Genomic DNA, 144,179 nt, shown 5'->3' with positions numbered 1-144,179 from the left:
GTCAGCTAATTACTCTTTAAATATATAAAAAACGATTTCTATTTGACAGAAATGAATGAAGAAACAAACTTAATTTGAAGCTGGTCATAATCAACAATATAGCAAGTTAAAAAATGGGGAGATGTCGATTTCTAGCTCTGTTTTGAAATACTTGGAACTATTGCATACAGTTTTTGTAGTATTTCCATTTTTTTAAAATAAAAGTATGGTGCAATGTTTTCAAAATGTGTTATGTTTAAGTCTTATTATCTTCTTCTTCTTCTTCTTCTTCTTCTTCTTCTTCTTCTTCTTCTTCTTCTTCTTCTTCTTCTTCTTCTTCTTTTTTTTTTCTTCTTCTTCTTCTTCTGTAAGCCTTAAATACTGAAAGCAGGGCTGGTATGTTTGTTAAATATACTCCAATACAAAGTAGTGGCTGCTAAATATGATTCACCTTGTCCCGTCCGTCTGTCCGTCCGTCCTTCTTGAGAAAATCAGACACATCAGAAGGCATGGTGTCTGACTCAAAAACGTACTCGAAAGAATTTCATGAAATATCACACAATGACTGAAGCGGATGTAAGAAGTGGACAGTGAAAGTAAAATGACTTTTAAGACCATACTAACATAGTTACCCTCCCTTTGTCTGTTGTTATACACATTTCACAAATTGCATAGTTTCAGAGGGTGTTTAATTAGTATGTGGTGGTGGGAAGGTGTTTCAGAGAGTGTTTAATTAGTATGTGGTGGTGGGAAGGCAGAGAGTGTTTAATTAGTATGTGGTGGTGGGAAGGTGTTTCAGAGAGTGTTTAATTAGTATGTGGTGGTGGGAAGGTGTTTCAGAGAGTGTTTAATTAGTATGTGGTGGTGGGAAGGTGTTTCAGAGAGTGTTTAATTAGTATGTGGTGGTGGGAAGGTGTTTCAGAGGGTGTTTAATTAGTATGTGGTGGTGGGAAGGTGTTTCAGAGAGTGTTTAATTAGTATGTGGTGGTGGGAAGGTGTTTCAGAGAGTGTTTAATTAGTATGTGGTGGTGGGAAGGTGTTTCAGAGAGTGTTTAATTAGTATGTGGTGGTGGGAAGGTGTTATTTTGAAAAAAGTACAATTTGAAAAATGTATGAAGGAATCGAATAAAAGTTAGGTCATAATGCAATATAACTACGTGAAGCCTTTAACAAACAGTCCAAGTAGGATAACTATTTGAATTTTTATAAGAAATCACCTCCCTTGATATGGTCAAATTAATTTCACGTTGGTTTGCTTTGAATATTCTGGAAAATACAAAAAGACGTACAGTCATTCTTATGTTTTATTAACATTATAAAAACATACTTAATAAATTGAATGCATCTGAGTGTGCTGATAAATGTTAATAATGTGCTGATAAATGTTGATTTATCAAACTGCAAAGTGATGGTCACTGTTAATTTAACTAGAAAAATACTTTCTTCTTTTTAATTTTGTACATAATACTTAAAGTTTGAAATATGATGTTGCGAAATTCATCGCCAATGTTATTTAACATAAAATACATTTCGGTCATTTATTTCAATACCATGACATCTACGCTATTCAGTTTTGCTAACTTGCAATATACCAATTATTCAGCATGTACCTTCGAATAGTTCCAGCTTCGCATACTTTTTATCGCGCAATACATCAACACAAGTATAACTGGGGCACCACTTCTTGTATAATTATTGTGCATACTTCCAAGAAAAACAATCATGGAAAAGTAATAAAAAAAACCTCCTTACCTTGATTTTTCCTCTTAAACAGTTGTAAATGTAGTTAAAAACTGTTTTATTAGCAGAGAGCCTGTTGAAGTTCTTTTATGTTTGTAGTAAATGTTATGGAAAGCTACTTGTCAAGTCATGTGTAAAGTACATTAGTTCAGACTTCGCAGCAGCACCATTTCATGAATTGATTTACTGAGTGATCATAAAATAGCAAATGATGCATGCGCTCTTTTTAATGACGTTAGTCAGGGTTTTTAATATAATTATCTAGTAAATTTCCGAGTCTCTTATGCATTGCGGAAATTTACTGAAGATATCGTATCCTTGTTGATATATTTTTATTTATTTATTGCGGTCATTCAAGTGCATAGTTTGTTATGCAACTATATAACTGAATTTAGTTATTGAAAGTTGATCCCAGTTGTCATATATTAGGTTCACTTGCCTGCTGAACATGCGGTTTTAAGGACCTGGTAAAGGAAATTGTCATCATTAGTGATATTTATAAACAAAACGGACAAACATGGAGTGTGACAAGGTCAACACTTCAAGTAAAGAAAATGGAATTAATGGTCTGGATAAATTAGTTAACAGTGCAGATGATGTGCAACAGCCGTTTCTAGCTACGAAGCCGTGGCTTATCCAAAAGGACAGTGAAACCATCGAAACCACAGACTTAAAGTCCGGCGAGACAATCAAGCGTGAACAATGGTCGAGAAATCTGGAGTTTATGCTTGCATGTGTTGGGTTTGCCGTGGGGCTGGGGAACATTTGGAGGTTCCCGTACCTCTGCTACAAAAACGGGGGTGGTGAGACTTTTTATTCGATTTTGTATTGCAAAACCTCGCTGAGCGTCAGGTTTTGAACATTGTTACTTTTTAACCCAGCTATATGCTTTTTTAAAGATAGCAGAAAAGATAATTATGTAACAGAGAGGAATGAAGTTACAAATTTGAAATCGGTCAAATTCCACCCATACTACACATTAAAAAAATGTAATGTTGATATAGCTATTGAGTAATTATGCAAGTAATTTTAGAGAAACTGGAGCCTAGTCTTTTTTACAGAGTTATCTCTTATTTCTTTCTCATTATGTAAACATAATGGAAAAACTTGAATTAAGGTACATGACCACGTTCCTCCGAAAAAAATGAATGTCGGCCGATTTTAATGAAACTTGGAACAAACAATCGTCAATGACTCTACTTTAACAAGGTGTATTTATTTATTTTTTAAATCCCGTTGTTTGTTGATTTACAACGCCACGTAGCGGACATGTGCTATTTGGCGCAAACGTTGCTGAAACCGTAAAAAATATAATTTTACGGGTTTTTTATGAAAAATAAAAATCGGAATATAATTTATTGTATGCTGAATAAATAATCCTATAATTTTAGTACTAGTATTTAAGAAGAAAATTATTAATTTTAAGTTTTATGACGAAAAGCCTTTTTATAAGGAATCGCCAAAAATAGATACCCATCGGTGAATGTGACGTATTTATTTCGAAAACGAACTCGGGTATGGTATGTTTTTATTATTTCATAAGAAATGGAATAGAATAATGAATATAATTATGTAAAAACAAAAAATAATGACGGTGAGGTAAATTGCTGAAAGATATAAGTATTATAATAAAATTAATAGAGTTAGCGTGATTTCAACGCCACCGTCAACGTCAATATAAAACACGTCAAGTTAGTGATGCCATGGGTTTGTTTGATGCATGAGAATATAAATATTAAGTCGCAATAAAACATGGTACATGCGTCTAGTAGACATTGAAGTAAATGCTTTGATAGGATAGTGCAATTGCTTTGTTCTTTGTTCTCTTTGAACATAAATGTTATTGCCACGATGTATGATAACGTATTCTCTCAGTTGTATTGTTGATTATTATTCTGTTTAAGGATTAGTTTATTGAGAGGGATTCCGGTGCACTGTCTATTGGCGGTATTGATTATTGTTATACCATGCTAAATAAAGATTCTTTGTTTTATAAGTTTCAATATTGTGTTTTGTTTAATGACACGGAAGTATCTTTCAAATATTCCAATACATTTATTTCAGTAAATCATCAGTCATTTTCAACGGCACCTTTTAAATTTAGTGGAATTCATCGCAAATAATACTGTGACTACATGAAATACGATTGGGTCATTTCTTTCAATACCATGCCAGCGTTTATACTCAGTTTGGTAAGAGGGAACATGCAACTCATCATCAATAATTATAACAGTTTAAGCATCTGCCCCCACCACCAATAACAAGAACTATATATAGAGATAATAAATGGTTTGTGACGAGAAATTGGAGGTTTATCCGGCGAGCAATTAAACATATCTTGGCTAGCTTTAGCGAGCCGGACAATATTTCTCCTGCTCGACATCAACCATATACTCGATGTATGCTGTTTTTTTATATTATATATTATTCTCGAATAGTCGTTCTTTCCACAATTTCAATTTTCGTGACTCTCCGTGAAATATCAAATCAACTTCATGCAACATGACCGAATTTTCCAAAAAAAACACCCAAATAAAAATTGTATAACTCGAATCTATGAACCCGTTCAGAAGCTGACCTCAACCATCTTCAAGAATGTTAAAGTGAATTTTGTATAATGAAATCATTTATAATCAATATAACAAACATGAATTTTGAGTAATGAACCTTTAACTACTTGCTAAATAATGCATCTATGGAAAACTTCAATTACTATTGGCTGGTGGGTCCTAAAGGGTTTACAGTGATCAACTATCATCTCTTAAGGTAGAAATATGGTGTTTTCTGCACCTCTCTTTCAAATTAAACACGGTTTCCTTGATAAGAACCATTGTTTTCAATGTCCCAGTATCATTCATCACAAGCAGATGCTGCTCAATGTCTCAGCATCGTTCATCACAAGCAGATGCTGTTCAATGTCCCCAGCATCATTCATCATAAGCAGATGCTGCTCAATGTCCCCAGCTTCATTCATCACAAGAAGATACTGCTCAATGTCCCCAGCTTCATTCATCACAAGCAGATACTGCTCAATGTCCCCAGCATCATTCATCACAAGCAGATACTGCTCAATGTCCCCAGCTTCATTCATCACAAGAGATACTGCTCAATGTCCCCAGCTTCATTCATCATAAGCAGATGCTGCTCAATGTCCCCAGCTTCATTCATCACAAGCAGATGCTGCTCAATGTCTCCAGCTTCATTCATCACAAGCAGATGCTGCTCAATGTCCCAGAAGCAGATGCTGTTCAATGTCTCAGCATCGTTCATCACAAGCAGATGCTGCTCAATGTCGCAGCATCGTTCATCACAAGCAGATGCTTTTCAATGTCCCCAGCATTGTTCATCATAAGCAGATGCTCATTGTCCCAGCATCATTCATCACAAGCAGATGCTCATTGTCCCAGCATCATTCATCACAAACAGATGCTGTTCAATGTCCCGGCATCATTCATCACAAGCAGATGCTGTTCAATGTCCCAGCATCATTACTCACAAGCAGATGCTGCTCAATGTCCAAGCATCGTTCATCACAAGCAGATGCTGTTCAATGTCCCAGCATCATTCATCACAAGCAGATGCTGTTCAATGTCCCAGCAACATTCATTACAAGGAGATGCTCATTGTTCCAGCATCATTCATCACAAGCAGATACTGCTCAATGTCCCAGCATAGTTCATCACAAGGAGATGCTGCTCAATGTCCCAGCAAAGTTCATCACAAGCAGATGCTGCTCAATGGCTCAGCATAGTTCATCACAAGCAGATGCTGCTTAATGTCCCAGCATAGTTCATCACAAGCAGATACTGCTCAATGTCCCAGCATAGTTCATCACAAGCAGATGCTGCTCAATGTCGCTGTATCATTCATCACAAGCAGATGCTTCTCGATGTCACAGCATAGTTCATCGCAAGCAGATACTGCTCAATGTCCCAGCATCATTCATCACAAGCAGATGCTGCTCAATGTCCCAGCATAGTTCATCACAAGCAGATACTGCTCAATGTCCCAGCATCATTCATCACAAGCAGATGCTGCTCAATGTCCCAGCATCATTCATCACAAGCAGATACTGCTCAATGTCCCAGCATCATTCATCACAAGCAGATGCTTCTCAATGTCCCAGCATCATTCATCACAAGCAGATGCTGTTCAATGTCCAAGCATCATTCATCACAAGCAGATACTGCTCAATGTCCAGATACTGCTTAATGTCCCAGCATCATTCATCACAAGCAGATGCTGCTCAATGTCCCAGCATCATTCATCACAAGCAGGTGCTGCTCAATGTCCCAGCATCATACATAACAAGGAGATGCTCATTGTTCCAGCATCATTCATCACAAGCAGATACTGCTCAATGTCCCAGCATAGTTCATCACAAGGAGATGCTGCTCAATGTCCCAGCAAAGTTCATCACAAGCAGATGCTGCTCAATGTCTCAGCATAGTTCATCACAAGAAGATGCTGCTTAATGTCCCAGCATAGTTCATCACAAGCAGATACTGCTCAATGTCCCAGCATAGTTCATCACAAGCAGATGCTGCTCAATGTCGCTGTATCATTCATCACAATCAGATGCTGCTCGATGTCACAGCATAGTTCATCGCAAGCAGATACTGCTCAATGTCCCAGCATCATTCATCACAAGCAGATGCTGCTCAATGTCCCAGCATAGTTCATCACAAGCAGATACTGCTCAATGTCCCAGCATCATTCATCACAAGCAGATGCTGCTCAATGTCACAGCATCATTCATCACAAGCAGATACTGCTCAATGTCCCAGCATAGTTCATCACAAGCAGATGCTGCTCAATGCCCCAGCATCATTCATCACAAGCAGATGCTGTTCAATGTCCAAGCATCATTCATCACAAGCAGATACTGCTCAATGTCCAGATACTGCTTAATGTCCCAGCATCATTCATCACAAGCAGATGCTGCTCAATGTCCCAGCATCATTCATCACAAGCAGGTGCTGCTCAATGTCCCAGCATCATACATTACAAGCAGATGCTGTTCAATATCACAGCAGCATTCATCACAAGGAGATGCTCAATGTCCCAGCATCGTTCTTCACAGTCAGATGCTGTTCAATGTCCCAGCATCATTCATCACAAGGAGATGCTCAATGTCCCAGCATCGTTCTTCACAGTCAGATGCTGTTCAATGTCCCAGCATCATTCATCACAGGCAGATACTGCTCAATGTCTCAGCATTATTCCTCACAAGCAGACGCTGTTCAGTGTCCCAGCATAGTTTATCACAAGCAGATCAATATTAGTTTTAAATTGTAACGCAGCTATTTAAATCCATTTTATTGTTTGTGCAGATCGAATTGTATAGATATCTACCGATTCGAAGCAGAAAGCATGAATTATGTAACTTACATGTCATTTATTACGATTGAATGGTCTGGCAAATTTGTTCTAGATTCATGACATTGCGCAGACAATTTGGGCTGAGCTTTGTTAAGGAAGTCGTGATAGCAAGATAAATACTGTAGGTGTACTTTTAACGAATTCAATTCAACTTCGAAAATGTTATTAGATTAAAAAGACACCCAAGTTAAATTGCGTGCATTTACAGTGCAGTGCGGTTGGGCAATGGATCACTACTTGTACCTATATTATCTTATCTAATGGGTGTTACCAATCTTGGTGTATTTTAAGGGGCATTCCTGATTGATTCTATACGTGTTGTGCTTGCTAACATGTGGGGTTAAAACCGTGGTGTGTTTTAGGGGCATATCTGATCAAAATATGACAGGGATATTCCTGATCTGAACAAAACCACGATGCGGGGTACCAATCTTGGTGTATTACAGGGGCATACTTTATCAAATACCTGTTGAGCATGCTTACATGCGGGGTACCAATCTTGGTGTATTACAGGGGCATACCTTATCCCATACCTGTTGTACATGCTTACATGCGGGGTACCAATCTTGGTGTATTAGAGGGGCATTTCTTATCCCATACCTGTTGAGCATGCTCACATGCGGGGTACCAATCTTGGTGTATTACAGGGGCATACCTTATCCCATACCTGTTGTGCATGCTTACATGCGGGGTACCAATCTTGGTGTATTACAGGGGCATTTCTTATCCCATACCTGTTGTGCATGCTTACATGCGGGGTACCAATCTTGGTGTATTACAGGGGCATTTCTTAACCAATACCTGTTCACCAGGCTTACATGCGGGTACCAATATTTGGTATTACAAGGGCATACCTGATCCCATACCTGTTGAGTATTCTGACATACGGGGTACTAATCTTGGTGTATTTCCGGGGCATTTCTTAACCTATACCTATTGTGCATGCTACCATGAGGGGTACCAATCTTGGTGTATATCAAGGGATTTCAATAACAGTTCTTGATTTATTTCAGGGGCTTTTCTGATCCCATACCTGGTGTGTATGCTGACATGCGGGATACCAATCTTCCTAATAGAGCTTGGACTAGGCCAGTACACCAGCATCAGCAGCCTTCAAGCATGGGGGCGTCTAGCACCGGCTTTCAAAGGTAGCGTTCTTATGGAATACTAAAGTTAGCTTTTAAAGAAAAAACGGTATAGATTCAATAGTTTTCTGACATATTAGACGGCGTATAAAAACAACATATACGTATTTGATATATTTTAGCTTTACCCAAAATAAACCATTTGTTTTGCATAGCAAAAGTCTTAGAAGAGACGCGCTCTTCGTAAACTAATGGAAATATTGGGTTATTTACTCGTCATGCTAAGCGATAAAAACTGAACGCTTGGCAAAGTTAATAAAATTACACAAAGGCACATGTAATGAAAAGTTACTATATCAACTCAAATGTACATGTAAACTAATGGAAATATTGTGTCATTTACTTGTCATGCTAAGCAATAAAAACTAAACGCTTGGCAAAGTTAATAAAATAACACAAAGGCAATGTAATTTAAAGTTACAATATCAACTAAAAAGTACTTCTATTTTCAATTAAAAATAATGTATTCACACTTGAAAAGTACAAGACCTGCAGAAATTTAACAATAGTCTGCTACCAGGAGAACGGTGTTACCGATGTTCATTTCTATATCACTTTATACTGTTGTGTCTTTCTCCTCTCCCAGGTATCGGCGTGTCTTTGCTTCTGGTGACTTTCTACCTGAACATCTACTACATCATCATCCTCGCTTGGGCAGCTCGCTACCTTGTCGCCTCCCTAGCATCTGTGGCTGGTGAGCTGCCTTGGGCCTCATGTGGTAACCACTGGAATACTAACAGGTAGGGGCGAGGCTGGGTCTCATTTGTTTGATATATACCTGTACTACTTTATTAAGTTTTATAGTTTTCACTTGAGCCGTCCGCTACCTGGTCGCCTCCCTAGCATATGTGCCCGGTGAGCTGCCATGGGCCTCGAACCCGGGTCGCCTTGTTGGACTTTATGTTTTTGAAATCTTTTTTTTCACGGAAATGCATATGTAAACACTAATAGTATAATCATTTTACTCTTTGATACCAAAAATGCAGGAAAAAATGGGATTCAGTTTGGGTTAGCGAGCCCACGCCGGTAAAGTCAAGAAAAAATAGATAACTGACACCTTAACCGCTCGCCCACAATGACTCATACACTACCCGTTGGTATTTTAACATGGAACCCTCTTTTGAATCGTGTTACGAACGCTTTTCAAAATAGTAAACTTTACAGACAACATGTGGGTCAAGTGCATTAAATAAAACACGGCAAGTCCCTTTAAGAATTGATGCAAATATGTTCGAACATTGCTCCAATCTCGTCCGTTTCCCCTGTTGACATCCCCGGGGATGGGGAAACAAATACCATTTTTATGTTTAATGTCACAGGAGTTTTAACGAAAGTATGAGTTATTGAATAAGGTCGTATAAAACAAAACAGAACATTTCAAGAACATGGTATAGCTTCTGTTAAAAAAAATCATCGGGATGTGAGAGGGGGTGGCACAATTCAAGTAAAAGGACTCGCTCACGTTTTTTGGACCATTTTTTTCACAGTAATGCAAAAAAACAATGATATTACAATTTTCCATGTGCGTATTTATCGATTGTTTTAAGAATCAGTTTCTTTCGTACCTGAATTTACGGAAGAGTTGTTTCTCCTTAATGGAACCGCTTTTGTTAAACCTGTCATTAAGCCATCCGGACCACAAATAGACCTGTCATTGTGACATTGGTAGTTGTATTTATGATTGTAGTTGTATATATATATATATGCCTGGTAACCCTATGTTCGTGTATAAGGAAAATGAATTGCATGCTGAATACAACTATGTAAAATAAATGACCATAAATACACATGATACAGTATAGTTATCATTACTGAATGCTCATTTTTTTCAATTGCAATCAGGTGTAGTGACATATTTGCAATTTTCAAGGCAAGAAAACAGATTATAATAATTATGAATATGGGTTTATTGTAACCAATTCATGATCTATGCATCAAACCCTTTCAAATGAGTACAAAACAATAAAGGGACCTCGTTAAAATGTTTGTGCATTTGATACATTAAAACACATGGCTATATCGAAGCGAGTATTTTGCTTAAAGTTTATTTTGTTATAATTAGTTTATACATTTCGAACAAAAGATACGATCGCAGTATGCAGATACGATCGCCTTATACAGATACGATCACCTTATACAGATACGATCACATTATGCAGATACGATCACCTTATATAGATACGATCGCCTTATACAGATACGATCACCTTATACAGATACGATCGCAGTATGCAGATACAATCACCTTATACAGATACGATCACCTTACAAATATGATCACCTTATACAGATACGATCACCTTATACAGATACGATCACATTATACAGATACGATCACATTATACAGATACGATCACCTTATACAGATACGATCACATTATACAGATACGATCACCTTATACAGATACGATCACATTATGCAGATACGATCACCTTATACAGATACGATCACATTATACAGATACGATCACCTTATACAGATACGATCACCTTATACAGATACGATCACATTATGCAGATACGATCACCTTATACAGATACGATCACATTATGCAGATACGATCACCTTATACAGATACGATCACATTATACAGATACGATCACCTTATACAGATACGATCACCTTATACAGATACGATCACATTATGCAGATACGATCACATTATACAGATACGATCACATTATACAGATACGATCACATTATACAGATACGATCACCTTATACAGATACGATCACATTATACAGATACGATCACATTATACAGATATGATCACCTTATACAGATACGATCACAATACACAGATACGATCACAATACACAGATACGATCACATTATACAGATACGATCAGCTTATACAGATACGATCACATTATACAGATACGACTACATTATACAGATATGATCACCTTATACAGATACGATCACAATACACAGATACGATCACAATACACAGATACGATAACAATACACAGATATGATCACATTATGCAGACACGTCATTTAGATAAGTTCAATAATTATGCAAAACACGATTTGAGTGCAGGTATCGTATTTTATGCAACTTAACTTAAACAAAAATGTTTTAGTAAATATGAACAACTTTTTTTAGCGACATAAATCATCTTTACGATAAATCGCTTTAACGAGAATAAAAAACATTTTGAGTTTGAGTATTGCTATATTGGTATGTGGTAAAATGAGTTGATATTGAGATTGCAAAATGACTGAAATATTTCTATGATATCTATAGGGCCTTGGGTCAGACAAGACATCAGATGCGCTTTACACACATTTATACGAATATATAAAGAAATGTAAACAAAATCATTCAATAGAATATCAACATCTTTTTGCTCATAATGTTATTCAAAGCTTAGTGTATAGCATTCATATCAAATTGCAATGCGAGGCTATAGTTTCCGCAAGAGAGAACATGAGATAGAGGAGTTGGGTTTAAAGCAATCCATTTTCTTTTTTTTAGTTAACAAAGCTACGGGGTACAATATTAATAGACGTAAATGACTTAAGTGCAAAGAAAATTGAATGTAAATTCAATGTTCTACACAATGTTTTACAGATCTGTAGTCGACACACAAGATATATCAATGCAATAACGATTCATTAATCTCGATTCAAGGGCAGAGAGCGGAAAGGGTCTATCTACTTATTTATTTAATGGCTCTTATAACCGCACTAACACTTCAATATGTTTAAACTGAAGTTTTCTCTTGTAATTAATATAGCATATTATTACCGTATTTATTTGAAGTATAGGCCTTCACCAAAAAAAAGATATATTTTGTGGTGAAGTGCGACATTAAAAAGTGAACAATTTCAATAATCGTAAAACGGCACAAGTATTAAAATGTAGTGTTCAGACAGTAATAATATCTGCATTTAAAATCATCAACTATGTATTTGGCAATGTACTTTATGTGGACGCCTTACTCCACAGCCATAAGTCTGTAGAATAAGTGTTTGTCAACAATAAAAATGATATACGGTAGGTTTTGTAAATAAGAAAATATCACAATGGTAAATACTATGGACAAATCATGAACAAATGAAATTCGTCTGCGACTATGAAAACATTTTCGTTTATACAGTATCTACAATATAAAAGAAATCTTTGTAGGTTCCATAATGTCTACCAAATGGAAAGGGAACGTTCATGGATTAACAAAGATATAAAATTAAAGTTTGTAATTAATAGCCTTAGGCGAGGTATTTATACGTTGATGAGCATCCAGGAGTCTGCGGGTCGTTTTAACAAGATCTTAGATGATTTGGGCCATAAATTGAAAATTGCTTAGGGTCATACTTTCGTTATTTGTTACATATTTGTGTTAATTGAACCAGAATTTAAATAAACACAAAGTTGAGGAAATCAAATAAACAAATGTGCTGACATGTGTGACCTTTATACAGATTTAATATACTATTAATTGAAGTTTCAACGAAAATCCATTATTGAATCGGCCCCTGCCTTCGATGAATAAAGTTGGTCGATCGGTCGCGAACTTGGACGACATCCAATGTGGTTCTACATTAAATAAGCTTTTAAAACCGGATGCAATTTCAGTGCGTGCTTGGTCTCAATCGGTTGTTACAAAGACGATTCAATTTGACCCTTGGACCAAACGACTTCATATAATATTGTGTCCATGGCCCTTAAATCAGTAAAAAAATAAGGAAATTATGGTAGGGTATCTTTAGAAATTATTTTATGAATGATTAAATAGTTTACTTTCAACATCTTCATAGTCATTAAATATCACTAGACAGGGCATTTATTCAAGTCACAATAAATATCACAACTATATAATTATAAGCATAATTATTAATCAACTATTACGTATTTGACGAGATACAGAGACAATTGCTGTACCAATACCGGATAATTGAAGACAATATATGCCAGAATTCGCTCAATATCGACCAAACTCGGCCAATATCAACAAAACTCGCCTAATATGTGTTTCCTCCGTTTTGATTGGCTACAAAACTCGCCTAACATAGGATTGGAGAAATGGGCCATTTTCATTGGCTGTCGAAACTCGCCTAATATGAGAAATATGCTGGAAATTATTTTTAAAGGTAGCCATTTTGTTTTCCGTTTTCCGGCTGTTTTGTAAAATTTGTGCATCGTATACTGTAACTCTGTTTGGAATACTTGAACCTATTGCATAATTAAACCACTTTGTACGGTTTGATATTACAGTTGTATTTAATCCTTTGGTGGATTTTACGACTACGCCTATTATGATTTTGTACACCAAAAAAATGGACGACGAAGCTGAAACATTTGACGTTTTAGCAAACGATCTACGAAATTAAGACGATAAGACATGCTTCCTTACGACGTACAGTGCTTTATTCATAAAAATGTGCAATGTCACTTTAAGGATGCATGTCAAAATCAGCAAAGTCAAGACACCATGAATGGATAAGGGATAAATACGGCTTCAATGTGAACTAAAGGTTAGTTATAAGAATGTTTTTAACCAAAATGGTAATAGTTAATTAATAAAATACTTATTTATTAGGTGATTTCATATTGGTCAAGTTATTTGTCCTCGGTCAGCTGTATTTGCCTTCGCTCTTTCGGGTTCAGGCAATTACAGCTAACCTCGGACAAATAACTAGGCCAATATGAAATCACCTAATTAATAACATTATAATATGGTAATGGTGGCCATTTTAGCGGCAATATTGTATGAATCCAGAGTGGGTCCAATGCTTTAAAATTCATATTCATATTTTCGTCAACTGTACCAAGTTTTAAAGTGTTATTCCAATGTTGTTGTTTTTTTTAAATATGACCAGACTCATACAATAATTGGCGCATACGATACCTATAACATAACATACGATACTTGTTGTATAACATAAAATAGTTGGCATATTTATTTGTCATACCAAACAGAAAATAACAGTTATCACTTTATGCTTCCAAAAATCAAGCATTTAGCCACGTCCTATAAGTATGTGAATGAATTGCTTCTCAAAACATATCAATTCTAAATAATGTATATTGGTTTGTTTAAGAAGTTGCTATGTAAGTAAGAATGACAAAGTAGCTGTCTCGAAATTAGTTTATATATGTTCTGAACACTTTATAACTCGATCAAATATGACATTTGACAGATTGTTTGACCTACTTGTTTTGTAACGTTTTTTGTAAGCCCCGTATGACATGTGCATACAGTTTAACTCATTTATATCAGTACTGTAAGCCATGGGATAATTTAAAGCGTTTGAGCTATTGTCCTTTATCATATGAAATAACTCTATAAGAAAGCTTCAAATTTGAATATGAATGCTGACCACTACCGAAATGTATAAAAACCTTAAAAAGCGTCAAGATGACGAGGTATTTTGACATAATACGTCTGGGCTTAATTTATTCTTCTTGGATACTGATTTATTTAGTAAGACAGACAAAATACAGGCATAGGCTTCAAACGGTTCCTTCCCGAGTACAGTAATGAAGGCCCCCCATCCCTGTCGCTCCAGTAAGTCAATGGGTTTGCCAGACTATGCCTACTTTCCATCGGTCTCTCTAAGGAGTCTAGTAAGTATTGCATGGAGTTGAAAGTGGCTTATTTCTGCCATCAAATTAGCAAATTATACACTTACGGTACAAACACTATATGTTCCTAGGATCAGAACATATATCTTTGCCTAATTCTCAGTATATCAAATTATTCTGTGTTGACAGTTTCACTCCTAATACGTGTTTTTTATTGAAAATGAAGGTGATTTTTTTTTCAATTCTGCTGAACGAGACTGATGAAGTCAGCTCAATCTTTGTAAGTGGTGCCATCATGTGTCTGTGGGAATGTAGAGACTACAACAAAATTGCTAATTATTGGGGACGAAAGTGAGAAAGTTAATATATTCTATACTTCATCAGTCTAGTTCAGCACCCACCCACTTCCTCTATTTTCAGTTGTTTCACAAGATTTTCTGAAAGTGGGAATGTCTCGTTTGGAAACGAATCCCATGCTCTGAACGGCACCACCGACGCTGTCATTGAATATTGGGAGTAAGTAAAGGCCATGGTATTTTATAGCTTTGTTAACAAAATTGTCAATAGAATTTGTCCAACACCTGGAAGTAAAAAATCACAGAAAAATTCCCCCGTTTTCTTGGAGGATGGGGAATTCTAAAGAGAAAAACATAGCAATATCAATTTAAATTTCATATGGTTTGTTTTTGGAAAATACCGTAAAACTCATGGTTTGTTTAGTAAACCAAGAAATAAAAGATTAGTGCCCCAAATCTGCTTGTACTTTATGCCTTTGCGTAGAGGAAATTACTCGTAATTTCATTATCTACGGTCTGGTTAGATTTGTTATCTAATTTGATTCTCTTCTTATTATTACCAATTTAAATAGCAGCAGTTGAACTTGTTATGGTATATTATGTATCCCGAGTTTAACACGTTAGTAGCAAAGACGGATAATTAAACTAATTTACGGCTTCAATCATGCTTACAGTTCCGCGTTAGATGCAAGTTGAGATATTCGGCAGAGGCATTTTGTACTTTTTCAAGTTTGTGGCAGTTCTAATAACTGTTTAAAAGATTGGCGTTAGATGCAATATGATATTTAGATGCAATATGATATTTTTACAGAGTTATACTGTAATCATTCAAGAATGGGACAGTCATGTTTAGTCTTCCGTTGTATTCTTATTTAAATTCATCATAACTTATATTCCATTTGACCTTTTAATTTCGATCCGAGATTAAGACAGAAACATCTATGGTGTTGAAGAATAGAAAATGAGAGTTGAACTGTGAAGTGAGAATAATAAAGACGTACGAAAGACAAATCTTTTACTGTTTTAATATCAAATAAATGGAAATACTTTTGATCATTGGACCATATGAGTCAATACATTCAACACGAGTATCTCTATTCACATTACATCGTTTTCCTTTCAAATCAAATCAAATCAAAATCTTTATTTCCTCCTAAAAGGAGATATGCAAACATATGTACAAATATATATATCTAATTTCTAAAGCATTTCAAAGAAACATATCAGCAATGTGTAATTACAAATAAATAATAATAATAATAACTATTACAAATAACGTGTGACCATACATAATCCCAATTAGTGGGCATCGTCATCATACAGCAATACAATATGTTCGTAACAATTTACACACATGACAGACAGTCACTAATAAATTGGAACGATATCAGGAGAAAGTCCTTATTGTCATTATTGTCAAGCAGTGGCGCTAAAGGTGCACCCATCAGTTTCATAATAAACATGTATTCGTCCAATTGAAGTATTTCTGATACAAACACAATGCCGAAACATGAAATAGCGCACACATATTTAGTTCGCAATTCAGTTGTTGCTGCACATTCGCTGACTAGGTGAACAATTTTGTCCGTGGTTTGGACATTACAGATTTGACAAAGTGTTAGAGAGTCAAGTCGACAGCTGCGACACCATTGTAAAATTCTGAAGCGAGCAAAGTCAGAGTCTGTCATAATTCTGTATCTCCACCTTTCAGTCTCGTATCTATACACTAATTGCTTGACAGTTCTTTTCCATACATACTTACTCGGCAATGTTGTCGGATCTACTAAAACATTGTTAATAACAGAATGAAGATCGTATTTACAGAGTGTGTTACAAATATCTGGAATAAAACCATACTTTATGGTAGTGTTACAAGATATGAATGACAAATATCTGTGTATAAAAATATTTCGACATGTACTTTTACAATCAAGGCTTAATATCTTGTGTAAAACACAAGTTTCCTAATAATCACATCACAGGTAAGCTTTTGCAGTCCAACCATTGCTTCACACATATCTGATATTGTCGAAATATGAAAACCCTGTATTTTTTTAACAATGAAATGCTGACATTTGTCAATAGTATACATGTTATGCGCAGTAAGGTTACACCATAATTTACAACCATAAAGAGTTATAGGCTTGATTATTTTCTTGTAAAGATCGGCGCTTACCAAAGGCTTCACTCCGAAAGGGTGGACACCCTGTGCAGCCATAGAAAAAAATGCATTTTTAGCCTTTTGCAGTCTTTCCTGAAATCTTAACGAAAACTTTAAATTGGAATCCTGTCTAATTCCTAAGTGGTTTACATTGTCTGCTTGATCTATACATATATCTCCATAAAGGATTCCTACAACTGGTATCGTCCTTTTACTTGTAAAGGCCACAACGCTTGATTTGGCTACGCTTATATCCATTTTCCAGTCTGCAATAAAAGTACACAATGTCTATTAACTTCTGGAGGTAAAGGGGGGTAACTGCAATCAGTGCTATATCGTCCGCGAATGATGGGTTACCTGCCTTGACTGACATGACACTGCTTCCGTAGTTACTGTTCTCGAGTGTGACGAGTAGTTCTTTGATGTATACTAAATAGAAAAAAGTTGACAAAACTCCTCCCTGCCGAACTAAGCGTTTAACGTTAATGGCCTTTGATGTACTCCCGTTTGTGCGAACTACGCATTTACGACTGCTGTATGATTGTATTATTCAGCGCAAGAGTTTTCTACATATTCCCATCTGTCCAAGTTTGTAAAATAGACCACCGTGCCACACCGAATCGAACGCAGCTTTCTGGTCGAGACCAGCGGTGTATGCATTACTGCCACTCTCAATCTGTGTATAAACTGTTTCCTGGAGGTTGAATGCAGTTGTAATTCAGCTAAGTCCTTTCTGGAAGCCTTGTTGCTGTGCCGACGGAAATGGTAAATTAGAGGTGGTCACATGGTTGTTAATTCTTGTCAGCAGTATCCGCTCAAATATTTTACAGGTACACGAAAGTAACGAGACAGGTCTATAGCTGTTAGGGTCGCTTTTAGTTTTACCCTTTCCTTTGTATATGGGAATAATTATGCTAGATTTCCATATATCTGGGACTTTCTCGTTACGTAACACAGAGTTAAAAAGCTTGATAAGCGCATCTCGAATAATCACGCCACCATGTATAATGTGTTCGTTGAGAACATTGTCTATTCCTGGCGATTTCTGTTTCTTAAGAGTATGTATAACGTGGTCTATTTCCTTGATTTCAATGTTTGCTAACAAGTTTGGGTTGTTTAAATTATCATTTGCGGCAAAAATATTTACGCAGTTTAGTGTTTCAATATCGTTTGATGAAAGCGGGTATTCCTGATCAAATACACTTTTGAAGTAATCCTGGAAGCCGTCTACCACTTTATCGTCACTGTACTTGGTGCCATCAATAATTAAATTACTGCAAATATCAGGACGCTTCCCACTTTTACGCTTTAGTGTTTTCCAAAATAACTTGTAGTCAAGTTCAGCGGTTTTGTTAAGCTCATCAAAGTAATTATTTTCGCTCTCATCTTGCTTTTTCCTTTGTATGTTTCGAAAGTTTGCTTTGGCCTGTTTGTACTGTCGGTATGACACATGGTCATTCCCCCTTGGGCGCCCTGCCGCCATTCACATTCTACGCAGGCGCCTCGCGATGGTATGTGCGACCTTAACCTCCTTGCACCAGTAGGGTTAAGCCCTCTTGTTAAACTTACTGACCGGCAAACGACGCGCAGCACTGTGAAGCGCTTCTGTGATCAGAGTGTTCAAAAAGTTCGGGTCGCATTTATCACTTGCTGTTTCTAAAACACATTTAAGGTCACATTGTATAGAGTTTTGATAATTTCCAAACTGTTCGCTAGTACACTTGTGCCAAGCAATGCATGGCCCCTAATGTTTAATGTCTGCGTTTTAGGTTCAACATGAAATGTCATGATAAGCGGAAGATGGTCTGACGTAAATATCTCTTCACTTTCAATTATCTTGAATGATTCTATATGATCTCTGAATGTTGGCTCGATAAATATATAATCCAATATAGATCTAGTTGGTACAAATGTATGAGAATTTTTCGGATTACAGGAGAGTAAATTGTTTTTCCGGATGAAATGTGTGAGCTTTCGTGATTTCTGACTCCCTTTACCACCATCCTAAAGAAACTGGCCGTTGAAGTCCCCTGCGGCTATAACGCTCCCCATTTTGCCGTAGTGGCATATGAATGATTCTAAATCACTTAATACTGATTGGTAAAAATCTAAGTCGTTACACGCTGGTAGGTACGCACAGAATATATATAGAGGCGATGTGTTTAAACACTTAACTTCTATACCTATGATCCTATCACTAGAAATATTCTCAATCAACTCTATACAGTTAGCTAATGATTTTTTGTACATAATTGCTACGCCCGATTTGCCACACGTAATCGATCCATATTGGTCTGAAGTGTTATCGATAGTAACAAATGAGCTATAGTCTTGATGTATGGACTCGAAAAAGGTCGCAGACCGTTGTAACAACTTATGCTTATTAATCAAGCAAATATCAATGTTATGTTTGGTCAACATTTCAGACAAAGGATATGCTGACGACATGATACCACGACAATTCCAGCTTAACAAACTAAACATCAAAAATAGTAGTATAAAAATATAGAGTACAGTAATCATTGGTAACATAGTTAGTTCACAATTGTGTTAAATGTTGCAATATTTATAAACACACTAATGTTGCTCAGTATATGTTTCTCCGATCCCTCCACGATGCCCGTGTATTCTTCGTGTAATCGTAGTTGGGGTCATAGTCGCGAAAAGGTCCGCCCTCGTCTTCCTGTTCATTGTTTTCACTGCGTCGATCCCAATAACAATGATCCTTTATGTCACAATGGTAGCGATCATCGAATCCGGAATCGCCCCTATAGTCCGTTTCATGTCCATATGCCCGGAACCCTCTATCCTTGTGGTCGGGGCGGTTATGTCGTCTGTCACAGTGACGTGGCGGATTGCGCTGCTCGTCCCATTCTTCCCTCGTCACCCACTTCCGGTACTTGATCCCATTTGGCCAAAACATGTCGTCGTTGATGATAGGCTCCAGTTCTTCTGGCACGTTTATTTTAGCTCATGAGCCATTTTTTCCGTAAAACGTTTTCCACAGTGTGACTATCAATATTTGAGATATAGTACGTTTCGGCGTCTTCGGACTGCCGTAAAGTTAGTGTCCGCTGCATCTTGTCTACTAGTATTTGCATTGTCATTTCCTGGATCTTTTTTTCTGGAGTGACACTTATTTCCATGGAAAGACTTTCCGGACGCGCGGTCTGGTTAGATTTGTTATCTAATTTGATTCTCTTCTTATTATTACCAATTTAAATAACAGCAGTTGAACTTGTTATGGTATATTATGTATCCCGAGTTTAACACGTTAGTAGCAAAGACGGATAATTAAACTAAGTTAAGGCTTCAATCATGCTTACAGTTCCGCGTTAGATGCAAGTTGAGATATTCGGCAGAGGCATTTTGTACTTTTTCAAGTTTGTGGCAGTTCTAATAACTGTTTAAAAGATTGGCGTTAGATGCAATATGATATTTAGATGCAATATGATATTTTACAGAGTTATACTGTAATCATTCAAGAATGGGACAGTCATGTTTAGTCTTCCGTTGTATTCTTATTTAAATTCATCATAACTTATATTCCATTTGACCTTTTAATTTCGATCCGAGATTAAGACAGAAACATCTATGGTGTTGAAGAATAGAAAATGAGAGTTGAAATGTGAAGTGAGAATAATAAAGACGTACGAAAGACAAATCTTTTACTGTTTTAATATCAAATAAATGGAAATACTTTTGATCATTGGACCATATGAGTCTATACATTCAACACGAGTATCTCTATTCACATTACATCGTTTTCCTTTTAGGCGACATGTCTTACAGTTATCGGACGGCATTGACTCCCCTGGAAGTGTGGTCTGGGAGCTGGCGTTGTCACTCCTGGTCGTATGGATGCTTGTCTACTTCTGTGTATGGCGGGGCATCAAATGGAGTGGCAAGGTTGGAGTTCTGTTGTTATCACCCTAGCGTTCCAGACTAAAGACTTAAATGTTCAAGACTTAATTGTATTATAAAATCATTACAACTACAGCGCGTTGATGGTTAAAATTGTTAAGCATTTTCGAAATACATGTAACTGGTTTACCTCTAATATGAAAAACCTTTTATCCAACAAAAATGAAAACAAAATTTTCAATACATTAACAATGAGCATTTCTGAGTCTCAAACTTAGACTAAAGACGTAAACGAAAATGCGCCCCACTTAATTCGAACACGAGAATTTGTAATGTCTGTTTGGCGAGGAGTTAAATATTGGATGCATTTTTGTTTTGTTTTATTTTCTCAAAATAAAGAATCATTGGAGACAACATCAATGTTATGTCTCACCCAAGAGGTTTTGGATTTGATCCCATTATGGGCTCTTTTCCATGGGTCGATACAAGGACTGCAGTTCTGGGTTCTGCCTAGAAAACTAGAACTCGGGATGATTCATTAGTAGTCAGCTAACTACATAGTCCAGCTAAAATAAATGAAAAAACTGCAAATTATGTATAAAGTGTGGTCAAAATGCTTTATAGTGTGTTCCAAATGCCATATAAATTGTGTTGTAAATGGTATATTTTAAATGTTACACAAAGTCCCAAAATATATATAAAGAGAGTTCAAAATACTGCATTCAGTGTGTTTCAGAAAATATAAACATTCTGTTCAAAATGTTATATAAAGTGTCTTCCAAAGGCTATATGAAGTGTTTTTCAGGTTGTGTATTTTACTGCCATATTCCCGTACCTGATACTGACAGTGTTGTTCATCCGAGGTGTTACCCTTGATGGGGCAATAGATGGTATCGTGTTTTACCTTCGTCCAGACTTCTCTCGTCTTACGGACCCGCAGGTAGTTAAGACAGGTCGTACGATGTTTTTTAAAGAATACTGTATCTGGAGTTGTTTAAACATGATCAACCTAAATGCATAACTCTCTAAAATACCTATGTCTTGTTGTATAGCACATATAGATGAGTTCACAGAGCGGATCGCCCTCTCCATAAAGAGTGTACAAGTTAAATATTTGTTTAATATGGTGCATCATAAATCACCATTTTAGACTTAATATATAACTATATTGAGGATAGACACCCAGACACCATATTAAGTTTACATCCTTTTGTTTCGGTTCCGGAAGGTGGGGGCGCACGTCCCGAGTTTACCCCCTTTAATGTCAAATCTTGGAACTCACTTGAAACAAAATAGCACAAACGGCTTATTTTTTTCAAATAATTAACTATATTTTAAGTACTTTGTACAATGTATATGTTAACATCTGAAACCTTCGAAATTTATCAATAAAATTATCAAATTCCACCAGTATTCTACCGTTGTTATTTTGCCTTTTATAAAACTGGAAAGATATGCGTATCGTAGATAATTCGGTGTCTAAAGTTTACCGTAAATTACCTCACTCCAATATCAATCTTATCATCAGTTGGCTTAATCTTTGGAACTTTGCCCCGTATTTTCTGTTAAATTATTCAAATGACAACAAGAACAAATATAGGTGGTTTAGATTCCTGTATAATTTTCACCAGGTATGGGTGGATGGAGGGTCCCAAATCATCTTCTCCTATGCCATAGCCTTCGGTGCTATGTTGAATCTCGGCAGCTACAACAAATTCAGCAACAACTTTTACAGGTGAGAAATTGTTACACTTTTCTTTCAAATTGTCCAAATATTTAAGTGTAGTGTTTCTGTTGACGTACATAACATACAATCTTGAGGAGACGGACAACTGCACACTTGCCTCGCATACATGCAATTTCTGGTATCAAAAAGAGTCTGTCTAGCCTGGCTAGCATACTACATATCTGGATAGAAAGATAAATTGATAACTATGGTAAGAACATGTATACCTGTATAGACTTGTATTAAGACTCTTAAGTTAGAATCTTTTTTATCCATGCGCTATCAAACAAAATTGCATTAAGCTTTTTGAATGTTTTGCTTCTTTAAGTTTCCCTGGCACCATTGAAATTCATCATAGACCATATTGAGGAAAATCACCATAGACCATATTGAGAGAAACCATCATAGACCATATTGAGAGAAACCATCATAGACCATATTGAGAGAAACCATCATAGACAATATTGTGAAAAACCATCGTAGACTATATTGAGAAAAACATTATATAGCATTTTTAGCAAAACCATCATATACCATAATGAGCCAAACCATCAAATACCATATTGAGCCAAACCATCAAATACCATATTGAGCCAAACCATCAAAGAACATATTGAGCCAAACCATCAAAGAACATATTGAGCAAAACAATCAAAGACCATTTTGAGCAAAACTTCAATTGAAACTTAATACATTAATAATTGAATTAATCCATATATTGTGTCTCTTCTCTCTTTTTTTCTTATGCAAAAGACATTGTTGTTTATATTTTTACCATTTGCTGTGATCTTTTACAGGGACTGTGTTATCATTTCCACGATAAACAGTTGCACAAGTTTGTTTGGGGGATTCGCCGTCTTCTCTGTCCTTGGGTTCATGGCCCGAGAGCAAAACGTCACTGTTGCTGACGTTGCGCAGTCAGGTATTTTTTATTTTAGGGTACTTATCAGTTTCTGCTTGTTATTAAGCAATACTTTAACGAATACCTCTATACGCTTGCTTTTTGCCACCTCCTCTCACTTATAGTTTAGTTCCAATCTTTCATAAAGGATGCCAATTACATGAATTTAAAATGTTCGACCCTCAACATTTTCCAATTACGAATTATATCGACGTATAATAAAGTTGTTGAGAACAACATACACTGTTCATTTCTGAACAATGCTATTGATCACTAGCGAATATTTACTTCAATAATGGAGAAGAAACGGATAAATTACGACCATAATGCAATATTTCGGACTAGAAATTCTTAAAAAGTTTCAAGGGAGAGTACCCCCAAACCCCCTTACCAACACTTTTATCAAATAAATATATTTCTGTTCTAAGGGAGGGGTGCAAGTCATAAGGTCACGCCCCTATGTGGCACCCCCTCTTATATAAATCTATTTATCTATTACAACTATGTTAGACGAACGATCGAAATCACAATATAGGTAAAGCGATGGCACTGTGTTCTTTTGTTCTTATTTTTAGGTTTTCATTCTTTCAACCTAAACAGCTTGTTTTTTAAACTTTTTTCGGTATTAATTTTACTAGTATCATGTTTAAAAGTGTTTTCTTTCTTTTCGTCCAGATCGGAATGGTAAAAAGTTGAATGGGCGTAACCGTTCTATAACAAAGTGTGGATAACTTAAAATGTTATTATTTCCTACCGCACGCTAGTTCTGCAACGGTGTCCTTGAATGCACAGTACCTGCAACTATATATAATTTCTCTACACATAAGCCTCTTCCAAATGAAATCAGACTAATACGGGGTCACCAAGCCAACCTACAACCGTGATTGTATAGTTGATGTGATCACAAACAGATAGAACTATATTTTGTTTATTCAAATTCAATTTAATTTTGATGACAGCGACTTTCTTTGTTAAAGTGTGTTGAGTTTTGTCTGGAATTTCTTTAAAATGCCTGCTGCAATTTAGCTGTTGTGTAATTGAGTTTCTTAATTTGTTTATACCTTAGACATCATTGTAATTTATGCTAGCACTTGACTTGATTTCTTTACGAATACAAGATACAAAGACGGTCCTTAGATTACGTTGCATCAGATTAATATGTAGATTAAATTGTATACACTTTGGGTTATTTCGTGGGCTCATCTCAAGACTTTGAACTCTATATAGAAGTTACACCAGTCATGTGCTAAGCCCTCGATTTATAACTAGTTGTTGCCAACAGCACCCTGTACTATATGTGCTTTTTATTTTACGTTAAATAAAGAAGTACTATACAGTAACCTTTTCGGAGTGTTTTTTATTATTTTTCGCCCAATTAGTAATATGTGCTTTTTGAGAATTCATTGATGATCTTCAAATTTTCTGTTTATAAATTTTACGTACATGATTGATTCTGACGAATTGACCAATAAACAGTTTCATAGAGTATATTCTTAGTCAATTTACTTTTCCACCAAATTGCTTATTTAATAAGTGTCAGCAGTGAAAGGTAGCATATACTCAGTGTTTGCATTTTTGTGTGAGCCAATGAAAATCGAGCATTTTCAATTTTTCTGTTCATTTAATTTAATTTGATCGATTCTGACGAATGTACCAATAAAATGTTTTTTATCAAGGCTTTCTTGATAAACCAGTGTCAGTAGTAAAAGATAGCATATGTTTGGCGAAAGCATTTTGTAAGTATCAATGACAATCGAAGATTTTCCAAATTGTATGTTCATTAATTGTACGTAGATCGATTCTTACGAATAAAAAAAAACTCTATATATCATAGTGTCCAATTTTGATGATCATCAGAAAAAAGTGCGCGCTAATGTTATGTGAATCGCCAAATTTTAACTCCAACATAACCTTGGTTCTGTAGGTTCAAAACATAAATCCCTTTTAGTAACTTAATTCAAATAGTTTTCTGATTTTAAAGTTAATATCAAAGTAATTTTAACACGGACATGACATATGTACTCTCCTACTGAGGATAACAAAGACTTTGTAACTTTAATTGAAAACAGGTATGGAAAAGCCGAAAAATTACAATGGGTCGGGTAAACCGACCCTTGCTACGAAATAGTCGTCTAGTTATTAAAGAAGTCAGTTGAAAAAATAATATATATATTTTAAGTATGTTTCAAATATGAAGTTTAAAACCTTTAAAACTTTATACAAAATAAATTTTAACAACATTCTCCAATGATGACAATAACATTCTAACATAAATCCTTAAAAAAATAAAAAAAACCTTCCTGCACTACGTGTTTTTGAAAAGGATGGAACTATCACAAAAACATTTATTTTTTTTTGCCTAACTAGAACCATTTAGTTTGATGGGCAAAATAGGGATTTCTTAGGAAAAAACTGCAAAAGAGCAGTTTACACTATTCAGACTCTGACAGTTAATCAATCAGACTTTGACACCTGTTTTTAGCTAAGCTGTTTTTGTATTTCAAGGACATACTTCTTATTATTCATTTCTTCTAAAATTTATCGAGTTTATGACAAGCTTTGTACGAACTGCGTATTCATTACATTATAAATTTGCTAACGTCTGAAGCGTGTAACATAAAAGGTTATCATCCATCATGTATTTTATCTTCTTATGTTTTGAGGCTTAGTCTGAATAATAACGGGGAATTTAGTTCTTTGATAGACATATGATAAGATAAACTCCCTATTAAATGCCTATGAGCGTTGTTGATGCAGGTCAAACTTAACGCTGTTAATGATCAAGTTTGATATTCTTAATACTATATCAGATATATCAAACTGAAGTAACAATCATAGACTCGACATTTAAATGAGTGTTTAAAAACAACTAAAAACCTGTTACAACTTTGCCGCATCTAATTAATGTGTTGTTCTTCGGATTTAACGCACCTTCTTTTAGAAAATGAATTTTAATTTGTATGAAGCAACTGCTCCTTTTTTCACACAAAAATAATCGTAAAAACTATCTAGTGATGCCATGATGTATAAATCAACGTAAAAACTCTTGACGACTTCCGGAACACTGAACCAGTGAAATGAATAATTCATGTTGGTTTGAATACTTATATGAATAATGATGGTTCCCAATATCATTCTAGTAAGTATTCTTTATATTTCAAATGGTTTCGCCTTCGTCCAGTCCTTTGAAAACCAAAATGGAAAAAAATGGATTTTTTTAATTCGCCTCCTTTTTAAATTCCAAAATCAAGAACAAAACATTAAAATGGTGCAACCTGATACTTTTGTACTACCCTGCTACACTTAAACGATCTTGGCTGCGAGTTGTGGGCAGTTTACCACTCGGTCAATGCCAAATGGAAGATATATCTCTATATCTTGTGTGAAACATAACTAGTACCCGGGTTTCTCCGATATTGTCATGGAGGGACTACTGAGATTTTAAACCGCTCAAACTTATCGCCGTATACAAAGCTCAAGGTCAGAGACGGCTTAGTTATTTTTCAATATATTCTACAGTTCACTGACCAATTTTCACTCGAAATAACACTGATTTCTAGTGCTTCACGGGTCCAAACGGCATATATGGGAAGATAGTAGATCAAATAGATTCAGCATCTTCAGTTGTTTTTAATCACAAACCATTCATCTTTAAAACTTATAAAGATGGAAATAAATAGCCAAGTGTATGAGATCGTGTTACCATGCTTTAATTCACTTTCATGTGTGAATAACAATAAGAGTAAAACATGAAAAAACTGCGTAGTCATCACGCGTTCATCTTCTTACCAGTTTCGTCGTACACAATACCGTATATTTTCTCCGTCCAAAAGCCGTTGGCGGTTCAAGGCGGATTACAAATAAATTGTTGCGACAGAGGGGGTACTTTGAGGAGTAATATAGGGGTTCGTCTACGCCATTTTTTTAGTTTTATCTTAACCTGTACGAAACCGCAGGAATGTATCAGACGGATGATGAGAAAAAACCTTTTAGAAAATATTAATCGTTTCTAAGCATTCAAACACAGAATGAACCTTAATAGCTTATTTGGATAGCATATCCTTCGTTTTACTCAGGATGCAATTTGTCGCATCATACAAAACTTAAGAAAAAATCGAACATTTTTCGTTCAAATGTCAAAGAAATCTTTGCCATCGTAAAATTTACATACATCGTAAACAAAATACCAGAGATGTCAATGAGTAACCGTTTTTAAACAAGCTCAGACATATTGTGGCCAAACAAGCTCAGACATATTGTGGCCAAACAAGCTCAGACATATTGTGGCCAAACAAGCTCAGACATATTGTGGCCAAACAAGCTCAGACATATTGTGCCCATCCGAAGAGAGTTTTCGTGAAATGTCGCGACAATATTGCATGCATATAAAAGGCGATCCTTTTTAGTTATAAATTCTCAATTAAAACAATAAGTTACACACATTAATGAAATTGAAAAACAAAATCAAATAAAACATTATCAGTGAAAAGGTAGCAAAACTGATGTTTTAATCGTTCTTCGAACATTGAGTAATGAATTATTAACATATCTTGCATTTGAAATTATTTTCAGTTAAACCTTTAACCACGCCCCTAAACATCACTTTCTCTACAGACGCCCGTGTCGACCGACTGTAACGGACACGCAGAGTATGTATCTCTTTGTTTTATAGCAGGCCCAGCTCCTAGTTTTTCGGCAGGCCCAGGTCGTAGTTTTTATGGCAGGCCCAGCTCCTTGTTTTTCGGCAGGCCCAGGTCATAGTTTTTATGGCAGACCCGATTCCTAGTTTTAATGGCAGGCCCAGCTCCTAGTTTTTCGGCCGTGGCCGAGGTCGTAGTTTTTATGGCATACCCGGTTTCTAGTTTTATGGCAGGCCCAGCTCCTAGTTTTTCGGCAGGCAGAGGTCCTAGTTTTTATGGCAGGCTCGGTTCCTAGTTTTTATGGCAGGCCCGGTTCCTAGTTTTTATGGCAAGCCCAGGTCCTTGTTGTTGTGGGAGGGCAAAGTCCTGGTTTTTGTATGACACATCATTGGGCGATCACCAAGGTGGTCGTTGATGCCAGGCCTACTTTCGAACTAAATATTGATTGCTTTAACTTTGCAAGAGGTTATTTTTTCGCTTATAAGACTGTCTGTATATCCAGTTATTACAAAACAAATTTTAAACATCGAGAAAATAGCACAAATAATGTATCGTGTATAAACATCAGCGCTGGGGTGATCACTGCGCTGTATTTTAATAAATAGGCATGGTATACGAGCTCTTTACATCATGAAACTGGTAAAATTAATCTTGCAGATCTAAAGCGATTTACAGAACTTTTGAGGTATCCGATGTATAATTACATCAATGATGTAAAAGCGCCATTGACGGTAATGTTCAATTCTAATATCTGGTGACCCCAGTAAATATTTGCAACATTCGGTGGAAGCTGGAAAACATTTACAGTAATAACAGTTTGCAAACCACGTAGGGTTCGCTGAACTATGTGTTTGTTATTTTGTTGGAAAATATACATATTTATTTATAAAATTATAAATATTTTTATACAATGACTGCTATGAACTTAGAATGCATAGTGATTGAGCATAAAATTGCATAAAGTTTTCACTTAGTATCTAGAATTTCTGTATTGTTGCTAAATTCTAAATAGAGGTGAACCCCTTTAGAAGTGTATAACTTAATATGCATTACCATGTTTAGCCATTTCTCTATACCCATAAATGCACCTTATATACTGTACTTAGTTATATTAATCCTGTAGTTTCTTGAAATTTCGATTTCGTGTGTAGATTCTCAATTAAAGTGAAGTGATTATCATTACAATTATGAATATAACATGGCTTGTTATTAACATTTTGTTGGGATGCATTTTGTTTTGCTTCTTGCGTTTGCTTAAAGTTCTGTATTCGACAATTGTTAATAGAGTAACAGTAATTCTTCATTGCCAACTTTGGGGAAAATCCATTTAAGCAAAAATGCCAATAAAGTGATATAGGGGGGAATGGTTAAACAGTTCCTGCGAAAAGGTCTTTCAACCGATCACTTAACTTTCTACATGAATGTAATGCTTTGCTTCCAGCTGATTATGATGCACATGATTTTTTCTTTCAAATGCAATTTTCGAAAAATTCAAAAATATATGTTGGTCCTTTTTAACATTTATGTAAATTAAATGGAAAATCGATGCCCGGGAACGGTTTAATTCCTGTGTATTCAAATTTGAGATATTGGTTCTACTGCCACTCCTGCTGTATGATATCAGTTGGGTAGGAATTATCGATCGGCAAGTCGGAAATGACATGTAATACGAAGTTTTTCATTTATAGTAATTAAATAATTTCAGAACTAGTTCACTGTTTTGCTCGATCTGAAAATAATTGATGATTTATAGTTGACTGCAATTTTGTCTTGTCATCATTGAATTCAAAAAATGATACTCGACGTGTGACTGAACTTTATATTGTATTTTGTATCATGTGTTACTGTTTATTAGATGTTTCAAAAGTGAACTGTATTGAAGTAATCGTTTATATTTAGTTTTGAATATAAAGTTTTCTTTTACACTTTTAAAATTTCAAGTTGAATTGGCACTTATTATGTATAGTATATCCTTTGATATGAAACATTACCATATCGTTAAATGTTCTTTACTAAATCGATAAACATCTTTTGACACAGCAAATTATATTTGTAATTTCACACCCAATTATGTTTAACTCTGCAATGAGCAAGCATAACAATCTGTTTTAATAAAAGTGGAAAATGACCTCAATTAAATATTTTTGTGAACTATATGAATTATAAACTTCAAAAAGCTACGGGTTATTAGATGGATGACTAGCAAATAAATAAGAGATGATTTGCGAATTCAGTATTTTATCAAACAATATTTTTCACTGTATAACAGCTCTACTCAATATCGGCTAAGCCTAAAATCGTCTAAAACTAAGATAAACCATGGAAAATATTAGACGGGTCCGCTTTATGACCATCATACATTATTCGATTGTTATATAACCAAGCTTCCAACAAATACTAGCCTTTGTAAGTGCTACTTTTGCACGGAGAGGTTAATCGATAGATATCGCCGTTAATCTGATACGCGCAAAAGTTATATACTGGTATACTCTTCCATTTGTACTATAATGTATGATTTGAGTACATACACACAGTTTATGATTTTGCTCTAAGTTTAACGTAAAAGCGTTTGTAATTATGATTTTCGTTACATCCCTTTGAAATGACAAAAACATTATGGGGTCACCAGGAATGCAGCATTCACATAAATGTACATCGAATACCTTAAAATATTACTGGCAATCCTTTTATTTACAGTGCCAACCCTAAAGCCATCTCCAAGAACTCTATGTGGGACCTTTCATAGCATTATAACCAAAAAGGAACTGGTTTTTCATGAGTATATTTCTTTTAAACAGGGCCTGGTCTGGTTTTCATGACATATCCTAAAGCCGTCATCCAGATGCCCGCAGCGCCGCTTTGGGCCATTCTCTTCTTTTTCATGATTCTTCTAGTTGGTATTGACAGTCAGGTAGGTAACATTTCTGTCCTTACCATTTAGTAAAACTCTTGAAATTATAAATTCCGCTTAATGTTTGGCATGGAAATATTGCAAAAAGCAAGAAGGACAGCACAAGTCCAAGTTTAACTTGTTCTTACAAAAACAATCTGAAATCCAATTTATAAAATAATTATATGCCGTCTGTTATGATAGCTTTAAGTTATTATCAAGCAATACTCTATCAAACGATACCAAAATGATATGGGCTAACCAGGCATCGAAATTTAACAGCCAATAGCATGATAAAACGAAAATATTTTTGTACATTGGGTACCTTAAGGGCCTAGTTTAAGCCCTCTATAAGTGACCCCCCCCCCCTAAAACGGTGTATAGTACACAACTTCTGTGTATTGATCTTAATCTTTATTGCCTTGTGCTGTCTATCAGATCTCTGATCTGAGTATCCTGCTGTGCAGTTCAAGTTTTATTATAAAAATAGTCAACCCTTTATGGCCCTGAGCCAATAAACAAATAAACAGGAAATTGGTCCCTACTGTGACACCAGTGCATTTAACAGGGGACGTACAACAGAGGATCTTCATGCCAAACATTCCTTAAAGTAGGCCTTCATGCCAACTAGGCATAAATATGGTGTTCCTACCATTGCAATCGGCGCATTGTCCTCGGCTGTTTTCCATCAAAGTCAACCTCGGATGTATGCCGGTGCATAAGTAAAAGTAGTTCATGAAAAGAATAAAAGTTGTATGAATTAATTGTTAGGTCGTAACGTGTAATATGTATAACTAAGTCCAAATTGTTTTCCAGTGAAGTGTATTTTTTTGCATAGATAATACGATTCTTGAGAGTAAAGTCCTGAGGCTAAACTGTTCAATTGAAATAATCCACTGAAAAGATCATCTTGCAGCTGTAGTTAAATTTAAAGAATTCCGCCGTTGTAAACCGTCCATACACATGCGTGGTTGTTTTCGATGGAAAATGGCAGGGGTGTTCCGATTACTACAAAACAAAGCTGTTTTCATACGATGGATGTATTGTATACTTGCAAAGTATCTTCATTTCAAAATGTACTTTTCACATTTTGTATATATATTTACATTCGCATTGGCTTTCCTAAAGACAGCTTGACGTTCATATCGTATGAACTGGAAGGAAAAATGGCGCCATTCTTTATATCAGTAATGCGCTATGATTGGATTAGTGAGACTTCGTTTGACCAATTGTACACGACGTTACAATTATTTGCCGTTTTGTTATACAAATGTATAATCATTATTTAAGTCTTTACAACACAAATGCAGTTGCAGAAAATATTAATTATTTTTTATCATCATATATAAAACAAATTAAATCGAAATATAACCTTTGACCGCAATTCCATGTGTTCATTATGTCCTAATATATGACATAAATCTTTGCCCAACCCAATTGTATAATACTATTGTTTGCCGAAATTATGTATATCACGTATGTTTATTATTAACAACAAAATGCGAAAAAAAACTAAACGTCAAATTTATGTTTCCACATTAAAAAATGCAGGGCTTTGAAGAATGTTTCTCGAAAATTTAAGTATTGAGGAAATACATTTCACAGCGCTCCGCGACGCCTACCCTCGGTTACCAGACTAACTCTAACTGCTAATAGTTGCGCGAAGCGCTACCGAAATGTCACAAATGCATTACTTATAATTAGATGGTCGGGGAATTTAACAGCTGCTATTCTTAATGCTTAGTTTTGACCTTTATAAAAGTCAATTTACGTTAAGTATAGGCGTTGATCTTTTAAAACTGTCGAGCTTAAGCAATTTTTACGCGAGAAAGCTAATTTATCTCAGAGAAGTCTAGAAAACGTTGGTTAAGCGTTTAAGTTGTGTTTTATCTTATATCAGATAATACAACACCAGACATACTAGACATACATCATTGACATGTTATCTTGGCCTCCTAAATAGGCAAGATGTGCTGGTTTTTAACCAGGAAATGGAATCGAAAGTGCTTTTTAGCAGCTTTTTTAGCAGCTTGTTACTGTCGTAAAATAAAGTACTAAAATAAACTACTATAACTAAGAAAACTATTAGCTCCTACTTAAGCATATGTACGTATAAATGGAGTTAAAATGGTAATCTACCTTAATCTGCACAGTTTGTGGCGGTGGAGGGTCTACTGACGCCACTGTACGACTTGTTCCCCAAGCAGATGTACCGTCCGCGCAACCGGATGTGGTCATCAGCGCTCTACTGCGGCGTCTCCTTCCTGCTAGGTCTCACAATGGTAACGCAGGTGTGTTGTTTTTATAATCACTCTCCATGATCAGACACGATGATAATCTTTCGTCTTAAAATGAGACTAGCTAGTGTAAGCTTCAGATATTCCATACATACATGTGAACAATTTGTCCTCTACCAACTGTTTTCGATAATGTCCATGCTGTGGTATTATTAAGATAGGAAGCTCTCCTACGGAACCCTAACACATAACCTTTTCATAGTTTACATGGCTTGCTAGAACTTTTTTTTCTGATTCCGGATCCCTGAGGTCTAAAATAATAGATGTTGTGACAACATATTACTTAACATCATTTGGATATATAAAACTAAATAAGTGAATGAACGTGCATTCATTTTCTTGTGTAAGGAGCCGGAGGCATATATCACAAAATACCGGTGTCTTGTCTTCTTTTGTCTTGTTTTGTATACAATCTTATCACAATTTCAGGCGAAATTTGGGAAAACTAACCATATTTTTCAGGGTGGAATGTACGTGTTTCAGCTCTTTGACTACTACAGTGCCAGCGGAATTGTCGTGCTCTGGATCTGCTTGTTTGAGTCCATTATTGTCGGATGGATTTTTGGTACGCCCTTGCTTAGTTGTTTGTATGTGTGTAGGGTAATGGTTTATTTGAGGATATAAATAAATCTGAATTTTGTCACAGAGAGCATGTATTTCCTTCAGAATTCAATTTCTGTCATTATGAAACACCTATTAAGGCTATTTTTAAACAAAAACAGTTTACTATTCATATTTTCATGTATTTACAAGATCTTTATGGTGAACAATACATACATTGATTTCCATGACTGACACAAAATTCAGAGTTATATCAATTTGTCTGGCAGTAATGCTTTGATCGCTTTTAAACTTTATCCTTTGCTTTATTTTTTAATTATCCTGCTTAAGTATTTCTCCTGTGAGTAAATCATCTGCGTATGCAATGTTCGACACATGCGATCTTCTCTCACCTTTTGCTGTTGTTGTGGTTTTTTTTTTTACTTTTTATATCGTTTTATGCATTTAAAGTGAAATAAATACATAACTTACTGGCATTCATACTTTATATTTGATATTTAAGGAAGGTAGTAGCGCCCCAAATCCCATAAATATTTAGCTTGAGCTCATTTCAACTCCTGTAAGAGGAAAATGTGAGCAATTATTTCCATATCACATATTTGTGTTCTTACCCCATTTTCGATCATTCGTTACTTTAAGGTTTTACTAACAAACACATTTGAAAACAAACGTTAGTCGCGCAAGTTTATTATTTCCCGGAGAATAAGGTTGGCGGCACCAAAAACATTAAAGATAATGTAAATCATAATATATGTCCTTTTATCGTCTGATTTTCTAGCTGGGAAGGTTCCTTTGAAGCAAAAAGATGTTTAAAACGTGATTTTCATTCCGTGCATGTGCAGGGACTTATTTATGATATAATGTTTAGGAGGTGACAAGTTTGTTGACGCCACAGAGTTGATGATTGGTCGAAGAATTCCTAAGTGGTTTGTCGTCTGTTGGCGTTATGGTTCTCCCATCATTATTATGGTAAGTGTACATACTTATCAAGATTATGTGTTTTGTTTTCACATGTCTAGTTGTGTCTGTAATTTAAGCGTTTGATATTTATGCAAACAGATCATCGTAGTTTTTAAGGGTTTTTGTCTGGATTTATTCGTTTCCGATTTAAATCAATTCTACATGTTTCTCTCGTACATTTTAAAGGAATAATTTTTTTGGCCTGTTGATACGGTGTGTTGTTGTCAAAAAATAATTGTGTTTGGAATTTTTAAGAAGTCAAGGCAATTGTTTATTTTGGTAAATATTTGCCTACGACAAAAACTTAGCGTTTCAATATGTTTGTTAAATGTTTATCAAAATATGTTAGAATGAATGTGTTAATATTACATTTGAACTTTCTAAAGCAAATATTTGTGTCATGTACTACCAGTTTGTGTGACATATAAACAAGGTGAAAGCGAAACTTAATAAACGTTCATCCACTAACCAATATAGGCGATCCTTGGATTCATGCTCGTTGATTTCAAACCACTGACGTATAACAAGACGTACGTCTACCCCGACTGGGCACAAGCGCTAGGCCTACTGATGGCTATAACGTCCATGTTGTGTATTCCCATCGTCTTTATGTGGACGTTTTACCATACCAAAGGGTCACTGAGAGAGGTAATAATGAAATATTGTTATATTTGTTATATTGTAAATGAGTGTATGATTCCCGTTCTGTAAATCCAAGTGTGGTTCCCTGGAACTGTTATTATGTATATGCATGTATATGTATGTATGTATGTATGTATATGCATGTGTTAACGTTGTGATTCCCGTACTAATTGTATTTAAATATGTGTACGGTGTAACTCTTGTACTGTAAGAACGTATATAAATGTGTGTTCCGTGTAATACCAGCACTGTCATTGTGTATAAAAGTGCGTACCGTGTGTTCCCCGTACTGTTAGTATGTATATAAATGTGTGTACGGTTTGGAACCCATTCTTTTAGTATGTACATAAGTGTGCATACAGTAAGGTTTTCGTACTGCTATTATGTATATAAGTGTGTGTACAGTGTGATTCCTGTTTTGTAGTAATGAATAGGAATATAGACACCACGCTTACTTTAACAAAGCCTACTGCATTCATATCCGCGATAATGACATTCATCCCGCAATTCATTTCTAATATTTACACTAACAGTTCAATCTTTTATTAAAGAATTATAAAAAAAAACTTCATTTCGTTTAAGAAAACCTTACTGTAATTATTTCTCACCAATTCTGTAAATAGAACGACCCGATCGTAATCGAAAACAGTTATCAAATGACGTCACAATAACGCGGAAAAAATCATTCTCTTTAAATCACTTTTATATATATACTTTATAACATGCTGATTTAAGTTTTCGGTGCCTGCTTACACAATACAAACAATTACAAGATAAACAATTTCAATATGGTTCGCAATCCGATCATATCCGAAGATGTTGCGTTCATCGGATAATAATTGTAATTACCGAAAGGCAGTTCATTTAAGGAATGGAAGTTGAGGTGTAACTATATATATGTATATAAGGGTATATGTGTTATAACGTAGCCCTTTTCATTTTACACTTCAAAATCGTATTGCATTGAATAACAGTAATATGGCGAGAAATGCATGTGTTGTTTTTTGGCTAAGCATTTTGAAATTCAATCATATTTTAATATGGTGAAGAATAATAGAGAATATCTCACCATTGTAAGGTGAGAGACCAAATATCACTGTATAATGTTAGTGTTGGTACAATTCGCAGTCATTATATAGAACAATATAAAATAACTTAATACTCTGAATGTTTACAATTAACTAGATTTGTTGACGTAAACTTTAAATGCAGATATTGTGCTACGTCAGTTCGAAGAACTATTCAGTATCTGAACACAACTTTATTACAGAGATGGCGTGTGGTAACATTCCCACTTTTGAAGGCCTACCAGATACCAACACATTGGACAGACGTGCAGGACAGGGAGGAGCCTTAATAACGATGTAGATTTTGTCTTTTTTACAACGTTAGATTATTTTCATTAGTCTGTCCCATGTTTTGAGGAGGATTGTGTTAGATTGTTATTCCTGTTTTTCGTCATGAATGCTTGTGGTACACCTTTCGCGTATTCCCCTTGACCAGGACTTCTCAAACGTTTTCGGAGTCAAAGCATATGGGCATAGGAGCAGCGAGGGCCACGAGATTCCCTGACGGACTGATTGTCAAGTTAGTAGACGGAAAAAGCATAGAAAAATGCCCACCTCACTTTTAACTTTCGTAACTCATTATATGTAACTGTAGAGACACTAGGAATGAATAAGCTTTCATAATTATTAAAGTTTCATATAAGGTTTCTTTACGGAGAAACAGCAGTTGTTTGTAACAGTATAGTCAACAATATCAAAGCTTTCTTTGTGGACATGTTTTAAAGCAAATTGTTAAAAAAAATGCAATTTGCAAAAACAGATTTGTACCTTAATATTTTAAACAAAATGCAATTTGGTTACTTTATTGTAGTAGTTGATACCTTCTTACATTGTATATAATTACATATTAAAAACATTTGTTTTGTGCAGTATACACTGTGCATTGTGGAGATTACGTATCTATTGGTGCATAAGAACTAATCGCATAGTGTCACAGCTACATTTATAATTAAGTAGCATTATAATTTTCTGTTAAAACGAAAACATATCCGTTGTTTGTAAAACTTGGCACAAATCAAAAAAGCACATATTTTTATTTTATTTTTGTTATTTTTTAAAATAAATTTACTAAATACCATAAACAGAGCTCATCTTTGTTGATGGATTACCTAAGTTAATGTAATACACCGTTTTTGTTATAAATAGAAAATACTATACTGTTATTTAGAACTATTATAAATGTATCATTTATTATACATTACACAGAGCCCTGGTATAAATATCAATGTTTACTGTTATAACGTGAAATGATCGTATCACTCTAAAGTATTTTAGTTTCAGTAAAACTTGCATGAGTTCTTTACTGTTTCATTTTCGATAGTAAAGACAATATGCATTACATCTTTTTGTGATCATTATACACGTACATAAGTTCTTAAAAACAAAGAACAAATATACGCATCTTACTCTATTTTTTGACATGGCTTATACTTGATACATGTATTGACAAGATACAGAAACAAAACGATACATATAAGTATTGTATATATGCTATCCATGAAAAGTTGTTAGCTCAGCTGTTGTGTGGCATTTTAGTTAATCGCTTCGCAAATGACGTTTTATACGTGTCTCTACATTTTTTTCCTTTTATTGTTCTTGATATTTGAAACATGAAAAGTAATACTTAGATATCAACCAATAGCTCAAGGATGTGCGTTTGTATAGTTTTTTTAGAAGCATTTGTAAATTATGCAATTTGATCGAACTCTTTCTGATATTTGTTTCCAGGAAATAATTAGGTACGACTCTCATTCCTGAACATGTGTAGCTTTTTGTGGTAGCTGACCACCACAAAAAGCTACACATGTTCAGAAATGAGAGTCGTACCTAATTGTTTCCTGGAAACAAATATCAGAAAGAGTTCGATCAAATTGCATAATAAGAAGTATGTGTTAGAAAGCATACACAAGCTGACTTGTGTATGCTTTCTAACACATACTTCTTTTTCATTTTAGTAATGTTTAAATTTTATGATAAATACTTTTTCTAGCAAACATAATATTTCCTTTTAATGAGTTTTTTCCTTCCTTTGTAATTTATAAGGCATTTTTTTTTGTTTTTTCTATAATAAAGATACTTTAAATTTAAAGAGATAATATGTTCAAGTCAACATAATTAAACGGCAAATTTCCTTCCAATCGCTGAATAATTATTAAATATCGTTTTCCTAATGTTAAAGTCCAAATTATTGAATACCAGTCCAAACTGTGTAATAATACAATGCTAGCATTATTTTTTTGTCTTTACAATTTCTGTTTTAGAGGGTGAATTAAATATCATTTTCAACCTACCTTATGGATAGAACAATTTGCTCGTTGAATGTTCGTGGTTTGTCAACCAAAATCAAACAAAATCAAATATTTTCATGGTTAAAAGATAACAAGTTTTCTATTTGTCTATTGCAAGAAACACATGTTTCAAAAAGGAATTTTGGACAATGTCAAGATGATTGGGGTGGAGATTTTTACTTCAGTGGCAATTTTACAAATAGTGAAGGTGTTGCAATACTGATTAATCCTAACTGTCTTGTAGAAATAAAAAAAAATCATAAAATTAAAATAGGTAGAATATTATGTTTGGAATTAACCATAGAAAACAAAGAATTACTTATTATAAACCTATACGGACCAAACCAAGATGAACCTCTCTTTTTTGAAACATTAGAAAAGTTCATAAATGATTATAGTGATCGAAATATAATCGTTGGAGGAGATTTTAACACCTTTTTAGATAGTAGTTTACATAAGAAAAATGGTAATGTTCCTGTAACCTTTTTGATGTTTGGCGTGAACAACATCAACATAAAAAACAATTTACTTGGCATTCAAATACTAAACCTATCACCCATAGCCGATTGGACTATTGTTTAGTTTCAAATTATATGCAAAATATATGTATAAGTAGCAAAATTATCCACGGATATAAAACTGATCATTGTTTAGTATATATAAAAACAAATTTTCTGAAAACAAAAGGGGTCCAGGATATATTAAAATAAATAATAGTATACTATTAATAAGCGAATACCAACAGCTTATAAAGGATACGATAACAAACACTGCTGAAATCAATAAGGAAACAAACACCATAACATTTTGGGAGATATTAAAAGGAAACATAAGAAACTCAACAATAAGTTTTTCATCAAATTTAAAGCGAAAAACAAACGAAAAAGAGAAAAAACATAATAAACGATATATCTTATTTAGAGTAAAAGTTAAATCATACAGAGAATGAAAATAACCAAATAATAGAAGCAATTTCAAAACTTAAAGGCGAACTAGACGAGATACTCACTAAAAGAATAAATGGAATAATTTTGAGAGCAAAAGCTCGACATGTTGAAAAACTCTAAATACTTTGCAAACCTTGAAAAAAGGCATGCAGAAATGAAATCAATTCACACTTTGAAAGTTGAAAATAAAATTATTAGTAAAACTTCAGAAATACTGAACGCTCAACGGACTTTTTACAAGAAATTATACACAAAAAAATGATATTGTTTTAAATCACAATAGTGAAAGAAGATAAAGCTAGCTGCGAAGGTATTTTGACAGAATACGAATGCAGACAAGCGTTAAAAGAGATGAAAAATCAAAAACGCCCAGGGTCTGATGGTTTCACTGCCGAGTTTTATAAAATATTTTGGAACGATTTAAAAATATTCTTTGTCAATGTTATAAATCAATGTTTTACAGAAGGTAATTTATCTCCGCTTATGAAACAACGTTTAATTTCTTTAATTCCAAACCAAGGCAGAGATTTAGAAGTGATCTCAAACTGGAGACCAATAAGTTTACTTAATGTAGACTATAAAATAGCAACCAAATCCATTTCAAATAGAATGAAAAGAATTTTAAATAAAATTGTAAGCCCTTTTCAAACAGGTTTTGTGTATGGAAGATATATTGGTGAAAACATACGACTTATAGATGAAAGTATTAACTATTTCAATACTACAAATAAGCCTGGGTTGTTATTTTTCGCCGATTTTGAAAAGGCTTATGATACTTTAAACCACGAATTTATACTAAAATGTTTAGAACATTTAAATTTTGTTCAAAGCCTAATAAATTGGGTCAAGCTCTTCTATAATGATATCAATAGTGTTATAATAAATAATGGTTTTCTCTCTAAAGAATTTCAAATCGAGCGAGGCGTCAGACAAGACTGTCCCATATCTTCTTCCATATTTATCATTTGTATTGAACTGCCATCTAATACAATACAGAACAATAAACTTATTAAAGGGATACAACTTTATAACAATGAAATAAAACAATCTCTTTTTGTTGACGATGTTGCATATATTAATGATGGATCAAAAACATCTTTCGAAACTTTGATAAAAACAATAGATAACTTTGGAAAAATATCTGGCCTAAAATTAAATTCAACAAAATCTACAGTCTTACGAGTAGGGAGTTTAAAATCATCATATATTGCATACTTAGATAGTTATCAATTTCACAACGACAGTCAGGAAGCCAAAACACTTGGAATCGTTTTTAACAAGAGCAATAACAATATGATTCAAAATAACCTTGTTCCAAAGCTACAAAGTTTCAAGAATTGTCTCAAGAGTTGGCAGCACAGAAAACTAACGCTTATGGGAAAAGTTACAGTAGTTAAGACATTAGCGCTTCCAAAACTTATCTATCCCTTGACAGTTCTACTTTCACCACCTAAATACATCCTTGATGACATTAACACGTCAATTTTTAAGTTCATTTGGAATAATAAACCCGACAAGATAAAAAGGAAAGTACTAATGAACGATTTTAAAGATGGTGACCTTAGAGTTCCAACATCAACATATTTAGGAAATGACACATGCATTGTGTATGCCTATATATCTTTGAACCTTCAAAATACATTTGATATCTTGCAGATTTTGTAATTTAGTTTAAACATATTTTATTCAATTCGTATATACAAAAATAACAGTACAGCAATAGTATGATGAAATGGATCGGAAAACAAGCAATGTAATTGTTTATACTAATTCCTCTCCATGTAGCAGTGTACAGTTACGAATTGCATAGAAAGTCAGTGTATGATGTGAACAGTATGACGAAAGATATTATTTTATTAACTGTTCAAACTATTTTTTACATTTAATTTGAATGTTTTGGAATAATAAGATAAATATAAAAAAGACAAACAAACTAAAAGAAAAAAAAAACGCAAAAATATTCTGTCACACACACTGTCCCGATGAAAAGCGATCGATACACCAATGGGGTCGACTGTTAGGCATTAAAACGCTTTGATGCTGCAATGAATCTCTGGACTTTTAAAAACAAGCTTGAATTGGCATCAAGGGTAAGGCGATCATTACCGAAAAGAAGATTTTCTACAGTAGCAGCACAAGGTAAATCATGGATAAAACGGTCACGCATTAATTGATATCTAGGACACTGAGTGAAATAATGTGACACAGTTTCAACGGCACCACAAGCACAAAGGGGAGAAGGAATAATATTTCTTCTGTGAAGGTCATAATTTAATGAGCTACATCCTAATCGCAGACGAGCATGAATAACATGATGTTGTCTGTTTTCTACATTATACAGGAATTGTGATTTCTTTGGTTTCGTGTTAAGTTGTGATTTAAACTCGCTGAGAGTAGGTGTATGTCTGATATCTTCAGGAAGTCAGTTCCACTGGCGAATAGTCAGGGGTAGAAATGAAGTAGCATAGGCTTGAGTTTTACAAGGGATGACTGGAACATCTGAGCGATTTCGTAGGGCATATGGCTGAGCTCTCGGCTGAGGAATAAGATTCATAAGATACTCTGGAGAAAGACCGTTTTTCATTTTAAAGAACAGAATGAGACGATGTTTGCGTCTCCTTTCCGCAAATGTATCCCAGTTAACGTCAGCCATAAGCCGCTCAATACTACAAAGTTTGGTAGCACCGGTTACAATTCTAGCCGCCTCGTGTTGGACAGCTTCGATATCATTTTTTAATTCATTACTACAGTTGTCCCAGACATCATCGGCATACTCGAGTAAAGGTCTAATAAAAGTGACATACATTTTATCCAAGGCTGCACGGGAAATTACAAACTTTAACGTCCTAAGAATACCAATTCACTGCCATGCCTTGTTGACGTTTGAAGATATGTGGGATTGCCATCTGAAAAGAAGGTTACCCCAAGATGTTTATGAGTGCTGATTTGAGATAAAGGTACATGGTCGAGATAAAGTGGGGGTTGATTTTGTTGTTAACGTTTACGAGAAAAGAGAATAGATTCTGTCTTGGATGGATGAAAAGTTACTAGCCATTTCTTCGACCAAGATTATTTTTGAGATAGGTCATGGTTAAGGTCGGCTGCAGAAGATACGGGGTCTTCGACAATAATGTAAAGACTGTTGTCATCTGCGAATAAGCGGATGTTTGCCTTAATGTCATTGGCAATGTCATTAATGAAAATAAGGAAGAAGAAAGTTCCAAGAATAGATCCTTCAGGAACACCAGCGTTGATATTGAGGATTCCTGAAGCAGAGTTGGATAAGACTACCCGTAGTTTGCGATCAGAAAGATAAGAGGAAAACCAATCAAGAAGTGAACCACATATATCGATGGATGACAGCTTATGAATAAGGCCATGATGCAAAACTCGGTCAAACGCCTTTGAAACGTCACAAAAGACAGCCCTTACTTCTTTTCCTTCATCTCGCCGTTATAAAAGAAAGCTAACTGGTTGACGCTAGAATCGCCTTTGATGAAACCAGATTGGATGTAAGTATTTTATTCAAGATGACGTAGTTGTAGAGGTATTTGTGGATACAGCGCTCCGTGAGTTTGCCAATACAACTTAGAAGTGATAGTGGTCTATAATTGCAGGGACTAGATGGATCAGATTTTTTTAAATGGGGCAGACGTTCACCAACTTCCATGGAGAAGGGAAGGTAGAGTTTGCAACAATATGTTAAAATATTTCGAGAGAGGTGCAGCAAGTCCGTCTTTGCCCTCTTTTATAATTTTAGGACTAATCGATTCAGGACCAGTGGCTTTACTAGGATTTTGTAATTTGGTTTATCAACAGGAAATTTCGTAGCAGGACCTTAATTATAGACAGAAATTAATTGCCAGTATAATCCAACTCATATAAAACCGTCAAATTTGTAGCATACCAGTCATCGAAAACCCGAAGTGTTTAGTATATAAAATTCTACGCCGGATACACTGCACCAATATTTGTTCACAGTTAGATCAGAGTTATTGCCCTTACATATCAACACTGGTCATAGATGTTATACAGCTTTGTATGTTCCGACGCCCCTACATTGTGTTGAAGACATTCCTCATAGGTTTACAAATTAACAGTCTTTACATGAATATGACATTGAAATATTGAATTTGAGCTGTGAAAAATTTGCAAGAATTACGGTCCTTCTTTTGTAGACATCTAATTTAATAAAACAAACGTTCTCCAAGCGTTAAAATTATATCCGTGTCCAATAAATATATGTCTTGTTATATTCATTTAAGATCTTTATGTTTGCTGTAATCATTCTTTAATACAATGATTTTTGTTAATTATCGTTGTAACTTTAATTTTAGAAACAATGCAGCTCATACCGAAACCATTGTTATATGTATGTACAATCATTTGACGTAATAAATATATTGTTTCGTATTATTTCTGTCTGCCTGTCTGTATAATCCGATCAGCTAGTACAACATCTCATAGGTTTCCGGGGAATGAATCGGCGTGTGTGCATGCAATTTGCACTTTAATTTAAGTTGTTTCAGTCTAGATTTTCAATTTGCAGTGCTTATCTACTGACTTATTCAAAACTTGCGGGGTATAAGCGCAGACTTACTCATCAGATTTGACAGTATTGTTTATTCTTCGGACAAATATGTGATTGTAAAACACAATTAAACTGTTTGATTAAAGTCCGTCGTGGGTTGAATCAGGATTTTTTTCCGTTAAGACCATCGCAAGCATGTTACAATAGTCGTATGAAGTTTTGTTGCGTTTTCATGTCATTTTCATTGTAATCTGATTAAATTCAGATTTTTTAAAATTACATCACTACGCTGGTATGCCAAGCGTAATGACATTAGGTGAAAGTTATAGGATTCATGTCATTGAGGAGCTGAAAGGATATTGACATTCCTGTACCTAAGATATGCGACGGGGCCGTAGGTGAAAGTTCGAGGATCCTTCCGTGATTAAAAAAAAGAATTTATTAAACTGAAATTTAACTACAATGTGAATGTATGGGCTGAATAATTCAATTTAACAATGTAACGTAAGAGTGAGCGTGGGCTTGTGGTACAAATTTCCGAGGTTTAAGGTTCGATTCCAACCAGGGGTACCTTCAAATTGCCTCTAAAAATGGACACCAGTTCTATTTTCTACCAAGACAACGGATTTTAGCGTGACTATATATATAAGTTGTCAGCTTTCGTCACGATAGAAGTGAAAGACTTAAATATTAATCATTTATCAAATTGAAGAATAAAATGTCAAATTCTATTAAATTGTAGAGAGCAATCTTACAAGGCAAATACACAAAAACAAAGCCTCATTTTATATTTGATCAATATACGTAACACAAATGAATTTTATTGCTATAAATTCAATCGTTTTACCAATCAGTGCATGTGATGGAAATGGAGCTCAGTGTCACATTTCTCGAAAATGTCACTTTCGTCAACTTCACGCTCGTCCTTCACTTCATCTTCCAATTAATCGCCGGAGAGATCAGGACATTATGTTCCGGTATCGCTTATAAGGTGTCTTACCAAAACTGTTTCCCGTGCTAACAGCAATATATTCTTAGAAAAAAGGGTTAAAAAGTGAATGCGAATGCTTTGTGATATTTCGTTTGTAAGGACGCAAATGGCATAACGTTGACATTACTTCATTTCTCGTCTCACGAAGACGAGAGTTATATTCAGGATTTATATTGATGCTCAAATTTTAAATTTATTTAATATTCTATTTATTTATTTTTTGTCTTTTTTATTTTATTTATTCGCGACATTAAAGCCAAACCATGAACCTTTGCACATGTCTAATAGGAATCTAAAAAACTTGGGACTTCTCATAGGCGTATTACGTAAAGCTCATTTGAAATGTATTAAACTAATGATGTGCAATATTGTTCTTGGTAGGGTGGTATTTGTGACATGCTTAATTAAATCCAAGTCCATATTAGAGAAAAAATCTTAGAAAATTACGTTAGTCTGTGACTCTGGCGATCTTTAGACACTTCTGATATAGACAATAATAATGGTTGGACTAAAACGGCACATCTTTAATTATAAATGATTTATTTCCTCACTTTGGTCCCCACAACTTGCTTTGGGCAAGTCCTGTATAAGGAAAAATAGCTTGGTGTTGGCGGACTGTTTCTGAAATAGAGATATTCAATTATTTCTGAATGATATAGAAGGTTTTTATTTGAGTTCTTCCAGCAATCAGATGCATGACACATGAACCTTAATAATTCAAGTGTGTGAGTGTTGGTGATTAATTGAAGTAACTTATAAGTAAGTAAGAAATTTGCTAATCCTATTGACAAACCTAGTTCTGTTCTAAAGGCTTTGTCGAGAGCCTATTTTCTTTCGGTCTCCATTAATTTAAGTTCATCACGGCTCGGTTAAAAAGCTTTCATTAACATCGCAATTATTGTTATTGAAAAGCCACGAAGGACTTGAATTTATCAATCTATCGGCTTTGGCAAAGGTCATCCTAACAGATATAGTACACTGCTTCATAACATCTATTAAAAAGTGACGTTTTAGGTTCGACAAGTCAAGGTAAAGTATTTTTGGAAATAATCAACGCTACATTAGTTTTACATGTTATATTAATTAAACTTACTAGTATTTGTTGCAATTTATAGGTCTCATTTTGTCTGATAAATGTAGAATTCTAAATTAATTAACCATATTTGTTTTCTAGTTTAATTGATGCGTATTCCTGATAATTAGAGTGAGCGGAAAATATATGCTTGAATGAATGGCAGTTATGACTGACATGGCGTCTGAGAGGATTACGGGTTGCTGAAGAGCTGTACCTGGTACATAGGCGGCTAAGTGCATGTCGCGCTGTTGTCTTTTTTATATCGGGAGGACAAAGTATGCACTAAAACGCTCATTTGAATAAAAGTTTTATAACTTAAGCTTGTTGTGGTGCGTTTGACTTGTCGTTGAAACCATTTGCATTTAGTATTTTTTGCTGTAGCATCAAACTAAGAAAGTATACCAAAAGGTCTTGGCCAGGGCAATACAATAAAATATTCAAAATGGTTCAATCCTCGGTACACAATCTATTTATAAAGTATAATAATTGAATACCCTGGGCTCATGAATAATTCATTAAGATTATTCCGGACGTTGAATCGGACGCCTATAACACATCTCGCAATACCGAAAAAAGTTATGATTCATACACAACCTCACGGTATATTTTGTAGAGTAGTCAAAATAATATCGTTATGTATAGAAACATATCTCGATGCTAGTATACGCATAGAATCAATGACTACAATATAAACCATGCAAACACGTAGTCACACAACATAATTCTATGTAGTCGACACAAATTTGGAAATGTCGTTTGATCTCTATTTTACATAGTGAAACATCACCGTAGGTAAGAATAATATATTTAAACTAGGGATAAACAAGATTGGACAGGAAGTGTTAGAACGATCACCAGGGGTCGAAATTAAAGCAAAACACCTTTGATTTCATTATATTTTAGCTCATTCTATTATCAATGTCATATGTATCGGGAAAATGGATCGACTTCAAAATGGGAAGACCGCATATTGGTACGCCTTCTGCTAAAACTCTAAACAAATATTATATGCATGGGGAAATAGAATGACTGCAATATACCTTCTCCTGAGAATGTAAAACAATTGATATGCATGGGGAAAATGTAACTACTTCGAAATTGGACGACCGCGTGTTGGTACGCCTTCTCCTGAGAATCAGATCAAAATAATATGCATGTGGAAAATGTAACGACCTCGAAATGGGACCTCCGCCTGTTGGTACGCCTTCTCCTGAGAATCAGATCAAAATAATATGCATGGGGAAAATGTAACGACCTCGAAATGGGACCTCCGCCTGTTGGTACGCCTTCTCCTGAGAATCAGATCAAAATAATATGCATGGGGAAAATGTAACGACCTCGAAATGGGACCTACGCCTGTTGATACGCCTTCTCCTGAGAATCAGATCAAAATAATATGCATGGGAAAATGTAAGGACCTCGAAATGGGACCTCCGCGTGTTGGTACGCCTTCTCCTAAGAATCAGATCAATATAATATGCATGGGGAAAATGTAACGACCTCGAAATGGGACCGCCGCGTGTTGGTACGCCTTCTCCTGAGAATCAGATCAATATAATATGCAAGTGAAAAATGGAACGACTTCTAAAGTGGTCCACCGCGTGTTGGTATGCCTTCTCCTGAGAATCAGATCAAAATAATATACATGGGAAAATTGTAAAGACTTCGAAATGGGACCGCCACCAGTTGGTACGCCTTTTCCTGAAAATCATATCAAAATAATATGCACATCGACTTCTTTAATACCTCAATCACAAATATTAAGCTCATCCTAGGCATCTTGTCAACATAATATATAGAAAAAAAATCGGACGACATGAGACAACCGCGTGTTGGTTCGATTTCTGCTGTACTTTATTCTCCAAAGTGTAGCTCATCCTTAACATCTAATACCTATGCTATGCATGGTGAAAATGGAACGACTTTAAAATGGGACGACCAGGTGTTCGTATGACTCATTTTTTTATCAAATGGTTTTTTTTTTTTCAAAAAAAAAAAGGGTCGGGGGTGGGGGGCAAAAAAAAAAACAAGATCAAAAAAAGTGAGCGGACGACCAGAAAAATAAAAATAAATGTACCCAAAGGTTGTTTTTTTTTCATATTTTCATTTTTAACTCAAAATATTGTTTTATAAAGCTTTATGTGTATGCACGTTTTTCTTCTATTAACTTACTTCAAAGATACTTAAACAGCTGGGTTTTTTTATTGCTTTACACTTCAGAAACATATTTGTGTACGAATAAAAAAAGTTATTTATATATGGAAAACAGTAAAACCTTTTTAACAGATTTTGAAGCAAAAAAGCTGTTGAATAGTAGAGACAAATCACGCTTGAATGTTGTGTAGTGCATTGTTTAGGGAATTTCTGTAATATGAACTGTGAATGAAATACTGTTGCCTCTGGCAGAGATTTTATAAAAACATTTCTTCATCCTAAAAACGAGATCTTGATGTCAGTTCTTGTTTTGGGCATTTTTCGTTTGGCAGTTCCTTTAGATGTTAACCCAGCTTTCACATATATGCAGGTATATAGCACTACTCAACACCCAGCCAGTCTCAAGCCTGCTAGTATGAGGGGTCTCTGGGTACATGTATTAGAGCTTACTCATGTATTTGCAAAATAAACCTCTTGAATGCCAGTGTTTGTTTTGTGTATTTGGCTAAATAATACAACAGGCCTTGACCTTGAAGATTTCTGCACATAAGCTACATGTAGATGTGGTAGACATTAAGGAGTTTATAATGGAGTGGACATGCGATAGATACACAGAACAATTAGGCCCTGATTTCTTGAAACTTCTTAAGCTTAACAGGGTTAAATTACTTATTTCAATCAGAAAATAACTTCTATTTAAAACTCAAAAAAAAATATGAATTGAAAATAAGTGTATCTCATCTATTACAATAATAATTTTCATTAAAAGTGTAAGGTACCTTACAGAAATAAATATTTATCCCTACATGTATGTGTTGTATCATAGCTATTTCCTTATTGGGTCTACATTTTTAACAACATAGTTAAAATGTTATTTAATGAAATAATATCCATCAAAACATGCCAGATATTAATGTCATACTATTTAAGATTTCACTCAATATACTTTGAGAACACCATCCACCTCTGCTCAACAAACTTGAACTGGAACATGTTATGAGATGACTAGATAAACCGTGTTGACTTGACACCTTATAAAATATAACAGTATAAACTGAATGCCATTTTTGACTAGTGTGATCATTGCAGTATTACACACTTAATAAAATTATCTACACCTACATCAATTGCATAATTCCAATCAATACAAATATAACTGACTCTGTAACCTAATGAAGCGCACAAGTCACACTTTAACAACAGTTGCCTATATTACAGGCTTCAAGCACTTGCACACATTATGATGTATGGACTGACAAATGAATGTTGTAGTCACTTCTTTTTTCACTTTCAATGCATTCCTGGTCTTCACGGGTTTTCCATGCTCAAGACAGGTCTGGCAAATCTGACGAACTATGCCCAACTCCTCTATCACGCGTTTGAGGTTTTCGTTTTCAGCCAGCTCCGTGTCCGCACATTGGAAGCAAACATTGTCAAACTGCATCGTTTTTCCTGGAAATGTTAGATGTTTTGTGTTAACATAACAAAGCAGGCAGTATCACCATATTATACATATATATTAATATTTAACGATAAAAAGGCTAAGCATATAAACATGTTTGAATATAGCTGGTCTGCTTGCCGGATACAGACAGTCCTGTCAAAGGTTTGATACATTTCCACAATTGCTTCTTTCTGCTCTGCTTACTTCTGTATTTGCTAGGACTAATAATATCTTGCAACATTTAAAAGAATAATATTACCTGCATAATATGCAGCCTCCGTCAAAGAATTACATTGATTTCCTCCTTAACGATGTTTGGATTATGGTAGACACCAGCGTGAAATAATGGATTTCCGCATGCATACACAAGTTCTTCCAGTACCCGGAAAGCTTTTTGGCCTTGTAAACCACACGCTGCTTGCCACACTCTCTGCAGATAGCAATTTTTTACACTGTGACTCAGATTGGAAAAGTTAGCATTATAATTATGTCATAAACATGTATAATAAAATAAGAAATATGTCAATCTAAATGTCAAAAGAATAAACAAGTATCCCTGAATGCTCAATGTTGTAGCAAGCACCAGGTGCACTTTTCCTTACAATGTTTACTTCATTGCAAACTGATAATTTGGCACTCTTTGTCAAATAAAATTGTCCATGTACGAACGTGTCATACATCAAATAGGGGTGAATCATATAGATGCGTGACATTAGCCCGATTATTAGGCCAACATTTATAGCAGTGGCATCTCAACTACAGCGTTGTGAAAATATGTTAATTCTAGACTATTCTTCAACAAAACTTATAACAAATCTATATTTGTATCTTCCTAATTCTGGATTATTGTCAAAGGTCAGGAATGGCATAGAGAGGGGCAGTCCTAATTGTTATGAAGAAATTGACAAATGACAATATAAGTTTTAACAAATATATTATTTTCATAAATTACAATAAATAAATAGAGGATATTTGTTATTTCAGTGTAAGATCGTATTTTATTTCACGAGTGTCATAGAAAAACATATTTTCACGAGTGGCGAAGCCACGAGTGAAAATGTAGTTTTTTTATGATCACGAGTGAAATTAAATACGATCTTACACTGAAATAAACAAATTTTCTGTTTCGTTTATGCTTATTTTCGGAGTTTTATTTGTTTTGTTTTTATTTATTTCTGAATTACCCCCTTTTTGAAAAGGGTGGGCTTTACGCCGCTACCCGTGGAGCGCCCCTCATGCATATTTATAGCTGTCAACTTTTCTACTTTCGGTTTGCTGAGAAATAGTTCTCTGCTATTCATTCTTATAGCTTAATATTCGCTCGTTTTTTCTTGCAAAGCTTTATGAACAGTAAAAAATGAAGTATTATTAGTGCACAAATGTTCCAAAAAATAATGAAAACACTTTATTTTAACCAAATTACTACGCCGCTATTTATAGAATAAAAATTTGGAAGGTCAAATGTGTTAGCAAAACAAATGTGGATACTCATTGGATTTTAACCATTCTTCTTAATTTAAGACTGCATATACGCGTGTTTTTATAGTAAGTTAATATTCAGTCATCTTAATGTCAAAGAGACCATTCTGTTCCGCTTTAAAATGTTTGTTTTCCAGAAGAGTAAATGCCACGCTAGTTTGTTGACACATTTTGAGATGTGGGTGGGGTAAAAAATATCGGATCTATCTGTAAATTGTTGTGTGAATTCTCCAGGAAGCTCATTTTACGTACTACAACGGTTAACAGTTCAAAATACATTTGAACGATGCTATAAAATTTTATTTATGTTCGAACAGTTGTTTTTGTCTGTAATTTGTTTGGAATGAAAGCAAATGTTTGAACATTCAGCTTCAAAGATCAGTAAAATGTTTGATGAACGGGATAACCGGTAATAAACGGTAAGTTGTTAAATTTCAATGATATATTTATTTAAATTTATAAAATATTTTTTTATTTTTTTTAAACATTTTTGACATAATTTACTGAAGTCCAGTGTTCTGTTTTGACCAAGGCAAGTACTGTACATGTAACAACAAAGGATTTTAAAAGTAGTTCTGAAAATTGATATTTTCACTTCTTATTTTGCAGTGAAAATATCAAATTGATATTTTCACTGTTGTTATTTCACTATTAAAACCCCATATTTCATCATAAAGCATGAAAGAAAGAGAGATCTTCTTATGTAATAATGGTTGAATGTCACTACTGCCACACTGTTACGCTGTTACCAGTCTACCACTCCACTATCTCAGTCTCCCGCTAACGTAAACGTCACACAGACGTTACCCGGATGTCGACAACGGCGTCACACAGACACCACATAGACGCATCGACGTCACACAGAAGCCGACCACAGGAAATACAGGCGTCACTTAGACGTCAACACTGACGTCACTCAGATGCCAATCCAATACACGTCCCGACTCTCGACGTCCACGATAGGATATATCAACGCCCACCTAGGCGTATCCGTCCTCAGCACCAGCCTGCGTTACCGGTACAAACACGAGGTCCACTGACATCCCGCCCTGTTAGCGTCCGGAAGCCCAACTACGTTGAAAACGTCCTCTGACGTCATGAGCCCCAAAACGTCAATGTAACCGTAACGTGGCAACCATAGCAAACGCTGTTCTGCTGTTTACGTATAACCCTGGTATCAGGTGTTAATAATACTTAGTATTAATGCACATTCATTCCCCAACAGCTTTTCGGCTGCATAACTGCAGACGTGGCAGTTCTGTCCGTCCAACCAGAGAATGTTACACGTCTGTCTTGGTCAAAAACCTGTTCCCAACTAACTAGAGAATTACACACCCAAAACATGTACAAATTATGATGACGTAAAAATGGTCAGAGCAGTGAAAATTGGTCAAGTGTTACCGTATCGTGTCGATACAATACTACCTAATGATTGATTTTAAATCAATGTTTAAACTAGTACAAGCAAATTGTTATTAAATAATAATACCATAATATAAATGTAAAATGAGATTTGTGACAATTATTTTTTGTTTAAAACTGATATCATGTTGATGCATACCCAAATATAAATTCTTTCAATACCCAAATTCGGTGTTGATCGCAGTTGTCGCGTCATCATCAGCTGCCCGATCTACTTGGACATCCTTGTCAGCTAGAAAATCTGCTACGAATTGCGATAATGTAATCTGCAGATCGATTTATTTGATACAAGTTTCTTCCCTGCGATTTAAAACAGTTTTTTGTACGAAAAGAAATGAAACTGCCGCCATGTTGCAGACAGATAACAAAAGTCATTAGAGTGATCTCCCTTGACGAGCGAAAACACGTCGTAACAACTCGGCCTTTTCCGGCAAACTCGGAAGAAGCCGAGTGAGGTCCGAATGCCTTACGACAAAGGGAAATAATTGCTTCGGGGAAAAATTAAGTGACGATTTTTTTTCTTTTGCTCCTAATTTACAAGGTCGGCGGATGCATTGAAAATAAAACATATCATGATCTCTTTTATTTTTATTTCATTTTCACAGAAATTAGCGTCGGCGGGTTTGTAAATCATTTATTTAAAAAATGATGGCCTAACCCTTGAAAACGTGTTGGAGATTGAAATTGGCTGCGCTTGCCCAGGGCATTTCTGTTTAATTGAACTTTTATTCATGTGAATGAACATTTTAATCCGATGAACCATTTGTCAGACTCAATTTGTCATTACAATATGTTTTCTGGACATTAATTACATCTGGATGCCCGCAATAGTATTTAAACCATGCATATGGACATGTTCTGTCTTAGAAGATAATACGAGTGGTATTTATTGGCGCAATCATCTTTCAAATTTGCAGATTGGTGGCATGAAAGTTAGACTCTAGATTACCATTTAATGAACCGTGAGACTGAATGATGTTTATGCAAGTGTCGTGCAAAAGTTTGAATTCAGAATATACTAGTTATAGCTATACTTTAGTATTGGAATTGACTGAATGCCTAGCCAACTGATTTCTTCCTTAAACTAGACGACAAATGGCGACATGTCGATCCATTACAAGGGCCTTTGACACAGATATAATGCTCTTCCATGCAATTGCAAAACAGAATAGCTTGAAGTTGAGCAATACACCGAACCTGCTCACTACGCTTCAGCAAAGTGAACTTCCATGGCAATTCTTCTTTTTTTAATCCTATAATGCATGGTAAGCCTACAGCCAAACTTAGATTCAGTCAAGATCAGTCTTATCAACAGTACACTTTTTGACATTTAACTTCTAATGACCTTAATCTTTGAGGTACAGACCTTGTTTTAGTGTGCGACATGCCGCTTAATCATGGTGAACCTTCATGACACGCTTTTGAAAATTATATAATGCATGGTCAGGATACAGCCCGAACAAAGAGCATTTCAACTTTGAACTTTTAACATGAACTTGACCTTTGAAGTATAAACTTGTCTCTTGTGCGTAACCTGCATGGCATGTTTTTGAAAATGATGTTTTTTATGGGCAAAATCATTTCAACTTTTCGTCTCCAACCTTGGCCTTTGATCTGCAGACCTTGGTTTTGTGCGCAACACGCCACCTCATCATGATGGACCTTCATGGGAAGATATTTAGAAATCCTATGATGCATGGTCAAGATACAGTCCGGACAAATTTAGTCCGACAACGAACGCACGCACGCATGCACATACACAGAACCGCCAGTGAGACTAAAATGTCTAGTTCACCGCAAGCGGGTACTATAGAAACCAAACATATATTTCTATGAAGAAAACTCATCGTACGCCCCTGCCTGTTTAAAACGAAACCTTAGATACAAGAATAACTTGTTTTTCTCTTTCTTTCTAATTTGAACTCCATAACTCTGGTCCCTAGCTACTGAATGAATCCGACCGCAAAACTTCTTCAAAAGAATCTTCTAAACTTAACTATCTAAGTTTACACGCATGACAATGTCGGATACCATGTTCTCCCACCTCAGATAAGTAGTTCCAATAATTAAATCATGCTAGAAATTCTTATCTTGCCAACGGGCGAAGATAAAATGAGTGTATGGAACTCCTTTTTAATGGTCACCATATTGTAATTACCTCCCTCTGTAGCATCATGGAAGCCTTGTCCTGTGGCAATATTTAGAACGCTAAATAAATATTTCTCGCTTCAATTGTCTCCATAGAGTAGTTTTTAAGCACCTTTCAAGAAATAATGCTTCACTCTCCTTAGAACTATTTAAAGACCGATTACATAATTTGAATCACTGCGCGCATATCCATGACAACCACGAATTCTGGCGTATCCATACGCAATTATTTTCACTAAGCACAAACGAGTTCCAGCACAAAAGTACATTTTTACTGTATTTTGTTTAACTGAGGTGGGAGAAAAAGCATCTACCATAGCCCATCGTAGATATATTAATCCCGACCCTCGCGCAGAGTAAACCTCGTTTCCGCAAAACAACCTACGCTTTAGTCGGAATGAACTTATCTTATACTCTCGGCCGGAAGATACTTATAGTCTCATATTTTAACCAAAGAAAATGGATATTTTGAATATTGTCTTAAAAAGAAGATCCAAGTTTCATCGATAATATTAGTGGTAGAACATTTGGACCGGAAACGAAACATCAATGCTCAAACCCAGTAAACATTGACGTTGGGTGGACGTTGTGCCAACTAAGGAACCCAACATTGGATAATAGTTGGCTTAGAAAGTGGTTAAGACGTCATATCTCAACGTCTTTGTTCGACCATAGTCAAATTAAAATATATCATATATCATACCCGAGTCTAATATAATTGAAACCAATTTTTTTTCAATGATTTGAATATATGATTTATAATCAAATTCCAATATCTTTAATTACTAAGTAACTATTATACTGTAAAATTATACTGTTTATGTAATTCATAGGACAAAATAAAACAATATCAACACGTTAACGTCTTTTCTGATATATAACGTAGGACCTCTATTTCTACACACCTGATTTGCACTTCCGGTTACCTCAGCTGTGCTGGAAAACTATACCTGTGACACCCATGCTAGATGACACACGCGCTGTGACGCAATACTTTTGCTTTCATAGTTCACCTTATGTAACTTTACAAAGTTACACAGCTTCAAAACAACACAAAGTAACCCTTAAAGTACGTTATATTGAAGGAACTTCTTGATGTATGCAGCGAAGAATGTTACTGCGCGTCATGACGTCCGTAAATACAATCGCACGTGCTTTTGTACTAAATAAGTACTTTAAGGTATGCTTGAAAAATATTAATCATGTGTGTCCGGTCCGGATAGAAAAATCCGAGACTCAAATACGCTGGCAAGCATCGTTACCTGGCAACGCTTGTGCCCTCGGGTCGTATTTTTCTATCTAGACCGGAAATACATGTAAGATATTAATAGTCCGTTCAACGTCGAGGCTGCGACGTTAACCCGAAGTTTAATATTGGTAGGCGACGATTTGATATGTGTCTAACGTCGTTTTAACGTCGCATGTTTGCTAGGAACCTGCTGCCAACCTTGTTGTTCATAGGTTGTTTTGGGGCAAAATTGCAAAATTGAATTTTACAAGATAATAGTTATTCCTTGGTAAACTTTGACCAAAGTTTTAACCAGTTTTATAAATTTGGTTTATATCCTTAAATAGTGACCATGACCTGAAAACAATGCGCTTAGAACATTTGACAAGCATTTCGTTTTGATTCGTTGAGCATTTGACAAGCATTTAGGAAAATTGTTTAGGAATTGTTTAGGCCAGATCACTATGCTGTTATCTTGAATATTGACCATGAGCTTTAGTCGGCGAGGCTGAAAAACGAGATATGCGTGTTTTCCGGATGACGTCAACATTTATCCAGTAGGGAGCTAAAATCTAGTTATCATCTTAAAACTCATGTCATGAGTCATGAGTCAATAAAAACGGCACCATCACTAGAAGTTACATATAGAAAATGTCCAAAAGTGCATCGTGACTTGAAACTTGTTTATTTGCTTAAACGCCTATTTCTACATATAAATATATATTCAATGGCGTTGAACAATAATGAATTATAAGATAATAAAAGCAATACAGACACAAGAATAAAATAACCAGTAATCAATAAAAAAATCATGAATATTAGCAAACAGTACACAACATACATAGTTCAATGAATAGTATATATATTATTTACAACATGATGGGTGTTCACCATCGTGTAAACAGACAACAGCTCATCAATATATTGGTAAATAGTTCATGGGTTCATGCGACGGACAGAATCGAGCAATCCTAAAGTGACTAAAGCAAAAATTATTGGATATTCATATATTTCCATCCTGATTTGCGTCAAACAGATATCAACATGTTGAATATTAAAGGGTAACATGTTCATGACCCCATGTGAATTTGACCGTTGACCTAGTGACCCATTAAAGCAACATGGTACTTCTACTTTACATATAAAGTATCAGTGTTGAAAGGTTATCAAAATAAGGATCTAACGTTTCAGACATGTTTACCCTCTTTGACATTGAACTATGGCCAAACAAACCCAAAACTGTACCTGGTTCATTTACTCGACATGTTCTAGCATCCTGTAAAACATGAGGGTTTTATCGGGCATAGTAAAACAATATAACACCTGAACTATCTAAGTGGCATGGACTGTTCTTTGGAATGTGTGATGTATTCGTATAAACACTATTTTAGAGATGTTTATCTTCGACATGTGACGTAACCGTTCTGCTTTGTTGGAAGAGGAGTACTGAATATTTCACATATATGGGACATATTTTGTACGAATTTGTTACACGCGTGTGAGGAATTCGTAAAATTATTCGTACGTGTGAAAATTACGGTTCAGCAAAGCATATTAACGAAAGACCGGCTGTGACATTTCAAATCCAATATTTGGCAAATTCACGATTTAAACTTCACGAAACTTCGATTACAACTTCTCAAATTCATGATTTCACGATTTCAACTTCGAAATTCCATGAAATCATAAAGGCAAAATCATGAAATATTGAATTTGAAATGTCATTAAAGGTCTTTCTTACAATCTAGATATAAATCTAATTGCCAAATTTCATCGGTCTGGCGTATGGCAGAGAATTCTAACTGAAATTGCAAATTAGTGCATCTTAATTGAAAAAAAATATTTCGATCTTTTTTATCAGCTGACAAAGTACAATTATTCTCAAAACATCCTTTTTTTCGTCTGGATACGATCTTTGTTCGATGGAGTACTGGTAATTATAATGACTACATAACCAAGCGCTAACAAAACTCTTAGATCAAAACCCGCGGATGACGATGAGAAAATAAACGCGAATAAATGTTTGAGTTCCAAAATGGGATCGCCAGCCGAACTTGCATAGAAGCCCCACAACATAATTGATGAAAGTAATAATTAAATATCACGACTATGAAATATTTATCGAAGACATTAACACTTTTTCTTCTAATGCAGGAACTGCCAGAAGCCAATTATGGAGACCAACATGAGAAAATTAATGATGTCCCGTATTAGTCTAACCGTATACTATGTCTATTTCAGTCGTTTCTTAAGTGTGTCTGAGACTCGGAATGGCGTCATTTTCTTAGAGTGCATGTCTTAATATGGACGTGGATCTAATTAAGCATACCACACATTGTCAGTTGTATGCATTACAAATGGCTTAGTGTCAAACGCCCGAAGCTTGTTCTAAATCTTAAGACTCTGAAACAAGTATAAATTTTATAAATAGTCACAACCGTCAAACTACCTTAATACTTTTATTTCACCGAGGTATTGAAATGGCACGTTTAAAATCGTTGATGCAATTCAACCATTTTCAAGAAGAATACTTTTATACATCATATTAAGTGTACTGATTTATGAAAAAAAATATATGTATCTGTATATATATCAGGGTTTTAATTGTAAAGGTATCAACTTGTTAATGTTAAAATCAGATGTTTTCAGAGTTTATGCACCGGCAACGGGGGTGCAACTGCCCTTGCCCCCCCCCCCCGCCCCCCGCCAGGTCCGCAACTGAATTACATAGAAAACATAAAACTTTTATAGGTAATTGTGGCCAATATACATAAAATCTTATGAACGATTTGGGCTAAAAATACTAAAAATGCATGAGTGTAGATTTGTAAAGAAATGTTATATTATGATATTTAATGGTGACTTGCATCGAAAAACTAACTGGGTAACAAAAAAGAGTCTCGTGATAACCAACAAGTTGCTTCTTTAAAGTTTATAGGTTATGTGATATTTATAAACAGTGTTGGCATAATCGAGTTAGTTACAGTAAACTATGTACATAATTATTATTACTCAGTTAAATCAAGTTTTGGATAGGAAAATAATACATAGATGTTTTAGATTTTAGAAGATTAAGAATAAATGGTTGACATTGTTATTGTATAAGAACATACATTTGTCGATTTGATTTTCATTTTAATGATATTTTTGTTCATTACTAGCTAACTAACTGATTGACTGACTAACCGACTGACTGACTAACCGACTGACTTACCGACTGACTGACTAACTAACTAACTAACCGACTGACTAACCGACTGACTTACTGACTGACTGACTAACTAACTAACTAACCGACTGACTAACCGACTGACTTACCGACTGACTGACTAACTAACTAACTAACCGACTGACTAACCGACTGACTTACCGACTGACTGACTAACTAACTAACTAACCGACTGACTTACCGACTGACTTACCGACTGACTAACCGACTGACTAACCGACTGACTTACCGACTGACTAACCGACTGACTTACCGACTGACTGACTAACTAACTAACTGACTGACTGACTGACTGACTGACTGACTTACCGACTGACTTACCGACTGACTAACCGACTGACTTACCGACTGACTGACTAACTAACTAACTAACCGACTGACTAACCGACTGACTTACCGACTGACTAACCGACTGACTAACCGACTGACTTACCGACTGACTGACTAACTAACTAACTAACCGACTGACTAACCGACTGACTAACCGACTGACTAACCGACTGACTAACCGACTGACTGACTAACTAACTAACTGACTGACTGACTGACTGACTGACTAGCTGGCTGGCTAAATAACTCAATCAATCAATCATTCAATCGATCAATCAATCAATAAATAAATAAATTAATCAATCAATCATTCAATCAATCAATCAATTAAAATTTAACAAATAATAATAAATAAATAAATAAAAATTAATTAATTAATTAATTAAATAATGAGTGAGTGAGTGAGTGAGTGAGTGAGTGAGTGAGTGAGTGAGTGAGTGAGTGAGTGAGTGAGTGAGTATGTGAGTGAGTGAGTGAGTGAGTGAGTGAGTGAGTGAGTGAGTGAGTGAGTGAGTGAGTGAGTGAGTGAGTGAGTGAGTGAGTGAGTGAGTGATTAATTGATTAATTAATTAATTAATTAATTTGATAATAAATAAATAATAAATAAAAAGATAAATTAATAAATTAATGAATAAATAAACAAATAATAAATAGTTGCTTAATTAATTAATTCATTAATTAAAAAAAAAATACAGAAAAGCATAAAATGAAAATTAGCTATTTAGATAACTCTTGTCTTTGCGAGACGAGTAATGACGTCAATGTATCCCATGACGCCAACGTCATGTCATTAGCGTCCTTACAAACGCAAAGCCGCAAAACATTCGAACGCTCACATTTATAACTTTTTCTCTCAGAATATAATGTTGTAATTATGAGAAACTGCTTTGGATTGAAACGTAGTAATCGTGTACTGCCGGTTAGTATGCGTGAAGATGATATCAGTGGCGTGATCTCACGGAGTACGCTGTTCCGGGCGGTCACCACCCATGCTGACATGGAGACGGAGCTCAGAAGCGTCGAAGCTGAAGCCGAGCGTGACACTGACGGAATTACCGTTGTTGAGAAGTGTGATTCTGAGGTGGCATTCGGTAAAAACGCACTTTTAGGTAATACAATTAATTAGCAGCAATTTACAAGATACTATTATTCAGATATGGTATAAGAATGTGTCATTGTGCGTTAGCATTTTATTATTGCACCGTCAATCAAATACAACTTGACATATTCTTCATTAATTTTATAAATTGTTTAAATTGAATTATTCAGCCCCGCGAATTTTACATTGAATGGAAATAAATCCTTTTCTTCAGAGAAAGGTGCTGAAAAATTCACATACGGCGCTCCATGGCCGCGCTTCTTGCCACCACCTCTGGTCAGACGAGATTCTGGCCTCGCGGAATGTGGAGACAGCTTTCAGGTATGGCTGAAACGTGGATACTTTAACGTCATTCTTAACACCTCGGTCATTTCCCATCGAAAACCACCTCGGATGTATGCCGATAAATCATTAGAAGTAGTTCGTAACAGTAATTACTAATTGTGCGTTTTAACCTATATTTTTTATTTCTATGAGTTCACTAGTTGCCAGCAAAGTGTTTTATTGAATTAATTATTATGATTCTCAAGCCAAAAAGTTTAACTGCTACATTGAAATTACTTCGCCATCTATTTGCAGTGAATTGAAAATATTGTAAATATTTCTTACATCCATATCTATCCGAGGTTGTTTTCGATTGAAAATGACCGAGGTGTTCCGAATGCTTTAACGAATAAGCCGCGTATCCAAAGCTTTATGAAATTAAGATTGCAAATGCTGTCATTTGAATTTCTTTTGAGTAGAAGATACTTGCAAACAGTCGATCAGAGTTGATCAAAGTTTTGATAATTTATTTGCATCATAATCCGTTCAAATTATACTGGTAATGATCCACTTTTAATTTGACTGCTATCTATTTTTCACACAATATTTATGCGCTGGAGAACAATGCTTAAAGGGACTGTGTCACAGATTGTCACCAAAAAAAAATAATTCTGTAACAAATCTCAGGACAATTATCTAATAGAATGTGTTACGCTTTGATATCATAATTGTAAAAAAAAGTACCAAAATGTAAAAAAAAAATCGCCAAAATTGAAGTCCAGCGTCTTACTCACTGAACTACAAAGGCTTATTTTTATCGGGTGACATAATTAAGCTATACACCTACCTCGGTAATATCACGTGATAACACCGACTAGCCAATCACGCATAAGGAATGAATTCTACCTGATAGTAATATTTTTTAATGGAAAAATACGAAATAGCTGCTAAACTTAAATAAATTGTAAACTATGTGGTACTTCAGTTAGTAAGTTTCAATGCATTGTACACATCGATGCCAAGTTTATGTCAGTTTTCGACAATTTTCTCTTTTTTTCGCTATTTTATCATACGTGAGACAGCCCCTTTAAGGCTATAGCATCCAGGACAAGTTCGATCACATTATTAGTTTTATCCAATGTGTTCGCTTTCTAAACTTATATTTTCTTATCCTGTCTTTACCAAACTTTGTAAAATCACATTTTGAGTTCGATCAGTCGATTGCCTGATTGCATTATTTACTCTTGAGTTATCGCCCTTGATTTGTCAAACTTTCACCATTTATAACTGGTTTTCTCTCCAAATTTATCTTTGCTTAACTGGATAATAATGTACACTTTGTGTATTGTTTGTTTTCGTCTACAAATTAACTCTAATATTGAAATGGTCACATGTTCAGGGAGCGTCACAGTTTTATAACCTCTAACTACAACGCTATAAACTTATACCCAACACTATGTATTGAACGCTCCTTTTACGACATGATGCAAAACAATAACGTCAGCTAAAGCTCTCGTGCATGATCTCGTTAACTAGGGTTGTGGGTGCCGTAGCTGGCAATATATTTCAAACAAGTTCGATCGCATTATTAAATCTCAAGTTGAGTTATGACCCCTGATTTGTCAAAATGTGACCAAATAACTTTCACTTCTTTCTAACTTGAGCATTTGTTATACAATCTAGATTAATTTGGTAATTTGGAATACAATGTTTAAGGACATAAACATGTATTATCTTACACAAGTTCGATCATCAATCATATTATGGATACAGGACGGCGCCCCTCCCTTGAGGTACGTTCATAAAACGGCAGAACTGGACCAACCACGTGCACTTCCCGCAAAAGGCCCTGAAAGATCCGTCAAAATCAGGTTGGTGCAAAACCAAACCACTCTCTAAGCAGGGGCGGGTCCAGGCCCCAATATCACGAAAATATTTAAGTCAAATCTCAATCTCAGTCTCAATTCATTTTATTTCATGACACCAACATTTATTAAAAATCATATAGGTTTTTATACACCTTTTAAAGGCACATTCTATCATAAAATATCTTGATTAACTCCATTAGTCAAGATTCCAATGAAAAAAAAAGCCAAAAATATACTTGTCTGAGAACAATTCATTGTTGTTGTTTTTTACAATTGTTCAAGTATATTTTATCGCTCTAGAATAAGTGTTCTTTGAAATATTGGTAAATCTTTTTATCAACACATTCTTCAAGAAAATACTTTTTCAAAAGTTATAAAAAAAACTTACAAGACTTTGAATCATAGCATGCCTTTATGTGGTAAATTGAGACGAGGCTGAGATTGAGATTTGACTTGATTATTTTTTGTGATATTGGGGCCGGGAGTTAACGTTAAAGTGGCCTGTCGGGGACCACTCGACGGTTGCGCTCCCTCCCCTACCGCTTGGATCCGCCAGTGAGTAGATTATTTTACAAATAATTATTTCAAAGTTGCATTGCTAGGTGTATCGATCATCCTTGTTACTTTCATACGCAACATAACATTTACTGAGATATCATCGAATATACATGTATACTTTTACTCGCAGTAAAAAACACTAATTCAATTACTTGTTCTCTTCTAAACAGTGACAATTTTCTTCATTTCAGGGACGGCGGTAGGACGGTGATTGGACAAAAGGTCGTTGGCGTACTTTTATAAACATACAATAAACATAAAACTTTTCCATTAAAATATATTAAGATTATTTTTCTTTTGAAAAGTATTCTCGTTAAAAATGCAAACGTATAAAAAATAAACACCTTAGTACAGAAACTTTAAGCTACTTTGTTTTCAAACTTGAATGTGTAAAATATTACTATGGGGGGCAGGGGCGACGTGGAGGTGGATTCTTAGAACGCATTGAACAAAAATAATGGAGGATTTGTTTTATATAATTACGAAACTGCTATTACACCTAACATAACTTGAAAACTTTGACATATACTGATTGGCCGTTCTAACGTCTATTTGAGTAAGGTTTAATGTTTGCAAATTATTTAACAAACGGCAGAGGTTTACACGCTATATTCACTCTCTTTAACAAAACTACAATTATGTTAGTGAATGGTCACAACCCATATTCATTCTCTTTAAAAAACGACCATTAAGTCAGCAAATGGTAACAACCTATATTCATTATATTTAACAAAAGAACCATAATGTCAACAAATAGTCACAGCCCATATGCATTATCTTTCACAAACGACTATTATGTTTAACAATGATTATTATGTGGAAATACGAGAAACTTTATCGAAAAAGATATAAGAAGCTGAGCACAACCTTTTCAACCCACTGTGGTCATTGTTGTTCTGTCAAAGGGCATTAACTCTGGTTTAATCGCTGCAATATGTCTAAGGTTTCATACGAGGCGGTATTTCATGTGCCACGAACTTAAATGTCATATAAATATCGCCAAGTCATATAAAGCAACGTTATTAAGGAAGTGAAAAATCGCACTCGTTTTTCATTTAGTAGCTAGAGACCAGAATAAACGGCGGTTCTGTGTATGAGCGTGTTTGTGTGCGTCCGTTCGTCGGACTTTATTTGTCCGGGCTGTACCATGACCATGCGTTAAAGATTTTGAAGTCGATTATATGCTTAGATTTAGCTACACTATGTAGATTGAGGTGCAAGAGAAGTCGTGCCAACATGCGGTCGTCCAATTTTGAAGTCGTTCCTTTCCTCCAAGGCATTTTATATTGATTTGATGCTAAAGATGGGCTACACTTTGGAGATTGAGGTACAAGAGAAGTCGCACCATCGCGCGGTCGTCCCATTTGGAAGTCGTCTTGTTTCCCTCATGCATTTTTTCCTAAGATTGAGCTGCATTATGGTGATTGAGGTACAGGAGAAGTCGTGTGAACAAGCTGTCATCCTTTTTAAAAGTCGTCCAATTTCCCTTACTCAATATATTGTAATAAATTACTGCATTGACATTTTGACTCTGCAAAAGTGCATCTTTAATTGCTGTTTCATTCTCATAAACACTATGTATACATGTTAATCCACAAATAATATAATACAATGCAAATGTATGCAAGTAATCATTCATAGTTTATCTTGTGAAATAACGTTTATTCGAAGTATTTACCGATTTTAGGAATTCCTAAAGTTGTCATGGAACTGTCATTTCCGCCATTTTGAGACCTGGGAACTTGCAAGTGCGGCATGATACATCGGTTCATTTTCAGAACATGAATATTATTTATAACTTTTAATGTAATTTTAAACTGTCTTACAATGTTATTTGTTAATAGCAAATCGTAATTCAACAGATGCATCACATGATGCATTACTCTGAACTGGTATGTATTTGAACTATTTTGTAACATCCGCGCGTTCCTAACTCGGAAGTCCAAGGTTATGAAAATTATTTTGATTGTGACTTTTGCAAATGAACCAAGGTCACAAAGCATTAAATTGATATTTCCATGACGACAGTTAATGCCCTTTGTTAATATTTGTATGTTGAACTCGATATTTATGCATAATATTGTTGTTGTTTGCTCGACCGAAGTACTGCCTTCTAGGGTTAGGAATTCCAAGCACCGATGCCATTGGCTGGTAATTTCCTAAAGACTTTTTGATTGGTCAGAATTCCTAATTCCTAAAATCCAAACCGACTGTCGAGTATATAAGGCGGCGCAATCTGGCAGTGGATATCTTATATTTTTGATCACTCAACCATTAATATTCTATCACGACAAGATCTTAGAAATCCTAAAATGGCAACGCCATATGTAATTCCAAAACTGGTAGGCACTATTTAAACACAAACTAAATATATTCTACAGTTACATTGCTATTTAAAAGCTAATATTATTTATTTACTGAGAAGATAAAACGCTGATTATAATTACGCAGACATGATAATAATGATTGTTTTGCTTCCAAAGAGACACTGCGTTGCGCCGCTATGAACCAGTTAATTTATATGCATGTGTTTCATGTATATTTAAATAAGGGAGCCATAAATTAGACGTCGTCGGAAATGAAAGTCTGTGTTGTTGTCTTTGACGAAATTGTTCCAACGGTCAATTAGAATAGAAGCCATCCTGACGAAGGCAAAATGTGTTACAAATTGGTGTCAGAAGTGCAGATATTTTACAAATATTAAAATCTGAGTGATCCGAACCCCTCACGCCTGGAAAAAGGGCAAATCAGCAAAAACATTCTGAAGGGAGCGCAGTCAATAGTTTTCATCTTTATAAAGAAGGCACTCAACAATTTTTATTTTATTTTTCACCCAAACCTAAAAACGTAATATGGCGTCACCTGATCCTGACATCTCGTTTAACTTAAACACCATTCATGACGACGACGATGCAGACTCAATGCATAGCGGTGATCACGATACTGACCAAAATTACCCTGCTGGTGACACAAGAGTAATTCATACTACACACGACACACCACCAATATTTTCTGCACCATCTATAAACCACCAAAATAGGACAAATAATAATCCTGTTTCGGGCAACAATTCCATACATGACCGTCGAAGTAACAGCTATGGGCATGGTGATTCCCATCTGCAAAGGCCAACTTCTTTCTCTGTTCCGGTGCAGCATTCTTTCATGAAACCAGACACATATGATGGGTCCAATAGTTTTGAGCAATACATGTCCCACTTTGAGGACTGCGCTGAATTATCGAATTGGGAAGTTAGAACCAGGGTTCTTGTTCTTGCAAGTTGTCTGCGAGGCCCGGCCAGAAATTTTTACATGAGTCTTTCAGATGTTGAGCGGCGGGACTACCATTATCTTAAAAAGAGGTTAACAGAGCGGTTCGGTAGCAGTAGACATCAAAATCTATGGCTCGCTAAGTTTGAGAACAGGCGGCGTTTGCGTGGGGAGCCTGTTGGTACTCTTGCTGATGATCTCCGGCAGTTGGCACAGAAGGCCTATGTTGATCTTGATCACATGGCACAGGAGCGGTTGGCGCTAAACCAGTTATATAAGCAGGTGTCTGGAGACATGCAGTGTCGCTGCATTGACAACAACTGCCAAACAGTGAACGATGCCGTCGAAGTCATCGAACGTTACGAAGCAGTACTTGGGACATCCCAGTCGTCACTTGTTCGAGCAGTTGATGTGGGTGCTACTGATACCCAGCTTCTGGCTGCTGTTCAGCGCCTTGAAACTCGGTTGGAGCGCATTGAGAAAATATGTCCGCCAATAACATCGCGCCAACATCCAAGTAGACCAAGAACTTGCTATGGTTGTGGGTCACCAAGCCACTTTATGAGAGATTGTCCCCAACGAAGCAAGGGCAGCCGGTACCCCCATAACACGTACCGTAACGGAGGTCACAATCCTTCAACTTTCCAAAGGGACCAGTCTCGCGATAATACACAACAGGGTCCTGCCCAACCAAGATTTCCATACCCGCAAAATGTACCTGTGACCCCACATGAACCATCGTTATCGGAAAACTAATTTTCGCCGATTCTGAGGGTCAAGTGTCGGCGACATGTGTTGACGAACCCAAATCTATTTCTGATGTTTCTATTGTTGAAATACATACTGCACGTTCAGGTGCAGACGCAACAAAGTTTGATAATGGTTTTTATGCAACTGGCAAAGTTTTGTCAAAACCAGTTGATTTTCTTATTGATTGTGGTGCAACCACATCGCTTCTGTCAATCAAAAAGTTTGCCCTGCTCCAGCAACAGTATAATGTTACTCTAGTTGCGGTGTCCCAGACTTTTCACACAGTTAATGGTCAGCCAATGAATGTAGCTGGTAAAGTCGATCTTCTCATTGAGTTGGGCGCAGGGCGTTTTGATGTTGCTTTTGTGGTGTGCGATATAGAGTCAGATGGAATTTTGGGCCAGGATTTCCTTCGTGCGCATGTGGACAGTATTAACTACCGGAAATCCTGCCTTGTTATGGGGTGTGACGTTGTTCCTCTTTGGGTTGGTGGTTCATCTTTACAGATTTGTAGAGTGGAAGTAAGGAACACTGTCCGGATACCAGCAAATTCTCGAATGTGGGTGTCAGTTAAAATTCCTCAGGCTGAACATATCACTCCTACTGGTTTCATTGAGCCTTCTATGGAACTGATGGGGAAGATGGAAATTTGTACTCTTGGGGGTCTTGTGAATACTACTGCCGAAAATGTCGTAGTAAATATTATCAATTACAGTTCTGAACCAACTACACTACATAAGAGGACTAATATAGGAATGTGCGAGTCATTCACCGAGGAAAGCCAGTCAGTGCGTGTTGCCGCCGTTACCGAAGCTGAATCATCAGATGAGCTACCAGAACATCTGACTGATCTTTATAATCGAAGTTCTAGTAATCTTAATGATAACGAGAAAATTGGTCTTCGGAGGTTGCTTTGTAAACATAGCTCAGTATTTTCAAAATCATCTGAGGACATTGGCCGCACGAAACTTGTGCAGCATTCCATCAACACGGGTAACGCTGCTCCTTTACGGCAACCACCAAGGCGACTTCCTCTTGGAAAGCGGGCTGTAGAGTGCGAAGAGGTCAACAAGATGCTAGAAAGGGGGATCATTGAGCCATCGGCAAGTGCATGGTCATCCCCAGTTGTTCTCATTACTAAGAAAGACGGAACCCCTCGCTTTTGCGTTGATTATCGGCGTCTTAATGACGTTACTGTCAAGGATGCCTATCCCCTGCCTCGTGTGGACGATTGTATAGATTCTCTTTCCGGTGCTCGGTATTTCAGTTCTTTAGATCTCAACAGCGGTTACTGGCAGGTTGGAATGAGTCAAGCTGATAAGGAAAAGACTGCATTTGCCACCACCATGGGCCTTTACCAATTCACTGTTATGAGCTTCGGTTTAGCCAATGCCCCATCTACATTTGAAAGATTAATGGAAAACGTCCTTCGTGGTCTTCAATGGGAAGAATGTCTCCTGTATATGGATGACATAATTGTTCCTTGTTGCACAGTAGGAGAGGGTCTAGCTCGGTTGGAGCACATTTTTCAAAGACTCCAGCAAGCGTGCCTCAAGTGTAAACCCGCAAAATGTGTATTCTTCCAAAAAGAGGTCAAGTTCCTGGGTCATCTTGTGTCCGAGTCTGGTATTGCAACTGACCCATCCAAGATTGAAGCGGTCAGTAACTGGCCGACGCCAAAGAGCGCCAAAGATGTCAAAAGCTTCCTAGGGTTGTGCTCGTTCTATCGCCGATTTGTCCAAAACTTTGCTTATATTGCAAAACCACTCCACAAAGTAACCAACAAGTCAAATAAGTTTGACTGGTCCCCTCAATGTAATGCTGCTTTTCAGACTCTGAAATCTGCACTCACCTCCGCTCCTATACTAGGCTATCCTATTCCAGGAGCAAAGTTTGTACTAGATACTGATGCTAGCGATGTCGCCACTGGAGCAGTTCTCTCGCAAATCCAGGACAACAGGGAGGTTGTTATAGCCTATCATAGCAAATCACTCAATGTTCATGAAAAGTCGTACTGTGTTACAAGAAAGGAGCTTCTAGCTGTGGTACAGGCTTTGAAAGCGTTCCATTCGTACCTCTATGGTCAGCCTGTTCTCTTGCGAACCGATAATGCTGCAGTAAGCTGGATGCGGAATTTGAAAAACCCCACCGGTCAAGTGGCTCGTTGGCTTCAAGAGCTGGGTACATACAATTTAACCGTGACTCATCGAAGCGGTACACAACACCGAAATGCCGATGCGCTTTCTCGCAAACCTTGTTCAAGCTGTGTGAGACAACAAATCTTAAATGACGTAGACTTGGCCGAGGAGAGTACGCCTGAGGTACAGTGTCCAAAAGAGCAACTTCCGGCTGTAAGGGTAGTTACCAGATCTCAAGCTGTAAAAGATTCCCATTGCAAGCCTTCAATGTCAGTCTTACAGAACTGGTCACCACCAGAGATAATGACTCAACAACTCAATGACCCCTGTCTGTCTTACATAATACAATTGCTTCAAGAATCTAACTCCCGTCCCGCCTGGAAGAAGGTGAACGGCAAATCAACAGTTGTTAAAACGCTTTGGCGAATGTGGGATCGCTTGGGGTTGGCTACCGGTTATCTTGTTCGAACCTGGGTTGACGATGAAAACAACAGTCATTTACAAGTTATTGTCCCAATTCAACGGCGCCAAGAAGTATTGCATTATTTTCACGACATCCCGTCAGCTGCGCATCTCGGTACAGAGAAGACACTTTCTAAGATTCGCCAAACGTTCTATTGGCCAGGGATGCAGGAGGATGCAGCGAAGTATTGTACACGTTGTTCACAATGCACCTCACGAAAAACCTCACAGCCTATGAAATCCCCTCTTGGGAACGTTCCTGTTGTCGCTCCTATGGAACGGGTCGCTGTCGATATTTTTGGTGCACTGCCAAAATCAGCTGCTGGTAATTCTTACGTCCTTGTTGTATGTGATTGTTTTACTCGATGGACTGAGGCTTTTCCATTGCCAAATCAAGAGGCAGAAACCATATCAAAAGCTTTTGTTGATGGTTTTGTTTCCCGCTTTGGGGTACCTTTGTCCATCCACTCTGACCAAGGACGGAACTTCACCTCCAAATTATTTAACGACATGTGTGAACTCCTCCAAATAAAGCATACACTTTCTACTGCACTGCATCCCCAGTCGAATGGTACGGTTGAGCGATTCAATCGAACACTCGCCACGATGCTTACAATGTATTGCTCTGCTAACCAGCGAACATGGGACCAGTATCTACCCAAGTCATGATGGCCTATCGGTCCTCTGTACATACAAGCACTGGACAAACACCAAACAAGATGGTCTTCGGACGAGAAGTTATACTTCCAATGCAAGCTGTTATTGGCATGCCGCCTGTATCTGATGCACCGAGTCGCCCAATTGACTATGTTCTTCAGCTTCACGACCAGCTCATTCAGACCCACGACTTGGCTCGGACTGTCCTGAAAGGCAAAACTAAATATCGGAAGCGTCTCTACGACCTTCATGCGAAGAAGCGTCATTTACAGACTGGTACTGCTGTGTGGTTGTACGACAATAGTCGCAGACCCGGTATATGCAGCAAATTAGCGTCTGCGTGGAAGGGCCCTTATCTTGTAGTCGCGAAAGTAGATGACCTAGTGTATATGGTAAAGAGATCTCCCAAGTTACCCGCCAAGCCCGTCCACATCGACCGGCTGATGAAATACCACAGCGATAGTGTTCCAAAATGGTTCGGCCAGACACAGTTTTAATTCCCATTAACAGTTTTTTAGGTCACATAAAACATTTCTGACAAATTCACACAGCTGAGAGCATAAGAGGAAGACATCAGAAAAAAAATCTTATAAGTTGCATACACTGTGAGCATTTACAATTAGGTATCACGTTAGGTTGCTAAGAAGATGGAGTTTGGTAATGGCATAAGGAGAAAAATGAAAGGCGTGCACGCGACAATTATATGAGTAATGAGGACGGGTTGATCAACCGTCTGCGATTTACTTGCTGAGATGAAGTATTAAAATGCCGTTGACCATTACTAGTAGCGCAACGCAGATGTTTATAAAAAGGAAATGCCACATGCCACAAAACAACTTTGATATGCTCATTTTTTTATTTTTTTTAGCCTCCAAACGGTCAACCTCCGACAGACTTGCGGGTGGTCTGCCCCCTGTGCATCAGTGGAAAACCAAGGGAATTTAAACGTTGCGGCGACCTTCGCTTCCACCTGCGAAACAAACACATGGATGTCATGAACTCAATGCCATCAGAAACCTGGAGCTCCAAAACATTCTTTTATTTCTCCAAATGTCCGGAAATATACATTGAGGCGCATGGTGCTGCTGATTTCCATAGCCCAGAAGGAAACTATGCCAGATATCTTATTACTAAATGGGCAACAGGACGATCACCGGGAATTACATCATGGCTTTCCGGCTGGGACAAGGCAAAGACCCAACCTCCGTCCAAGACTCAACCTCCATCTAAGTCCCATCCCCATTTTAAGACACATTCTCCACTGAACTCCCAGTCAAAGAAGAGGAAGTTGCAGCCCATGTTAGAATTGGTGGCGATCCAAAATAAATTCGATCAGATGCGGATTTTTCTGTCTGGGGAATCAGCCCTGTATCAGATTAAACTGTCGAGAGAGGTACAGAAGGATCCAAAGTTGATCGAGCGACTGAAACGGCGGCAGACAACCTTAGCCCCACGACCCGGGATTGCGGATGGGAAGTGGACCCGTGTGGATGATGCCAGTCTCCATGATAGAGCCGCTGATATTTTGGGCATATCTCCTAGTCTGCTAATTACAATTCTACAGAAGGAAAACATCGTCTTCGAGGCAATGAGGACAGCGGACATTCGTTCACCTACTCCCATTGAACTTCTTGCTGTGGAAGACGTTGCCACAACACATCTCTCACCCATCAGACCAGAACCCACAACTAACATCCGCGCAGAACAGAACTTATCAATGCCCCTGCTGACAGATTGCTCTGAAAACATGGCACTACATAGTTCCCACTCCTCAAGTTCTGGTTCAACAAGTACATCATCTTCGCCACTGGTACATACCACACCCATTACAGCTCCCACTCCTGCCGTTTATTCCCCTGGACCGGTTTCGGGCATTAAAACATACATACCAACACCAATCCCAATCTACACAGCAACACTTGCAACCGTCAGTCCAACGCCTGAAGTAATTACTTCCTCATCATCCATGTTCGCTCCTGTGTCCGGAGGTTTAGCCGGTTTGACACCGTCACTGACAAGTTTGTTCAGTCCTATTCCATTTAAACCAACTTTGGCTGCTACTTTAATGACGTCCCCCATCACACCTTCGACCACAACCATTAGATCCCCATTGACTTCACCTGGGATGCATCTCTCGTCCAGACAAAGCCCTCTATCTCATCAAAGCATCTCTAACGTGCAGGATAGAGCGCGGCACCTCTTAATCTCAGGAAACATGCCCATCCTTCCACCAGGCCGCCGTGAGTGGGGACAAGTCGAAGAGGAGTCAATAGGACTTACTAACTCCATCTCCTGGCCACCACGGGGCTGGAAACACTACAGTCCTGAGCAAAGGGGTGTTGCTGCCGAGTATGCAGCTGGTGTGTTGGAAATGAGTGATGGCATACATCCAATTGATCGCCACACTTTAATATTTAAGTACAACTATTTAGTACTTCCCGGAACCTCCTTGCCGGCTGGTGGGATTCATACCCGCATGCTATCCAGCAATTATGAAGCTATTAAAAGCATTGCACTAGGAACCACTACTTTGCCCCTAGAGACTCAAACACAGATCGTCGAGGCCTTTCAACCACGGACATCGCTGGAGCTAAAGTTTCTTGAGGACGTTCCACTTCGGCTGAGGGGAGCTCAGCATTGAAGCATTTAAAAATCTTACAATATTTAGTGTTCTAAATGTTTTCTCATATTTAAATAAAGTTACTTAAAACAAAAATTAAAATGTGTCTAAGACGTGAAATCAAAGTTAGGTTATATACAACTTTACAGTGCTACGGGAATTACCTGTATAATAAAGACTTACTGTTCTGATGATGGATGTCAGAAAAGGACATTAACCAGATATATTGTTGTTTACTGTTAAAAGTGTTAAATTTTAAACTTCAGGAGAAGTTTTTATCTTTAAGGTGGGGAAAATGTAATAAATTACTGCATTGACATTTTGACTCTGCAAAAGTGCATCTTTAATTGCTGTTTCATTCTCATAAACACTATGTATACATGTTAATCCACAAATAATATAATACAATGCAAATGTATGCAAGTAATCATTCATAGTTTATCTTGTGAAATAACGTTTATTCGAAGTATTTACCGATTTTAGGAATTCCTAAAGTTGTCATGGAACTGTCATTTCCGCCATTTTGAGACCTGGGAACTTGCAAGTGCGGCATGATACATCGGTTCATTTTCAGAACATGAATATTATTTATAACTTTTAATGTAATTTTAAACTGTCTTACAATGTTATTTGTTAATAGCAAATCGTAATTCAACAGATGCATCACATGATGCATTACTCTGAACTGGTATGTATTTGAACTATTTTGTAACATCCGCGCGTTCCTAACTCGGAAGTCCAAGGTTATGAAAATTATTTTGATTGTGACTTTTGCAAATGAACCAAGGTCACAAAGCATTAAATTGATATTTCCATGACGACAGTTAATGCCCTTTGTTAATATTTGTATGTTGAACTCGATATTTATGCATAATATTGTTGTTGTTTGCTCGACCGAAGTACTGCCTTCTAGGGTTAGGAATTCCAAGCACCGATGCCATTGGCTGGTAATTTCCTAAAGACTTTTTGATTGGTCAGAATTCCTAATTCCTAAAATCCAAACCGACTGTCGAGTATATAAGGCGGCGCAATCTGGCAGTGGATATCTTATATTTTTGATCACTCAACCATTAATATTCTATCACGACAAGATCTTAGAAATCCTAAAATGGCAACGCCATATGTAATTCCAAAACTGGTAGGCACTATTTAAACACAAACTAAATATATTCTACAGTTACATTGCTATTTAAAAGCTAATATTATTTATTTACTGAGAAGATAAAACGCTGATTATAATTACGCAGACATGATAATAATGATTGTTTTGCTTCCAAAGAGACACTGCGTTGCGCCGCTATGAACCAGTTAATTTATATGCATGTGTTTCATGTATATTTAAATAAGGGAGCCATAAATTAGACGTCATCGGAAATGAAAGTCTGTGTTGTTGTCTTTGACGAAATTGTTCCAACGGTCAATTAGAATAGAAGCCATCCTGACGAAGGCAAAATGTGTTACAATATATTGATAAGATGCTAAGGTTGAGCTACTATATGTTGATTAAGTTATATGGGAGTCGTTCCAACGTGAGGTCGTTCCATTTTGAGGTCATCCCATTCAACGTTAGCATAATTTCTGGATTAGATGCTACGGTTGGGCTACAAAAAAAATGATTGAGGTAGGGGAGAAGTCATACCAACACGCGGTCGACCCATTTTGAAGTCGTCCCAATCAACTCATGCATATTATCTTGATAAGATACCAAGGTTGAGCTACAATAAGGTGATTGCGGTACAGGAGAGGTCGTTCCAATGCGCAGTCGTCCCATTTTGAAGTCGTCCTATTTTCCCCGTGCATATTATATTTATTAGATGTTTAAGGTTAGCTACAATTTCGGACTCCTGGTGATCATTCTAATACTACCTGTTCAAACATGTTCATTTCTTGTCCAAATATATTATCCTTACCTACGATGTTGTTTCACTCTGTAAATATATCAGTGACGAAGTTTCCAGTTTTGTGTCGATTTGATATGTGGTACGACTTCGTGTTTGTTTATTCTTTCACTTGTTGATTCTATGCGCATATACTAACATTTTTCTATACGTAGCTATATCACGCCTCCAACATAAATGACTTAACGCCTTTGGTCCAGTGACCACATATTTTTCTATATTGGGTCACCAAATTATATTGTACCAGAATGGCGTCTTCTTCCGATTCGGATGAACAAATGAAACATTCAAACATGTAAACAAGTTGTCGTCGTGATATATACTTTTCGGGGCTAGTAGGTGACCCGATATTTGATATACGCTTCAAAGGAAACCATATCCTATGATTTCCTGCGCCCCGTATATCCCATATCGGGTCACCTACTTACCCCGTAACTTATAATAATATTCTAATTACTCTACAAAATATACCGTGACCTTGTGTATAAATTTTCGTATTCAATCCTAACATTTCGGACATTTCCGTATTGCGAGATGTGTTAGGCGTCCAATCCAACGTCCGGAATACCAGAGCATCGGAAATTGGACTATCTTGAATATTGTCCTTGGATAGCCTAGTCCAAGAGCATTTGATGTACTTTTTTGAAAAATAAAGCAATGAACACTAAGTTCAAAGGATTTCAATGACCAGTAGGACGCGCCACAACATGCACATAATATACAGAATAATTTGGAAAAGTTTGCAAGTTATAAAACATATATGCAGGTGAGTTCTTTAGTGCATTCTTGGTCCTCTAGTTATTAAAATAAGACCACATAGCGGCATGCACTTGGCTGCCTATGTACCATACAGCTCGTCAGCAACACGTAATCCTCTCAGACGCCAGGTCAATCATAACTACCATTCATTCAAGCATATATTTTCCGCTAACTGTAATTATCAGGAATACGCATCAATCGAACTAGAAAACGAATATGGTTGATTAACTTAACTACATTAGCAGACAAAATGAGACCTATAAATTGCAACTATTTTGGTAAGATTAATTATTATCAAATGTAAAAGTACCGTTGATTATTTTCGAGAACACTTTATCCTGACTTGTTGAGCGTAAAACGTCATTTTGATGAAACATTGCACTTGTTCTATTTGGATGACCTTTGTCAAAGCGCGGCGTAGCGGATAGATTGATTTAAATCAAATCCGTCGTTGTTTTTCAATAAAAATAAGTTCGATGTTATTGAAAGCTTATTAACGGAGATGTAATATTATTAAATAAAACGAAACCTGCCGAAATAAAATAGGCTCTCTATAAAATATTTAGAACAGAACTAGGTTTGGCAATTAGTTAGGCACTTTCAAACACTTATTTCAATTAATCATCAATACTTAAAACACTTGAATTAGTGTTTCGGCCAATTTCTCCTACAACCGGAATGCTGGAAGAGCTCGGATAAAAACCTTTTAAATAATTTAGAAATAATTGAATATCTCTATTTCCGCAAAAGTCCGCACTCACCGAGCCATTTTTCCTAATACAGGTCTTGCCCAAAGCGAGTTGTGGGGACCAAAGTGAGAACATAAATCATCTATAATTAAAGATGTGCCGTTTTAGTCCAACCATTACAATTGTCTATTTTAGATGTGTCTAAAGACCGCCCGAGTCACAGACTAACGTCATTTTTAAAGATTGTTTCTCCAAATACGGACCTGGATTTAATTAAGCATGTCACAGTAATCACCCATGCAATGAACAATATTGCACATCATTAGTGTAATTCATTTCAATTGACCTTTACGTAATAAGCCTAAAAGAAGTCCCAAGTTTTTTTAGAATACTATAAGACATGTACAAAGGTTCATTTTATATTTGGGCTTTACTATTTAATATTTAACTATGTATTACCAAAAATTGTCAAATGGTCAACAAGCATTAATGCTGCGAATAAACAAAAACAAATGCAGCAAAATTACAAAATAAATAAACAGAATAATAAATAGATTCAAAATATGAGCATCACAATAAATTATGAATATGACTCTCGTTTTCGCGAGACGAGAAACAACGTAAGTCCAACATAATGCCAGTTCCGTTCTTACAAACGCTATGTCGCAAAGCTTTCGCGTTCATTTTTATACTCTTTTCTAAGAAGAACTTTCTGTTAGCATGGGAAACTGTTTTGGTAAGACACGTAAAAAGCCATGGCGGGACATAAGGTTAATGTCTCAATCTCACGGGCGATCACTTGGAAGATGAAGTGGAAGACGTGCCTGGAGTTGACGAAATGACATATTCGAAAAATGTGGCAATGAGCTCCATTCCCATCACAAGCATGCACTATTTGGTAAAACGATTGAATTTATAGCAATGCATTTAATTCATTTGTGTTGCTTGGCCGAAGAATAAACAACACTAGTACCAATTTCTGTCAAATCTTATGAGTTACTCTGCCCTTATACCCCGAAAGTTCTTCATAACTCAGTAGTTTATGACTGCAAATTGCAAAATAAGACTGACAAAAACGGCATCAAAAGAATTCAAATCAGATTTCTCAAACCTGAATTAAAGTGCAATGGGCATGCATGTGTGTCAATTCATCCCCCGGAAACCTATGAGATGTTGTTAAAGCTGATCGGATATAATAGACAAACACACGATACGCTAGTATATTTATTAAGTCAAGCGATTGTAAATACATATAACAATGGTTTTGGTCTGAGCTGCCTTGTTTCTAAAATAAACATGATAATGATAATTAAAAAATATATTTGTTTTTAGAATGATTGCAGCGAAAATGAAAATAACTTGAGTGTATGCAATAAGACATATGTTCGTTGGACACGGTCTTTTAAGAAAGTTAATTGCCTACAATATTTTAGTTCAATAGGTTAACAAAGGACCATTATAATCAATAAATTCTGGCAAATTTTACAGCTCCAATTCATTATTCAGTGTCATGTTCAAGTTAAAATTATTACAATGTTCACATATGAGGAGTTTCCTCAAAACAATGTTATGGTGGCCGAACATACAAACCTGTATAACCTCTAAAACGAGTGTTGATACGTCAAAGGGCAATAACTCTAATTTTAATGAATGCAAAATGGTGCAAAACGTCTGGCATACAATTGTATACATGTACACTTAACAGTTCAGGTTTTTATATGACTATGAAATACATGCGCCACAAAATTATAGGCTTTATATAAGCTGTCAATTATTTTTTCTGTCTATAATTAATATTCTGGCAACTTACACGTTGATGAATATCTTTTTAAGGTTCAATGATATATAAGCACGCATGACACATGTGTCCTTTCATAAATATGTTCATGTTTTGAGAGCTAGGCACTTTTACAAAAGAAGACTTTATAAGGTGTTGTCTCAGAAAGCTTTTACATTTTAGTGGGAATACAAAACAAAAGTAGGAATGATTTCACGAGGCAAAGGTATGACACTATTCAATCAACGATATATTTCATCATGAATCAACAAGACATTTGATGGTCAAGGACATTTAAAAAACGTACTGTCAAACGATTCTCCCATAAAATTGCAAACGGAGTTATAACAAATCTCTGACAAATTATTTTTCCGTTAAATTTACTTCTCTCTTTAAAACTACCAAAGGTGGGCGTGTCAGTCATGGGCGGGCGAAAACAAGTTGTTTTTTGTATATGTTATTATGTACCATGTAAGGAGATATCAAAAAATTAATCTCTTGGAGGAAAATAAATCAACTTATAAACAAGGCTTGCATTTTTTCATTTTTTTAGATAAACAAACGTTTTTGCAAATTTCATTTTTTTTTAATTGCTTTAAACATAGTTCACATAGACTTAAAGAAAGCAAGGTAACAAACACTTCCTGTTACTCTGTAAAGAGCATATATCAGTTATTTAGAAAAGGAGCGAAGCTTATTCATTCTTAGTGTCTCTTTAGGTACATCTATTCATTTAATGAAGTGTAAGGTGAGGAGAGCTTTTTTCTATGCCTTTTAACATACCTGGTCAAGGGGAATACGAGAAACGTGTACCACAAGCTTTCTGGTAACAATCGGGTACAATCCTCCTCAAAATAGGGCAATACTTATCATAATAATTTAACAGTGTAAAAAGACAAAATTTGCATCGTTATAAAGTTTCCTCCCTGTCCTGCACGTCTGTCCAATGTGTTGGTATCTGGTTGGCCTTCAAAAGAGGGGATGATACCATACGCCATCTCTGTAATAAACTGGTGATATAATACTGAAGAACTTTTCAAACTGACGTAGCGCAATAACTGCACTTTAAGTTCACGCCAACATATGTATACACATAATTACATTACTGAGTCACACGGTACACACACTTATATACATAAAAGCAGTCCGGGAATCACACGATACATACACTTTTATACACAATAACAATACGGCAATCCCACAGTACACAAATCCATATACATAATAACAGAACGGAAATCACACGGAACACACACTTTTTTTCATAATAGTAGTAGTATATATATATTTAATTGCACGGGAATCACACGATACACACACTTCTTTACATTATATTATAATATTATTGAAATCACACGATACACACACTTATATACATAATACATGTTCGGTAATCACATGATACAAACACTTATATACATCTTAATAGTACGGGAAATACACGGTACACACACTTTTATACATAAAATCAGTACGGGAATCACAGGGTACACACACGTCTATACATACTAGTAGTACGGCAATCACACGGTACACACACGGCTAAAATACTAAAAGTAAGGGAAACACACGGTACACACACTTATATACATACTAACAGTGCGGCAATCACACGGTACACACTCTAATACATAACATCAGTACGGCAATCACACGGTACTTACTTATATACATAACATCAGAACGGGAATCACACGGTACACACTTATATACATAACATCAGTACGGCAATCACACGGTACACACTTATATACATAACATCAGTACGGCAATCACACGGTACACACACGGCTAAAAATACTAATAGTACTGGAATCACACTGTACTCACTCGGCTATACATAGTTGTAGTATGGGAAAGACACGGTGCACACACTTATATACATCGTAATAGTACACGAATCACACGGTACACACACGGCTTTACACTCTTAAAGTACGAGAATCACACGGTACACACACGTCTATACATACTAATAGTACGAGAGTGACACAGTGCGCACACTTATGTATATAAGTAAAAGTAAATGAATCACACGACATACACGTTCTATACATAACATCAGTAAGGGAATCACACAGTACACACACTTCTTTTACAAAATTCTAATACCGTTACGATAATCACACGGTACACGCACTTCTTTACAAAATTCTAATATCGTTACGGTAATCACACGGTACACGCACTTCTTTACATGATGATATGACGGGAATTACACGGTACACACATGTTAACACATACAGCACGAGACACACACTTTTATTTACATAATAACTGTTTAGGAATCACACAGTATACACACGTATAAACATCAAAACAGTATGGAAATCACAAGTTACACACACTTCTATACATAATAACGGTACGGGAATGTCACGGTACGCACACTTATACATAATAATAACACATGAATAACACGGTTCACACACTTGTACAAGTATTAACAGAACGGGAATCACACGGTACACACACGTCTATCAATAATAAATGTATACAGATATCAAGAGATACACACACTTTCATACATGATAATAAAAATCGTGGAATCACACAATACACACACTTCTTGTCATAATAGTAGTACTGCAATCGCACGGTACTTACATTTATATACACAAGAACAGTACAGGGATCACACGGTTCACACATTTATATACAAAATAATAGTACTAGTAACACTCGGAACACACATTTATATACATTCTTACAAATCATGAATTTACTGTTCGAACAATTACATACATAATGATAGCACGGGAATCACAACGTAAAAACATTTATATAAATAATAACAGTACGGGAACCACACCGTACACACATGTTTATACATAATAACAGTACGGGAATCACAACGTACACACATGTTTATACATAATAACAGTACGGGAACCACACCGTACACACATGTATATACATAATTACAGTACGGGAGCTACACCGTACACACACAAAACAGAACGGGAATCATTGGTACACCCATTTACATTATAACAATATTTGAAACTTACCTCCCTTAGTGACCCTTTGGTATGGTAGAACGTCCACATAAAGACGACAGGAATACCCATCATTGACGCTAAAGCCATCAGCAAGCCTAACGTCTGTGCCCAGCCGGGGTAGACGTAGGTCTTGTTATACGTCAGCGGTTTGAAATCAACGAGCATGAATCCAAGGATCGCCTTTAATGTGTAATAGATGGACGTTCATTAAGTGATGCGTTAACCTTCACAATATGTTATACATATTGGATATACATTTTACATCAATGGCTTGATAATGTTATTTTCGAATATAGTATCAACATTCGTGCATAATTTACGTTTTATATTTATTTTAAACTATCGCAAGGACTTAGGGTAGGTAACGATTTGTATAAACTTGGTTAAAATTGTTCTATTTAAGTAAAAAATTAATGAACGACTGGTAGATCAGTTGAGCAACATTTTATAAATCCAAGCCTAGAATAACTGATTCTGTCGCGTTATATATATATATATATATATATATATATATATATATATATATATATATATATATATATATATATATATATATATATATATATACCAAAATAAACCTTTGCCTTAAATTTTTGAACATTTAACACAATTTAGTTTTACACTGTCAGACCGTATCAAAAGACTAAAACATAATTGTTCCTTTAACATGCAAAAACATGCAAAAATGATTACAACCTTAAACGAAGAAATCAAGACAAGAACAATGATCAACTGCATGTTCTATGATTTGTTTTAATCTTGCTTAAAGATCAAACCCTTAAATTGCAGGCAAAGACTTAGCTAGACATATAAAAGACAAAACATAAAATTTGATTAATAAGTTGTTTTTTTTAAAATATATATATTTTGAGTTGATTGTATTTTACCATAATAATGGCGGGAGAAATATAGCGCCAACAGACGACAAACCACGTGGGAATTCTTCGACCAATCATCAACTCCGCGGCGTCAACAAACTTGTGACCTCCTTGGTAAAGTACAAAAACGGTTGTTATTCTTTCTTGTTAATGTTCGAAGATTCCTTAAATAAACCCCACACATGCACGACACGAAAATCAAGACTTCAACAACTTTTTATTTGAAATAAACATTCCCATTCGGTTACCAGCTGGACTACCAGACAATGAAAGGAAACTTATGTTTGAATTACATTATCTTTCAGGATTTGATGACTGCCGTCAGCATAACTATCCGGAAACCATGAACTAAAACTTTTATCGTTTGTTTTTACACATGTTTTGTAAGTAAAACCTTAAAGGAACGAATGATTTAAAGTGTGATAAGGACAGAAATAGATAATATGAGGAAATAAATGTTCTCATTATCTTCTTACGGGAGTTGAAATGGGCTTAACCAAAATATTTATGGGATGTAATATGCTCTACCATCTTCCTGATATATCAAATATACAGTCTAAATGTCTATAAAATATGTATTTATATCACACTTATGCATAAACAATTAGAAAAAAGCAAAACATTGAGACCAGAGCGTCTCTGTCGAATAGTACATGAAAGGTGCTTTACAAAACACGGGAAAAATACCTCTCATAGTTTTACGTGACCAGATCAACACTTTTGAATTGAAAATTAAAGCCAAGGACAAAGATTAAATATTATATCACTGTAAACAAAGCGTCAGTCATGGAAATCAATGTATATATGGTTCACCATAACTGTCTTAAGATCTTGTACATGGAAATAATAAATGATAAACTTTATTTGTTGAAGGAAAGGTGCTACATTGTGACAGATACACATACTTATTGATAAAATATATGCTCTCTGTTTTTGACAAACTTCATATTTATTCAAATTCTCGCACAAACTATGACCTGAAACACATGCAAACAACTAAGCAATGACTTACCGAAAACCCATCCGACAAGGATGGTCTCAAACAGGCAGATCCAGAGCAGGACAATGCCGCTGGCACTGTAGTAGTCAAAGAGCTGAAACACGTACATTCCACCCTGAAAAGTATGGTTGAATTGTCTCAATTAACGCCTGAAGTTATAAATGGGTAGTATTGTAGACAAGAAATGACATGAGAATTCTTTACTAGATAATACGAGGCAATATATCCTGATACACATTGTAAAACAGCTTAGTTTTATCCATCCCAGGTGTGTTAAGTAAAAATGTTACCACAACAACTGTTATTTTAGACCTCTTGGTGCCGGGATACGATTTAACAATGTAAACATTTTATATGCGGTGTTTTAGGGATCCGCAGAAGATATTTAAAGTGAAGTTCCTATGTGTAAGTAAAATAACATATGGGCCAAGAGAAGACCATTGGTTCTCATGTATGTATTTCAAATACTTTAGGGTTCCGGGATACGAATAGAAAATCTTGGTATGTGTCCTTTAAACTATGCAAACCATACAAATGCCATGTTTGAGGGATCCATAAAAGATATTTAAAGTGTTCTTGGTAATGGACGAATGTAATGGAATTTCTAGAACCTTCACTAGCTCAGCTGGTCTCGTTCTTAGACGAAAGGTTTATATCAGATATGCTGACAAATCATGGAGAATAATTATAAACTATAAATAGCTCACCTGCGTTACCATTGTGAGGCCTAGTAGGAAGGAGATGGCGCAATAAAGCGCGGATGACAACATCCGGTTGCGCGGACGGTACATCTGCTTGGGGAACAAGTCGTACAGTGGCGTCAGTAGACCCTCTACCGCAACAAACTGTGCAGATATAGGTTAAATACTCATTGTACTTAATTCCGTGTAAGGGAGCTAATTGTTCACTTAGTCAAAAGTAGTTTAGTGGAGTACAATATGTTTACGACAAAAACAAGCTGTTGAAAATATTCGTTGGAGTCAGTTTTCTTGGTAGAAACCAGCACTTCTGTCCTCTCTAGGAGGCCAGGATAACGTGTCATTGTTGTATGGCAAGTGTTTTATTATTGGAAATAAGATACAACACAACATTATGAACGCTGAACCAGGGTTTTCTACGTTTCTTTGAGATGAATTAGTTTTATAAAGGACTTAAACTGGCTTGAACCGAATCGTTATGGGGCATCACTTAACGTATGTTGACTTTTATGAAGGTCGAAGAAACAAACATTAGCAGTCATGTGTAGCCCGGTAACCGAGGGTGCTCGTAGTGCATTACTGATATAAAAATGACGTCATTCTTCCTTCCGGTTTATACAATATGATCGCCATGAACTGTCTCTATTAAGCCCAGGCGAATGAAAATAACATACAAAATGTGAAAACTACATTCTGTAACGGAGATCTTTCGGAAGTATAAAATTCATCCATCGTATGAAAACAGCAGTGTTGGATAGTTTGTTAGCAATGGTAGCAATTTGAGCACTTCGGCCATTTTCCATCGAAATGTTTATGCACAACATCGAATGTATATGGACGACACTTATTTTACATTTAACTACGATCCAAGTACATCGCGTAGTAATTTCATTTTAGCAGTATAGCCTAAGGACTATACTCTTAAGAGACTGAATTATTTATACAATAATACTCTTCACTGGAAATCAATTTGAACTATGAAATAAAAATTCCACGTTAAGACCCAACAATTAATTAACAAATTTGTATTCATTTTACGAACTACTTTTACTTATGCACCGACAAACATCAGACTGAGGTTGATTTAGATGGAAACGGCCGATGTGTACCGATTGCAATGGTAGGAACAAATTCCCAAGCTGACTTATGGTACCCCTTGTACAAAACAAGCTTTTTTCGAGTTATTTTTTCATGCCACTGGCTGCTACAGTAAATCTCGTGCCTCGTTATCCCGTATCATTTTAGTTGAGTTTTATAAATAATTGCTTGATGATTACTTAAATGTATCTTAAAAGACGAAACATAATTATTGTATAGATAAAAAATACTTCTGATTGCATTTCAGTTGAAATCGGACGTGGGTCGACCTGATAGCTTTTTGCAATCTTTCCAGGCCAAAAAATCTTGTTTAAAACATCATTTCGGTATTATTTTAAATAATACTTCCCTGCACAGAAAACCTTTTAAATGATACCATAATTTCATGGGGTCACCAAGAATCAATAATTTACTTTTTCCATATCCTAGGCTCGTTCTTATAAAGATTTTTTGTCGTAACTTCGAAATTCTTAAATTTAAAGTTTCGTCAACGATGGCATTACATTATTATTGTTCGTTTCTCTCGATGCTGTGGGTTAACCTTTAATACTGGTTGAATTGATTCATGCTAAAATTTTACCAAATATGACACTGTGATAACTAAGATCTTTATTGAAAGAGATCCATTAAGTGGTTTTGTATTTTGAAGAATCTTAAAAATATACTAAATGGTCCATCAAGACATGGCACCTACCTGACTGTCAATACCAACTAGAAGAATCATGAAAAAGAAGAGGATGGCCCAAAGCGGCGCTGCGGGCATCTGGATGACGGCTTTAGGATAGGTCATGAAAACCAGACCAGGTCCTGTTTAAGAGAAATATGCTCATGAAATACCAGTTCCTTTTAGGTAATGTAATGTTATGGAAGGTTACACAAAGAGTTCTTGGAGATGGCTTTAAGGTTGGCACTGTAAATAAAAGGATTACCAGTTATATATCAAGGTATTCGATGTACATTTATGAAAAGTTTGGATTCCTGGTGACCCCATAACATTTTGCTATTCATTCCAACGGATATAACGGAAAAGATAATTACAAACTCTTTTATTTTAATTTCCTCCATGCATTATTAAGAACACAATGATAAACTGTATGTACAAACACTATACATAATAGTTAAAACTGTTAATAACAAAAATATTTTACTTCAATTGAAAATCTAGACACGAAATCGAAATTTCAAGACCCTACATAGTGAATATAACTTAATATCATCTCTATCGTGTATTTAAGAGCAAAGAGAACAGACTAAAGATAGATTATGCTTTATTTATACACCTCTATAGGGGTTTAGAACTTTTAAGAATCTAGCAACAAATAAAAAATCATCGACACTTTAAGGTGAAAACTTAACATAGTAGACTAAATAACTAAATATTTATATACACATATATATATTGATTTGTTAATGATATAAGAACACACAGTTCCAGCGAAATCTACGTGGTTTTCAAACTGTTATTATTGTATTTATTATACTGTATTTCTCAGCTACCACCAGATGATGCCAATATTTTATGTGGTCACCAGATATTAAAACTGAACGTTACCGTCAATGGCGCTATATAACTTTTAACTGATTTGTACATCGGATACCTTCTGTTCTGTAAATTGCTTTAGATCTGCAAGAGTAATTTTACCAGTTTCAAGACGTTAAGAGCTCGGGTACCATGCCTATCTACTAAACTACATCGCAATGATCACCCCAGCGCTGATGTGTATACCTGATATATTATTTTTATTATTTCTCGATGTTTTAAATTTGTTTTGAAATAACTGGAAATATGGGCTTTCTTATTATCGAAAACATAAACCTCTCGCAAAATTAAAGCAATCCATAGTTAGATCTAAAGTAGGCCTTGGCTCAACGGCCACCTTGGTGACCGCCCAAGGATGTGCCATAAACAAAACCAGGACCTTGCCCTGCCACAACAACAAGGACCTGGGTCTGCCATAAAAACTAGGAGCTGGGCCTGCCAAAAAACTAGGAGCTGGGCCTGCCACAAAAACAAGGAGCTGGGCCTGCCATAAAAACTAGGAGCTGGGCCTGCCATAAAACAAATAGATACATACTCTGCGTGTCCGTTACAGTCCGTCGACATGGGCGTCTGTAGAGAAAGTGGTGTTTAGGGGCGTGGTTTAAGGTAAGCTGAAAATAATTTCAACGGGAAGATATGATTATTATCTATAACTTTATCTTTTAAGTACGAGTAGAACATCAGTTTTGTTACATTTTAATTTATTTTATTATTCGATTTTGCTTTTCAATTTGATTTATTTGTGTAACTAATTATTTTAACCGAGAATTGGTTAATAAGAAGGATCGCATGAAACAATGTTGCGACATTTCAAGAGAAATCTCTGCGGATGGACCCGATAATGTCTGAGCAAAGCTTGAAAAAAACGACGTTTGTTCAACGACATATCTGCTTTATGATTTGCCATATATACGTTAATTTAACTTTGGCAAAGATTTCCGCGACATTTGTAGGAAATAAATCGAAGTGTCGTATGGTGCGACAAATTGCAACATGAGTACATGATCAAGTATGACTTAGTACAAAATAAGGCAAATTCTGCACTAGATTTTTTAAATTGTAAGCATGAAAAAACGAATGATGCTTTATCTTAACTCGGCAGTGGCTTGGGATGGATAAAAACATACGGTATTGAGTACGGCGACAGTGGTGAGAAAATGCACGCGTGAATCTCGACGGCAAATTACACCAATTCGTGAGTGACTACACAGTGTTGCATTCCTATTTTATTTTATTTTTAAATTAGAGTAAGTATGGCTATACCATTTCAAACTATTGGCTACTTTCCATCTTTATAAGTTTTGAAAAAAAACATGCTTAACATACTGGATCTACTTGATCTACTTTTTAATGTTTACATTTTCACCATATTTTTTGTACCCCTGCACCGAATAAGGTCACTTTATCGACCACGCAGTGGTTACGTTTAACCAATTTTATTTTTCCGGTAAGAAACGTAGCTTTATTTCTTACCTTGTTCAATGTTTAAAACAAAAGGGAACGTTCTACACATGTATGGTGTTTTGGGTCGTGAAACACTAGAAATAAATATTATTTCGCATGCAAATTGAATAGAATATATAGGAAAATAACTTAGTGTTTCTGAATTTTAACTTTGAATACGGCGATATCTTTGAGCCATTGAAAATTTCCGTAGTCACTCAACGACAATATCGGAGAAACGACGACACTAGTCAGGCGAAATAGCGATATATCTTCCCCTTGACGGGGTCATATACAAATACTATTCGTTTACTTTCTGGTCGCATCATTCTAATGTTTAGTTCTGGTTATTTTGGCCGAGAAATTTGGGAGCAAGCGAGAGAAACAAAGGATCGGGCAAAGGCGAAGTCGTCTACAATATAACTAATACTGAAAATGATAATGGTGAACAAGTTTTAAAAAATATTCAAAAGTGTGAGGTAAGAAAAATACAGCATGAACTTTTCATTTATCTCATTCAGTCTTCCAGAGCTATCAGGATCGTACTAAAGAATGTTTTTTAGTTGCTATATACATCATGGCTTCAATGGATGCCGTGGTTTTACTGTTAACGATTTTTTGGGTGAAAAAAGTTGCGGTTGCTAAAGACAAATTAAAATGCATATTTTGAAAAACAAACTGGTGCGTAAAATACGTAGAACGAAACATCAATTAGGTGTGACCTAGTTTAAACATCTTTTCACTTATTGAAAAGCACTCATTCAGACATCGAGTCTTTACTTGTTACTTCAGTTTTATACATTTAGAATAATTTTAAGAGTATTAAATTTGATGATTCATAGAATTAGTAAAGCAACAACGTTTATAAGTATCAAATTTGATTTTTATCTTAAAAATATGACAATCAAACAACTAAATTTCCCGTTATTTTAAGAATGAGCCACATCAGAAGATAAATATATACATGATGGATAATAACCCTTTATATAACACGCTTCAGACAAAGGCCATTTTAAAATGTAAATCATAAACTCGATTAATTTCAGAAAAAAATGAATAATATGAAACATGCCATTGAATTACAATTACATTTACATACATCCACTGTGTTTACTAAGCCAAAAACTGGTGTCAAAGTCTGATTGATCGAATGTCAGAGTATACCTAGTTAGTAAAAATAGGTTCACAGCGCAGTTAATCAATTTTAAGCTTACTTGAATTGAGCAGCGTGAAGTAATAGATTTATTTTTACACTAATGATAATGTAGTGTCAACGTCTTTGTTATCCTCCGTTGGAAAGTAATATTTCAATGCGTTGTTAAATTGATTTGAAATTAAGTATAGTTCGCCAGAAAACTATTTGAATTTTCATAAAAAGTGATTGATGTATTCATGTTTTGTACATATAGAACAAAGTATTTGTTGGAGTTAGTTTTTTTGCAATTTACAGAAAAAAAAGCGGGGGTACCTCGTCCGCAACCCGCTCTATTTTCTGATGATCGACAAAAAAATGGACTCCAAGTCATTAAAATTAATGAACAGAAGACAATAAAGAATGCCCGATTATCATTCGCCCACACAAAACTGCAGCCACTTATAGTATATGCTACATATTTTCTGCTGACACAAAAAGTAAGCCTTGGTGAAAACATAAACAGACTGAAATATACTCTATGAAACTATATATTGGTGCCTTAATGAACAGAAAAATCATTGAATGGCATCGGCCTACAAATGAATTCGCAAAAAGGACCAATTACTAATCGAAAGAAAATTAATAAAAACACTCTCAAATAATACCTAGTAAATGTTTTTGTTTGCAACAACTAGCTATAAATCGTGGTCTTAGCATAGGACATGTACAACTTCTTCGTATTCAGCATAGAGTTCCGGCTATCTTGAGCTGAGCCCTCGAAATAGCACAATGTGTATATTTAATCTACATAATAATCGGGTGCAAGTTAATCTAAGGACAATATTTGTATGTTTTATTCGTTAAATTCAATTCAAGTGCCAGAGATTAATTGTGATGATGTGTAAAGAATAAAACATGGAGATCACGGGCAAAAATCTCCATTACAGAACAACTGAATTGTAGCAGATATTTTAAGAAATTCCAGACAAAACACCACACTCTTTAACAAAGACAGTCGATGCTATCGAAATAAAATAGAAGATCATGAATAATTAGAATATGTTGAAAACTGTGTGTAATCCCATCAAATTTACAATCACGGTAGTAGTTTGGCCTAGTGGCCCCGTATTAGTTTGATTTTATTTGGACGGGGCTTATGTGTAGAGAAAGTAGTTCAAGGTTTTAAAGATATTACAAAAAAGCCCTTTAGCATCGAACGATTGCAAAATTGCAGAAAGTTGAAATAAAGGACACAAATACACAGTACATAACTGTTTCTATATTGTAGTTCCGATCATTCACTGAACTAAGTATTAATCCGCGAGAAATACTCGTTCAAATGATACCATAACATAATATACGGTCACCAGGCATCAAGGTTGCAAATGGAAGTATTGAAGAGCTAGTCCCAAGTTTTATAATATTATTTAAGTGCTATTGTTATAAATGGTTCAACTTATTTCACCACTGAAAAGCCTAGCACATGGCACTAATTAGTATGTATTTTGTTTATAAATCTTTTGGTTAATAATTTTTAAAAATATTTTTTCTGAGAAGGAAATGTGCTTCAGTTGATGTTCTCAACTGATTGTGCATATAGTCGTATATCCTTTACTTTCATGAGAAAAAGAATACGTTAAGAAATATAATATTTAGTTTGCATTTAAAACAGAATTTAAACAGTGCTCTTAGTTTAGTAAATATATTTTGGGGAAACTGGAACCAACTTTTTTTAGTCGAATATTTAACACTGTTAGTAAAAGCGATGATAGGTTTGTGTGCGTTTTGTGTTGAATAAACTATGTGTGCAAGCATCAGGCCCTTACTTCTCGAAATTTCATAATATAAACAGGCATAAGTAACTTATTTCAATTAGCCAAAAACATACTTAAATTGAATTTTGTGAAATGAAAAAAAGGTTTATTGTGATCATCACAAAATTAATTTTAATGTAGTACGTAACGGTAAATAGTAAATAGTACGCCAAAACACAAATAGTGAGCTTGGCATAATCTTGTTTTGAGGCACTAAAGAACTGTCGAAAAAAATGGGTCATGGGCGGATCCAGGATTTCACGTTAGATGTGACGTAATTTAGGGACGTTTCCTTTCGACTCGCGCCCCTCCCTCAGAACCGAATTTTTTTTGGTTTAAAATGTTGGTATGGTCTTGTCCGAAATGGTGCATTTTGGGCGTATTGTAATCCCTTTTTCTTCTACATTGAGGTCAAAAGTAACCTCCCGACTGAATCCGCTAGTGATCCTAAGCATTGCCCAGAAATAGAAACCTGGGGTGCGTTTCAGAGACGATCGTTAAGGCGATCGTTAGCTGATTTTGGTAGTACGACCAAAATTACCGATCGGCACCGTTTCAGAGACGCAACGTGCACCTGCTTTATCGTTAATTTTGCTCGTAAACCTACGACCGGTAAGAGGCACTCGTTAACTTAACGATCAAGATGGCGGATGAAGATTTTCTCCATATCAAAGTATATTTTTACTTTTTATCAACGTTTGAGAGTTTAATAATGCGTGTAGCATGTTCGCTGGTGTGGAATTTTCCAACTATGTCTAAAAATAGCTGAAAACAGTACGACAATGTTCTATTTCCGCCGTTCTGTCAAAAACAACAACACAAAAGGATTTTAACTGTAGAAGATGTAAGCTTTTTGTTATATTTAGTTAATGTGCAGATATTGTGTACATCTAAAACATTGAATATGATGTACAATTTAATTTGGTTTCATTGCAGTTTAATATGTCATGTAAAACATTTTCTTAAAATTCTTCTATTTCGGATGGTTTTTAATTCGGATAAATAAATGCCTGTACATATTTTGTTGTAATATTACCGGTCTTTATGGCATGTAGTCAGTGAATTATTAATCCGTGTTACCATTTTATCATGTCATAATATAACATAATTATTTTTCTTATTTTGACACATCTAAAACTGATGCTAAATATGTAAATATACTGTACAGTAATGTAAACAACATTGTCACAACAAATAAGTTGATTATTGGCTACTTTAATACCATGGACACTATCAGGTGACAATGTAATAATTTTGTTTCACCTTTACTTGTAATTGAAACTTGTTTTAGTAAGGTATCATATGGTTTATGTAGAACTTTGTAGTATATATACAAATGTGAGTTTTCAACTGACAAAGGTTAAATCTTGTCTTTTTCAGTCATATCATTTGATGCCAAGTGTACAATAAAAACTGAAATGAAAATTGACAACAGAAGTGTCATGGTCTGGTTGGAAAATGCTGTGTTCTTCATTGACCTCTGGTTTAATAATGGTATGGAAAAGGGAATTACATTCTAATGTTGGTTTTATGAATAATAATGGAGGTATAGTCAACATAATCATGAACACATTGTCATAAGGACTAATGTAGAAACTAAACTGCAAAACCATATTATGTACCTGCAGTTAATGCACAGGCTATGTACAGATGCTTATTGATATTCTATGTTTTCATTTTTTTAGTTGTTTTGCTTGTTAAATATTTGTTTTAGTTAATTATTTCAGGCTGGTGATAGAAAACTATCAAGAATGCTTCATTGTCGTAATCGTCACATCATAATTCTTATCATCATCTTAGTCGTCGTCGTCGCATTATCATTATAATAATCATAATATTCGCCTTCGTCGTCGCTGCATTATCACTATCGTCGTCATCGCATCATCATTATAGTTTCGTTGTCGCATTATTATTATTAAATCATCATTGTCGTTGTCGTCGCATCAGCGTGACCATCATCAGCAGCACAACGCTGCACGTTTGCTTTTACTTTACAGAACATTCATAATAGGCATGCTATAATATTTCACTTATCAAAGACGAATTTAAAGTAAAAGCACCAGCCTGAAAAAAACAACGTATTTTGTTTTTGTCCAATTTTCATTATAATTACACCAATTTTAAAGGGACTGCCTCCATCACAAAAAATCCCGGATGATGATTTACTTTAGATACAATTGTAACATAAATAGCAGATGCTTAATCAGAATAGAGGCCACGAGTTTGTATCATTTGTGTCAATTATTATAAAAAGGAGAGTTACATTAATTACATTTTAAAAGATAATATACTGTAGGTATAGTTAACATATGAACACATTGTCATAAGGACTATTAAAGTAATTTAACTGCAAAACTATTTTATGTATGTGCAGTTAACGCACAGGCTATGTGCAGATGATAATTGATATTCTATATTCTCACTTTTTAAAGTTTAAAATTCAATAGGACACAAACCAATTTTATGAATAATACAATGAATTTTATATTTATACCTTGTTGAGCATCTTATATATAAATTTTGAACAGTTAATACTGGTATAACATATGTGATATTTAGCTAGGTATAAACATTGAACTAGAAATAAATTGGTAACAGAATGGTGTGTTTCATGTTTTCTTACATACCCTACTTATTTTCATTTTTTTTTTAAATTAAAAATAGTTTTTATAAAATATACAAACTTGTAAACTATTAAAAGGTGTAACATAAATGTATTGTTGTATTATGTTGTGCTGTATTAAACAATATATTATAACTTTTTGTCTTTTTCAGGCCACTGAGTAATCCAAGGTTTCAGACATCTAGATTATGCTCATGGTCATTCTTCAAGATACTCACCCAAGCATTCCACTGTGAATAAGAATACTGTGACAAAACAGTACTCACCAACATCCAGTGGAGATACCAGACCAAGCAGACTTTAAGCTACATATATATGGACACAGACAATACAATTCATTGCATATTCCAACACAGCATAATATTTCAAACTATTTCATAGGCAGTGAGGCATTTGTGCTAACCTCATAAGTTGAAATGATTTTTTTTTTTAAGTTTGACTTTGAATTGGAAAAGCCATTAACATTTGATTTTCCAAAACATATATTTATACAGTGTCATCTGTCCATATGGATTTAATTTCAATGAAACATTCATACTACATTTATTTACAGAAATTTAGTCAATGTTTTGATATTTCTGAATACAAATAACTTGTTGTTGTTGTTGTTATTTTACTTTGACTGGCACATCTTCCAACACACATTGGTGTATATAGTGTATACTCCAGTGTAGGTTATAAAATAATAGAAACAGTAGATAATATTTGCATGAAACTCTGAACATATAACCACTTTGACAATCTTCACCACTTATTAAGCTACTGTTTTGTTAAATAATGCGTTTTGATGAGACTAGCTTGTAAAATAGCTATATTTCTTTTAGTCATTATGTGTATTAAGTCTTTGAATCATGTCAGCAACTGTTTATTTTATCAAGTATTATGAATGGATCTAATATACTGTTTATTTAACAGTTATCACAACGATTGACACAATAAAGATTGATTTATGAATTGTCTTCATACAACATATCCAACCAGTCAAAATTATATTTTTGAACCATTTCCCAAATGCAATACCTCCAACTCAAAGTGTTGATGCATAAAAGTATGAACTTTACCTTATATGAACTAAGGCCAGTTGTTGGGGATACGAATCAGTCATCATCATCATCATCATCATCATCATCATCACCAACACCACCATCATCATCAATCATCAACAGCATTTACGCATCCTCATTGTCATCACCGTTACATCATAAATAGTATCATTGTCGTCGTACCATCATCATCATTATATTCATCATCGTCGTTGTCTCTGCATTATCATTGTCGTCGTCATCCCACCATCATTATCATCACCTTAGTCGTCGTAGTCCTTGTATTATTATTATCATCATTATTATTATATCATCATCGTCGTTGTCGTCGCATCATCGTTACTTTCATCATCAGCACCATGCTGCACGTTTGCATTTACTTCTCAGGGCAGTCATAATACCCGTACTTTAATATTTCATTTATCAAATACGAATTTAAAATATAATAACTTTAAAATTAGCTGCCTGCATGAAACCAATCGTATTTTGTTGTCCAATTTTATCAGAGTTACACAAAATTTCTACGGAGAGTCGGGTTTCCCGGCAGAAACAGAATCATATTCATCATTGTGTAATAGTAGTCTCTTGCAAGCACCCATTTTGATGTCATATTCTTAGAACAAATGCCTTTTGAATAATGATTATTATTAATAATAATAATAAAAGACAGGTGCGCTCACCAGTTTAATATGACGTGACGTCATTTTACTTCAGACTGTGTCACTCTCTTTAACGCTGAACTTTATCGTTATATTTTACGTACGACCGGAGAGTTTACGAGACGTTTCTGAAACGCCTATATAATTATCGTTAAATTGGTCGTTATTATGATCGTAAATTTACGATAATGGCAGATCGTAAAACCTATCTGAAACGCACCCCTGGCCCATATATCAAGAAAATATTTAAGTTAAAACATCAAACTCAGTCTCAACTTATTTTACAACATAGCATCAAAATTTATTAAAAATCATATGTTTTTACCCCTTCTAAAAGCACATTCTATCATAACATATTTTGATTAAAGCTTTTGGTCGAAATCCAAGGAAGAGATATTCTACAGCCAAAAATATATTTGAACACAAGTCTTTGTTCTTTCTAAAATACTCAAGTATATATGTTTGCTCTAGAATTAGTTTTCTTTTAAGTATTGTTAAAATCTATTCATCAACACATTCTATGAGAAAATATCTTTCCAAAAGGTATGAAAACATGCAAGAGTTCGAATCGTAGTATGCTTTTATATGGTAATATGAGATAAGGTTAAAATTAAGATTTGACTTGAGTATTTTTGTGATATTACGGCCTGGACAGTGTATGACGTTTGCCTGAGCTTTTTACCACGTCGATATCATTCGTAGTGTAATTGATAAACGTTGGGAGTCGGGCATTTTAAATTCATGTTCTTGGCCTCCTATATGAAAGATTGGTACTGAAAAAACTGAGGACGTGTTAAAATACACAGGCCGGTACAGACGTACTTGTTGAATAATTGCTTAATAACAAGCAGTAACTGATTAGTATCCTCAAATAAACAAATACCTGACTGCGCAACGTCAGCAACGGTGACGTTTTGCTCTCGGGCCATGAACCCAAGGACAGAGAAGACGGCGAATCCCCCAAACAAACTGGTGCAACTGTTAATTGTGGAAATGATAACACAGTCCCTGTAAAATATCACAGCAAATGGTAGAAATATGAACAATATTTTCTTTTACACAAGAAAGGTGAAACACAACATATCGATTAATTCACAATTGTAAGTCGCAATTTATCTTTTGCCCAAAATGGTATTTGATTGTTTTGTTAAATATGGTTTAGCTCAATATTTTCTTTGATGGGTTTACTCAAAATGGTCTATGATACTTTTGCTCAATATGGTAAATGATTGTTTTTCTCAGTATGTTTTATGATGGTTTTCACCAATATGCTCTATGTCGGTTTTCTTCAATATATTATTTGATGGTTTTGCTCAATATAGTAGTTGATGGTTTTGCCCAAAATTGTCTTTGATGGTTTTGCTTAATACGTTTTTTGATAGTTTTTCTTAATATGGTCTTTTGGTCAATGGTGCTATGGAAACTAAAATAACCAGCAGAGCATCCAAAATGATAACTGCAATTTTGTTTTATATGGTAAGGATCAAACCGGATTCATCTTTAGAGTCGTACTAACATGCATGGTTCACCATAGTTATTAAGTTATTTTTTTCTATTTAGATATGAGGTATGCTAGCCAGGCAATTGACTCCGCCTTAATATACTTCATTAATATGCATGATGTGGCCATTTTTGCTTTAATACCAGAAGTCGCTGTTTGCGAGACAAGTGTGCAGTTGATACATATTAAGAGTAGCCATCAATCCATCTCCTCCATATTCCGAGTTTTCATATTATGCATACAGACATTAACAGTCCACTAAAGTATTTGGACACTTTGAAAGAAAAGAATAACAACGCCTTACCTGTAGAAGTTGTTGCTGAATTTGTTGTAGCTGCCGAGATTCAACATGGCACCGTAGGCTATGGCATAGGAGAAGAAGATTTGGGTCCCTCCGTCCACCCATACCTGGTGCAAAATAAATGTGATCCTAAGTAACCTGTACGTGTTCTTATAGTCATTTGGATATTTTAATAGACAATACGGGGGAAAATGCGGACTATTAAGCCCACTGATGATGAGAATGATATGGCTAAGTGAGGTTAGGTACGGTAAACATTAGATGCTGAGCTATCTTCGACAAGCAATGGTTTCTCCGTTTGTAAAAAGCAAAATAACAATGGTAAAACACTTCTGATTGATAATTTCATTCAAAAATATCGAAGGTTTCTGATATAAACATATACATTGTACTAAGAAAGTAGTTATAATTTAACAGATAAGCCGTAGAAGTCGTGTTTGTGCTTTTTCATACCAGAGGGTTCCAAGATTTGACGTTAGATGGGGAATAACTCGGGACGTGCGCCCCCACCTACCAGAACCGAAACAATAGGTTGTAAACGTGGTAAGGGGGTTGGGAGACCTTCCCCAATACAGTAATATTTTAAGTCTAAAATTGTGCAATCTGATGCACCATATGCATATTTTATAACATATTGACGTTGACATAAACATGTTTCTTTTTCATTGATAGGGGAATGGGTATCCGCTTTGTGACATTAGGATATGAAGTCGACAAAGGCTTTTTCGAAAGCATTGCTGTTAGTTTTAATATATGTAAAGACATTTATATACAGTTTAATAGAGGTAAACGTTTTAAAAATCGTATGACCTGTCTCTACTACCTGCGGGTCCGTAAGACGAGAGAAGTCTGGACGTAGGTAGAACACGATACCATCTATTGCCCCATCAAGGGTTACACCTCGGATGAGCAACACTGTCAGTATCAGGTACGGGAATATGGCAGTGAAATACACAATCTGAAATACACTTCATATAGCGTTTGGAAGACACTTAATATAACCTTTGAAACACGTTGAATGCAACATTTGGAACACACTTTATATATAATTTGCGACACAACTTATGTATCATTTGGAAAAAACTTTATATAACATTAAGGACAAACTTTATATAGCATTTGTGAACACCTTATAAAGCATTTCTAAACGCTTTATATAACATTTAGAACACACTTTAAATAGCATTTAAAACACACTTTATATAGCATTTGGAACTTACATGTTAAAGCGTTTTGAGCACATTTATATAGAGTTTTGAAGACTTTTTATCTCTCTCTCTCTCTCTCTCTCTCTCTCTCTCTCTATATATATATATATATATATATATATATATATATATATATATATATATATATATGTTATTTTCAGTCTTCAATTTAGTATATTCTCATTTATCTTAGCTGTACTGTGTAGACAGATGACTACTGATATATGATTCATTCACGAGTCCGTTTTCTACGCAGAACCAGACGTTGGCTTGCCCGCGACACGTCGCCTTTGTGTGCCTAACATTCGTGATAGGGTTTTTCAAAATTGCACCATGACTTAACTACTGATTGGACATGAACAAGAATGTGACGAAAGAAAGGTGCAATTTGAGTATATTAACCCTGGGGGGGGGGGGGGGGGGGTAGGGGGATAACAACAGAACTCCAACCTTGCCGCTCCATTTGATGCCCCGCCATACACAGAAGTAGACAAGCACCCATACGACCAGGAGTGACAATGCCAGCTCCCAGACAACACTTCCGGGGGAGTCAATGCCGTCCGATAACTGTAAGACATGTCGCCTAAAGAGAAAACGATGTAATGTGAATGTACTAACTCAATATGGCCATAGTTCGAACTTTTTTTCATTTATTTGATATTAAAACAGTAAAAGATTTGTCTTTCGTATGTCTGTTATTGCCACTTCACATTTCCACTCTCATTTTCTATTCTTCAACACCATAGATGTTTCTGTCGTAGACTGGGGTCGAAATTTAGAAAGATAAATGGAATCAGTTATGGTGAATAAGAATAGGAATACAACTGGTTGTCATCTTCTACAACTAAGCTGATACAGTGCAGTTTTAAGAAACACTGCCTCGAAGACTGAACATTAATGTCTCTTGCTTGATTACTTACAGAATAGGTTTTAACCAGTGCAGTTCTTGGAAACGTTACCAAGACTGGACAATAAACTGTCACAAACTTAGAAAGAGTACAAAGATACTCTGCAAAATATCTCATCTTGCATCTAACGCAGAACTGTAATATAATTGACATCTTTACTTAATTTAACAATCCATCTTTGCTTCTGACGTGTTTAATCAAAGTAGATTACAAATCTAACCAGACCGTAGATAATGGAATTACGAGTAATTTCCCCTACGTAAATGCATAAATTACATACAGAGTTGGAGCACTACTCTTTTATTTCTTGGATTAAAAGTCGGTCTCAATTCTACGATTTTTTTTATTTAGTAGCATTCTTATCTACGCCACTTACCTTCCAAATTTCCTCTGACTTATTCTCCCAAAACATAATTTGGGGTGGGGGGGATTTTGTGTGTTGCTGCCACGTATTGGACAAATTATATTGACAATTTCGTAAACAAAGTAATACAAATGTGGCCTTTACTTACTCCCAATATTCAATCACAGCGTCGGTGGTGCCATTCGGAGCCTGGGATGCGTTTCCAAAAGAGACATTTCCACTTTCAGACAAACTAGTGAAGCAACTGAAAATAGATGAAGTGGTTGGTTGTGGAACATGACTGATAAAAGATATTAACTTTCTCACTTTGGTCCTCAATAATTAGCAATTTTGTTGTAATCTCTACAATATTTATGCAAAAAGCTACAGAAACAAGCTCAGTAGCAAAACGTTTAAACATAAACCCGGTTTAATGACACTGGGCAAACGCGGCTAAGATTATGTAAACTAAAAACTACCGTTCTCATTCTCTGTAAAACTGGAAATTATGACAACATTAATTGTAAACCCACAGGCATATGATGTTTCCATTTAAAAAGATTGAACTTTGTATAAGTTGTACTAAATCCTCAAGAGGAATCAGGATATCGGTTTGTACTAATCTTAGCTCAATTAATTCGAAAAACAAAACCATGCAAAAATTACTTACGCGGAAGTAAGCCACGTCTTATTATTATTCGACAGACTAATAATTACGATACTAAATCAAGGTTAAGAAATATCTTTTTCTTTCTCTGGATTTGAGAAAATTCACCTTCATTTTCATTAAAAACACGTATTTAGCGTGTAACTTTCAACACAGAATAACACTATTTACGGAGAATAAGGCAAAGATTTATGTTCTAATCCTGGAAACATACAGTGTTTATACCGTAAGTGTATAGTTTGCTAATATGATGGCAGAAATAAGCCACTTTCAATTCCATGAAATAATTACTAGACTCTTTAGAGAGACCGATGGAAAGTGGGCCTTGTCTTGTAACCCATTGACTTATAAGAGCGAGAGGAGTGGGGGGCTTTAATTACTGAACTCTGGTAGGAACCGTTTTTAGCCTATGCGTGTAATTGTCTGTCTTTTAAATATATTATTTTCCCAAGAAGAAATAAAAACAAAAAAGTCAACCCAGATATTTTATATCAAAAACCGAGTCATCCTGATGATTATTGTTTAAGTTTCATTATTTTCTTTTTAAATTACATATTTTTAAAGGTTTTTATTCCTTTCTGTATAAGTCACCAAAAGTCATATTCGAATTTGAAGCTTTCTTTTCAGAGTTATTTCAAATGATAAAGGACAATTGTTGAAAAGCTTAATTTCCTTCCATGGTTTATAGTACAGATATACATGTGTTAAACTGTACTCACATAACAATCGGGCCTAAAATAAAGTGTTACAAAACAAGTAGGTCAAACAATCTGTCAAATGTCATATATGATCGAGTTATAAAGTGTTCAGAACATTTTTGCATTAATTTTAAGACAGTTACTTTGTCATTCTTACTTTCACAGCAACTTCTAAACAGACTTATCGACAATTATTTATTTTTAGTATTAATATGTTTTGAGAAGCATTTGATTTACATACTCATAAGACGAGACTCAATGTCTGATCTTTTAAAGTATAAAGTGATAGCTGGTATTGTCTGTTTGATATGTCAAACGAATACGCCAAGTTTGGTATGTTATGCAACAATTATTGTTTGTTATATTTTAAGTATCGTATGGTATACGCCAAGTATGGTACTTTATGCAACAAGTATCGTATGTAATGCAACAAGTATCGTTTGTTATGTTATAAGTATCGTCTGTTATACGCCAAGTAAAGTACTTTATGCAGCACGTATCGTATATTTTGCAACAAGTGATGTCTTTTTGTTATAAGTTTCGTATGATATGGTATAAGTATGTTATGGTATAAGTGGTTAAAAGTTTGAAAATATGAATACTATTTTGAAAAGCTAAGGACCAACTCTGGATTCATCCAGTATTGCAACCAAATTTAAATATGACCACCATTAAATTATTCTTGCGTATATATATATATATATAGTTGTGGTATTCACTGTGACTTGAATAAAAGCCCTGTTTAGTGATATTTTATGACTGTAAAGATGTTGGAAGTAGACTATTTCATAATTCATACAAATATTCTTAAAGAAAATAATATTGTTGTTGTGGTGGCTACCATAATTTCCTTAGAATGATTAAGTTACCGATATTAAGGGCAATGGACCCTATATTTAAATAAGGCGATGCTTATTGCAAAGAAATGTTTGAAAAGTAACATATATTTTAGTATTGCAGAAGTTTTTTTAACCTGATCTTGTGTAAGCTATGTATATTTGGGACCTAAAAATCCAAGATGGCGTTCAAGATGGCCGCCATAAATGTGTTAAATTTGACAATAAGGAGGCTGAATAAGATCTGCACATGCGTATGTTTGGCTTTGAATGTTCTTTGTTGTTGTCACTATTAAAATTATAGAGAACTAGCTACTTTGGTGTTTGACTGACACACCATGGACTTAGTTGTAGCTGCATTCGCGTTTATTTGGATCTGGGTTGCCTGCAGAAAAGCCATCCGTTGGTACGTTTGATACGGATAAACTTTATTGCTTATTATATGATAAGCTGGGCATTGAATGGAGTTTAATTGAGCCTCTTTATTGTATGTTTGGCGCAATAATGGCTCACAACTGACCTGAGTACACTCAGTGAACTTATAAAAACACGTTTTGGCTTTCTAAATACTGATAGGAACTTAGGAAAATACGTTTTTGGCTTGTTTGGCACTGGATCATTAACATATTAGGTTGGAAAAACACTTCATGAAAAGTTGGACGGGCATACATGAAACTCAACAAAAAATAGTCGCAGCCTTTAAAGCACTGGGTACGCTAAAATACGGCCATACGCCTAAGTGGCAAGGTTATGGTAACTTTTAGGATGGGAAAAGAGATGCATTATATAGGGTATTGTTCCCCTATAAAGCGCCCGGACCTGTCAAATCTCTTATCCCCTCGAATATTATATGAAGGTGTTTGGTCCAAGGGTCAATTTGAATCGTCTTTGTAACAAACGATTGAGACCAAGCACGCACTGAAATTGCATCCGGTTTTAAAAGCCTTTTTAATGTAGAACCACATTGGATGTCGTCCAAGTTCGCTTCCGCTCGAACAACTTTATTCATCGAAGGCAAGGGACCGATTCAATAAAGGATTTAGGTTAAAACTTTAATTAAATAAAATCTGTATAAAGGTTACAAATGGAAACACATTTGTTTACTTAATTTCCCTAACTTTATGTTTATTTTAATACCCATTCAATTAGCACAACCATGTAGCTAAATAACGATGTAAATATGACGCTAAGATAATATTAATTTATGACCCAAATCAATTAAGATCTAGATTCAAACGGCCCATAGACTCCTGGATGCTCAAAAACGTATAAATATCTCGCCTAAAGCTATTAATTACAAACATTTTATATCTGTGTTAATCCCTGAACATTCCCTCTCCATTCGGTAGACATTATGGAACCAACAGAGACTTCAAGTTCTGTATATGATAGAAACTGTCTAAACGAAAATGTTTTCATGGTCGCAAACGAATTTCATTTGTTCATGATTTGTCCATAGTATATAGCATTGTGATATTCTCTTATTTAGAAAATTTAATGTATATTAGTATTGAGAACGAACAATTCATATACAGAAGTATTGCTGCGGAGTAAAACGTTCACATAAACTACATTGCCAAATACAAACTTAGTTGATGATTTTAAACTCAGATGGTATTACTGTCTGAACAGTATATCTTAAAGATGCACTCTTACTCCCAAATAATAATAACCGCAATTAACAATAGTCTTTAATATTTCAAAAAGAATGAGTAAATGTCAGAAAAAAATGGTTATTATGAAGGATACCGTGTTTAATTTGAAAGAAATGAGCATAAAACACTGTAATTCTACCTTAAGAGACTTTAATAGACCAGAGTATATCTTTTAGCATTCACCAATCATTTAATATTTTTGCGCTTTCTGCTATTAAAAACACGTTTACAATCTTGTTATCATTAATTAGTATTTTCCATAAATTTATTATTTTGTAAGTAGTTAAAGGTTTAATAGTCAAAACTGATTTTTGTTATACTTGTGGATGTATTGATTTTGAATAAGAGATTCACTCTTATGCTTATGCCGTTATACGAATATGATATTTGTTTACGTTGTACTCTTAATGTCGCACTCCACCACAAAATAGATCATTTTGGGAGGAGGCCTTTAGCTTCAATTAAATACGAAAATAATATGTTATGTTAATTACAAGATGATACGTTGGTTTAAACATAGTGAAGTGTTAATGCGATGCGGTTATAAGCGACATTTATTAAAAAAGAAGATAGACCCTTTCCGCTCTCTGCCCTCGAATTAAGATAAATGAATCGTTATTGCATGTATGCGTCTTGTGTGTCGACTACAGATCTGTAAACGCAGCGCAGTACACTGGATATAAATTTACATTCAATTTAATTTGCACTTAAGTCATTCACGTCTATTAATATTGATCCCCGTTGCTTCGATAACTAAACAAGATTTGTTTGGTTTGCTTTAGGGCAAACTTCTCTATTTTATGTTCTCTCGTGAGGAAACTAAGCCAAGGGGATTACAGCCTCGCATTGCAAGTCTATAAAAATTGTATGCGTTAAACTTTGAATAGCATACCCCTTTATAATGGGCGGAAATTTGTTATATATTTTCTTATAAATATGTGTTAAGCACATTTGTTGTCTTGTCTTAACCAATGCTCTTTATTTATCACGATAATATTTTTGTTATTTTTCGATCTCAAACTCAACTCATTTTACCACAGGATAGGTCCGTGTATATACCGTCTTTCAATTGTAAAAAACGAAAAAGGAACATACAAATCCTTTTTCGTTTTTCTAAAGATTGAAGAGAAAACCAAAATTGATAGGTGTTTTCCATTTCCGCTTTTAATTGTAACCACGGAATACAAAACAAGGAAACTATTTATTTATACAGTTTTTTGTTTTTTCGTTTAACACTTTCGTTTTTTTATAATTGAAAGTAAAAATCGAAAAAGGAACATTCAATCATTTTCCGTTTTTCTTATGACTGAATAGAAAACCAAAAATAATAGTTTTTTTTTTCTTTTCTATGATTTCAATTTTACTCACGGAAATCAAGACAAGAAATTGATTCATTAATATGTTTTACAAAGAGCAAAACGAAAAACGAGAGGTGCTGCGATTTTACTTTCAATTGTAAAAAAACGAAAAACGAAATGACGGTATATAAACGGACCTACGCTTACTAAATTACAGGGGCGATATTTCCAGATGTTTTTCAAGAATCCAACGTGAAGTTAATATAGATTTATTTCTGAGGTGAGTATTTTTATCAAAATTATTATAATATTTTCAAAACCTGGATGAAATTTAAGTGCATATTTTGTCTAAATCGTTTGTTACAAAGACGATTTAATATATATATTGGTCGAAACATCATACAAATAATACGCGATGGGCCTAGAGGTTTGCCAGATCAGGCCGTTTTATAGGGGTACAATGCCCCGTACATTGACACGGCAACTTCCATTCCTTTAATAAATGAACGGCTATTCGGCAATTGCGAATAATGGGGTCCTATTAGCCAATGAATCAACATCTTCGGCTACGTTCGGATCGTGAATCATCGCGTTTTACTTTGAAATTTGTTTATCGTGTTATTATTTATGCCAGCAGGCCACGAAAAATCTTTGCTCAACTTGTTTTTGTTTTAAGTGTTATGTTTTGATTTGTTAAATGTATTTTTGTTGTGAGCGTTTCAATTTAACGTTCAAAGTAAATAAATTGTTCCCGTGTTATTGTGACGTCTTATGATGAACTGTTTCCGGCTACGGTCGGGCCGTTCTATTTACAGATTGGGTGAAAACAAATTACTGTAAGCTGTCCTTAAATGAAATAAGGTATTTTAAACAATTCTGAAAAGAAATAATAAACAACTCGTGTACTTAAATGTAAGCGATGAATCGCTCGATTGGTGACATTATCGGGGATATGAACGCAGTTGGGCTAGTTGAAGTACACATGGAGAGTACTGCGTTCATATACATGATAATGACACCAATCACGCAATGCATTCCTTTAATTATGCCCTTTGAACACGTTTATCAACATAATTACATGCCTTAAAAATGTAAAAAAAAAAATATCCACAGGGTAGTGTAAGAGTCCTTATGGGCGAGCGGTTTTTGAATTTACCAGCTTCCCACTTCAGCCAATTATTTGTATTTGTTCTGCATTTTTGGTATCAAAGATTGAATGATCACAATAAATGTGTTTTCAGATCCATTGCCGTGAAAAAATCGGGTCCAAAAACATTGGCGAGCTCCATTTAGCGAATTACGCTACCGTTTATCAGTTTTGTTTTTATGCACAATAACGAAATATGTTTATAAACAAACATATATGATCTCCTCCATGCAACAGAATGACGTATTTACGAATGTTTACTGCCTTCCTTCATGTTATCCTATTAATAAACAACATGTTTTTCTTGAAATTGTCCCAAACGACCTAATATGGACGAAATATCTCGCGTTTCACATCAGCCCTCTGATAAATATCAATTATTTCCCAAGATAAGAAGATTTTCACGATGTTAATCGCTATTGAATTAATGAAGTGGTACATGTGTATATTAAACACATGACACCCAAGCCTCGCCCCTACCTGTTAGTATTCCAGTGGTTACCACATGTGGCCCAGGGTAGCTCACCGGAAACAGATGCTAGGGAGGCGACAAGGTAGCGAGCTGCCCAGGCGAGGATGACGATGTAGTAAATGTTCAGCTGGAAAGTCACCAAAAGCGAAGACACGCCGATACCTGGGAGAAAAGAAAGACCCGGCATTAGAAATTATATATTAAATTAGATATCGGTTACAACTTTCTCGTTGTAACAGACTATCCTTAAAATTCGGCAGGACACTACCTTTTACTAAAGAAGTACATTTGAGTTGATATTTCCAATTTTATTTCCAATGCACGTGAATGTTTGACTTTGATCAATTCTACCCATATCTTAGTTTTTTATCGCTCAGAATAAGGAAGAAATTACAAAAAAGTTCCATGTAAGAAGAGCGTGTTTCTTATAAATAGTTCGTTCGCCATGCAAAGAAACTTGGATATATTTTGGGTAAAGCTGAAATATATAAAACACGTATATGGAGTTTTTTTGGAAGCCGTCTTAGTAGTCAGAAAACTAGTTGAATATATCCGTTGGTTGGTTAGCTCATTTAAGTATTCCATAACAATGCTACCTTTAAAGGCAGGTGCTAGACGCCCCCATGCTTGAAGGCTGCTGATGCTGGTGTACTGGCCTAGTCCAAGCTCTATTAGGAAGATTGGTACCCCGCATGTCAGCATGCACACCAGGTATGGGATCAGGAATGCCCCTGAAATTAATCAAGATTAGTTCCCAACATTTACACCACGTATTGTACTAGAAATTTCCTTGATGTATACCAAGATCGGTAACCCTCATGTTAGCATGCACAACAGAAATAGAATAAGAAATGCCCCTGTAATACACCAAGATTAATATCCCGTATATCAGCATAAACAACACGTACTGTACTAGTAATGTCCCAGAACTTAAACCAAGATTAGTACTCCGCATGTTTTGCATGCATTCCATACCAAATGTGTTAATATACAAGAATCACTCGTCTTCTAACAAAGCTCAGTCCCAGTGTTAAATTGTTCATCATTTAATGACAGGTGTACCTATTCTTTAGTCACATGATATTCTAATATTACATGTCGACGTATATTCCCACGTGTATTTGTTGAGAGTAGCTAGATAACTTTTGATGAGGCTTATATTTTTGAGCTTCTAAATATTAAGAAATGTTGGAACAAGTGTGAGGATATGGCCATACAATTAGTTTAACGCCCCGCCCAAACCCCACCCTCAGTAGAGTCAGTTGTACATATACCGGCCTTATTCTTAAATTTCCGAATACTGGGCTTGTCCCTGGTGTTTACATTGTATTATAAGACGATAAACATCAAACTTGAAACATTGATAAGCTTTACTTTTTTACGTTTCCACTTTATTCAGGATTGTGCACGCAAACTGGTTTAAATCCCCTAGTAAATTTACATTGTACTGACTGTTTCAAGGCGGTACCAAGCAATCCTTGATAAACACACCTAGTTTTTACATAGTTTATATTCACTGTGTTGTTTTGGAGTTTTGTACTGTTCTTCCATGTTTCTTGTGTGTAATTTTTGTTTTTATGTTCTAAGTCTTTGCCATTAAACCGGGTTTATGTTTAAACGTTTTGATACTGAGCTTGTTTCTGTAGTTTTCGCATAAATATACTTGAACGAAAGATATGCCTAATAGTTCTATATAAACATCTAAAATCAAACAATAGAAATTAGCAAGGACATGATTCACTCATCACATATAAAATTACAAGTTATATACTCAATAAATGATGTAAGGCTGTTATACGGCGTTATTTTCATTTGACAAACGATAAAAGAACACTTCCAAACCGTACATGTTTTTGGGTCTCAGACACGAAATGAGGGAAGAAAACGTATATTAACTATTCTACTTCGTGTTTATTCTGTAGCGTGAAATGTATAACTGCGGGTACACACGTGTATACACGCTAATGCAAATTAAATATCAGGATTAATGGATGATTGTATTGACTTTTGTCCACGTATTTTCAATTATATTTTATTCATTGAACAGTATTGTATAAACTTTGTTAGTGTAGTCGATTTTGTCTTATAGATATGTGTCGCTACATGCAGACTATATACATTTGCATAATAAATCATGCAAATAATATTTCATTTGATATGCAATTCATGCAAAATATATCACACTTTATAGTCACGCAAACCATGTTGAATGCAAGTCATGAAAAATACATCACACTTGAAAGTAACGCAAACCATATTGAATGGCATTCATGCAGAATATATCACACTTGAAAGTCACGCAAACCATGTTGAATGCAAGTCATGCAGAATATATCACACTTGAAAGTCATGCAAACCATATTGAATGCAAGTCATGCAGAATATATCACACTTGAAAGTCACGCAAACCATGTTGAATGCAAGTCATGCAGAATATATCACACTTGAAAGTCACGCAAACCATGTTGAATGGCATTCATGCAGAATATATCACACTTGAAAGTCACGCAAACCATGTTGAATGCAAGTCATGCAGAATATATCACACATGAATGTCACGCAAACTATGTGGAATGGCATTTATGCAGAATATATCACATATGAATGTCACGCAAACCATGTTGAATGCAAGTCATGCAGAATATATCACACTTGAAAGTCACGCAAACCATGTTGAATGCAAGTCATGCAGAATATAACACACATGAATGTCACGCAAACCATGTTGAATGCAAGTCATGCAGAATATATCACACTTGAAAGTCACGCAAACCATGTTGAATGCAAGTCATGCAGAATATATCACACTTGAAAGTCACGCAAACCATGTTGAATACAAGTCATGCAGAATATATCACACTTGAAAGTCACGCAAACCATGTTGAATGCAAGTCATGCAGAATATATCACCCTTGAAAGTCACGCAAACCATGTTGAATGCAAGTCATACAGAATATATCACACATGAATGTCACGCAAACCATGTTGAATGGCATTCATGCAGAATATATCACATATGAATGTCACGCAAACCATGTTGAATGCAAGTCATGCAGAATATATCACACATGAATGTCACGCAAACCATGTTGAATGGCATTCATGCAGAATATATCACATATGAATGTCACGCAAACCATGTTGAAGTGCATTCATGCAGAATATATCACATATAAAAGTCACGCAAACCATGTTGAATGCAAGTCATGCAGAATATATCACACTTGAAAGTCACGCAAACCATGTTGAATGCAAGTCATGCAGAATATATCACTGCAGAATATATCACACTTGAAAGTCACTCAAACCATGTTGAATGCAAGTCATGCAGAATATATCACTGCAGAATATATCACACTTGAAACTCACGCAAACCATGTTGAATGCAAGTCATGCAGAATATATCACTGCAGAATATATCACACTTGAAAGTCACGCAAACCATGTTGAATGCAAGTCATGCAGAATATATCACTGCAGAATATATCACAATTGAAAGTCACGCAAACCATGTTAAGTGCAAGTCATGAAAAGATATGATTGGTGCGAATGTCAAGAAAAACATGTTAAATGCGAAATACGTGCAAAACACAACCCATGCTATTATGGTGCAAAAGTGTTAGATCAAGTTAGAGGTCAATGACCCAATGTTGTACAACGCACATCTCGTTATTACAAGTAAACATCATAAAACAGTACAGACGACAAATCGGTGTAAATATGTTTTGCGTATTTAACATCCTGCATTATATTTTTTATAGCCTAGGGCACATCGCATGGATCGGTATGAATCGCATTAACCTAATTACTTGAAAATATCATGGTTAAGTGTAATTCGGCATTGAAGCGAAATCCTTAGGAAGCACGCTCGGCTTCCAAACATACACATAAACAAAATGGGGAATTCGGACAAGTACAGAAAGTTCAATAATGTTATATAATATTGGCATGGAGCACAATAGAAATAGCTCCTGAAATTCATTACTTAGAAACTCGATGATGTAGTATGAAATAATTCCTTTGTAAGCACAAACTGTATTCAATTATATACATAAATAGCCGTATTTTTTTTATTAAAACGGCTGAAAAAATATTTACTGTGTGACCAGACCATCCTTGTTAAATGGCAGGCAAGGGCAAATGCGATTTTACATCAAATAAAATACAAATAGGTGATACCCTTTTTATACTTGACATTTGATAACATAAGCATTGCTAAGTTCAATGGAAAATTGCAAAAAAGCGACTAAAACGGAACACATTTTGAAAACTTTAGCGTCGTGTTTTCATTTTTAGAATAGAAATACTAAATAAACTGTATGCACAATTATCAAATACATCTAATTAAGAAATATAATTTAGGCCTTGGCAAGAAATAAAAAAAAATCCCATTTTTTTTAATTGGTAATATTGGTGGAATTTGACTGATATCAAATTTAATTTGTAACTTCATTCCTTTCTGTCACATAATTATCTTTGTTGCTATTTTTAAAAAATCATTTAGCCGGGTTAAAAGGAACAGTGATCAAAACCTGTCGCTCAGCGATGTTTTACAATCCAAAATCAAATAAAAAGTCTCACCACCCCCGTTTTTATAGCAGAGGTACGGGAACCTCCAAATGTTTCCCAGCCCCACGGCAAACCCAACACATGCAAGCATAAACTCCAGATTTCTCGACCATTGTTCACGCTTGATTGGCTCGCTGGACTCTGAGTCTGTGGATTTGATTGATTCACTGTTTCTGTTATTAAGCCATGGCTTTATAGCTAGAAACGGTTGTTTCGCATCGTCTCCACTGTTATTTTTTGTATCCTGCCCATTAATTCCATTTTCCTTTTTTGAACTGTTAACGCTGTCCAACTCCATTTCTGTTCCGTTTGTTGATAAATATCACTTATAATGTCAAACATTTGTAGCAAGTCCTTAATGTAGCAGGTTGATCAGGCAAGTGCGCCTGATATGTGACAGATACTTGTTTACGAATGAGACACGCATAACAAACCATACACATGAATGACCGCAAAAAAATAAGAAATTAAAGTACATCGACAATGAAGCAATATATTCAGTAAAATTTCCGCCATGGAAAAGTGATTTGGAAATTTACAAAATAATTATTTTTGAATCACTGAATAACATCAATAAAAAGCTTGCACGCATCACTTGCATTTTTATGAAGTGTCAGTAAATCAATTCATGAAATGTTGATGCTGCGAGGTCTAAACGGATTTTTACTTCACACCTGACTTGACAAGTAGCTTTTCATAACATTTACTGCAAACTTTAAAGATGCACTCTTACTCCCAGATAAGATTTACAACAATTAATAATATTCTTTTTATATTCCATAAAAGATGAATAAATGTCGAAAACAATGGTTCTTATGAAGGATACCGAGATTAATTTGAAAGAAATAGGCATAAAACACGGTATTTCTACATAATGAGACTATATTATATATTCACATATTATTACTATTAAATACCCGGTTACAATCTTGTTATCAGTAGTTAATATTTTCCATAATATGCATTATTTAGTAAGTAGTTATAGGTTTATCAGTCAAAATTGATGTTTGTTATACATGTGTATGTATTGATTTTGACTAAGAGTGTCACTTTAAAGAACCTGAGCAGGCTCACTGTTAATAAAACATTTATCAACTACATTTACGAGTGTGAAAGAGAAACAAAAATCAAGTTACAAAAATATTACTTTCCTATGATTTCTTTTTTAAAAAAAAAATAGTAATCATAAGTATTATACAAGAATTCGTGTCCCAGTTATATCTTGGTTCATGTACTGCGCAATGAAAAGTATGCGGAGCTGAAACTTTTCGAAGCAATGTTCTGAATAGATGGAATATATATTTATTCATTTAGTTGACACTTACTAAACTGAATAGCGTATATGTCATGGTATTGAAATAAATGACAAAAATGTATTTTATAAAACCAAAATAACATTCGCGATAAATTTCGCAAAATCATATTTTAAACTTAAAATATTGAGTAACACAGGTATAAAGTTGAAGCCATTTTTATAGTTGAATTAAAAGTGACCTTCACTTTGCAGTTTAATAAGTAAAAATATACCAGCATATTCAGATTCATATTCAGATTCAATCAAGTAATCAAGTATGTTTTCATAATGTTAACAAAACAATATAATTACTGTTTTTGTATATTGCAGAGTATCCAAAGCAATCAATAGTGAAATAAGTTTGCCGAAATCAAGGGAGGTCATTTTTATAAAGAGTTATCATTCTTGCACTGTTAAAGGCTTCACATGGTTATCTTACATTACGACCTAACTTTTTTTAATTCCTCCATACATTTTTCAAGAGATTATGATTAAAAAAAAACACCTTTCCACCACCCAAAAAGAAATAAAAACACTCTCTAAAACTATGAAATATATCAAATGTTTATAATTGGAGACAAAGGGGGGTGGATAAATATGCAACTATGAGCTTTAAATTATTTTACTTTCACCATCCACAACTTTACATCCGCTTCCGTCAGTGTGTGATATTTCATGAATTAGCCATGCGCTGTACCAAATAGGTCTGATATTCCCGCGACGCACGCACGGACGGACGGACGGGACAAGGTGAATACTTTTTAGCACCCATTACTTTGTATTGGAGTATATTTAACAAACATACCAGCTCTGCATTCAGTATTAAAGGCCAACTGTCACAAATGTTCGCAACCTGTTTTGTTTTGTATTCCTGTTACATCGTGGAATATACACTGCAAGCGGGGACCAAATCGGACACGTGAGCTACCGTGAGCGCGATTGTTAGCGTTAACTGAACCCTTGGCAAGTATGAAATCAGAATAATACATCTTGATGAGTACCCCGTACGAAATACATCGATTTTGGTTCACAGCATTTTAACATTAAATAAATCCCTGTGTTACGTCAGCAAACTTTTTTATCCATGATACACCGTAGCGAATAAACGTCAGGCGGGGAACCAAATCTTAAACTACGTGTTTTAGCCGTAAACACTTTAACTGTACGAAGGTGAGATATGTGACCAAGACTGCCCCAATTCTATAGCATGCTTTAGTGTACACCAAACAGGCATACCATAAAGATCTTAATTGCCCTTGGTTAACAAACATACTCATGAAATTGGTCACGCACAATTTTTACATTTGAAATTCATGCAAGATATGATACATTGAATTAGCATGCAAACTATGTAACATGCAAGTCATGCAAAATATATCACATTTAAAAGTCATGCAAATCACATAAATGGATACATGTCATGGTTTTCTTTACTTTTTTTTCTTTTTTATCTGAAATCCAAGCAAAATATATAACAAATATGAACTACGCAAATCGTGCAAACTATGCTCGATTTAAAAGGGACTGTACACCAGATTGGCACCAAAAAATGTTTTTTTTCTGTAACGAATCTCAGGACAATTGTCAAATTGAATGAGTTACGCTTTGATATCATAATTGTAAATAAACGTACCAAAATGTAAAAAAAAATGTGTCGGAGACCGGGTTCGAACTCGTGTCGCCAAAATTGCAGTCCAGCGTCGTATCCAATGAGCTACGACGGCTTAATCTAATCGGGTGTCATAAATAACCTATACACTTAACTCGGTAATATCACGTGATAACACCGACTAGCCAATCACGCATAAGGAATGAATTCTACTTGGTAGACATACCCAGTAATCTTTTTTAATGGAAAAATACAAAATAACTGCTAAACTTAAATAAATTGTAAACTATGTGGTACTTCAGTTAGTAAGTTTCAATGCATTGTACACATCGATGCCAAGTTTATGTCAGTTTTCGACAATTTTCTTTTTTCTCTCGCTATTTTATCATACGTGAGACAGCCCCTTTAAATGCGGTAGTCGTGCAAAACACGATACATGGATTTTGGTACAAAACCGTTAAATTCGAAGGTCGTGCAAACACGACCGATTTGATAGTGGTGCAAAAGTGTCATATCAAGTTAGAAGTCAACGACATAATATAGTATGATGCATCACATGTAAACATCGTATAAAATACACAAGCCAAATCGATGTTAACGTGTTAAGTGCGTATTCAACATCTCAGATCATATTGTGATCGCCTTGAGCATACAGCGTGATAGATAAGTATCTCATTAATATAATTACTTGGAAACGGGCAAAGTATAAAATTATCTTGCAGCGAGATATTTAGAGATCGTGCTACGTAAACACATAATTATACATTATCGTTATTGCAAAGTTAGAAATAAAGTTCAGTTCAGACAGTTGAAAACTTATATATCCCGGTGGCCTGGAGCACAATAAAAAAAGATCCTGAACTTGATTACTTGATTCAGTTGATTGTATCATGATGTAGAATGAAATCATTCCTAAGTACAAACTACACTCAATCATAAACTAAAATGTCCGTACAAAAAGGTTGTTAGACAGTGGATGGTGTTTGTTTCAGTGTAAGATCGTCTTATATTTAATTACTTTCATGTTCACGAGGAGAAATATATTGCGATCTCACACTAAAACACTTACACTCAACAATTTTTCTTTTAATTATATACCTAAACAGGATGTAAAATGCCGGTTTATTGCATTTTTTTTCAGAGAAACGCGCCAAATTATACGTGAAAGTACGAGTAGCGTCATTTGGAAAATATGTCATTAAATTTGTGTCCTAGCCCTGTGCGCGCTGACTTTTGATTTAGAATTGAAAGCATGCTTATATTTCAAAACAATGCAAACTATCAAAATAGTATTAACTGTTTCAAACGGTGAACTGTTATTTTCATTTCACTGATAAACTACCGGGAATATGTAATAGAACGGCTGTATCAAATCTGCTGTGGAAACTGCAGGATCAAGCTTGTTAAAAGGTAACTAGCGCGCTTCTTTACACCTTTTAGAATACAAATTAATGATACACTTTTTTTCTTTACAGTTGATCATATAAGCAATGCTAAAAAAACTGTAAAATAAAGAGACAAAAATAGAACACATTTCGAGAATCTAACTAATCTAATCTAAATACTGTATTTCTTTACTTGTTATATGGATGGAATTTGACCGATTTTGAATTGCACTTTCACAGATCTTCCACTTTTACAACTTTTTTAAAAAAAATATTGGAAACTTTTTGCGTAAATATCTGCAAACATATGATATAAGATTGCTGACAAAAATCAGATCGTAGATTTTCATGTTTCCGTTCGAAAATTAATGTTTTATGGCTTAAACCGTTACTAACGGTTTAAGAAAAATGCACAAAACAATAATTTTTAAACTTAAATATAAAAATCTGCGATCTAATGCTTTGTCAGCCGTCTTATATAACTGGTTTCTATGGAAATTCGCAAACATGGCTCGTTCCAAGACAAAATATAAAAAGTGTCCAAACGTTCAAACTGTGAGAGTGCAGCTTAAATACATTTCTGTCACATAGGTAACATTCTAAGGTACACTGATCGAAACCCAACAGAGGCTCCGCGAGTTTTTACAATCCAAAATCATATAAAAATTCTCACCGCCCCCGTTTTTGTAGCAGAGGTACGGGAACCTCCAAATGTTTCCCAGCCCCACGGCAAACCCAATGCATGCAAGCATAAACTCGAGATTTCTCGACCATTGTTCACGCTTGATTGGATCGCTGGACTCTGAGCCCGCGGATTCGATGGTTTCACTGTCGTTGTTGGTAAGCAATGGTTTCGCAGCTGGAAACGGCTGTTCCACATCATTTGCACTGTTGAAAGTTTTATCCAGCTCATAAATTCCATGTTTTTCGTTTGAACCTCTGTTGACGGTGTCCATCACCATGTCTCGTCTTTTTTATTATAAATATCACTTATAATGAGTTAATGTAGCTTGTTAATCAGGCAAGTGCGTCACTTTAGTATACATATTAACAAATGAACGTGGAAGACTGCCAAGCGAATAACCAATAAAACAAACTTCTAGTAAGAAACCTTTTCGATTTATAATCCGTAACTTTCCGCAATGGGATCGTTATCCGAACTAAATTCCGTTAAAATTATTCATAAAACCTTGAGTAACGTCTATAATAACAGTTCTGGCATCACTTTTTGTAAGTATCTTTTGCAAGTAATTTATGAACTGTTGCAGTATCGAGGTCTTCACGGATGTACTATACACTTCACTACTTGAAGCTTTTGTATATAACAGTAATTGAATACTGAATGATCTAGTTTCAGAACCAAACAAACAATTATCAGGTTGTAGAGAAAAATCAATTTTATAAATTACTTTATAACTTTTATTTCTGTTTATATATGGTATTTGTATGATATATTAACAATGCTTAGATATTGAACATATCTAGTTTTCGGAATGTAAATATGTTCTTAAAATAAACATGAGCGCCGCGGATTGAATTGAACGCCAATTTTCGTCTGTTTCAATGGCAAACAAATGGGGTACAGTGACAATTAAAAATGCCTTAGGTAAGGTATGTGCGTATTTTCTCTCTGGCAACAAGTTTTCCAAATAGGTCATGGCCAGAGTTTTTGCACGCCGAAGAAACGACACAAAGTCTATGAGAACATCTTCAATCAAAGCGCTTAACATGTAAAAGAGCTTTTCGGTCTGCTACGTTGTGGGGGTAAAGTCATGCTATTGTCCAACAAATTAATTTAGGATAAACAGATGAAATGTCGGCCATTTATTATTTATAATTTTCTTGAACAGGGACACATATACACGTATATATACATATATTTCCTAGATTGTAAAAATGTTGGCTCTTTACTTTGTTCAAGCTATCCTCGCGGAGATATGAACAAACTTTATTGATGAATATTACAAATGACTTGATACAATAAGATGTCTTTGCTATAAAAAATAATATATTGTCAACGATTATTACCTTGCCAGTCTAAAGACCATTGCTTGGAATTGTTGCGACAGAATGAGCTACATTGTACTTTCTTTACATTGTATATTAACTGCTTCAATATAAACATTCAAAGTATGTGTTGAAATAGAAGTTTTTAAATCGTTCCCTTTGTTTTATTTATGTATTATCTTCCGCATTTGTTCGGGCGTTTCCGTCCATTTCCGCCAATATCTCGGAAATGCGATAAGGTTCGTTTTCTCAGGCTGGCGGTCATATCTCGATATCTATCTAACTTACTGACATGATCAAACCAAAGAAATCAACTTCCTAGAAATATAAATTAAATCAATTAAAGCAAATCCAACACGAAACCACGTTTGTGAGAATAATATCAAACAACCTATGTATTCAAGCATTAAAAATTAAAACTTGAATGTGTAATGACCACTACCCCAGGGCAAGGAAACCTGTCCAAAATCATTTCCGCTTATCAAAGTTAGCCGTGCAACAATTATAATTACTTTAATAAGCTTCTGAGTGATAGCGATACAGATCAAAATGGTAAATATTTTTATTTAAATTTGAAAAATATTTAACAGTATTTAACTAAATAGCGTTAGTTATCAAAAAGTAAAATAACAACCTTATATGGTAAATGTTCTTTTAAAAAGTATGATTTAAGTTATGCGTAATTTTATATATCGATCACAATAATTATTTTAAAAAATCGATAACGATATTTCTTACTTTGATTCAAAAGTTTCGATATCGTTACCAGAAATTTGGATATGTTCCGCCGATAAAATGGTTCCCAGCCAGAGAATTTGATTTCGTGTTGCTCTTATGTGTCTGATATCGTGTCTGATATCTGCTTTGTTTCAAGTTTAAATTTGTGTACCATGATTTTTGTCTTTTATATGATATTTTAACTTTTCTTATATAAGCTATCATTGGTAAGATGTGTGCACGTGTCCAGGGCATTTGTGATCTAGATACGTTCATTTCATTAGAAACTATTTTGACTTCATTTTTAGATAAAATAACATTCTTAAGTAGCTTGAATATTATCGACCATGATAATAACAGATCTTTTTATATTTTTGCATTTTACCATATAAGATGGCCATTTAAAACATAAGATGATATCTGTTTTCAGATGTTCATTCTCCGAAACCTATTTGTCTACGTGTTGCTGGTGACATTGGCCATCGCTTTGTGCGAAGATGCAGTATGCTCGGATGAAACCGGAACAGATTTTTGTTTTCAGCCTATGAGTGACAAAAATGCGGGAAACGTTTCTTTTCTTGACATTTGGACTGAATTGTCCATGAGTTTCAAGGAATTTATATGGAGCTTTTTACCGGAGAGTAAAGTGGATAATTATGTAACGGAAAATATCCAGAACCATTACAGTAGCGATGAAACTGATATACCTCCTATTTTTGATCAAGCGTTTATAGATGCAGCAAAGAAAATGGTTGAAGATATAACTGGAGAGAAGGAAAATCAAAATTTGGACAACTATTTTAAAACCGTTCATCCTCTGAGCCAAGATGAAACAGTTTATCCTGAGGGGGAAGTAGTCTACGAATATCCACCTTTAATGCAGAGGGATCCTGGTGCCGTTGGGCAGAAGCAGATTATAAAATTGGACGAGAAAAATGAGGTTACGATGACAACAAAATCATTGCAACCACCGCTGTTTGTTATACCAAACTTTTTAAGTGCTGCCGAATGCGACTTGATTATTGAAATGGCAAAGAAAAAGGGATTACATAGAAGTAAAATAATGACAGCAGAGTCTGACACATTTGCTGATGAGAATTTCGCATCAGAACGTCACAGCAACTCAAGTGTCTTGAAACGAGGAAGTGATATTGACGAAGAGCTTATTAAAACTTTGCACAGTAGAGTCTCAAAATTACTTGACATTCCTGATGAAATCGTAGACTACAGTGAACACCTTCAGATTGGGCAATACAGCCCCGGAGGTTACTATCACGCCCATTTGGATTCCACTATCAACCTGCCAAACTCCCCCTGCTGCTTTCAGACGGAGTGTACAAACGCAAAAGGCGAAGACCTGTCGAATACAGACTGTTGTAAAGTATGTCGTTTTGCTACGGTCCTTTATTACTTGAACGATGTCGAGGAGGGTGGAGAAACTGCTTTCCCGATTGCCGATTTATCCATAACAGAGCAAAGAAAGTACCAAGATGAAAAACCTGACTGGCAAAATTTGACGTCAAACTGCGATACATCATCTTTGGTCATAAAACCGGAGAAGGGCAAGGCAATTCTTTGGTACAACCACTTTATGGACAAGAAGGGGTATTTAGGGCATGTGCATATGAAGAGCTGGCACGGGGGTTGTAATGTAAAAAAAGGAGTCAAATGGATTGCTACAAACTGGATAAACACTCCCCACTATCGCACCCGACTTTTACCAAGCAAGTTCGTTCCACAAAGCTGAAAGGGTGGTTTAAAGACACGTAACTTATTAATGTATCTGTTTTTATATGTTATGCCTGCTTTAAAATAGAAAATGCTCCAGAAAGCAAGAGCATTCTTGTGTATTGATATTTGGTACGTGTTTATGTTTCTAGTGTTAACAAGGTGATTTTTTAATATGGGATACTTTTAAAAACTAATTATGAACATTAATTTATTGATGATATGTCACAAAATATTGAAACACAGTCTCTCTTACTCGTCTGTTAGAGTAGTCAAGCGTTCTTTAAACACTCTGATTTCACAACGTGACAGCTTAGTAATAGGTTGTCTGAGATAATAATGTTGTTAGATTTTCAGCATGAAACCCATTTACTTAACGTGTCCATTAATAGTAGTCTGTGCATCATGAACCTGGTAAAACTCGTGACCTTTAGCGCGTTCGTCATTTTTAGTTTGTGCATCATGCATCCAGTAATACACATGAGCTTTAACCTGTTCGTCATTATAAGTTTGTGCATCATGAATCTGGTAAAACTCGTGACCTTTAACGTGTTTGTCATTATAAGTTTGTGCATCATGCATCTAGTACCACACGTGACCTTTAACTTGTTCGTCATCATTATTTTGTGCAGCATTAATCTGGTAATACACTTGACTTTTTACGTTTCCGTCATTATTAATCTGTGCATAATGCATCGATATTTAATCTCTACACTTTTATTGCGGAAATTTTATCCCAATGGTACAACCAACTGATAATTCGGGATTTTCAAATATGAAAAAAGGGAGACAACCTAAATTTCCTTGTTCGGTTTGTGGAAAAGGTGTAACTGCCCGTAGTAAAGCTGTCAACTGTGATTTTTGTGAAATCCGGACACATATAAGATGCTCAGGTTATATAAGTGATTCTTTTTACTCAAACGTATGCAAATCTAATGGATCTTTCTATTTCACTTGTCGGATATGTACTTTTAAATTATTACCTTTTTATCTTTGTGATGATTTAAACGATATTCATGATAGAATTCTGCCAGATTTACATGACAATAGTTTTGCTGAATCTTGTAGTAATTTTAACTGCTTTGAACTTAAAGGACTACATTTTATTCATTTCAACATACGATCTCTATTACCAAAGTTGCCCGAAGTGAGACATTTAATGTCAAAATATAGATTTGCAGCCATAGCGTTTTCAGAGACCTGGCTGGACAATTCAGTTATGGACTCGGAAATACAAATTCAAGGATACAATGTGATCAGAAAGGACCGGAACAGACAAGGTGGTGGAGTATGCTTATACGTTAATGAAGATCTGGCGTTCACCGAAAGACGGGACCTAGAAAATGACAATCTTGAAGCAGTGTGGGCTGATATTTTATTACCAAAAACCAAACCTATTTTAATAGGGTCATGTTATAGACCACCTAAACAAACAGATTTTGTTGATATTTTTGAAAATGTTTTATCTATGGTTAGATCTGACACAGAATGGTACATCCTTGGTGATTTTAACATTTGTTTTTTTGCAAAGAAATCAGCTCTTTTTAAAAGGTTTGAACAAGTTCTTAATATCTTTAATCTAAAACAGATCATAAATGACACTACCAGAATCTCAGAGTCCTCCTCTTCTGTGTTAGATCACATTTTATGTAGCCATCAAAACAAGATTGTTCAGTCTGGTACTCTTCCGATAGGTCTCAGTGATCATTTGCCTGTATTTTGTACGCGTAAAACACAGAAAGGAACGTATAATATGCATAAGAATGTTGTTGTAAGGTCTTTGAAACATTACAATGTAGATAATTTTATTCACAAACTTAAACTTTGCGATTGGTCAAACATGTTTATTGCAAAAACTGTAGAAGATTCATGGCTGTCTTTTAAAGAAACATTTCTGTCAGTTTTGAACACTGTTGCTCCTGTTAAGGAAGTCAGACTAAAGCAAAGAAGTGAACCATGGTTAGATTCTAACATTCTGGAACTCATCAGTCAAAGAGATGCTTTTTATTTCAAATTCAAAAAATACAAACAGAAGGAGATGTTAGATAAATATCGTTTTTACAGAAACCTTGTTCAGAAAGAAGTAATTAAGGCCAAATCGGAATATATGTCGAACAAGCTGGAAGAAAATAAAAATGATCCAAAAAAGCTGTGGTCAGATTTAAAAAATCTTGGATATAGTAGTAAAAGTAAATCTTCTCCAAATATTGTTTTGAACATTGATGATGAAAATTGTTTTGAACCATGTAAGATTGCAAATCACTTTAATACTTTTTTTACTACTGTAGCCTCAACTTTAGTAAAAAAAACTACCTTTGCCCTACAATTTGTTTAACTATGAGTCTGACTGTTTTAAACGATTTTATAAAGATAAAAATCCTGACTCTGTTAAATTTAAACTTCACACTGTTAGTGAAGAATACATTTACAAGGAACTATGTAAACTAAATTGTTCAAAAAGCACAGGGTTAGATAACATTCCTGCAAGATTTTTAAAAGATGCTGCACCATTTTTAAAGATACCAGTAACATTTCTGATAAACAGTTCTATCACAAGTAACATTGTACCATCTGAACTCAAAAATGCTAAAGTTAAACCATTGTTTAAGAAAAACAACAGATCTGATGTTTCAAACTATCGACCTGTAAGCATACTATGTATAGTTTCAAAAATCTTAGAAAGAGTTGTATACAACCAACTAGAATCTTTTCTTGTTAAACATGGATTATTATACGAACTTCAGAGTGGTTTTAGATGTAACTATTCAACTGACTCCTGCCTAATTCATTTGACCAACCATATAAAAGAACAAAATTCCAAAGGTCTATATACAGGAATGATTATGCTGGATCTTCAAAAGGCGTTCGATACCGTAGATCACAAAATTCTATGTCAGAAGTTAAAAGAAATTGGTGTGGATTCAATTGAGTGGTTTCAATCATATTTATCTGGACGTAAACAAGTTGTCAATGTAAATAATACAACGTCTGAATTCATGAACATCTCTTGTGGCGTTCCTCAAGGAAGCATACTTGGACCGTTGCTGTTTTTATGCTATGTCAATGATATGAGTATAAGCATAAGTGAAAAATGTAAATTAATATTATATGCAGATGATAGTGCTATCCTTTTCTCACACAAAGATCCGTCTGTTATTAGTAATGTACTCGGCAAGGAACTTGAAAACTGTAGTAAGTGGTTAGTTGACAACAAACTGTCTTTGCATCTTGGAAAAACAGAATGTATTTGATTTGGGTCTAAAAGAAAACTAACAAAAGTTGATAGCTTTAATGTAAACTGCAATGGCCATATCATAAAGCCTAAACAATATGTTAAATATCTTGGAAATATACTGGACAATGATCTCAGTGCTGCATCTATTGTTAACAATATTGTCAGTAAAGTTAATTCTAGGCTAAAATTTTTATATAGACAAAATCGTTTTTTAGATATGAATCTAAGAAGATTGTTATGTAACTCCTTAATACAATGCCATTTTGACTATGCATCGACATCTTGGTACAGTGGTATATCTAAACAATTCAAGAACAGATTACAGGTCACTCAGAACAAAGTTGTCAGATTTATTTATGGCTATGATTGTAGAACTTCCCTGAAAGTCTTGGCTTTCAGTGATATTGGATGGCTTAATATAGAAAATAGGATAAAGCAACTACGACTAAACCATGTACATAAAATCTTTAATAGCAAATGCCCATCATACTTACATGAACATTTTACTTTAGTCTCATCCACACATTCTTACAACAGTAGACATAGTGCTGGAAATTTTAAAGTGCCACAGGCTGACAGTTTTATATTAAATACTTTCTTTTATCAAGCAATCCAGGACTGGAACAGTCTTCCAATAAAGTTAAAAGAATTGAAAAATAAGAATACTTTTAAAAAAGAAGTGAAATCACATCTCATTGTTGGTATGAAATGTGCAGAAATGGAAGATTTCCTTTTTTATTAATTGTTATTCATTTAATCTTGCATATCAGTCCAAAGATTTTTGTCATATTATGCTAAAGTGTCATATGGTTTTAACAGTCGGTTGCATTATAACTGTAAAAGTTCGATATCAAACATTTAATCATTCTTTAACTGGTCAAGAGTACATGCATGTTATTTTTGTATAAGTAAACCTAATTTAAACAGCTTACAACTGAGATCTTGGCAAATAATTATATTTGTCATAAGGACCCCATTGGAAATAAGTTGAATAACTTTAATGGGTTATCCTGTGTAATATATTTGTCACATTGAATTAAATCTTTGTTAACGCACGTATGTATCCAAAGCATTCTAATGATGTTGTGCTTTAGTATAGATATCATCACTAATACTTTGTTAATCAGTCTGTGTTATAACTTTATGAGATATTTGGTTTGTTACAATGACATATATATGCACGAATAAATCTATCTATCTATCTATCTAATATATCTTCTAATCTACGTTGCTGTTTGCATGTGGGTTTTTTTTATAACGGAATGATAAAGGCTGGCGAGAGATGTCTCATTTTTTAAGACAGTGCTAAATCAATCGATGTCTATATCTGATCTAAGCAATGTTCTTGTACATCAATATCACTTGTCCAGTATAACAACGCGTCCCGTAGTTACGACGTGCAGTACATTGCCACTCGTCAAGTATAGCAAATCGTCCCGTTGTTACAGCGTGAAATACATTGTCATTCGTCCAGTATAGCAAAGCTTCCCAAGTTCCGGCGTGCAGTACATCGTCACTCGTCCAGTATAGTAAAGCGTTCCGTAGTTACGTCGTGCAGTACATTGTCACTCGTCCAGTATAGCAAAGCGTTCCGTAGTTACGTCGTGCAGTACATTGTCACTCGTCCAGTATAGCAAAGCGTTCCGTAGTTACGGCGTGCAGTACATTGTCACTCGTCCAGTATAGTAAAGCGTTCCGTAGTTACGTCGTGCATTACATTGTCACTGGTCCAGTATAGTAAAGCGTCCCGTAGTTACGGCGTGCAATACATTGTCACTCGTCCAATATAGCAAAAAGTTCCGTAGTTACGTCGTGCAGTACATTGTCACTCGTCCAGTATAGTAAAACGTTCCGTAGTTACGGCGTGCAGTACATTGTCACTCGTCCAGTATAGCAAAACGTTCCGTAGTTACGGCGTGCAGTACATTGTCACTCGTCCAGTATAGGAAAACGTTCCGTAGTTACGGCGTGCAGTACATTGTCACGGTGTCAAGAACATTGTCACTCGTCCAGTATTGCAAAGTGTTACTTAGTTACGGTGTCAAGTACATTGTCACTCTTCAAGTATACCAAAGCGTTCCGTAGTTACGGCGTGAAGTACAATGCCACTCGTCCAGTTTAGCAAAGCGTCCCGTTGTTAAGGCGAGAAGTACCCTGTCACTTGTCCAGTATAGCAATGAGTCCCGTAGTTACGGCGTGCAGTGAATTGTTACTCGTCAAGTATAGCAAAACGTCCCGTAGTTACTGCTTGAAGTACATTTCCACTCGTCCAGTATAGCAAAGCGTCCCATAGATACGGCGTGCAGAACATGGTCACTCGTCAAGAATAGCAAAGCGTCTCATAGTTACAGCGTGCAGTACATTGTCACTCGCCAAGTATAGCAAAGCGTCCCATAGTTACATCGTGTAGTACATTGTCACTCTTCAAATATGGCAAAGCGTCCCGTAGTTACGGCGTGAAGTACATTGCCACTCGTCAAGTGTAACAAAGCGCCCCGTAGTTACAGCCTGCAGAAGATTGTCACTGGTACAGTATAACAAAGCGTCCCGTAGTTACGGCCTGCAGAAGATTGTCACTGGTACAGTATAGCAAAGCGTCCCGTATTTACAGCGTGAAGTTCATTGTCACTTGTCCAGTATAGCAAAACGTCCCGTAGTTACGGCCTGCAATAGATTTTCACTTGTACAGTATAGCAAATCGTCCCGTAGTTACAGTGTCAAGTACATTGTCACTCGCCAAGAATAGCAAAGCGTCCCATAGTTACGGCGTGCAGTACATTGTCACTCGTCAAGTATAAGAGAGCGTCCCGTAGTTACGGCGTGAAGTACATTGTCACGCGTCCAGTATAGCAAAGCGTCCCATAAGTACGGCGTGCAGTATATTGTCACCCGTCAAGAATAGCAAAGCGTCTCATAGTTACAGCGTGCAGTACATTGTCACTCGTCAAGTATAGCAAAGCGTCCCGTAGTTACGGCGTGCAGTACATCGTCACTCATCCATTATAGCAAAACGTCCCGTAGTTACGTCGTGCAGTACATTGTCACTGGTACAGTATAGCAAAGTGTCCCGTAATTACGGCGTGCAGTACATTGTCACTGGTCCAGTATAGTAAAGCGTTCCGTAGTTACGGCGTGCAGTACATTGTCACTGGTCCAGTATAGTAAAGCGTTCCGTAGTTACGTCGTGCAGTACATTGTCACTCGTCCAGTATAGCAAAACGTCCCGTAGTTACGGCGTGCAGTACATTGTCACTGGTCCAGTATGGCAAAGCGTTCCGTAGTTACGGCGTGCAGTACATTGTCACTGGTACAATATAGCAAAGCGTTCCGTAGTTACGTCGTGCAGTACATTGTCACTCGTCCAGTATAGCAAAACGTCCCGTAGTTACGGCGTGCAGTACATTGTCACTGGTACAGTATAGTAAAGCGTCCCGTAGTACGGCGTGCAGTATATTGTCACTCGTCCAGTATAGCAAATCGTCCCGTAGTACGGCGTGCAGTACATTGTCACTCGTCCAGTATAGCAAAGCGTTCCGTAGTTACGGCGTGCACTACATTGTCACTCGTCCAGTATAGCAAAGCGTTCCGTAGTACGGCGTGCAGTACATTGTCACTCGTCCAGTATAGCAAAGCGTTCCGTAGTACGGCGTGCAGTACATTGTCAGTCGTCCAGTATAGCAAAGCGTTCCGTAGTTACGGCGTGCAGTACATTGTCACTGGTACAGCATGGCAAAACGTCCCGTAGTTACGACGTGCAGTACATTGTCACCAGTACAGTATGGCAAAACGTCCCGTAGTTACGGCGTGCAGTTCATTGTCACTGGTACAGTATGGCAAAGTGTCCCGTAGTTTCGGCGGAAGTACATTGTCACTGGTACAGTATGGCAAAGCGTCCCGTAGTTACGACGTGCAGTACATTGTCACTAGTACAGTATGGCAAAGCGTCCCGTACTTACGGCGTGCAGTACATTGTCACTGGTACAGTATGGCATAGTATGCCGAAGTTACGGCGTGCAATACATTGTCACTGGTACAGTATAGCAAAGCGTTCCGTAGTTACGTCGTGCAGTACATTGTCACTCGTCCAGTATAGCAAAGCGTTCCGTAGTACGGCGTGCAGTACATTGTCACTCGTCCAGTATAGCAAAGCGTTCCGTAGTTACGGCGTGCAGTACATTGTCAATGGTACAGTATGGCAAAGCGTCCCGTAGTTACGGCGTGCAGTACATTGTCACTGGTACAGTATGGCAAAGTGTGCCGTAGTTACGGCGTGCAGTACATTGTCACTGGTACAGTAAAGTAAAGCGTCCCGTAGTACGGCGTGCAGTATATTGTCACTCGTCCAGTATAGCAAAGCGTCCCGTAGTACGGCGTGCAGTACATTGTCACTCGTCCAGTATAGCAAAGCGTTCCGTAGTTACGGCGTGCAGTACATTGTCACTCGTCCAGTATAGCAAAGCGTTCCGTAGTACGGCGTGCAGTACATTGTCACTCGTCCAGTATAGCAAAGCGTTCCGTAGTACGGCGTGCAGTACATTGTCACTGGTACAGTATAGCAAAGCGTTCCGTAGTTACGGCGTGCAGTACATTGTCACTGGTACAGTATAGGAAAACGTCCCGTAGTTACGGCGTGCAGTACATTGTCACTGGTACAGTATGGCAAAACGTCCCGTAGTTTCGGCGTGAAGTACATTGTCACTGGTACAGTATGGCAAAGTGTCCCGTAGTTTCGGCGTGCAGTACATTGTCACTGGTACAGTATGGCAAAGCGTCCCGTAGTTACGGCGTGCAGTACATTGTCACTGGTACAGTATGGCAAAGCGTCCCGTAGTTACGGCGTGCAGTACATTGTCACTGGTACAGTATGGCAAAGCGTCCCGTAGTTACGGCGTGCAGTACATTGTCACTGGTACAGTATGGCAAAGTGTCCCGTAGTTACGACGTGCAGTACATTGTCGCTGGTACAGTATAGCAAAGTGTCCCGTAGTTACGGCGTGCAGTACATTGTCACTGGTACAGTATGGCAAAGCTTCCCGTAGTTACGGTGTGCAGTACATTGTCACTGGTACAGTATAGTAAAGCGTCCCGTAGTACGGCGTGCAGTATATTGTCACTCGTCCAGTATAGCAAAGCGTCCCGTAGTACGGCGTGCAGTACATTGTCACTCGTCCAGTATAGCAAAGCGTTCCGTAGTTACGGCGTGCAGTACATTGTCACTCGTCCAGTATAGCAAAGCGTTCCGTAGTACGGCGTGCAGTACATTGTCACTCGTCCAGTATAGCAAAGCGTTCCGTAGTACGGCGTGCAGTACATTGTCACTCGTCCAGTATAGCAAAGCGTTCCGTAGTTACGGCGTGCAGTACATTGTCACTGGTACAGTATAGGAAAACGTCCCGTAGTTACGGCGTGCAGTACATTGTCACTGGTACAGTATGGCAAAGTGTCCCGTAGTTTCGGCGTGAAGTACATTGTCACTGGTACAGTATGGCAAAGCTTCCCGTAGTTACGGCGTGCAGTACATTGTCACTGGTACAGTATGGCAAAGCGTCCCGTAGTTACGGCGTGCAGTACATTGTCACTGGTACAGTATGGCAAAGCGTCCCGTAGTTACGGCGTGCAGTACATTGTCACTGGTACAGTATGGCAAAGTGTCCCGTAGTTACGACGTGCAGTACATTGTCGCTGGTACAGTATAGCAAAGTGTCCCGTAGTTACGGCGTGCAGTACATTGTCACTGGTACAGTATGGCAAAGCGTCCCGTAGTTACGGTGTGAAGTACATCGCCAATCGTCCAGTATAGCAAGGAGTCTCATGAAAAGGTACAGAACAGAGAGTTGTTACTGACATTCTGTGGTCGCGATCATTGCAGTTTATTTGGATAGGCAGGCTGGCAGGCAGGCAGGCAGGCAGGCAGGCAGGCAGGCAGGGAGTCAGAAAGGCAGGCATACGGGTAGGCGGATAGGCGGACAGGGGCAGGCAGGGAGTCAGACAGGCAGGTTGGGGGCAGGCAGGCAGGCAGATAGATATGCAGGGAGGCTGGCATGCGGGCAGGCGGACAGGGACATGCATGCAGGCGGGCAGGGGCCGGCAGGGAGTCAGAAAGGCACGCAGGCAAGCAGACAGGAAGGCAGATAGCAGGCGGGCAGGCAGACACACAGGTAAGCAAGATACCAAGCAATAAACGTTATTCCATCACCAACCAACGCTAATCACGGTGTAACGATTTGACTCGATCTTGGAATTCGTTCACTGAGGCTATTATGGTACAAATTCTTCATGGAATCGAGTTTCATGAAAAATGAACAAAATAAACTGTTATATAATTAAACACTGATCTGATACTCACGGACCCAGTATTGAAATGAAATCGTAGCCAACCTGCAGTAAAAGTGTTGTTACGTGGTATCACATTCTCTGATTTTCAAAATATGTCGGTTTAATAAAATTATCAAATGACATATATAAGTCATTTGTGCATGTGTAGGAGTAGACACACGGCACAGCTGCACCATACAATTGTCGACTACTTATTTTATTTTCATCACCGTTAAGTGGTGGAGCTGGCGTTTAGTGGCCGTGAAGATACTTTATTTGTGTTTTCATCATCACCGCGAACGCGTAATATTCACTTCCTGGTGAAGAATGAAGAATCAAGTTACCCCAGTTTTCCAGTTTTATTCAAGAACTATGCCCACGTGTGCGCCCGTTTTATAACAAATATGTACATAAGATAAACACAAGGATGTATGGCAAATGATAACACAACATGTAAGTGGTACATGTATTAGAAATAAAAACATGAAGGTTTGCATACATTTCGTTTAAGAAACTGTCAGTACCATTTAGATAAGTAAACGAGTCGGGTAGAAAAAGTATTATGTTGTTTAATTACTAGTGATATAATAAGTTGGACAATAGCGATTAATTAACAACTTGCATCAAAGTAATCGAAAAAGTAATTAAATATCAACAAACAATAACCTGTGGTTGTTGGTTTTTACATTGCATAGCAAGTTATCAAGTTTTAACGGCAATATCGGCAAAATATAAGCCATTGGCCATGGTCAATACACATAGAATGAAATGTACACAAATTGAAAAGGTGACAAAACAGAAAACAGTTGACACATGCATAGTATACACAACAGAAAAATAACATGACAGAACTATCTAAATAATGATACATGTGTTTACCACGGTTTATTATTCATTACTGCTTCATATGATGATATATTATACCTTACATAAATTTGTCCTTAATATGTACATAATGAAGTTGAGCGGTCCATATATCAGTGTATTTTAATCAAAACCCCAGTTTTATGACGTCAGCGGTCCATATCATATATTTGGCCTGTCCGGACCTCGACAAAAAATAATATGGACCGCTGAAGTCATATAATATGGACAGCTGACGTCATAACATGGTGAGAACGACTTGCGATTTTCACAACGGCGAACAATTGTCGCAATTGAACATTAATTGCTTTGTTCAATGATTACATTAATAGCGCTTTCAAAATATTGAATATTAATATGAAATGTTCAGTATAATATAAGGAATATAACACACGACTTTGGGCCATATGACATTATAAGGACCGGCCAAGTCAGCCCCCGAAGTTGAATATACACCTTCGTTGGCTGACTGGCTCTCAGTGGTGTGCTATATTTCTTAATTATTGTTATCCTTTCTGCTATTTGAATGATAGTATACATGTGTGAATTGTATACTTGAGTTTAACATAATTAACATGTTTAATTATAATTTATTAATGCTTTATATGACTTGTTGTTTTTCGTAGTTGATGATATTTGAATAATAGTATGTATACATGTGTGAATTGTGTAAAGATGTCATTATGTTTTGTTTTAGAAGGCCATATTGAAAATAGGATGTTTTATAGTTGACACTGTAATTATGTCATAATGTGTTACCTTCTTAAAATAAAGATGTAACTATATTAAGACACATATCTTATAGTGTTTGTGTTTTTTGAATACATTAAAGCCTTAAAATTATTTGAAATATATTCCATGAACTGAAAATATTGTACTGAAGACGTAAATCATAGTAAGAAATGCAACCAAGCATAAAATGGGAATCAGATAATATATACTTAGGATTATATAGTTTACATGTTCGTTCTAAATGTGCAAAGCATAGTGCATAGCTTTGCCAGCTTGGTCACACAAAAGCTTTTTCGTTTTTCGAAACTTGGAGTTATAATTGCAACAGACACCCAGGTAGCTGACGTTGTCATCTATGTCCAATTTGTTAGTGCTATAATATAAATATGGTACAGTCTAACCCCGTTGGCTCGAACTCCCAGGGACCGGCGAAAATACCTCGAGCCTCGGAAAATTCGAGCCAAGCGGGATTGTTAACCTTCAGTGTAAATAATGATCCTCTACATCTAGTTCGAACCAGCGAGGAATTCGAGCCAAGCTAGTTCGAGCTAACGGGGTTCGACTGTATATAACTACAATTTCTATAACCATTTTTGTTTCATTGGAAGTGACTTATAATTTCTTCTGGTTACAATAACACTGCATGGCATTTAGAACACACAGTTAATCAGAAACTGATTCTGACAATATAACAGTGCCATCAGCATACAACAACATATACAGATCAAGCGCCGATTTCTCGAAACTTCTTAATCTTAACAAACTTAAGTCGCTTATTTCATTTAGCCAAAACACATACTGAAAATGGATTTTGATAAATGAAAAATGGTTTATTCTGATAATCATACAGATTATTCCTACAAAATTTCTAAAAAATCTTGAAGAATTAAATATAACACATTTTATAGAACAACAAAAATAGTGAGATTAGTTTAATCCTGTTATAAGGGACTTAAGAAGTTTCGAGAAATTGGGGCCAGGGGCGTAGCTAGGCCTTAAAAAACTTGTAGGCCCGATGGTTCTAGGTGAGTTCGGGGATACCCACCCTAATGATCTCTTTCTAAATTAGAAGCAAAATAGTGCAATTTGGGAGCATTCCAGGAGAAAAACAAAAGGCACGAGTACAAAAAGAGTAAAATATGATTCTACCTTTCATATTGTTATTTTTGAGATGTTGGTGGAAACAAAGACATTTTTTGACAAGTTGTTACAGCTGATCAATTTACAGCTGACAACCGTAAATAACCGTAAATAACCGTAAATAAAGAAGGGCGGACAATTAAACATTCGGCGCTGTGAAAGAGTTCCCTCCCTTGATAATTATTAAATTTTCGCAAAATTTGTTAAATGAATATAGTCAGAGTGTCGTCTGCACTATAAACATGTGTTAATTTATCTCTTTCATTGTAAAATGGCATATGATACCTCATTTTCTACTCATTTTTTTTTAAATAAAACATACTGTACTGTATAGAATATAAATCCACACGCAATACATATGGCAAAATATGGTACAGTAGTATTAATTAAATGCTAAGCTTGCGCCTCGTGAAATCCGAATCTGTAAAAATCCACTCCGAGTCGAATACATCCTCCCGGATCAAAACGCAGTACTAATAACCCTATTTTATCATATACCAATCATAAATCCACACCCAATACAAATCGCAAAATGCGGTTGTTCGTATTCCACTCCAGTGCAATACGGCCGTATTCCACTCTTGTGACGTCACGTCATAACAAGTATCGTTGCGTGATGTTAAAATGACGTCATAAAACAAAATTATGCAGTGCGTCGTTAAAATGACATTTATTATGAAAAAAATGTGGCTTTTAAGTGATCTAACCAGTAATGTATATAATAAAAGGGTTATCGCCTCGTGAAATCTGATTCTGCAAAAATCCACTCGAGTAGAATTTAACCTCCAGGGCCCAATTTCTCGAAACTTCTTAAGTCCCTTATAACAGGATTAAGCTCGCTAAATTTGTTCTTCAAGTATTTGCGTAATATTTACTTCTTGAAGCACTTTTATACTTTAGATAGGAATTAAATGTATGATTATCACAATAAACAATTTTCATTTCATAAAAGTTCAATTTAAGTATGTATTTTAGCTAATTGAAATAATCTACTTAAGCCTGTTAAGCTTAAGAAGTTTCGAGAAATCGGGGCCCGGATTAAAACGCAGTACTAATAACCCTATTTTATATTGAATAAATAACACAACGGTCAACAGTACAATGCGTTTAACTACTGCTCTCTCAGACACGTTCAATTCCTATAACGTTCCTATAACGTTAATATAACGACGTGTGATTTACGTAACACGTACGTAATTCCAACATCCTTAACCAGTGTGTGTATACCACGTGAAGAATTCCTCATAAATGCTACGTCGGAAGGCAATATATTGATTTGAAAAAGGACTTTGATTTGACAAAGACTTCACTATTTCTTCATCATTTTAAATGAAGCATAGCGCAGTCTACGCCGCTTACAGAGCCCCGTCTTCGGTCTTTTACCAGAATTTGATTGAGAGTTTAGTTTCTTATAACACTTCGACAAACCTTTTCACAATACGGTCGTCTGACGGACCATTGTCAAAACACTATTTTGGAAACAGATTTGTCGAAGTGTTTGATGAAACTAATGACCTTATCAAATTTCGGAAATAAACAAATGCGGGGCTCTTTAAGTGGCATAGACTGCCCTTTGTTTCATTTGAAATGGTGTTGTAAATGAAAAGTCTGATTTAAGTCTTCACTTTAGTCAAGTTTTTGTCTTCCGACATAGCATATATTACGTAACTTATCACGTGGTATACACACTCTGTTAACTAGAGAACAGACAAGAAGACGTGACAAAGATTTCTTGCTGGCTGGCAGGAAGAAGTTAAGCAACGCAGAGAAATAAAAGTGAAAATCTCGTATCTGAAGTATTCATAAAAACCGTATTTAAAACATATATAATCGCATAGTATTATACGTCATCAAAAATAGATTTGCCATATCCAAACAACTCAAAGTCATTTTCATAGACCTTTTGTATGGATTGTAAAAGGTTTTTAGGAAGACTTTTGTATGTTTCTATCATCATATTGCGTTTTTGATTTCTAATATCCAAATTTTGGACATGTTGGAATTTCAATATTTGAAGAGCATGTTTCAAAAATATTTCCGTCGGATTTTGAGCAAACATGTATGATCGCATGCTTTTAATTGGAATATCCATTGATCTGTGTATATAACCATTGTACTGGAACGCCTTCCATAGTCGATATGCAACATCTTCTTTGTCAAAACAGCCCTTTGGCATATAATGTTCCAAATAAAAGTTATATTTGGCCAACATCGTCATTTCTTCAAACGCCCTTGAACTGGACGCAGATGTCAGGTTTCCTAACCCGAATTTCTGTAATATAAAGTGTGAGTCATTGACAAACGTTTCCTGTTTGCCAATGACGTCATAGGATACATGACAAGGGTCGCACATTTTAGAAATTGGAGCCCAATGTTCATTTAATGTTTGGGGGTTTGACGCCACAATGAACTGTAGAAATTCGGCGAAGGTTACGTCATTTGCACATTCTCTTTGGTGATCCGTGGCATTGCTTCGAATTGTATTAATAACAGCATGTGCACTCCAGCGCCAAAAGTCAGGCAGTAGAAACTTATCAATGTAGGCGGACCACAATCGACTGTATGGTTCTCGAACAAACATAAATGAACGACCCTGTGACGTTTCCCGTCGAGCCATGGCACTTTTCAAACTGTTTATTTGGATATTTTCCAAGTGACCAGCATGGGCAAATTGGCGATCAATGTCTCCTGGATTTGTAATGTTTAGATTCGCGTCATAATCGCCAGAAATGAAGCGCATTACTTGCTTCCAGTATGTACAGCCAATTTTAGGAGTCGAGCAATAGTGAATGCCATGCTCCATACTGGACCAAACTTCGCCCATGGGTGAATAGTTTTCTCGGATGTCCGCTTTGGTTGTTTTAGCACAAACATCCCGAACATTTTGCAATCTCTGCTGTATCACCTTTTCCACATAGCTGAGCCTCTCATTCGCTTCATAGCCTTTTTCCTGTAATGGAATAAGACAAGTTAGAATATAACCTACATTTTCAGCCAATGAAAGTGCAGATTGGCAATCAGTAAGTACTAGGCTTAATCTTTAAGAATTTCAACTTTCGCTGGTATTTTAAGGTTTGCCAACTGCAACTCATCCGATACAAACTCCCTGCGTCAAATTTTGCGTTGACAATGTGTCAGCCAATGAGGTGGTATTCTAAGACAGTAAGATGACATGAATTAATATTTTAATAATTAAGAAGGACTCGTTCTCTACGCTCGATCCGCCCATTCTCAATAATCAAAATGTTATTTCATGTCATTAAACTATAACATAATGACTATGTTTAAACCTTATTTGTCTTACAACAATTGTGAACTTGAACTTATGCAAAGTCTCTCTCATTTGCACGGTGTTACGGGAGAGATATGGCTTATGGTCAGAGACCACTAAATAGATTCCTTATATATTATACAGTCAATTGACCAATTTCCGGCGAAATAACATTGATTTCTAGAGTTTCACGACCCCAAATACCATACATGGGCATTCTGAACTCCTCGGACATTTTATCGAAAACAACCTCGGATGTATTTGGACGGTTTACATACTCAAAAAGTAAAATTTTGTTTGTAATAATTCACTTCACTGGCAATCAATTTAAACTTAGATCAATAAATACAACTCTAAAACAATACATTTAATTAAAGATATAATTCAAAATTTTACGAACTACTTCAACTGATGTACCGGCATACATCCGAGGTTGTTTTCGATAAAATGGCCGAGGAGTTCCGAATGATACATGGGTAGAAAGTTCCTCTTTAAAAACGTCAGAAAAACAGTTACTCTCACAGATTGACCGTTTTGACAACTTTTTAAGCCAATTTTTGCGTCAACATCTGCAAGTCAGCGATTAAAGACTGCTGACAAAAGAACAGATCGCAAGTCTTTATTTTTTTCGTTCGAAAATTAATGTTTTATGGTTTAAAGTGTTACTAAGGGTTTAAACAATGCATACAACATCATTTTTTAACTTAGATATGAAAATCTGCGATTTATTTTTTGTCAGCAGTCTAATATCAATGGTTTCCATGCATTTTCGCATAAATTGGCTAATTCCAAGACAAAATATTTAAAAAAAATTGTCAAAACGGTTAATCAGTGAGAGGGCAGCTTTAATATAAAGTCACTGCAGATAAATATTGTAGTTAGTTCTAATCTCAATAATTGGCATATAACGGGTGATTGTGGTCTAATGGAATGGTATATATGTCCGCCTCTTACCCAAGGGGTTTTGGGTTCGAACCTCCCCATTGTTAGAATGATATAATGGTATGTTTAGGTGTCCGCCTCTCATCCAAGGGGTTTTGGGTTCGAGCCCCACCAGTTTTAGAATGGTATAATGGTATAGGTGTCCGCCTCTCACACAAGGGGTTTTGGCTTCCAGCCCCACCATTGTTATAATGGTAAATGCTATTGGTGTACGCCTCTCACCCAAGGGGTTTTGGCTTTGGTTTTAAGCCCCACCATTGTTATAATGGTATAATGGTATAGGTGTCCGCCTCTCACACAAGGGGTTTTGGCTTCAAGCCCCACCATTGTTATAATGGTATAATGCTATTGGTGTCCGCCTCTCACACAAGGGGTTTTGGCTTCAAGCCCCACCATTGTTATAATACTATAATGCTATTGGTGTACGCCTCTCACCCAAGGGGTTTTGGCTTCAAGCCCCACCATTGTTATAATAGTATAATGCTATTGGTGTACGCCTCTCACCCAAGGGGTTTTGGCTTCAAGCCCCACCATTGTTATAATGGTATAATGCTATTGGTGTACGCCTCTCACCCAAGGGGTTTTGGCTTCAAGCCCCACCATTGTTTTAATAGTATAATGCTATTGGTGTACGCCTCTCACCCAAGGGATTTTGGCTTCAAGCCCCACCATTGTTATAATGGTATAATGCTATTGGTGTACGCCTCTCACCCAAGGGGTTTTGGCTTCAAGCCCCACCATTGTTATAATGGTATAATGCTATTGGTGTACGCCTCTCACCCAAGGGTTTTGGCTTCAAGCCCCACCATCGTTATAATCGTATAATGCTATTGGTGTACGCCTCTCACCCAAGGGGTTTTGGCTTCAAGCCCAACCATCGTTATAATGGTATAATGCTATTGGTGTACGCCTCTCACCCAATGGGTTTTGGCTTCAAGCCCCACCATCGTTATAATGGTATAATGGTATAGGTGTACGCCTCTCACCCAAGGGTTTTGGCTTCAAGCCCCACCATTGTTATAATGGTATAATGGTATAGGTGTACGCCTCTCACCCAAGGGGTTTTGGCTTCAAGCCCCACCATTGTTATAATGGTATAATGCTATTGGTGAACGCCTCTCACCCAAAGGGTTTTGGCTTCAAGCCCTACCATTGTTATAATGGTATAATGCTATTGGTGTACGCCTCTCACCCAAGGGGTTTTGGCTTCAAGCCCCACCATTGTTATAATAGTATAATGCTATTGGTGTACGCCTCTCACCCAAGGGGTTTTGGCTTCAAGCCCCACCATTGTTATAATAGTATAATGCTATTGGTGTACGCCTCTCGCCCAAGGGGTTTTGGCTTCAAGCCCCATGGTATAATGCTATTGGTGTACGCCTCTCACCCAAGGGGTTTTGGCTTCAAGCCCCACCATTGTTATAATGGTATAATGCTATTGGTGTACGCCTCTCACCCAAGGGGTTTTGGCTTCAAGCCCCACCATTGTTATAATGGTATAATGGTATAGGTGTCCGCCTCTCACACAAGGGGTTTTGGCTTCAAGACCCACCATTGTTATAATGGTATAATGCTATTGGTGTACGCCTCTCACACAAGGGGTTTTGGCTTCAAGCCCCACCATTGTTATAATGGTATAATGCTATTGGTGTACGCCTCTCACCCAAGGGGTTTTGGCTTCAAGCCCCACCATTGTTATAATAGTATAATGCTATTGGTGTACGCCTCTCACCCAAGGGGTTTTGGCTTCAAGCCCCACCATTGTTATAATAGTATAATGCTATTGGTGTACGCCTCTCACCCAAGGGGTTTTGGCTTCAAGCCCCACCATTGTTATAATGGTATAATGCTATTGGTGTACGCCTCTCACCCAAGGGGTTTTGGCTTCAAGCCCCACCATTGTTATAATGGTATAATGCTATTGGTGTACGCCTCTCACCCATGGGGTTTTGGCTTCAAGCCCCACCATTGTTATAATGGTATAATGCTATTGGTGTACGCCTCTCTCCCAAGGGGTTTTGGCTTCAAGCCCCACCATTGTTATAATGGTATAATGCTATTGGTGTACGCCTCTCACACAAGGGGTTTTGGCTTCAAGCCCCACCATTGTTATAATAGTATAATGCTATTGGTGTACGCCTCTCACCCAAGGGGTTTTGGCTTCAAGCCCCACCATTGTTATAATAGTATAATGCTATTGGTGTACGCCTCTCACCCAAGGGGTTTTGGCTTCAAGCCCCACCATTGTTATAATAGTATAATGCTATTGGTGTACGCCTCTCACCCAAGGGGTTTTGGCTTCAATCCCCACCATTGTAATAATGGTATAATGCTATTGGTGTACGCCTCTCACCCAAGGGGTTTTGGCTTCAATCCCCACCATTATAACAATGGTATAATGCTATTGGTGTACGCCTCTCACCCAAGGGGTTTTGGCTTCAAGCCCCACCATTGTTATAATAGTATAATGCTATTGGTGTACGCCTCTCACCCAAGGGGTTTTGGCTTCAAGCCCCACCATTGTTATAATAGTATAATGCTATTGGTGTACGCCTCTCACCCAAGGGGTTTTGGCTTCAAGCCCCACCATTGTTATAATAGTATAATGCTATTGGTGTACGCCTCTCACCCAAGGGGTTTTGGCTTCAAGCCCCACCATTGTTATAATGGTATAATGCTATTGGTGTACGCCTCTCACCCAAGGGGTTTTGGCTTCAAGCCCCACCATTGTTATAATGGTATAATGCTATTGGTGTACGCCTCTCACCCATGGGGTTTTGGCTTCAAGCCCCACCATTGTTATAATGGTATAATGCTATTGGTGTACGCCTCTCACCCAAGGGGTTTTGGCTTCAAGCCCCACCATTGTTATAATGGTATAATGCTATTGGTGTACGCCTCTCACCCAAGGGGTTTTGGCTTCAAGCCCCACCATTGTTATAATAGTATAATGCTATTGGTGTACGCCTCTCACCCAATGGGTTTTGGCTTCAAGCCCCACCATCGTTATAATGGTATAATGGTATAGGTGTACGCCTCTCACCCAAGGGTTTTGGCTTCAAGCCCCACCATTGTTATAATGGTATAATGTTATAGGTGTACGCCTCTCACCCAAGGGGTTTTGGCTTCAAGCCCCACCATTGTTATAATGGTATAATGCTATTGGTGTACGCCTCTCACCCAAGGGGTTTTGGCTTCAAGCCCTACCATTGTTATAATGGTATAATGCTATTGGTGTACGCCTCTCACCCAAGGGGTTTTGGCTTCAAGCCCCACCATTGTTCTAATAGTATAATGCTATTGGTGTACGCCTCTCACCCAAGGGGTTTTGGCTTCAAGCCCCACCATTGTTATAATAGTATAATGCTATTGGTGTACGCCTCTCACCCAAGGGGTTTTGGCTTCAAGCCCAATGGTATAATGCTATTGGTGTACGCCTCTCACCCAAGGGGTTTTGGCTTCAAGCCCCACCATTGTTATAATGGTATAATGGTATAGGTGTCCGCCTCTCACCCAAGGGGTTTTGGCTTCAAGCCCCACCATTGTTATAATGGTATAATGGTATAGGTGTCCGCCTCTCACCCAAGGGGTTTTGGCTTCAAGCCCCACCATTGTTATAATGGTATAATGCTATTGGTGTACGCCTCTCACACAAGGGGTTTTGGCTTCAAGCCCCACCATTGTTATAATGGTATAATGCTATTGGTGTACGCCTCTCACCCAAGGGGTTTTGGCTTCAAGCCCCACCATTGTTATAATAGTATAATGCTATTGGTGTACGCCTCTCACCCAAGGGGTTTTGGCTTCAAGCCCCACCATTGTTATAATAGTATAATGCTATTGGTGTACGCCTCTCACCCAAGGGGTTTTGGCTTCAAGCCCCACCATTGTTATAATGGTATAATGCTATTGGTGTACGCCTCTCACCCAAGGGGTTTTGGCTTCAAGCCCCACCATTGTTATAATGGTATAATGCTATTGGTGTACGCCTCTCACCCATGGGGTTTTGGCTTCAAGCCCCACCATTGTTATAATGGTATAATGCTATTGGTGTACGCCTCTCACCCAAGGGGTTTTGGCTTCAAGCCCCACCATTGTTATAATGGTATAATGCTATTGGTGTACGCCTCTCACCCAAGGGGTTTTGGCTTCAAGCCCCACCATTGTTATAATAGTATAATGCTATTGGTGTACGCCTCTCACCCAAGGGGTTTTGGCTTCAAGCCCCACCATTGTTATAATAGTATAATGCTATTGGTGTACGCCTCTCACCCAAGGGGTTTTGGCTTCAAGCCCCACCATTGTTATAATAGTATAATGCTATTGGTGTACGCCTCTCACCCAAGGGGTTTTGGCTTCAATCCCCACCATTGTAATAATGGTATAATGCTATTGGTGTACGCCTCTCACCCAAGGGGTTTTGGCTTCAATCCCCACCATTGTTATAATAGTATAATGCTATTGGTGTACGCCTCTCACCCAAGGGGTTTTGGCTTCAAGCCCCACCATTGTTATAATAGTATAATGCTATTGGTGTACGCCTCTCACCCAAGGGGTTTTGGCTTCAAGCCCCACCATTGTTATAAGGGTATAATGGTATAGGTGTACGCCTCTCACCCAAGGGGTTTTGGCTTCAAGCCCCACCATTGTTATAATAGTATAATGCTATTGGTGTACGCCTCTCAACCAAGGGGTTTTGGCTTCAAGCCCCACCATTGTTATAATGGTATAATGCTATTGGTGTACGCCTCTCACCCAAGGGGTTTTGGCTTCAAGCCCCACCATTGTTATAATGGTATAATGCTATTGGTGTACGCCTCTCACCCAAGGGGTTTTGGCTTCAAGCCCCACCATTGTTATAGTGGTATAATGCTATTGGTGTACGCCTCTCACCCAAGGGGTTTTGGCTTCAAGCCCCACCATTGTTATAATAGTATAATGCTATTGGTGTACGCCTCTCACCCAAGGGGTTTTGGCTTCAAGCCCCACCATTGTTATAATGGTATAATGCTATTGGTGTACGCCTCTCACCCAAGGGGTTTTGGCTTCAATCCCCACCATTGTTATAATAGTATAATGCTATTGGTGTACGCCTCTCACCCAAGGGGTTTTGGCTTCAATCCCCACCATTGTTATAATAGTATAATGCTATTGGTGTACCCCTCTCACCCAAGGGGTTTTGGCTTCAAGCCACACCATTGTTTTAATGGTATAATGCTATTGGTGTCCGCCTCTCACCCAAGGGGTTTTGGCTTCAAGCCCCACCATTGTTATAATGGTATAATGCTATTGGTGTCCGCCTCTCACCCAAGGGGTTTTGGCTTCAAGCCCCACCATTGTTATAATGGTATAATGCTATTGGTGTACGCCTCTCACCCAAGGGGTTTTGGCTTCAAGCCCCACCATTGTTATAATGGTATAATGGTATAGGTGTACGCCTCTCACCCAAGGGGTTTTGGCTTCAAGCCCCACCATTGTTATAATGGTATAATGGTATAGGTGTACGCCTCTCACCCAAGGGGTTTTGGCTTCAAGCCCCTCCATTGTTATAATGGTATAATGCTATTGGTGTACGCCTCTCACCCAAGGGGTTTTGACTTCAAGCCCCACCATTGTTATAATGGTATAATGGCATTGGTGTACGCCTCTCACACAAGGGGTTTTGGCTTCAAGCCCCACCATTGTTATAATAGTATAATGCTATTGGTGTACGCCTCTCACCCAAGGGGTTTTGGCTTCAAGCCCCACCATTGTTATAATGGTATAATGGTATAGGTGTCCGCCTCTCACCCAAGGGGTTTTGGCTTCAAGCCCCACCATTGTTATAATGGTATAATGGTATAGGTGTCCGCCTCTCACCCAAGGGGTTTTGGCTTCAAGCCCCACCATTGTTATAATGGTATAATGGTATAGGTGTCCGCCTCTCACCCAAGGGGTTTTGGCTTCAAGCCCCACCATTGTTATAATGGTATAATGGTATAGGTGTCCGCCTCTCACCCAAGGGGTTTTGGCTTCAAGCCCCACCATTGTTATAATGGTATATTGGTATAGGTGTCCGCCTCTCACACAAGGGGTTTTGGCTTCAAGCCCCACCATTGTTATAATGATATAATGCTATTGGTGTACGCCTCTCACCCAAGGGGTTTTGGCTTCAAGCCCCACCATTGTTATAATAATATAATGCTATTGGTGTACGCATCTCACCCAAGGGGTTTTGGCTTCCAGCCCCACCATTGTTATAATAGTATAATGCTATTGGTTAACCTCTCTCACCCAAGGGGTTTTGGCTTCCAGCCCCACCATTGTTATAATGGTATAATGCTATTGATGTACGCCTCTCACCCAAGGGGTTTTGGCTTCAAGCCCCACCATTGTTATAATAGTATAATGCTATTGGTGTCCGCCTCTCTCCCAAGGGGTTTTGGCTTCAAGCCCCACCATTGTTATAATGGTATAATGCTATTGGTGTACGCCTCTCGCTCAAGGGGTTTTGGCTTCAAGCCCCACCATTGTTATAATGGTATTATACTATTGGTGTACACCTCTCACCCAAGGGGTTTTGGCTTCAAGCCCCACCATTGTTATAATGGTATAATGCTATTGGTGTACGCCTCTCACCCAAGGGGTTTTGGCTTCAAGCCCCACCATTGTTATAATCGTATAATGCTATTGGTGTACGCCTCTCACCCAAGGGGTTTTGGCTTCAAGCCCCACCATTGTTATAATGGTATAATGCTATTGGTGTACGCCTCTCACCCAAGGGGTTTTGGCTTCAAGCCCCACCATTGTTATAATGGTATAATGCTATTGGTGTACGCCTCTCACCCAAGGGGTTTTGGCTTCAAGCCTCACCATTGTTATAATAGTATAATGCTATTGGTGTACGCCTCTCACCCAAGGGGTTTTGGCTTCAAGCCCCACCATTGTTATAATGGTATAATGCTATTGGTGTCCGCCTCTCACCCAAGGGGTTTTGGCTTCAAGCCCCACCATTGTTACAATGGTATAATGCTATTGGTGTCCGCCTCTCACCCAAGGGGTTTTGGCTTCAAGCCCCACCATTGTTATAACAGTATAATGCTATTGGTGTACGCCTCTCACCCAAGGGGTTTTGGCTTCAAGCCCCACCATTGTTATAATGGTATAATGCTATTGGTGAACGCCTCTCACCCAAGGGGTTTTGGCTTCAAGCCCCACCATTGTTATAATGGTATAATGCTATTGGTGAACGCCTCTCACCCAAGGGGTTTTGGCTTCAAGCCCTACCATTGTTATAATAGTATAATGCTATTGGTGTACGCCTCTCACCCAAGGGGTTTTGGCTTCAAGCCCCACCATTGTTATAATGGTATAATGCTATTGGTGAACGCCTCTCACCCAAGGGGTTTTGGCTTCAAGCCCCACCATTGTTATAATAGTATAATGCTATTGGTGTACGCCTCTCACCCAAGGGGTTTTGGCTTCAAGCCCCACCATTGTTATAATGGTATAATGCTATTGGTGAACGCCTCTCACCCAAGGGGTTTTGGCTTCAAGCCCCACCAT

At 36.3% G+C, this 144,179-nt stretch overlaps 3 protein-coding genes across 5 annotated transcripts; 2 read left to right on the top strand and 1 right to left on the bottom strand.

The window, feature by feature from the left end:
* Positions 1-2,098: 2,098 nt before the first annotated feature.
* On the top strand, positions 2,099-38,516 carry LOC128217350 (sodium- and chloride-dependent creatine transporter 1-like). Of its 2 annotated transcripts, XM_052924454.1 has the most exons (14): positions 2,103-2,522; positions 8,115-8,249; positions 8,833-8,986; positions 15,201-15,296; positions 21,014-21,146; positions 21,907-22,041; positions 22,733-22,836; positions 23,625-23,749; positions 31,167-31,279; positions 33,412-33,549; positions 34,018-34,120; positions 34,985-35,085; positions 35,554-35,724; positions 36,989-38,516. In XM_052924454.1, the coding sequence occupies exons 1-14, from the start codon at positions 2,237-2,239 to the stop codon at positions 37,073-37,075; spliced, it is 1,881 nt and encodes a 626-aa protein (XP_052780414.1). In that variant the 5' UTR covers positions 2,103-2,236; the 3' UTR covers positions 37,076-38,516. The 2 variants fall into 2 exon arrangements, with proteins under 2 accessions (XP_052780415.1, XP_052780414.1); XM_052924455.1 differs by lacking the exon at positions 15,201-15,296 and having other exon boundaries at positions 2,099-2,522.
* A 39,777-nt stretch (positions 38,517-78,293) lies between these two features.
* On the bottom strand, positions 78,294-116,849 carry LOC128217306 (sodium- and chloride-dependent GABA transporter 2-like). Of its 2 annotated transcripts, none has more exons than XM_052924357.1 (14): positions 116,357-116,849; positions 107,423-107,557; positions 106,835-106,988; positions 100,223-100,318; positions 99,253-99,385; positions 98,418-98,552; positions 97,598-97,701; positions 96,676-96,800; positions 86,230-86,342; positions 84,447-84,584; positions 83,752-83,854; positions 82,749-82,849; positions 81,871-82,041; positions 78,294-79,859 (listed from the first exon to the last, which is right to left on the bottom strand). In XM_052924357.1, exons 1-14 carry the CDS (start codon positions 116,643-116,645, stop codon positions 79,770-79,772), a joined length of 1,887 nt encoding a protein of 628 aa, XP_052780317.1. In that variant the 5' UTR covers positions 116,646-116,849; the 3' UTR covers positions 78,294-79,769. The 2 variants fall into 2 exon arrangements, with proteins under 2 accessions (XP_052780317.1, XP_052780318.1); XM_052924358.1 differs by lacking the exon at positions 116,357-116,849 and adding an exon at positions 111,408-111,922.
* A 2,159-nt stretch (positions 116,850-119,008) lies between these two features.
* Positions 119,009-120,154, top strand: LOC128216202 (transmembrane prolyl 4-hydroxylase-like). Its single transcript, XM_052922774.1, has one exon. It carries the CDS (start codon positions 119,009-119,011, stop codon positions 120,152-120,154), a length of 1,146 nt encoding a protein of 381 aa, XP_052778734.1.
* The last annotated feature ends 24,025 nt before the right edge of the window (positions 120,155-144,179 follow it).

Source organism: Mya arenaria, chromosome 14 (assembly GCF_026914265.1).
Source record: "Mya arenaria isolate MELC-2E11 chromosome 14, ASM2691426v1".
Classification (NCBI taxonomy): domain Eukaryota; kingdom Metazoa; phylum Mollusca; class Bivalvia; order Myida; family Myidae; genus Mya; species Mya arenaria.
This window is presented reverse-complemented; position numbering and strand designations above follow the sequence as displayed.

Coding starts and splice junctions, on each gene's coding strand:
- LOC128217350 (XM_052924454.1), top strand. CDS start 2,237: ATGGAGTGTGACAAGGTCAACACTTCAAGTAAAGAAAATGGAATTAAT. Junction 31,280..33,411: donor TAGTTGGTATTGACAGTCAG/GTAGGTAACATT, acceptor TAATCTGCACAG/TTTGTGGCGGTGGAGGGTCT. Junction 35,725..36,988: donor CCAAAGGGTCACTGAGAGAG/GTAATAATGAAA, acceptor ACTTTATTACAG/AGATGGCGTGTGGTAACATT.
- LOC128217306 (XM_052924357.1), bottom strand. CDS start 116,645: ATGGTGATGGACACCGTCAACAGAGGTTCAAACGAAAAACATGGAATT. Junction 96,801..97,597: donor TTCAGCAACAACTTCTACAG/GTAAGGCGTTGT, acceptor GATATTTTACAG/GGACTGTGTTATCATTTCCA. Junction 82,850..83,751: donor CCTTGTCGGATGGGTTTTCG/GTAAGTCATTGC, acceptor TACTTTACCAAG/GAGGTCACAAGTTTGTTGAC.
- LOC128216202 (XM_052922774.1), top strand. CDS start 119,009: ATGAGTTTCAAGGAATTTATATGGAGCTTTTTACCGGAGAGTAAAGTG.